The sequence below is a fragment of the Ixodes scapularis genome, unplaced genomic scaffold, assembly GCF_016920785.2.
Source record: "Ixodes scapularis isolate PalLabHiFi unplaced genomic scaffold, ASM1692078v2 PGA_scaffold1__304_contigs__length_218370807, whole genome shotgun sequence".
NCBI classification, from domain to species: domain Eukaryota; kingdom Metazoa; phylum Arthropoda; class Arachnida; order Ixodida; family Ixodidae; genus Ixodes; species Ixodes scapularis.
Window position 1 is genome coordinate 81,193,522 of NW_024609846.1, and position 144,179 is coordinate 81,337,700.

Below are 144,179 nucleotides of genomic sequence, written 5' to 3' on the forward strand. Positions count from 1 at the left end.
TGCCTACTTAACATATTCGCGTGCTTCTTTCCCCTCTACTCTTCTCTTCTTCTCTGTGGTCAGCAAGTGTTGTAAACCCTCTGTCTTTCTACCCTGTGCTTTAATGTGCTCCCAAAACCTTTTCGCCGCATTCCTATCTTTTTTATTTATTTCCATCATCCACTGCACTCCTGCACTTCCAATTTTGGCCTGTATTAAAGCCGATGCTTCCCTTTTCCGCTCTTGGAAGTTCTCCCATTTTGAAGCTACCTCAGTCGGCAAGGCGCCCCTTTTCTTTGCCCATCTATGCTCCCTACATGCCTCCTGGCTTTGCAATATGTCTGCTTAAACCTCCTTATCCCACCAGCTTTTTGGTTCGTCTTCGTTCTTGCTGTCCTCTCTGTTTAATTCAATGTTTCTCTAATTCTCTTCTAAAGATTCCCATTGGATTTTCATACGTCCATTTCCTTTCTAGTTGTATCGATACTATGTTCTCAATGCTTTTAAATACTTTTTGTATTTGAGCTTCACTTAGTTTCGGCTTGCCCGCTCGTTCCCGAGTTTTTTGTTCTGGTTCGGACGCACCAAATTTAATCCTAATACTCCTGTGACAACTCCCTAAGCTTTTTGCACCTTCCTCATCTATCTAGATACTTCCTATCCTGTCATACAGTTTGTGGGACATGAGGCAGAAGTCTATTGTTGAGTGTGAGTTGTTTCATTCCCACATTATTTTCCCATCGCATTTTACTTGTGCATTCACTAACATAGGTCCAGGGCACCACAGAAATCTTCTAGCAACTTTCCGGTTGTATCTGTGAATCCGTCAAACACTTCTAAGTGGGCATTCATGTCTCCTATAAGAATTATTTCCTGATAAAGGCCAATTTCTTTGATGGCCTTCGATATACATGTAAAGTGTTCAGTATTCTCCTCCCTTGAGTCATTTCCTGTTTTCAGGTAAGCAAACTCCAGTAGGGTGTTCATACCTGTTACTTTCCCTTTCAGCCATAAGTGTTCTCTGCAGCTTTCCTTTTCTTTTTCCCAGTCTAGTCTTTTAACTAACATGCCTAGACCTCCGCCTTTGCGTTCACCTGTCTCCGGTTACTTCCCATCCAAAAGTAGCCTGGTATGTACGGTGGTTCCTCCTCATCTCTAAGGCATTTCTGCTACCCCATACGCTGTGAAATTTTCAGCCTCTAATTGCTCACCAATCTCCTCCAACTTTATTCTGTTTCTACCTCCCTGCATGTTTATAAATCCTATATTGAACTGATTTTTTTTTTTTTTTTACTTTTACGGGGCTTTTTCCTGCTCTCCCTGCTGCTCTTGCTGTACTCGCACACGGGAGCTTCCCCCGACTCTGATATCGGTACATATGGTACTGGTACATCTACGCCGGTCTGTGGGTCCCCAAAAAAGCTGCAACATGCCGACTCAGCCTCTCTCCCACTCTCCTACCTGGGTATGGACTGTTGTGGATTCCACCCCGTGTAAGGGGGCAGCTGGGAGCCAGCCGCATAAACTTCCCAGTTTAGCTCTATTACGCCATACTCAAGCCGTCGGCTCATCCCCTTTAATCACCCGATTAGCCTCAATGATCCGCCTCTCGATGTCAAGAGACTGTCCCCGGACACGTAAACAAGTGCATATTTCCACATGCACCCTCTCACTGACCGCTCCTAGTTTACCCAGACCTGCCTCTATCTGTTTTCCCAGGTTCTGGCTCCTCCCGTTCAACACGTCGTTGAGTCCTGCGTGGATCAACACTAGGTTTCCCCCTCCATGTTGTCCCACCATACCTCCTCTGCTTTGGCAATGGCATCTACCATGTACTTTCCTGCTTATGGGCCTCTACTCGCACCCTCTATAGTCAGTTACAGGTTAAGAAGGTAGCGGCAAATGCCCCTCAAAGGGAATCAGATATCCCTCCGTTACCTCCGCATCCAATAGCGTCCCACCGTTTCCGTGACGTCGCGGCCAACGCGCGAGAAGGGTCTTGCCTTTCTGTACATATTTGCTTTATCTTTCGACTTTGACTTAGCATTGTGGAAGCCACGAGAGGGAGATTAGAGTTCTCCCCCACCGACGGAAACAAATACGACTTTCGGGGATTAGCTTCCCCCCCCGATGGATACAAAGGCTGCTTTCAGGGGCTCGGTTCCCTCTCCGATGAATACAAAGGTCGCTTTCTTAAAAAGTGGGATCGGAGACAAGTGGGAATCCATTGAAGCGGAACAAGGAGCGTTTCCAGTGAACTCTTCTTTCGACTGCGGAGAGATTTGAAACAGGCGCATCACACTTGTGGGAGGAGCTTCTCCTACCTTCTTGACTTGTAACCGACTATAGTCCTCTTTTACGTTGCCTAGCACTCCCTCAACGATCCTTGCCACGTTGGAGTCTCACACTACTAGGACTATCCTACCCGCCGACGGCTGCCCTCCCTCTCCTGGCACTACGCTGCTACCCCCTCCATTTACCACCGGTACCAGGTTAGGCTCTACCAATGCAGCTGTTTTTGGAAACCGCTTTCGTGGCCGCACTGCTCGCTCTGCGCTTTCTAGCCCCTTGCACCAATGGCACTGCCCTTGCTGTCGACTCCCTCTTCATTTCTTCCCACTGTGCTTGTACGACTACCCTCTCCTCGACCTCTACTCTAAGAACACCCTGCAATGTCCTTTCCCATTTTCTCTTCGTTGTTCTGTCCATTTTTTTTTATTCTTCCTCCGGCTCAGGATTACTATGAAAATCTTTTAGTCGCATCTTTGTGACTAATCCTTTTCTTTTCCGTCCTTCCATTTTCACCAGCAAAACCCAGGGCCCCGGCCAAATCCGCTACCTCTTCAGAAAGGGCAGGGCGAGGCCCCGTGTACTTCAAAACTAAGTGCTGTAATGTTTCGCTTTCATAATGGCAGGCTACACAAAATGTGTTTGTCTCCTGAAATTTAGGACTATACTTCCTCGTCCTGAAAACTCCCATTCTCGCCTCAGAGTAAAGGACTTCCAGCTGAATTGTCAGACACATTTTCCTTTCTTATGTCCTGTCTTTGTGACCTATACATTGTTAGAGCTAATTTTTCCTTCAATCCATCCCATATTTTCTTTTTTACCTCTTTCACTCCCTTTTTCACTGAAATAGTCTGCTCAGCGCCATCTCTAGTGTGTAGGAATTTAAATGTAAGCTTTCGGATTCGGTTTTTCATTTTGTGTTTAAACTTTTCATGCATAAATACTTCAATGCCTTCCGCGCCCACCGCGTATCATCCATTTCGGTCAACCTTTGTTCAAATTTCTGTGTCTGTGTCTTTCCTTCTGTCCGCTGTCTTGTTGCGCCTTTTAACCATTATGAATCATCAACTTGCCCAACACTCGACCCTCGTCTCAAAAGACGACCAGCCCATGTCCCCCAGTACTCCCTCGTTTGGTGTATTTCCATGTGCTCAAAGTGCCAATCTGCCTACGCTTCTTTGTCGAATCTCTAATGCTGATTGAAGCCCTAATCTCATGCATAGTACCCCATTTCCAAAAGACAGTCCTGGTAACATCATTCCTTTTCATATACCCCTGACCACTTCATATTCATTATATTTCCATAGTGCCTTGAGCTTCATGATAGATTAATTTCTTTTCCTTTTTCTAATTATATTCTCCTCATGATCCCCTAGAAATTTCCTTCCCTTAATTGAGCCAGACTCCCAGATATTTGTATTTTTTTACGTTGTCTATTACAATGTCTTATATTCTCAGGGGTTCCCTCTTTTCGTCGTTAAACACCATTACTCCATATTTGTCAGTACTAAAACTCCAAAGTATCCCCTTCCTCTCCACATATTGCAGCTAGTTCCTGTAATGTGTCCTGGTTACCTGCCATTAGTACATATGTCGTCCGCATACATCATCCTAGTTTTACCTGTACATTTCTCTCTCCTTCCATATAACTCACATCAAAACCTAAGTTGCTCTGCTCGAATTTCTTTTCCACTTCAGTGAGATACACCATAAAGAGCAGCCTTACCCGAGACCTCTATTTATTGCCGCGGGTTGTGTAGTTTCTGCTTCCCATGTCATAGCTACCTCATTGTCCGTGCAGGACTGCCGAAAAAACCCCTCCTTCAGCTGACCCAAGAGTTTTTCCTGGCTCACATTATCGTACTTTCCCTTGATGTCCAAATAAGCTAACCATAATGGAGTTTGGTTCTTCATTGCCATTTCTGTACATTGAGTGGTGATGAATAAGTTATCTTCCAGTCTTCTATCTCTTAAAAATACATTTTGAAGCTCACCCACTACTTGCATATTTTTTGTGTAAATAACCAATTTGAGTCTTCCTTGAAGAATCAGATTGGTTGCCAACGATTCGTCAGGTTTAGGAGTGTGCAAGTGGTGATTCAAAACGAATGTCTCTGTATCAGCTATAGTCTTAACGGTACCAAGGAAAGCCACATTATACCGGATTTTTTTAGTGTTGAAGCTAGGGATGACGCGGCGTTATTGAATTCGAAGCGACATTTGCACGCTCCTATAGTCAAGAGATCTAACCTGTTCGTACCCTGAAGAAGTTAAATTAGGTTGGTTTAAAGGGACTACGAAATGATTTTTTCAACTTCTTCCTCCTTAGCTTTAGTCCTCAACTCAAAAGCGAAATGAGACATCAGGTGGTTGTGAAAGTGCCTGAACACCCGATGTGATGACTCCAAGTTTCCACGGTGTTTTTAAGCACTCCATGGAATTTGTCATTCGCAATTGATGATAAGTGCCGTCACGGTCTCATTGGCCATGAACGCGAATCCAAATATTCGTCGACAGACTGATTGTTAACGAGCGCATACGTCTGAGTGACGTAGTTCTCGTTTCCAATGCGTGATGTGGGTTCGGCTGACGTTCTTCGGCACCGCGGATGCATCACAGTGAAAAGGCGGAGAACTTTCGAAGGAAAGAAGGTAAGAAATAGTCCGTCATATTTTCAAACTTTCGTACCGAAAAGCAGGGACTTGACTTTCCACCCTCTTTCTTTTGGCTCACTATACGATACACGATTGGTAAAATCCCCTTCTACAATCATTTATCCCAGCCAAAAATTTATTTCATGGTCCCTTTAAGTTAGCCAACATGTTGTAGTGACTTCTTCGGAGTAATGATACTTAAAAAAGCTGAGTCTCTCTGCGAAAAGACCATCTCAAAAATTCAAGACGTTTTTTTTTTTTTTTAATACAACGTAACCGCTATACGCTTGATGCACTGCGCTTAAAAACTTACAGTTCCAGACACTTGGTTAAAGACCCCTGATCAGCAGTTCTGTCAGTGCACGTGCCGTGCACCGACAAAACTGCACGGACACACCAGCCGTCATTTCCAAGCAGAGAATATAACTTTCCGCTGTCGATTCGTCCGTATAATAAGAGCAACGAGTTCTGTGACACGCATTAAACTGTGGGTCGCGCTTACGTTGTTTCGTTTGTGGTGAATATACGCTCACATCGTACAACGGACGTTTTAAAGCTCTCTCATCCGAGAACGTGCCCAGAATCACTGCAGTCGGCGTTAAAAATAATTTAAAAACGAAAAAAAAAGACGTTCGAAGAGAAGATAATGTTTGAGCCCACGAAAGAGTTGCGAAGAAAGGCTGGGAAAAAAGTGATAAGACAAAGGCAGCGCCAGACGAGCGTTCCCAGGGCGAGCAGGAATCTGGGTGTAATTGGCGCGCCCTCCCATCCCGCTTCGCGCACGGCCCAAACGAAACCAATCACGCGGCAGGCAACAGGTCCCTGCCCGCGCTGCCGAACGAACCTTCTTTTCGCTGGTTTTATATATATATATATATATTTTTTTTTTTTTTTCATCCCCGAAACCTGCTAACAACGTGCTCCGGCGAGCGAGCCCGTGTGCCGCCGTGCGCCCCGACGAACGCCGGCAACGACGGTTGGCCCGAGAGCGAGGAAACGAAAAGGAGACCTCGATACTCGATTCTGCCAGTTTCGACTTTTAAGCCGTACCGCAGGAACACGTACAGGTACGAACGGTCAACGTGCTGGTCATACATTAGGGAGTTTTAGTAGACCGTCCTTTCCCCTCCGCTAACCCTCCGCTACAAAAAAACCGCCACTGCGCCTGCGCGCCGATGGCCTTGGCTGTAGAGTTCCGGGTAGCGGAGGGACTGAGGGGGGGGGGGGGGGGGGGGGCGGTGAAACACGGTGTACTAAAACTCGTTATTACCTGCACAATGCGTAGCTTTAGTAATCTGTAGGAAATGCCAAGTAAAGAAAAGTTCGCCTTAAAACAAAGGGACGGCTAGAAAAAGGCTGACTGTTGCGGGACGGTTAGAACCTTTTATTTCAATTTGTCCTGGCTGTAGCCGGCACAAGCTAAAATCAAATATACGTCGGCTCGAAAGGTGGGAGGGGAGCGAGAAAACTCGAGCGCTGAGTTACTCTGTAGCTGAGTGTTGGCTGAGTAAGTCAAGTCTGTGAGTGCATGCAAGATGATGGTCGATGATTCGCCGAAGCGCAGCTAGAGGGACATGCAGATTTATTCGGTATTTATGAAGAGACGACGCAGACTGTAGACTACGTCACTGAACGTTAAAACATGACAACCTACCTAAATGGGCGAATTTGAGGGTTTCGTATTCGTGTGTACCCTTGTATTTGTATTCTTTATTTTACTCCGCAGTTAGAAGGCCGCAGGCCCATACCCGTGATTCCGCGATTAATTCGAACCTATCCACAATACTAACACCTTGTTTTGCAAAACAAATTTAGCCAAAAGTATATACTAACAACCAGCAACACAATTATCTCAGTTTTTTTTTCTTTTACAGCGAAGGTGTTATGCGCGAGGATAATATAATTGGGGCTGTTTGGATATTTATACAGCGTGCACAGTCGGTGACAGGTCAAGAACGAAGTGGAAGCTCCTACCACCTCTTTCCACTTTAGTAGAGCGAACGCTGGAAAGGAGGAGACCTCCTCTCCACCGTTCGCTTCGCTGAAGTGGAAAGGACTGGGAGGAGACTCCACTTCGTTCTTGACCTGTCACCGGCTATAGTTCGTCAGCCATTTCAAAGTTGCGACATGTCTCTCAGCTGTAGATAAGCAGTTTAGCCAGTGCCGTACAACCGCTAGCCTGGGGTCTTTAACGTGCACCACGCAGTAGTGATACACGCCGGTACGATGCTCATCCAGATCGAAACGGGCAGGGGTGGTGATTGAACCCAGGATCCCTGGGTTCTGCAGCGCGAGTATGCGCTAGGATCTGGGAAAAAATGCGTCCGCGGATATTGACGGAAAACTTCCCATTAGTCGTGTAGCAAGCTGGAATAAATAAAAATAAAGAGGGGGCAACCAGCGTGAGTCAGCCTTCCTTGGCATTATTAGATAGTGAGGTCCTGATACCTTATTATCATCTCTAGGCATCTTCTTCGAGGTCGTCCTACAAGTCGTCCTTCAGGTTGTCCTCTAGGTCGTCCTAGAAGTTGTTCTTGAGGTCGTCCTTGACGTCATCCTCTAGGTCGTCCTAGACGTAAACATAACAGCTTCGCTGGTCCTCCATCTTCGCGTAAAGTGAAAGCTAGGGCTCTACATTTTTTTTTCTTTTGCGCGTCTTATTTTTTCAGGAGTTACCCTTGACTGTATATACCCACCGGCGCATGCTTCTGAGGTCAAAAGCCGTGCCGACGGTAGCGAAACGAAGTATACGCGAATGCTTCGCTCATGAAACGGGTTCCTTTGCACATGCGCGCTACCCGCCGCTTCGGTGGGAAAATACGCTTGTTTATAAACAATACGAAGCATTTGTGGCCAAGTGTAGAAGTGCCCCACAGCTTGGATCCCTTGGTGCGATTACAAGATCCAGTGACTTTAGTTAGGTGAGGTAGCTCGCGCTGCAGAACCTATAGGGATCCCCGCTCGTATCCATTTGGAAAAGCAGCGTGCGGTCGCGTAATTACTACTGCTTGGTGAACGCTCAATAGCCCAGATTTAGCAGTCACACTACTCTGGCTAAATGCCTCATCTGCAGCGTAGACCAGATACTTCATCTGGTCTACGCTGTTTTTCTCATCTACAGCGTAGATTAATGCGAACGCCAGACACACCACGCTACTGAACTTCTGTCGCCTGCGTCGCTGCCCGCCGTATACCCTGGCAAGTTTCTTGGCCTTATTTTTTACAGAAAGAGAACTACGCTTTGTAATTTTACAAGAAAAAACCGATCTGTGAATTACACCCTTGACAAAAAGTTTAGATTACTACGTGCAGGCGTCGATTTTTACGGTCCATTTTAGATCGGGCCTGGCGACTTGGACCACCCCGTACATCAACCACATACATGACGCAAGCACTTTTTAAATCGGCACAAATCTGTATTGAAAATGTTTATATCAGATGAGTCTAGAAGGTTTAAACAGTTTTCAATGCGACCCGATGGTGACATAAAGTTTATGGGGTCAACGTGGAACGTGCGATGATTTCGAACATTTCTTCCAGGTATATGATAGTGCACAGATGAGACTAATGAGCTGATGTCGAAGTAACAGTGAATACATTTAAACAAAAATACGAGGTCGCTCAAACACCGTCTTGTTGCCAGTTCAGATATCTGTAATGGTTTCAGTACTTCTAAGTATACGTATGAGTCATGTGAAGGTCTAAAATTATAAATCCTAGCAAACCTTATCTGTATACGTTCTAGTTTTTTTGTTTTTTTTTTAAGCAGTCATACTAAGACTGTTCCAGCTGACCGAACAAAAATCATGTTTTGGAAGAACTATGCTCCGGTAAAGCACAAATAAAAGACATACACTCGAAAAACTTCGTTAAATCGCGAGATTACACCGAGAAGTCTAAAACAAGAGCTCACAACGTGCGACACATGCAAGTTGAAAATAAGTTTGGAGTCAAGAAAAACTCCAAGGTCTTTTACACACAGTACACGGTTAATGGCCGCTCTTTCTAAGCGGTACACAAGAGAAGTAGGAGTAATCTTGCGCGTAAAAGATATAACATTTCTTTTATCAAAGTTGAGTGTTAGACCATTGTCTAAACACCATAGCGTTAATATCTTCTTGAAGTAGAATAGTCACTTAATGTCAATGTGTTTTTGTAAATTTTGAGATCGCCTACAAACTACATGAGACGGGAATACTGAACGACGCCTTGGATGTCCTCGACGATTACATAAAGAAGAAGAGGGGAGCCCCGGGGTACCCCAGATAGTACAGAAAAGAAGCGCGACTTTGCATGAGCATAGCTGCCATTATTCGCTCTTCCAGAAAGATAACTGTCGAACCAAGAACAATAATCATCACTGAGACCATACACAGAAAGTGTATGTAAGAATAGCTTATGATTCACATGGTCGGATGCCTTACTAAAGTTAAAGCAAACAGCGTCAGTTTGTCCTCGAGAAAATCAGTGGGTGCAACATCTTTTAAGAAACACACACGATTCGTCTCAACAGAACGACCATGCACTCATGAAACCGTGTTGCGTATCACGCGCGTAAAATAATGTGTCAAGTCCTTATGAATTATCGTTTGGAACACCTTCGAAAAGAACAACGATCTATAGTTCTGAACATTTGTTGTGCTACCAAATTCGAAAAGTGAAATTACAAAGCCGTTTCTCCAGGCAAGCGGGAAAACTGATTACTCAGTGACAAATTAAATATGTGTTGAAGTACCGGAGCTAGAATGTCGACGCACTTTTTAACAATAAAGTTTGCTATGCCATCAAGGCCGCACGGCTTTTTAGATGGGAGCTGACGAATTGCCCCTACAACGTCGTCAAGACTGAAAAGAGGAGGTAGAACGTGGTATTGAACCGCATGTGAGACATCTGAGCTATCAACAGTGGCCAATGAGTAGGTAGAAGACAAAAAAATCAGCAAAGTGACTGCACACAGTTTTAGGGTCGGGGGCATATTTTCCATCTATCTTCAGTGACGTCAATACCTGCCTATTGGACATGCGCTTTTTAACTAAACGCCAAAAATCCCGTGGACGCGTAGAAACGTTGTCTTCAACGTGGCTTCGATAAGATCATTTCGCAACACCTGTGCAAGAAGCAGACGAACTTACGCTCCGCATCGAAAAATGTCTGCACCGTTCTCAAAGCGCGAACCTTTAAATCTAGTTATCGCAACAGGTATGGCTCCAAATGAGCGATATAGCAATTCAATGCTAAAGATACTCCTGGAAAATGAACTAATTTGCGAAGAAGCAGATAACAAAAAAGTTTGTTCGCTCTAAGAAATCTGGTGCGTCTACCTTACCGCAAAGCAATTGGAAGAACAAATTGCTGCAATCTACGTGGGACGCTCAACGAATGACGGGGCTGATAGCATGTTTAAACCCCCCCCCCCCCCCTTTCCCTAAAAAAAAAAAAAAAGAAAGAAAAAGATAAGGGTTTATGGTATTCAGCACAGTGCAACGTCACGCACATGTAATGCCACAGCGCAAACAGTTTTTTTATTTTTAAACATATTATGAGCCACGTTATTGTCCAGCTCTCCCCGTAGATTGCAGCGATTGGCTCTCCCTAATACATTGCGGGAAAGACAGAACACCGGTTTTCTAGAGAATCTCCAGGTGGCGATGGTTTGCAACGTGTAGCCCAATTGTTGCTTTCGTTTGTCCCCCCCCCCCCCCCCAAAAAAAAAAAAAAAGAAAAAAGAAAGAAACATTTTCATGAATTCCCGCCCCCCGCCCCCTTTTTTTTCTTCTTCTGTTAGCATTCGACCCTCTGGGGGTCAGCTATCCGATCCAGATACTGAAATCAGTTTGAGAACGCATTTTTAAGTCTTGGTTGGAATTTGTATCTCACGCTCCCCCTCCTACGTTGGTTGCTAACGGAAGCTGAAAGTATGAAGGAATGAATGCATGCATGCATGCATGAATGAAAATAAAAACGTAAGCAGACACGGTCCCGTCGGCGAACTTGGAACGTTTGGTGAGCCCGCGTGCGCATTTCCTGTACTTCTTGAGAACTGCGTGGGACGGTTTTGGGTTTCGTAACGAGTTCTGCAAGCGCAGTAACGCAAGACCGCCGCCGCCGTCTGCACGGTGATAAACAGTTCGTTAGCACACTTAGCCCTCGGGGCTCGCTATCAGGCGGCCGGGAGACCGCCAAGACTGCGCTGCGAAACAGACGAGAATTAAGTGGCACTTGTCCACATTCGCTGGAAAGACAACGCGCGTCGGGGTGCCTTGCGGAATCCGCCGACGAACCCAACCGGACGCCTCGTTCGCCTTTCCTCCGAGCCGCCGACGCCACGGGAACTTGAGCTAATGAGAATTTGGACACACCTTCAGGTTTTTCTCCACGATTTACTCGCGAGGCAACTGACTGATTTTCGCTCGATCTGTCCAGCTAGCGGATGAACAGTATCGAGAGTTCTGTTGGTCGTTTAGCACCTTAAGGCATTCGTTCGTTCATTCATTCATTGCCTCGTGAAGATGAAATTTATAACGATGATTATGGGTGCCCTCCAGCTCTCTTAACGGAGCCAGAAAGGTACGTACTCCTTTTGCCAGTGCGACTGCATGGTCATTGGAGCGCAGTATATATACCAATCGCACCTTCGAATGGGTCCAAGTGAAAGCCTCCTGGAGCATTTGGGAGCCTGCAGTCCCGTCGGCGCGGCTAGTCCAAACCGAGGAGCCCACGTGGCTGCAGGCTCCCGCCCGCAGTTCCTCGTCCGGGACGTCCGACAGGTGTGCGCTCGGGGCGCAAACACGCGCCCCGCGGACCCCGCCAACGCTGCACCCGGGCGCTGGGCAGAGAAGGGCGGCGAGGAGGAACCCCGGCCCCACGTGACGCGGCCGGTGCCTCCCCGCGGGGCCCGCCCCCGACGTCCCGGCGGGGCGCACCCGGGGCGCCCCGCAGATCCCGCGCAAGTCCCCCGGCCCCATGGATCTCGGAGGAGACAGGCGACCCTCGGAAGCCCGTGGCAGCAGTCCGCCGGCGGCGATGGCTAGTCCCGGCGATCCCCCTTCGGACCCCGGCCCGGTGTCCGGACCCGTGGCTGCCGTGCCACCCCTGGTGGTGTCGTCGTCGTCCGGAGGCGCGCCCGTGGCCTCGGTGGCACCCATGGTGCCCGCGGTGCCCAGCGTCGTCCCGCTGACGGATGACGGACGCGAGAAGTGGGACAAGAAGATCGAGTTCCTGCTGGCCGTCATCGGGTTCGCAGTGGACCTGGGCAACGTCTGGAGATTCCCGTACATCTGCTACCGGAACGGAGGCGGTACGCTAGCACGTTCCTCACCTTCTTTTCTTCCCTGTCTCTGAGCGTCAGTGTTGCGCCTCCCAGACTCTAGCAAGTTCCTGAGTCACTGACGGAAAAGCAGAGCGTGGTGATTCCCTAGCATCTCATTATCGCCCCACAGCCAATGAGATTGCGGCATTAGCTGATGCGACCGCCTTAGAACCGATCAGGAAGCAAGAAGCTTGGGCACTATAAGCCACACCCTCTGTTTCTTGAGCTGCCATAGACCATAGACGTCTGCCCGAATGATTTAGCCACCTCCACAAATATAGTGAGCGTATCACTTAGAGGGGACCGGTGGCGATAAGTCTTTCAGCAACGGCACACGAAAGCCACCGGAGACTCTGCGAACCCAGACACGTGGAAACAGGAACTATAGTTTACTCTGCAACTTGTCTGTAACTTTGTGAAAGCAAGTGGACCTCTGCGTTTCTAAGCTCTAGAAAGTTCGGTCATTTTACTCTCTTCACTCGTTAACATGACTGGTACCACGACCTGAGTTGTAAATACCGCACTGGTCAGAGCAGTTGCGATCTTGAATCCATGGCCTCTTTCTGTTTACGAAAATGGCGTTTCTGGCTGAACGAAATACAAATACTGCCCTGAGCTAGATCAAATCATTTCAATTCATATTCCAATTAAATTTCATTTGTTTTTCTTTATACAAGAGAGGGAAGAGGGTAAAAAAGCGGTACAAGAACTGCTTGACAGAGTTCCCTCCTCTCCCTACAGCAACAGCAGCAGTGCACTTTACTCACACGAAGGGGAAAAAAAAACACAAATAAACACGGGAAACAACAAAAAATAAAAATTAACAAAAATAACAAAAAAAAGTTTTGTGTACACAGTAAAACAATGGCTATAAATAGCTCGAGGAGACGAGCAACGAGCGTATATTTCTGCGAGAAACACTTTCATTGTCCATTCCTATTTCCTAGTGACAAAATTAAACTTCGTACTTTGGGGAGCTGATGCTTAATCATCTGACTTCTATACCGTAGTTCGTCCTGGTGGGGGGGACTGTCCAGGTACAAGCATGGCGTGTGGAATACAAAGGGCGTTTTAAGTGAAAATAAGGAAGAGTGATGAAATTACTTTTCAGATTAGCACTCCAAACAGTTTTGTATGATAGGCAAAGTTTCTAACCATAAGAAAATTGTTATTGGAACTATACCTAATTTTTCGAATATTGGTACCGTGTGGCTGTCATGCTTTGCATTGTCCAAAGTGCGAACTAATTTTTTCTGCAGTACATGGTGAATATTTGTAAGAGTAGTATTTTCCCAGACAAAAAAAAAAAAAAAAAGAGTAATTAAAACAAGCGTAGAATAAAGAGTTATACAGAAGTCGTAAAATAGAGGGAGGTAATGCTTTTCTTTTTGTTTTTCTTATATATTGCTCTTACTACCTTTGAGAGTGTTTTAGAAATTCGAACCTAATCGTCCCATTGCATGTATTCAATAAATATTACGTCAAGTGTAACTAAACAGCTATCGTTGCCCTTTCTTAGTCAGTTGAATTGATATAAGAAAAATAGGTTGTTAATTTTGGAAAACTGGTTAGGATCGATATTGACTGATGAGCTCCTGGCGAAAGAGATGGGATATTCTAAACAACGAGAATAGAAAGTAATATCGCCTTAAATAGGCCAAACAGTCTCAGTTAAAAAAAAAAAAAAAAAGAAACGAAGGCGTTGGTCTGTTTGTTTGCCACCGAGACCACATGCCTCTTGAAATGCTTATGTCCGTTCTTATTTGTTCCCCTTGCCCAAGGAAGAGCAATGATCGGTGTTTTCGCTCGCATCGTGGTACAATATGCACTATGGGACTTCTGAAAGTTCAGGGGGAAGAATTTGCACGAACGTGAGCATGTTGCTTCTCTGTCAGACTTAGAAATTTCTTATTTGTTTAGCTTTATGACCAAACAAATCACGAAGGCATAGTGGAATCTGTCAGAAAAAAGAAAGTTTAAAAAAGGAACTTTCTAGAAACGTCAGAGTAGCAGCTGATATTTCGCTATGGAACTTCGGCTCTTAGAGGTCTGGCAGTGCACATTTCATCTAGATCAGGGGTCTCAAACATGTGGCCTGCGGGACGCATGAGGCCCGCGACTCGCTGGAACGAGGCCCACAGACATCCCGCAGCTGCGAGCCCTCTTCACATGTCCAAGTGCCGCAAATGATTTGTACCATAGAAGGCTAAGGTTCATTCTTTCATTTCCTCTAAGTGTTGTTTAGCTTTCAGTTTTCTTTCCACCTTTTTCTCATTTTAGTCACCTGTGCGACAATCCCACTACTAGGCCACAAGCGCGGGCTTCTTGCTCAGGGACACACCTCGTATGCATAAGCTTTTACGTTGCAGGACTAACTGTCAAAGCCCATGACCTTGAGCTTCTCACCTTCATTGGTGCATGTCGTAAGTTAAAATGATAAATAGGCGGCCAGAAAATAACACTCAAATGCGAGATTTAATTCTTATAATGAAATCAAAATTGCCAGAATAGCAAAAAACAATCGCGTAGAGAGTGTTTTTATTCAATAATGTTGAGCTATAATAATTTCCGGGTGAGTCAAATGACAGGGCAACGACGGTATGTCCTCTTGTTCAATTGAAAAATGTCAGCATGTTCTCAGAGTGGCGCCATTTTATTTTTTCTTGCCCCATCGGGTATTTCTCCAAAGTAGTAACATAAACTATTTAAAGCTGAAGATGACACTGGCGAAACGGCGAGTTTACAAGCAGCATAGAGTGCGAAGTCGATATTTTAGCACTTCTGGTAGACAAAACTGCTGCGCAACGTGGACCTCCAAAGCTATTTTTCTTTCCCCTAAAATACCCCCTCCCCCTAGTCAAAAATGGTTTTCATGTCACTGATGCCTTCACTCATGCGTGGGATTCAAACCGTGACGACCTATCAGCTTGATAGGTCGTCACGACCTATCAAGCTGATAGGTCGTGACGGAGACCCGGTGTTTTCAGGACGAAAACACCGGGTCTCCGCTGTGAGCTCCGGGAGCGTGTAGTCCGTTCGATCTATAATCGGTGGCAGGCGTCCCCAACTTTCTTGGACATGAGTTCTCCTCGGCACATGCACGAAAATGAGGATTTCGACTCGGCAACGACAAACATCGCAAAGTTTCCCGGTAATATTCAGATGACAGCCACAAAAATTCAAGAAGCAGTGATAAAACGTTTGGATTCGTATAGCTTTTATTCCACAGCTACATAGTTTTTTGTTTGCATTGAAATTTATGGGGTACATTCACAAAATTGTCAATTTATGCCTTTCTTAACAAAACAGCGTAATGTTCCCGAGGACTGTAACAGCTTGGGTAATGTGGGCATCTTAGAGCAAATCAATTCCAAAATAACTAACGCCCTGGATTCAGTTCAAAGTCGCTCTGCTCGTTTTATTCTTAATAACTTTCATCGCACCGCAAGCGTGACCTCCATGAAAACTAACCTATCGTTGCCTAACCTGAATTTATGTCGCAAAATAGCTCGCTTGTGTCTCTTTTATAAGATATACCATACTAACTCGTTACTTCACAACCGACTGCTGAATCATCCGTCTCATATTTTGTCACGCATTGACATATGTATAAAGTAGACATTCTAAAATGTAACACTGACGCACTCCGCCCATGACAAAATGCTGCATGAGGGAAAGGGGGAAGAAGGAGGTCCCAGGAACATTATAACGCCACGCAAAGCAGACAACAAGAGTGACATGGCAGCTAAACGATAAAGAAAGATAAAAATACGCGCCGAGATCGCGAATCATTCACACTTGTAGTAATCCTACCTTCTAGTGAAAATAAATAAACAAGTGTTTCTCGCTTTTTATGAAACGACAAAACTTTAGTTTTATTAGAATTAAATAATAAAAAGAAATCTCCGCACACCAATTTAGTATAGTCGACACATCTGTGTTGTCAGGGCCTCAGGAACTCAGGACTCAACCAGCGTCCGTTGAGAATCAGCCATTTAATCATCTGTCTCCAGCGTCCCTCCCTTTTCTGCATCGTCGTCTTTTCCGGCTCACGCCTCGCGATGACTATAGCTCCTAGCACATCTCCTCCTTTTAGTTAAGGGCTAAAGCGTACTATGGGTTTGACTACTCGGCCACTTCGGGTCACAGCGTGATCGGAATGTGCGGTCCCATAGGTCGGCTCTAGTGTTCTTTCTGCAATCCTATCTTGCGGTGGAAGGTCAGGTGATTTGGGCACTGTCGGAATCGGGACGAGATGAAATCGGTTCCGACTGAGATTCCCATCCTGTGTGTTGACGGAGTACGACCTTGGAGTGGTTCACCGACGACTGCACTATTCCAGTTTCGCGTCGATCAATTATCCACACTCTATCCCCAGGCATCAAAGGTTGAAGCCGGCGGGCACCGTGTCGTCGGTCATAATTACGCTTCTGATTCATGATCCTACGTTCTTCCCAAAGATTGAGGGCTTCTTTATCTACCTGACTTGACTGAAGAAGGGAGTCAGCCGTTGGTAGAGAAGTACGCAATCTCCTTCCCATCAACAACTCTGCTGGGCTGTAGCCGTTACCCAACGGTGTCGAGCGGTAGGTTTGTAACGCGACGTAGCTGTCCCCAGTTTTCTTCAAACTACGTTTGATAATGCCAACGGCAACTTCCACGAAGCCATTACTTTGGGGGTAACGTAGACTGGATGTTCTGTGTTCAAAACCCCAACTTTCGGCGAACTTCTGGAACTCCGACCCTTGTATTTTTCGGAATTGTGGTCCGTTATCACTAAAGACTACTTCAGGTGTTCCATGTCTTGCAAAAAAAGACTTCAAGTGAGTTATTATTGTAGTCGCCGTCAGACTGTTGAGAAGTGCAATCTCTGGAAACCTTGAAAAGTAGTCGGTGACAAGGAGGTAGTCTTTTCCTTCCATGTAAAACAGGTCCATTGCGACTTTTTACCATGGTCGATTTGGAAACTTTGATGGAAGCAGTGGTTTCTGTCGGTTGTGTGTTTCTTGGATGCACTGTGTGCATGTGCGTACCACATCTTCCACTTAACGGGAAAGTCCAGGCCACCATACACACTGTCGGGCACGCGCCCTACACTTGGTAATGCCTTGGTGTCCTTCGTGAAGTCCTTGTAGGATGTCACTGCGCATTGACTGAGGAATAATAATGCGAGATCCTCTCATTAGGAGACCGTCTTGCAAAGCTATTTCTGACCTATGAGGCCAGTAATCCCTGCAGTCAGTTTGAACCCCATTCCGTGTCGGCCAGCCTTCTTCACTGTACTTGACCAGTGTCCTGCACGTGAAATCTGCAACTTACTTCTCTTGGATTTCTTTCAACCTATGGTCGGTTGCCGGCAAGCATGCTGTAAGTCCACTGACATACAGTGCAATTTGCTCCTGAAAGTCCCCTTGACATGTCTCCTGTAGAGGCTTCCGAGAGAGAAGATCGGCAGTAATCAAGGCTTTTCCAGGAATGTGTCTCATGTCGTATGAGAATCGCATCATCCGAAGTTTCATCCTTTGAAGTCATGGAGTGATGTCCGCTAAGTTTTTGACGAGAAAATTGGCCCAAGGGGTTTGTGATCTGTTTCAATCAAGACGTGAAGTCCGGTTATAAATTCTTGGAACTTTTCACATGCCCACACGACCCCCAGGCCTTCTTTCTCCACTTACGCATACCTCCTTTCGGTTTCAGTCAAAGTCCTTGAGGCATAGGCGACGGATCGGTACGTTTCATATTCTTGTTGTTGGCGCAGTACCGCTTCTACCCCATACGATGAAGCATCAGTCGAAATGATTGTGTGCTTCCCTGGGTCGTAATGTGCCAACACTGGACTTCTTGTCAATGCGTTCTTCAACTGGTCGAAACTTCTTTGTTGTTCGCTTGTCCAGATCCACTCGTTTTTTTGTGCTTAGTAGGCAGTTTAGCGGGTAGGCAATCTCTGACATGCCTGGAACGAACTTGGTTAGGTAGTTTACCATTCCGAGGAAACTTCTTAGTTCAGACACATTTGACGGCACTTTCATATCGACAATTGCTCTGATCTTGTTTGGGTCTGGTCGGATACCCTCCTGGTCGATGATGTTTCCAAGGAACTTGCTTAACGAAAAATTCACATTTCTCTGCGTTTAGGGTCATTCCCCTGTCCTGGAGTCGTTGGAGAACATTACGAAGCCTCTCATGATGCTCTTCTGGAGTGCTTCCGTAGATAAGGACGTCGTCCATGTTGCACAGGACCCCTTGCAGACCTTCGAGAAACTGTGTCATCTTTTTCTGGACAAACTCCGGTGCTGATGTGATGCCGAAGGGCAATCTCCGGAACCTGAACCTTCCAAAAGGTGTTATGAAGGTCGTCATATGTTGAGACTCTTCGGCTAGTTTAAACTGCCCAAATTCGGAGTTGGCATCGATCTTAGAGAAGTATTTCGCTCCAGCTAGTTGTCCCAGCACGTGTCCTCCATTTGGCAAAGGATGCACTTCTCTTTTCACGTACTTGTTTAGCTCGGTCAAATCTACGCAGATGCGCACGTCTCCATTTGATTTTGCGACTATAACCATCCCAGAGCACCACTAGCTCTGTTGGCTCTTCCACGGGTTCTATTACTTGCATCTTGACCATTTCCTCAAGCTTCTCCTTTGTCTTGCCTAGCAAGGGAATGGCTATTCTCCGAGGCGTCATCAATGCAAAGGGAACTGCGTCATATCGTAGCTCCATTTTGTAAGCTTCTTTCACGTGTCTCAGCCCAGAAAAAAGTTTGGGAAACTCACTTTCCGGCTTCACGTCTCCAGTACGTAAAGTCGCACCATCGCAAACCTTTTGGACGATTCCCAGCTTCTCACTGGCATCTCTCGAAAGAAGAGCTTCATCCAAGTCATTAACAACGTACAGGTCCGCTTTTGTCGACTTGGTCCTGTAGGTCATGTCCTTTGTGATCATTCCCAGCACGTCTAGTTCATGGCGACCGGGACCCTTTAGGATCTTCATGGGCCTCTGCAGGGACGTCGCTGAAAAAGACGCTTTGTACATCTCTGTCGGAATGACTGTCACGTCGGCGCCAGTGTCCACCTTGAAGACAATTGGCACCTCGCCAACTTGAACTGTCGCCGTCCACCGTTGACTGTTTTCGCATTCAATGACTCCAAGGAATGCAGTCTCTGTAGTGAAAACTTGGTTCAGCGCTTCGGAGTTTCGGTATTGGCGGGCGTAATGTCCAATTATGCGCCATTTGTTGCAAATCGCCTTTCGTGCCGGACACTGTGCTTTCGAATGCTGACTCTTGCCACAGCTTCAGTAGTGTCCAATCGGTGCTTGAAACTGAGTAGAGTTGGGTACCGTCTTCTCGCCCACTCTTCCTCCACGATTGACTTTTCTTGAAGGAGCCCTCTTTGATACGTAAAGGCGATCCACGTTGGTTCCACTGGACGTGTGAAGTCTGGTCTGTTGGTCTTTCACAACCTCAGACTGTCGCGTCCTGTTTGTTGCTTTTTCAAGCGTCAAGTCTGGATCAAGCTGCAGTCTTTCAGAAAGCTTGTGATCTTTAAGTGCCACCACTATCCTGTCTCGAATCATTTCGTCGTGGAGTGTGCCGAATTTGCAGAACTTGGCAAGTTTGTGCAGATCTGTCAAGAACTCTTCGATATTCTCTCCTTCTCTTTGACATCTCGGATGGAGAGTGGGTCGCTCATAAACAACGTTTCGTCTTATAACAAAGTGGTTCTCAAAGGCTTGGAGCACGGCGCTGTAGTCTGTCATTTGCTGTTCAGGTAAACTGAGAGACAGCAGGATATCATCCGCTTTGTCCCCCATGAAGTAGATGAGAGCATTCACCTGTTCTGTTCCTGGCTTCGCAGCGAGACCACTGACGACTCGAAATCGTTCGAAGCGGCGTTTCCACGAGGTCCATCCTTCTGGGTTTGCAAAGCTGTACGGCTCGGGTGGTTGACAAAAGAAGCTGGACGTGGCCATTGCTTGCGTAGCTCCTACTCCGGGAATATCGCCTTGGCGCACTTCTGACACCATGTGTTGTCAGGGCCTCAGGAACTCAGGACTCAACCAGCGTCCATTGAGAATCAGCCATTTAATCCTCTGTCTCGAGCGCCCCTCCCTTTTCTTCATCGTCGTCTTTTCCGGCTCACGCCTCGCGATGACTGTAGCTCCTTGCACAACATCGTCCTGCAGAAGATTACAGTCATCGATTGAGCGAATACAAAAAAAAAGGCTTCATGTCATCAGAAAATAACGACAGATTTGAATTTACTGCACATGTATCGTTGATTAAAATCAGAAACAAAAAGGTTCCTAGATTATCATACTTAAGATTGTGTTGATGGCTGTCAAAAATATCTGAGAAGTTAATTATAATATGACACCACATTGACGATCAGTAAGATGTCAAACCACTTCAGGGAAATTGGAAAAAGAACCATTCTATGACAATTTATGTAACCGTAAATTATGGTTAACTTTTGCAAATGACTTCAAAAGATTAAAATATATAATATTAACTTGTCACTATTAAAAACACGGGGCACTGAATATTTTGCAAGCTGGATAGATTTGTCTCGACATAACTACCCCCAAGGAAATACTGTCAATAAAAAATAAGGCGTTGTTTAAGATAAAACGTCATGCGTGCATGCATTAAAATCTTAAACACTTAAAAAAACATAAAATACATATGGGGCGATACTTATTCCCTGTAAAGGTATTCCACGTTTATGTAGAGGCACATCAATCGACGTTTTCTACACAGAAGGTAAAACACCCGCAGATATTAAATATATGTTCAATGCTGAAAAAAAAAGAACACGTTTTAACAGCCCTTAACAATAAAATTAGAAATACAATTCAAGCCCGACGATAGTTTCAGCTTTAATTGTATAGCCGCGTCCATGATATCAGGTATAGTAACTTTGTCGAGCGTAAAAATATCAGAGTATGTTGATTCATTGGAAGATGCACAACCTGTAAACACCATCTGAAGAAAAAAGCTACTACTGAAGTGACCTGAAAATAAGTAAGCAACATCATTCGGGTTTGACACATACCCAGAATCATTTCTCAATCAAATACGCTGTACACTATATCTTGTGTGCTTTCTGGCGAATCATCAAAGCGCATCTGGTTTGTAGAACAGACTATCTTCCACTGCTCTTAAATGAACTCGCTCGTCATGTGCAAACAACTTTCTCACAAAAGCACAATAAGTACTAAACATGATCTGATTCTTTTGTTCATTTTTTGACAGTGTACTCTTTTGTGCACGCAGTACAACAATTCTAGAATATCACAAGGGGTTCTTTTTTTGTCCTGGACTCTAAAGGAACGTTTTGGAATAAATTTGTCGACTTGTAAATGATTCAGCCACTGAGTTACCAGTTCCCTTTTTTAAAAAAAGGCGAATAGTCAAAATCTCTAAAATACTCAGAAAGACAGATAATCACCTGCGTTTGACGCATACTACACGTAGCTTTCTCAAACTGCTGGTTTAAAGGAACCATCGAAAGTGTCAATAAAAGGTGGGTGATATACGCGAGCCTTCACTAGTTGAACATCACTTAACGATAAGTCGTTTATGGGATATTCAGTAAGATAAAGACAAAGGACTTCGCTTCCCACGTTGTTCTTAAAGTCGTTCAACTGTCTCGGACTATTGAAGAATGTGAAATTCAAAAGTCGGGATCATTTACTTATTGTAGAAGTATTTTAATTGTTGACAAATCCCAGCGACCAGTCAATACTGCGCAAGTTCAAATCACCATAAATATATGTACTCGTAACTCGATCAAATTGATTACTTTTTCTAGCGCTTAAAATTGCTCAGTAAAATTGCGATTGTCTGAGACAGGAGAAAAATAATAGCTACCGATAAAATAGTTAGGTCCATAATGCGAGCGCTGAATAATACAGACGCATTCCGCGTGTAGGACTCGGGTCACATCAATTCGATGCAAGCTAACCGAATCGTCGACGGTGATTAAAACACCACTTCCGAATTTCTGACGAGTTGAAGCATAATCTCAGTCACGGCGGTGAACGGCATAAGAAGGAAAACAGCATATGTTCGAAAATTTTCTCGTCCAGCCAAGTTTCAGTCAGACAAATAAGGTTAAAATTAGAAGAAACCATATTTAATAATAAGAAAAAAAGTGTCAGCTTCGCTCTTAAACCACGAATGTTTTGGTGGTATGCTTTAAGCGTCTTCATTATTTAGTTGATAAGAAGAGTTGGTAGCCCGCTTACATCGCGTCTGAAAAATGTAAGCTGGCTACTAATATCCAGCAACATTTTCTCAGGAAAGTAGCCAGGTGTCCCTGTGGTCCACTGTCTTGTAGTTTTCAAGTGAGTATCAGAAGAACTTGCGGTGTAGTAACACTGACAACCGCCGCGGCGTCACTACAAGGCTTTCTCAAGGGTGTGGGGTGTCCGATGTGGTTGATAATTTGTCAAATTGGCACCCACAAGTAACACCAGTCAAGTTCCTGCATGAACGGATAGCAATCGCAATGTGGCTAACTCGCTGTCAAGAAATAGCGCAGGTGCTGAGGTGTTGCTATTCTGGAGCATAAGTATCCGCTGAACTTTCTGTAGTGCGAGAGCAAATCTATTTTTATTTAGGGAGTTGGACTGTGAAGGAAGAGAGGGGACGGCACCTTTTTTTTTTTTTTTTCGGAGGGGACAACTTTTGAATTAAGGGGAGTATAGCCAAGGGAGGGAAGAGAAGGAGGGAGTTTTTTTCTTATCCCCTTTGGACAGTTATGTGCAATCCCGGTGGCTATCTCGGATTTTGACTTGCACGGGAGGAAAGGCCATGATGATGGAAATTAGTCTCTCCTTTCTGGCAGGGAGCGCATGTCAGGTGTATCTGTAAGATGCCGGTGCAATGTCCTTCAACTTTTGGTGATGCACAAAGGAGCATGATCACCGGATTAACAGCGCATAAGAGCGCGCAGTACAAAAAGAAGGCTGAGCCGCTAGGCATTCGCTCATCGCCTTCAAGGAAGTATAGTTTCAAACGTATCATGTCGTAGATTGATTGTTGAAAAGTGTTTTTATTCGTCGTTGAGCTGACAAAAGTATGTGACATTGTTGGGGCTGTTGGTCGCAGGCAAGCTCTTACAAGTCGTCGAAAGCGACCCTGAAGTTTCTGTACCACAAGGTTATAGTTCTCCTCGGACAGTCGAGCCCCTTCAAAGGCGATCGCTTGGCGGTGTGTATCAAGTACATACGTCAGGAGGTACTTTCCGACTGGTGCAAGAACGGGATTGGCGTTCCGACTGGTGAAAGGTCATGATTGGCGTTCCGAATGGTGAAAGAACGGGATTGGTGACGTGTAAATGATCTTCAAATCTAAGTCAATCGTGAAGGTTCCCGGTATATTTGGGCACCCTCCCCCACCCCCCCCCCCCCCTTTTTTTTTCGGAAGATCGATGGTACGATATCTCCTTGCAATAATCCCAGTTTTTGGGTGAGGAGCGCGGGATGTTATTTTTGGGGGATTCGGCATTTCACCGAGGCTAGTGTGTATACAGGGTTTAGGGAACTTGCTTGGTAGCGGTGCAGTTGCGCAGGTGGAGCAAATTCCTCTGCCCCGTCAACTTTATCCTTCAAATCATCGTTCGTGATGGATACACTCTAAAACCGGTCCCTCATAAAAAACGCTGTCCCTCTGATTTTAAAGGGGACAACAATGCTTTCAGGGGGACAGCCCTTTTTAAGAGGGAAATTGAAAAATAAAATAGCAACATCTAGAGGGACACCAACATATTAAGAGAGACCAAGGAAACCGTTTCGTTAGTCCCTCTGAACAGGAAAGACAGACAAAAAGATTCACGCGTGTCCCTTCATATTAAGAGGGGACCGGTCCCTCTTAACTGGACCAATGTAGTTCGGTCAGGAGGAGGGGGGCAGGCGCACTAATCCACGGCAAAGAGTTCAGACGGTGCTAAGGCTTCGCGCCAATTCACGGAGAGCTGGAAACGGTCGTTGCCGGAGAGTCGCAAGCGTCATGCTGCTCGTTTGACTTCCTTCGGGTGAGTAATCCTGTCATATTGGCGCTTTTGTTTTGGGTGCATTGCGGGTGGGAATAACGAGCCATCAATATTTTTACGCTGGCTGTGAGATGCACGAGCTTTGCATGTAGAGTGAGAGTATTCAGCTGTAGTCCGCGGACGCGGTCGCTTCCTGGATCTGCTCGTTCAGCTAGGACAAAGCGTCGCTAATCATTTGCCCTGCCGTGAGCAGCAGGGCTTTCTTTCGCACAAAACACTTTTAGCGGGTTAGGGTGTCCCAATGTGTACGCGTCTGTCTTAAAGGAGGACCAGCAGAAATATTCTTCCGCCTGGCGGAAAGTCCTCCTCGCCCTCTTTCTTCTTGTATTGTAGCACGGCGAGGCGAGGGGAAAGGTCCCCTTTTGCGCCGGCTTCTTCTGAGACGATAAGCCGAGAAAATCCCCATTCTGAGCGACGGGCGATGGGTGCGGCAGCAGCGACCTCGTGAGTTAGAGGTAGCTTCAGCTCCTATCGCGTAATCTGCCCCATTTTTTGGCGCTCACCAAGCCTAGCTCCTCGGGTGTCAGTTTTACGGAGCTGCAAGGCTGCGTCCGCGCAGTCACCGAATTGCCGGTTTCGAAGGTCTTTAGCTTAGCCCGTGGCAAAGTAAACGCATACTTGAGAGCTGCGATGCATCCCCGCACCCATTGAGGGAACGTTTCATCGATATTTTCGGTTGATCAAGGAGCTCAAAACACATGCGCGAGAAGTGGTGACTTGAATATGTAAGGATGACTCACATCTTCACAAAACGTTCCATCTTCAAGAAAAAACGGCTTATCACGCTCAAACCTGCCTCAAATTGGGATCGATGGAAAAGAAAACGATGTACCAGGCGCGGGCATCTTCTAGAAGGTCTATGTTTTCTAGGAGCGAGCACAAAAAATATTGAAGAACTTTAGCAGACTATGTTTTCAGGCCACGCTATATTTAGCGGGAGCTCGCGCTGCCACTTCGATGCATTCTCTGAAGCACGCGCCTGAAGTGGCAGCGGGCCTTTGAAAACGATTTACTAAAATGCCCTGTTGTGTGCCTAACTCGCAGAACATGATGGCCAGCAAAATGTATGAAATTCATATTTTCACATTCCCAACAAGCACCTGAGGTGAGAGGGCATCAAGGGTGGATGTCAATTTTAGAAAGTTTTAGTGGGTCGCTTTTAGCCACTTAGATAACCGTATACGGTCCGTACCCCACAACGAAATGTAAGCTAGACTCGCTGTTTACATTCTTCATCGAGTGCGGCTATGGAGCGAAAAGACAATATTAAAACCCTTTTTGACGAGTCTAGCGTGTCGTGTTATGGTTCAACGTTGCTTGTATCGGTACCATAGCACGGACCGCCACTTCGAAGTATTTGCGGTGTCTCAAAGAAACTAAGGCAAAAGCAGACAATTTTTTTTTTAACGTGACACAGAATTGTATTTAACATTGTAAAAAAACTTTTAGGTACCCTACGCTACGCAGTTAGCACAAACTATCACCGGTGTTTCCCACTTTTTTTTTGTTAGAAGAGAACGATGTTTAGGAAACTGTTAATGCGAGTATCCAACCTAAGCGGTAGATTTTAGTGCGAGTCGATACATTGCTGGGGAAAATAGCAAAAAGCGCGATGTCGTGTTTGCGCTAACAGTGTCGCGTAATGTACGCATACCGCTGCACAATCAACGCTAACATAGTAAATCAGTAAATTTAGTGGCCCCCAAAAAAGTGGTGTTATTTTGTTTTATTTTTATGTTTGAAAAGTTGTTATTTTTAAACAAGCAATTCGGTGAAGAGTGCTTCCGTAGGGCACCAACTTACGAGGCATCAATTTGTTCTTATACACTAAATTTGCATGGCCCTTGCGTAAAAATGTCAATATTGTGTTTCGTGCTAGCTGTGTCACGCACAGTAAGAAAACAAGTTCATTGCTCGAACATTTAAACAAGGCCTTTCTTACGCTTTCTTACGCCAAATTGACGTTTTGTGAGTACGCTCTATTACTGGTGGTTCATAAAATAATCTACCTTGTTTATTTAGAGGAAGGAAGTGTTGGTGAGGGGAGGGGGAATTGAATACAAAAGACGACTCAGGAAACCTTGAACTTTGTAAATATTTCGCTCAACCTATAATCCTGAGCTAATTAAATCACTTTTACTTTGTCTGTTTTAGAACTTGTTAACAGTCGCGCAAAAGGCCAAGATGAGCGAAAAGTCAGATGCCCCTGTTTATTTGAGCAAGAAGCTTATTTATGCGAGATAGAACTGAAAAAGCGTACGTATGTAACCGTAGCAATCTCCGACCAAGCCTGAACCTCACTTTTTCGCCATTTCATCGAAAGCCGTTTCACCGAATGAACGGACACTTCATCGAACGCCGTTTCATCGAACGCCGTTTTATCGAATCGCGAAGGGCCGTTTTATCGAATTTCTCAGTTATGGCTCTGTACCGAGTTTTGGGGCATAACAGTGCTTTTTAGATGTTTCACCTTGCATTTGTTAAGACTAAGGTAGTCACTGGAGAAATTGTTTTGAAGGTGGTGTCAAATTACTAAAATAAAAGCAATTGGCATAACAAGAAATAAAAACAATTGGGTATGCGATTTACTGAAAGGCCTTACTCATGTACATAGATGGCTGAAACCACGACGCTGCAAATAAAGGACAGACACTTAAAACACTTTTAAGCGTCTGTACTTTCTGTTTTTGCCTCATTTTTAATTGTTTCATGTGATATGGAGAGGGGTCATTGTTTCATGGAGGCTTTCTTCTCGAAGCAGGAAATGTTCACGATGGAACTTATCTCGCCACTGCACCCAGTTATATAAAAGCAGAAACAAAAGAAGAAAAAAGAGAGAATGAGATGAAGTTGTGTATAAAAATTAAAGTAAATTCCAAAGTATTACAGACTGTAACATTGTTCGATGAAAAGGCGTTCGATGAAACGGCTTCTATGAAACGGCGTTCGATGAAACGGCGTTCGATGAAACGGCTTCGATGAAACGGCATTCGATGAAACGGCATTCGATGAAACGGCGTTTGGTGAAATGTCCGGACGCACTTGTAGCGGTACGCGTGCATTACGTGGCACTTTTAGCCCGAACGCGACATCGGCGCTTTTTACTATTTCTGCCCAGCAACATGTATTGTCTAGCACTGAGCTCTGCCACTTAGGTTGGATAGTTGCATTGACAGTTTTCTAAATATCATTTATTTCTAAAAAACAAAATCAGAAAGACCGGCAATAGTTTGTCCGTGCTAACTAAAATGTGTTTGCACAGACAAATTACAAACGCGTATTGTGTTAAAAAAAGGCTACAGTTTATTTTTTTATTTTTTTATTTTTAATGCCTCAGAAATACTTTAAAGTGGCAGCACGTGCTATAGTGCCGATTTAAGCAACGTTGAACTATAACATCAGACGCTTCGATAGCCGCACTCGATCAAGAATGCTCACAGAAAGGTTATAGCTTATAAATTGTTGTAGGGTGCGGTTATCCAAGAGCTAAAGACGATCCACTAGAACTTTTTAGTATCGACACACACCATAGCTGCCTTCTCACCTCATGTGGTTGCTGGGATGCGTAAATATAAATGTCACATACATTCGTTGGCCATCATATAGTGCGAGTTACGCACACAATGTTTGTGCTCGCTGCTAGAAAACAGAGACCTTCTAGAAGATGCCCGCGCCTGGTACATCGTTCTCTTCTCCATCGATCCCAATTTGAGGCAGGTTTGAGCGTGATAAGCCGTTTTTTTCAAGATGGAACGTTTTGTGAAGATGTGAGTCATCCTTACATATTCAAGTCACCACTCCTCGCGCATGTGTTTTGAGCTCCTTGATCAACCGAAAATATCTATGAAACGTTCCTTCAATGGGTGCGGGGATGCATCGCAGCTCTCAAGTATGCGTTTACTTTGCCACGGGCTAAACTAAAGACCTTCGACAGCGGAAATTCGGTGACTGCGCGGGCGCAGCCTTGCAGCTCCGTAAAACCTACACCCCAGGGGCTAGGCTTGGTGAGCGCCAAAAAATGGGGCAGATTACGCGATAGGAGCTGAAGCTACCTCTAAGTCACGAGGTCGCTGCTGCCGCACCGATCGCCCGTCGCTCAGAATGGGGATTTTCTCGGCTTATCCTCTCAGAAGAAGCCGGCGCAAAAGGAGACCTTTCCCCTCGCCTCGCCGTGCTACAATACAAGAAAGAAAGAGGGCGAGGAGGACTTTCCGCCAGGCGGAAGAATATTTCTGCTGGTCCTCCTTTAAGCTGGTGATATCAGACCATTTTCTGTCCGACGCTTTTGTCTACTTTTCAATTTCGAACGCGCGATCGTTCTTCTCCCAGCTCGAGCTGCTAACTTTGGCAGTGCTACGCCGGCATTTTTTTACCGGCAATTTCCTGGTATTTTATCCGTGAGCGTACACTGTCGGCATCGAGTACTACAAAGGATGGCATCACCCTCCCTAAGGCAAAGCCAACATAAAGGCACCCTAGCTGGGGCAGTCAGTGTTTGTAAAGGCCCGTTCACACTCTTGCGACTGACTTCGACCGAGAGAGACCAGACCGGTTTTTAAGCCTTTTGCGACTTCTTAGGACCAGCTCCGCTGCATCGCATCCGGTCCTAAGAAGTCGCAAGAGGCTTAAAAACCGGTCTGGTCTCTCTCGGTCGTACTCGGTCGCAAGAGTGTGAACGGGCCTTAAGCTTGGCTCGCCGATTTCTTTCGCGGTGTGCACTCTAAATGCTTGAGGTTGACCGCCCGAGAGCGTTGATTCACAGAAACAATGTTGGCGATTTTGCGTTTGTTTGCCTTCACAATTCATTACAGCAATTTACACTGCAACGTTATGTTGTAGACATCGTTAGCGTTGCAGTGATTATGAAAATTTTTTTCTCAAGTGGGCGGCGAGTAAAAACCCATAATGTGTGCGTATGTTTGTGAAAAGGGCAGGGGGATTGGACGAGCACAAAACAAAAAGAAGAAATAAAGGTTTTTTTTTCTTCGCGTGTTCGCGTTGCGTCGGCGTCGCGGCGTGTGGGGGAAGGGTGTAGCGGCGGCCAGGGAGTACATATATATATATATATATATATATATATATTTTTTTTTTTTTTTTGTATTCCTTTGGCGTACTGTTTTGTTCGTTATATTTTGACGGTCGTGCCGGCACAACTACCGGCCTTTTTTTTTTTTTTTTTTTTTTTGGCGCCGACCATGTTTTTGTTTTTGGAGATTTTATTTATGATGTTTATTATGCTCTTTGTTTTCTGTAGCTGGCTGAATATTTTTTTTTCTGTGTCGTGCATCCGCAAAAAATATATAAACAGAAGTTTGCTTTTTTTTTTTTTTTCTTTTCTTTCTTATGCGCTTTTGGGCTGGTGCGTTGACTGTGGGCGTTAAATGACTGACCGTTATTAACAATCTTGATTTCAGAGTGAGGCAATGGCAACGAACGTTGACATGAAGGGAATCAGGCGGGGGTTCCGCTCGGATTGCTCGTGTAAAGAGCTCTACCGGGACCTTCTGCACGGTGAAACGCACCACCCTGAGTGGTGAGCCTACTGCGGCCACCCGCACACGGTTCACAACGAACTCGGTAATTATTAACTTTTTGTATTCCGGTATGTAGGTAGGCTCTATTTACGTTCTGTTGGCATATGCACTGCTTCTGAAAAAAAAAAAAAAAAAAAGAAATGAATGGCTTGCGGCGAAATATTTACAGAAATGTAATTTTTTATTTGATTATGTTGCTTTCTAAAACATGCGCTAGATCACTTCTGCAGCTTCGAGCCGCAAATGCAATCCATGCTTTCCAAAGCACATGGGGCTTCTAAAGTTCATCTACTACTAAATGCGTTTTCGTTTTGTCTTGGTAAATACAGAAACAATTGATTCTCGTAAATTAATTAAAACTGCAGTCTATTCTCGTACCAAAAATTAATAGTAGCAGAAGTTGCGTCATAAGCTAATGTCACTCGCTATTTCATCGCATACAGATTGGGTTCCGAATCTTTGAACTGTTTGCACTTTATTTTCGCATTTGTTTCCTATCGCCTGCTTGATGACAGGTGAAAGCGCTTCATTACCTTTATTCTAATTCCCACCCTCTGTATCTAAAGGAAAACAATATGGTCTTTCATTCAGCTAAAGGTGGATGCACAACTTTGGTTCCATAACACAATCGTCACCATGCTGGGAAACCTGGAGGAGGTAAAAGGGGCCTTCTGCGGAGACAACCCAACAACATTCTTGAACATTAAGACCATCCTCCGGTCTCGATTGGCAAGAAGTTCTTTCATCACCTATGGTATGTGAAAAAGCGAATGCAAAAATAGAAATCTAAGTTTGACGCTGACGCATTTTTTTTTTTTTTAAGAATTGCTGCTTGCAGGACGATTTTACCCCTGACGAAAAAGTTCCAAGACCCAAGACTTTCTTCGGTTCGGAGAAAGGGATCGTTTCTGGGAACTGGTCAGTGAAACTCACCGCTAGCACGACTATGGAGGGGGCACTAGTCATGTGCTTATGTGTGTATTACATAACGGGACTTCCCTACCCCGTGGCATGTGGACAAACCCTTGGATTCCTCTAGGGTCTGCTCGTTGAAAATAAAGTGTTTCGATGCAGTTTATGTCGGGGAGAAGCTCATAAAATCGCTTATGGCCGTTCAAAAACAACAGAAATTCTGAGCTTCTGCTGATGGCAAGAGACGCCGAATAATTAGTTTTTAATACTATGAAGTGGGTAACTACGCTCTAAAAAAAAGCACAGGAATCTACTTTCCCGAGCCAGCACTTGGAAAGTCAATCACCGTAACTCACGGAAGCAGCTCAGCGAATCACGATGCCGAAACATAAGATTAGACCAAAAAAGCCAGTCCGAGTTGTGACATTAACCAATGCAAAACATCACGCTTGTTGTGCTTAATGTCGCAACTTATTTTTTTGGTATAATCATATGTTTCGGCATCTACATTCGCTGAGCTGCCTCCGAGAGTTATGGTGATTGTCTTTCCAAGTGTTGTGCGGGAAAGTAGACGCACGGGCTTTTTTTTATAATGTACTTTTCTTTTTGTGTTATCCGCTAAAAAAAGTTTTTTTTTTTTTTCGAGCACGATTGTATTGTCGTTATGATAGGCAAAATGAGTCACTCTGCAGCACGAAATTTTTTGTGTGATAGCTTCCAAGAAACGCCGATTTCTGGCGTCGTTCTAAGTCTTTTTTTATTCGTAAAAGCTACCAGAACATCGTTATGGAATTATTATTTTGATGAAGACATATCAAAATATTTTCTTGTGTCATGGCAAATAAAACAGTGTTTACTCTTAAAGATTGTTACTGTTTTCTTTAACACATTGATTCCGTTTATCAAACAAGATATACAGATCAAATTTCAATTCTGCTACGCAGCACAGAATAACTTTGGTTAAACCATATCAGCAAAAGTGCGAGAAGTGCAGTGCAGCATGTCACCTGACACTCAAAACACGAAGGAGCAGAAATTGTACGATACAATAACAGAGGTAACTTAAAGCCGGGGTCACGCTGCTTATACATCATACAAAATACATTCTGCAGACATGTTCCAATGCGAGTCACCGCGACATCCGTGCTTTGCATGCCACGTGACAAAGTAACCTCTTGATTGGTTACCTCGTGGCGTACGAAGCGCGGATGTCGAGGCGACTCGTTTCGGAACATGTCTGCAGAATGTATTTTGTATGAAGTATAAGCAGCGTGACCCCGACTTAAGGGGGACTATGCCCCTGCATTTTAAGCGGGCCACCGTCCCTCCGAATTTAAGGAAGAAAATATCTAAAAACTGTCCCTCTTAATTAAGGGACTCTGACCTCAAATTTAAGGGAGACGCCGCCTCGCTTACTTTAAGAGGGGTGGTGTCTCACTTAATTAAGAGGGAGCATCTCCATGTAATATTAAGAGGTCTGTCGCCCCCCTTAAAGTTAAGTGGGAAAAAATCGAAGAAATGTCCCTCTTACTAAGTGGGACCGGGCTTAGAGTGTAGGATTCGGTGTCGGGGAAACAGAGCACAGTTACTCTCCGCGTACGGGACGTGTAACGACACTCTAACAAATGCCTGTGCGTCTACTTACCCGCAAAACACTCAAAGAGCCAATCTTTTTGAGTGGAAGTCTGCGCTGTTGCATTACGCAATGCAAGCATGACGCTTTGCATTGCGTAATGCCACAGCGCAGACTTCATTTTTAGGTCTAAACGGATGTACCGCCTCATCATTGGCTGAGCTGATTTCGTAGATCGCAGAGATTTGCTCTTTGAGTGTTTTGCGGGAAAGTAGACGCGCAGGCATTTCTTAGAGTGTAGAATCGCAGCATGGCCTTTCAGGTTTCAGTCCCACAGCAAGAGGTATTTTGAACCAGTGTAACGTAAGTCGGCAGGGATAAGTGAAGCTCCCATCCCCGAGAGAGTTCACTTCAGTAAACGTTGGACTAAAGGCCGGTTCACACATGTGTCTTAGTGCAGAGATAACGCAAAGTCGGCGCTGAATTAATCCTACTTTCAGAGCTTACTCAGCTCTGAAGTGGTGACTTTACCCTGAATTGGGTGTGTAAGCAAGCGAAGCTTGCACATGCATGCATCGGAGTGCTGATACAGCGCATTCATAGTTCAAAGCGAGCGCTTAGTCTATATGCTGAGCTATCGCTACGGTGTATATGTCAGTATACCTCTCTGATCACGTGCGGTGCGGTTTCGTATGTCTCCTTGGTTTTCTGCCTCAGTGACGTCTGCCTGGGATGCACTTCCTTCCATCTTCAACATGGCGCTGTGGTCGTTCTAGGCGCCTTCCTCATCCCGTACACCGTGATGCTGGTGTTCGGTGGCCTGCCCTTGTTTTACCTGGAGCTGGCTATGGGCCAGTACTACCGCAGCGGCTGTCTCACCATATGGAAGAACATCTTCCCCATCTTTAAAGGTAGGCACGCTGCATTTGGGGTCTTCCCGGACAAGTGAACCTCTAGCTTGTGAGGCATGCAAGGCAGGGAAGTAAAGGCAGCGGCAAAATACGGCATCGTTAGAGCCGACATTGGTGGTCCCAGAAAAAGACCGAGAAACAGACAATAGGTTAGGCCTGTTGGTTTTTCAGCGACAAGTTGAAGTTGTTCTAGCGCTCGACAACTTTAGTGGTTCTTTATATACAACAAAAATTAGTTTGACTCAACAAGCGATTTGTCTCTCCGCTGTAGATGAGAAATTTAGCCAGTGCAGTGCAAACCGCCAGCCTGTGGGCCTTTAACTTGCACCACGCAGTAGTGATACACGACCGCACGCCGGTACGATGCTCATTTAGATCGAAACGGGCAGGGGTGGCAATTGAGCCCAGAATCCCTGGGTTCTTCAGCACGAGCTTTCGCTCCACGTGCGCCAGGCTGGTGTGCGCTTAGTGTGCGATAGCCTAGTGCCACTAAATAAGCTACGCTTTCGAGTAGCGACAAGGGGGGTAACGACACTTGGCCATATTGTGGCTTAAAATCATGGTTGCCAGTTATCTGAAGCTTTATCTGAAATCACAGGAAACAGTTTTCCGTCCTCCAGAAATGTTTAAACAGTTCGCGACAGAGCAGAGTATATTACATGAGCTTCCTAACACCAAATCTAATGCTGAGGAAGTCGCACTTTTGAATCATGACGATCGGCAGTTGCGTCTGCTCTGCATAAGAGCCAAAATGGCGGTACTCACAACAATGTCGGGGAACGAAGTGCCGATCCTCTAGGCTCAGCTCATTTAGTGGCTCTACGCTAAACCACTCGGCCACCAATCGCCCCCCCCCCCCCCCCCCTTTTCCCCTGTTCTTTTTTTTTATACAACGCTGTTCTCGTGTGTTTTCGTGCAAAACAAAATCTATAAAATAATCCAAATACAAACTTTACAAGGGATGTGTTTTTCAGCTTCTTCTGTGTATATCAAGCGTCGTCAACAATATGTCCTGCATGCCACGCCGCTCTAATGCAGCAGGTATGCGTGGGACTTTTTCCTCTAGGTTATTATATTTGACTTTAACATGCAAGGTGTTTCCAAGAGTGCGATGTAGCTTCTTTCACCCTCGTCAAGGTTGTTAGTAAGTTCGAACTTATTTTAACGTGCGCGGTACACCAGTAAAATGATGCCATCTCGGTTGACTGAATGGGCTTCATTAATGACCGTTTGTCTACTTCCCCACACAACAATCGTTGAGACAGTCACTATCATTGACGGAGGAAACTCAGAAAACAATAAAACTGCCCCCCCCCCCCCCACGCACATACACACACGAAAAAAAAATCGCTTTAATGGCGTAGCCCGGGCTGTGGCAGCGCGAGTGGGACACGAACACAACACCATGCTGAGTGTTGACGGTATAGCTCTAGAGCAAGGCGAATGCACCACGCGAATTCACCACCTGAAAGCGTATGTGTGGGCACCAGTGCACGTGCGTAAAAACCAGATTCACCCGAAACGAAGCATCTGCGCATGCGCAGGGCCGACAGCAGCGCCACCGTAGTGGCGTGACAACGTCAGAGCGTCGAGTTGATCTGTATTCTGTACACTTTATGTACATAATACAGCCGACGCTTAATGATCCGTTGGAGCATAGCCCCCTATATACTGATTAGAGCCACTAAATGAGCTGCACTTAGGGTATCGGGACTCTGTTTCCCGACATTGCTGTGGGCGCCGCCATTTTGGTGCTTGTGCAGGACAGATGCAACTGCCGATCGTCATAATTCAAAAGTACGACTTTCTCAGCATTAGATTCGATGTTAGAAAGCTAATGTAATATTGCTTTGCTCTGCCGCAATCTGTTTAAACATTTGTAGAGGGCGGAGAACCGTTTCCTGTGATTTCAAATAAAGGTTCAGATAACTGGCAACCATGATTTTAAGACACAATATAGGCAATGTCGTTACTCTGAAGCGTAGCTTATTTAGTGGCACTATTACTGACAAAGCCTGGCAGATCGCCACGACAAGCGGCCGCCGAAATGGAAAAGATGGAGCGTCAGACAACGGATGAGAGGATGGATGGATAGACGGATGAATAAATCCGGCTTAGCCCTTTGGATCGGGCGGTAGCTTACGCCACCCAGCCATTTTATTTTACCATTTAAGCTTAGAATATTTAAATGTGAAAACTATATTCACTCCGCACTGCAAAGGAAATGAGGCTATAAAAACCCTTTGCCATCAGGAGAGCCACGTGACTGGCACCCCGCTGCAGCGAGACGCCGAAACACACTTCTCCCGAGGTTTCGGGCCCTCACCGCTGCAAAACTGTGCGGCGACGTTCAGGTTCCCCGAGAAATGGCTCTTTGACTCTCTGTGCTACCATATCCTCGCGCTCCAAATCTGCGACCGGGCACTCTTGGCTCCGTAGTCGAACTGCCAGGATTTGTGAGTATAGAGGAGGCTATGGTTGGAGTCAAATGAAGCGGATGCAATCAAACGGCGCGAAAAGCACGTAAAGGCGACAAGCGCCGTAGAGATGAACTTTTGTTACCGCTAGATCATCAGTGCCTCTCGGAGCGGCACGAAGGAGTTGACACCTTGCGTCACCAATGGTCAATCCAGCATCGCCGCGCTCCCTCCACTCGAGTGTATCGGGGTGCAGAATGCCCACCGGGGTCCTCCCCAAAAACGTCGAAACCGCGGACTTGGCTCCCGGACGTCGGGCTACCGAACGGCAGCCACGGGTGCGCACGAGCGCCCCTTCGAGCCCCGCCGGACCGCGCTCGAGCGAGCGCCGGGGCACGGAGGAGGTTGGCGGCCGCACGGAGCACAGATAGCGCGGGCGAAGCTATCGCGCTCAGTCCTTCTCTCATCGAGGCACGCGCTTCTTTGTTTAGAGGGCCTTACCGACGGCCATAAATCAGAGCGTTTCCCTCCATCGGCGACACCAAAGGCAAAAAAAAAGAAACAGAAGCTGCTATGCTGTGCATGCAGATTCCTCCAGAACGCCACTATCGCTGTTTTTCTTTTTTCCTTTCTTTCCCCTCATTATTTTCCTTTTTTTGCGGGTATACTCTTAAAGGGGATCTTCGCATGCATATGTGCTTGTGTTTATGATTGTGTGCGTGTGCGTGTGTGTGTTCGAGCGTGAGTGTGTACATTTACGTATGTGCCCGTATACGTGTGTGCCTTTGCGTGTATGAGCGTTGTTTAGAGAATCAACTGTAATATACTTATACCCCTGTCAGACGGGCACGTTAAATGCCATTTAAGGCCACGGTCCCACTGAATGTGGCAGTTTAGGTACTTTTTGGCAGGTCATTACTCATCTCCTTTTAAATACTGTTTTGTGGGATTGATGTCATGCGAAAGGCAATGCAATCCTATTTCATTTGATATTATGTATGTGTTGGTTTTTACTGTTCATGCGCGTTTCTACCGTTGCGAATATGACGGCGCGGACCCTCACTTGCTCCGCTAGTTCATGTTTTATGAACGATCCATTAAAGATAGAACGGTTCCAATATAGCAGTTTTGTTAAGATGATGTCGGAGCAGAATGTAACGATACATTTTTTCGGTCTTTGCACTGTTTTGTTTTTTTCATCCCTCCAAATATTGCTCTAAAATTGACATTTTTCAGCACAAATATGTTTTTAATGACAAGCGCTAGGGCAATGAAATTAGCTACAGATGTAGTGCTTATAATTGGTAATACGCAGAAAAAAATTTAATGTTGTGTAAATTTTTTTTGTTTAGATATTTTATATCAAACGTAGCACTTTTTTGTGCTTCGAGTCATGGTACTTCAAATGCCGCTGAGGAAATAATTAAGCTATGATAAAATATGTTATAACATTTAGAGCTACAATGGTTGCCCAAGAGGTGGACGATGGCTTTTTTTCATTTTCAAAGTCATAACGCTCCAGGAGCCCTTCAAACTTACCTGTTTTTGATGCATATCTTTTTCGGACATCAAACAGATTTATTGGCATCTAATAGCAGTATTGTTAGGAATAGATATACATTGCGATGTATTAAATTTTCACAATGATCTTGCTTTGGTTTTTTAATAGGTGTAGAGCTTAGCTAATTTTAAAAACAAATAAAAACTGTTTGGGTGTTTTGTTGCGCTACCTGGCGGATGGCAGACAAACTGCTGATTTCTAGTGTTCAAAAAATTTCCGAGGGCGGCGTTGGCGTCTGTATCATCATCAATCTCCGTGTCTTTTTACCTTCACATTTAAAAAATATATTGGAAGATTTACTATCGATAAATGAATGGTTTAAGTACTGGGTCCGATTAATAAATCTAAGACAAATAATTACACACGTGTAGTGTGATATAATGTGTTCATTATTCGATATGATTGAAATCAATAAACAAGAAAGACGAAGAGGAAAATAATACACCCGAGTTTACTTCATGTCTAGAGTCACTAAATGAGCTTTAAAGTATCGGCATTCCGTTCCCCAAAATTGTTTTGGGCGCCGCCATTTTGGGTCTTGTTCAGAGCAAACGCAACTGCCGAACGTTATGATCCAAAAGTACGACTTCCTCAGCATTAGATGCGGTGCTAGGAAGCTGATGCAATATTGCAATGCTCTGTCGCGGATTGTTTAAACATTTGTGGGGTACGGAAAAGCGTTTCCTGTGATTTTAGATAAAGCTTCAGGTAACTGGCAACCATGATTTTAAGCCCAATATGGCCAAGTGTGGTTACTCTGAACCGTAGCTAATTTATACCCCTGTTACACGAGCACCCTTAACCGTGGTTAACTCAGCTTTAACTGCTGTTACGTGGCACCACAGTTACCGCACTATACTCTCGTACAGCTATTTCAGAAGAAGTGGAGAGCGCTCGTGCACTGCTTCGATGTGTGCTCAAGATGCTCAAGCGCACGTTCGCCCATAGCTTTGACTGCATAGCCGGAGAATATTGTCGGCCAGTATTGTGCGCTAACTGTGGCTTAACGTAACTGCAGTTAAGCGCGCCCGTGTAACAAGGGTATTACTGGCACAAGTGAGAACAATGTGGAAGAGGCAGGTGTCAAAAGGTAGTGGCTTGTGGAATCCACGGGGCTTACGTCATGGCCCCTCTAGGTATTACAAGCCTCTTGAACAAGAGCATGAATAGTGTCATTAAATAAGCTGCGCGTCAGAGTAGCGACACTTGGCCATATTGTGGCTTAAAATCATGTTTGCCGGTTATTTGAAGCTTTATCTGAAATCACAAGAAACGCTTTTCCGTCCTCAACTTTAAACAGTGTGCGACAAAGCAAAGCAACATTACATGAGCTTCCTAACACCAAATCTAATGCTGAGGATGTCGCACTTTTAAATCATGACGATCGGCAGTTGCGCCTGCTCTGCACAAGCACCAGAATGGCGGCGTTCACAACACTGACGGGGAAGAGAGTGCCGATACTCCAAGCGCAGCTCATTTATTTGCTCTAGTTCCCGCAAAACTTCTTCTCCCTGACTTAAACTGAAAGTAAATATGAATAATACACTATTATTATAGCTTATTTAGTTCTAACCAACTCCACATAATGAGAGGAGGAAGTGGCTGGGTAGGAGAAATGCGGGTTTTATGTGCGACCGTTCTAACCGTCTCAAAAGAGAGAACGCGCGAGCTTGCGCTGGTTTAAAAAAAGCATCCAAAGAAAGAGGCGGCACGCTGTGCTCTTTGTTATTATGTGTCTAATTGCAAATTGTTGTGTGTATGCTTATACAGCCGGAAGTTAGTCCGCTTTTGTGGGCGTCTTACTCTCAGTATAAATGAGCAATTTAGCCAGAGCGGTACAACCGCAAACCTGGGGTCTTTAACGTGCACCACGCAGTAGTGATACACACGACCGCACGCCGGTACGCTGTTCTTTCAGATCGAAACGGGCAGGGGCGGGGTGGCTTCTGCAGCGCGACCTTTCGCTCCAAGTGCACCGAGCTGGTGTGCGCTAGACCATGCACTCGGCCACCGACCCCTCCCCCCCCCCCCCCCCCCCCCCCACCCCTTGTGCGTCTAATTTATATACAGGTATAAGTATTTGAAGATCGACGATGGACGTCGATCGTCTCGAGGTAATGTAACGTAATAACATTATATAAATAATAAACTTGTTGAAGGACTGAACAACTCAATTTTTCAATTCTTGGATTGTAATATGGCGATAGCCTATTGTACTACTTACTGTTGATGAAGAGCAATATGAGGTGACCATGTAATGATTAAATGATTAGACTCTATAAGGACGACGACATTAGTGGGTTTCGAACCACAACATACAGTGCCAGACTTGTTTCAAGTATCGTGTACCGAAAGACTTTCTTCACCCGCGACAGAATATGGTAGAATCAATGAGGATGCTGCTTTACAACTGTACGTGGAACAGGAAAACTGCACTGTGCAGAAGTGCGGCTTATTCGTTAAAAGGAGGGACGGATTTCTAGCAGAATTCCCTGATTGACTACTTGGATCAAATGGCCTCGTTGACGTAAAGTGTCCCCGTTCCAAAAGATTCTTGAAGCATACTTAAACCGCAAAGGAGTATGAGGCGAAAAATAAGAAAAAGGAGCCTGGTGCAAAAGGTACAAATCACCACCATATATTCTACTATCAAATACTAGGGCAGTTACACAATACACAAAGAGAGTTTTGTGATTTAGTTATATTTACACTCAAGGGCATTGATATCCAACGTATTCAGAGAGATGACACCTTCTGGTCAACCAAGATAGAGCCTTTTCTACTCAAGGTTTACATGGTAGGCCCGACTTCCGCTGAAATTCCTCACGTAGAGGAGTTGTCCGACCGAATAAACTGCAATTACCCCCCCATCTAGGAATCTCTCGATCTTCGTTCGTAAGCCATGGTATCATGAGGTCGAGGGGTGTGGCTCTTCGTCCGCCGAATATTGCTTCGGCGGGTGTTTTTACCGTGTAAGATGAGACCGTCGCGTGCTGCTGGAACAACAACCTGGCGATTCTTCACTGAACTGCTTCTTCCGTAAGCTTCAAAAGGGCTTTTTTTTTTTTTTCGCACACCATCTGTCTTGCATGCCCGTTAGTTGCAGGATGGTATGTATAGTGCACTAATGTGATGCCTGATGCCGGTTTTTTTTTCTTCAAAAACCTGTTTCTTTTGTTTGAAGCAAGATTTGGCGCGTTATCAGAGACTAGTATTTTCGGTAGGGCAAGAATAGGTAAAAGAGACCGTGGAACGTCAATGACGTGTTTGGACGTCGTGACAGGCATCGTGTAAACTTCCAGCCACTTAGAGTACGCATCGTCCATGACTCCACAGATGCGGATACGTTTCGACGCCCACAGATTTGAATAGTGGATCGTTTTCAGTTACTGCTCATGATGGCGTTGGACTCAAGGAAGACTTCGAGTCTTTCCAGAAAGTTAGCCCAGGTGCCAGGACTTTTGTCGAAAGCGGTAAGTGTTCGAAACGTCAACAACGTCGTTAGCCACTTGTTGTGCTTGACACTGGACACTTACCATTCGCTGAGAATAAACTTGCTTGTTCGTCTGCCACGAGTCGTCCGATATCCGGTCATCACCGCAACACCATCGCCCGACAAAAACGCATGTCCATAGTTAGCAATCACGTTAACTTATAAATTCCCGAACGCTCATAACTTGCCGTCGCTAAACGCCGTTCATTCATAGCGCCATCATTGCAAATAAACGTCTTCCTATTTCTTCTGATGGTTTTCATAATATTCCTCTTAAGCTGTACTTACAACATTATGTGTGTCGGTACTTCCGAAAATATTGCAACGGCGTTTTTTTTTTTCTTGGAACTATAATGTAACAACCTTTACAACATCTTCTGGACCCCCTGAAACACAATATTTCGTGACGTTATTTTAGTCGTCATTGAAATGATGGTGAGGTAAGCACCGTAAATCGCGACTTCCCGTCCGCTTCCACTGGTGTCTTGGAAGATTGAGTCTACTGAGCGTGAATTCCTGCAGAAGAAATTTTCATTGATAGATTATTAACACGTCAATCAACATTTGATTCCTTCTTGGTAAGATTTGTTGTGAAAGCCCGTTACAACCGCCGAACCGCATCTCCGCATACATCCGTTTGCTAAACCACGCTACTTGAGTTAGCTGAGCACAGCTGGCAGCGGCGCGAGCAAGGCCACGAGGGGAACGTGATGGTGCTCGAGACATCCCACTGTGAACCAATGTTTCGGCCACCCCACGGGTGCGTGTCGCCATCTATTGGTTGAACTAACGCCTTGTTCAAGATGGCTGCCGTGGGACCGCAGCCTTAAGCAAAATGACATTAGAGCTCGGCCTGTCCGCGTGTTTAATACACCACGCTGCGCGTGCATGCGGCACGTGCAGAACCAGGATCACGAGCTGATTCGCCGGGCGGTGAATGACATTCGATCAAAATGACATTTACTTTCCCGTCTGACAGGGGTATTATTGAATTACAGATCGCTATACGTAAAGAGGATTACCCGCGATCCAGTTACTTTTGCGTAAATATTATTACACCGAAAGTAGTGATTTATTGCAATTGTAACCAGTGACAGAAATTTAGTAATTTTAAACAGGCTATACTATACAGCCCCCTTTTTATATTTATGGCAACTTCACAAGTACGACTGCATAAAGTTCCTATTGCGCGACACACATTCATCTTAGGACAGTGAGTACAAACAAAGCAAATTCAGAATCGTGTACAGACCAGTGTTGGACAAAATACTCGACAGAAGTATTTAAGTTAAGTTACTAAATACCTGCTTTATAAGTATTTAAAATAATACTCAAGTTACTTTGACTACAAAGTATCTTGAGTTGAGTAGAAATAATTAGAAATATAATTCAATTACTTTTGAAGATACTTCCGCATTGCGTAGTTTGTATCGACGTCAGTGACAACGGCAGTTATGTAGCTGTTCAAATCTGGGTTACCAGAATGGTTTATTATCCCGCAACAACACAAAACGCAAAAAAATAAAAAATAAAATAAATATCGGAGGGCTATTTTATACAGTCCAAGTATAGGGAGCAGGATATTGTCACGACTGACAAATGACGAGGCGGCGAATAATTGAAGAAACTGAACGTTTAATGGGGCGAACTCGTGCCCGAAAGAAAATAGAGAAAGGCTAGAGTCGCAGGCGTCGATGTCGGCGAAACAGCAGGATGGAGCACTGGGGCGAGACTGACTCCGGACCGCCTCTCGGAGCACCTTATGTACCCGCGTGGGTTTGTGGAACATTCGGCGTAGAACGTTCGGCGCAGGAGTTGGCTCCCTGGCATCGAACCCGGAGCCTCCGCGCGAGAGTATCCGCGCGAGAGCCAAACGCGGTAACCATTCGGCCACGCGTTCGCTGGGCAACGCGCGTGACAACATCACTGACATATGTTACAAAACATTTCTGGGACAACAAGAAAGAGGTCGCTTTAGCTATTGGGGAGGAGATCAGACCGTGGCTCCCCAAGCGGTTGAGCTACAAGGATGAAGACAACAAATACAATGACTCAGCTCTCGGCTGACTTAACCGAACGCGGCGTCAGCGTTCGGATGGAGTTTGTGTTCCCCGGTGAGGGGGAGGAGGGGCTCTTTGGTTACCCCTCCGGCCTGCATGACCGATGCAGCATGCACGGTGCCCAGCTCAACACAAAAGCCCAACTGGGTCAAGCTCGCATCCTGTGATGACTGCTTTCGCGAGAGATCCGGCACTTAACGTCACTTCACTAATTGTTGGTATTTTCATATTACACTGCGCCCCGTGCTGTATTAAAAAAAGATAATATATACTATCGCGGACTCTGTTAGCTGTAACACGCTAGGAGCGGCCGTCCCGTACCCCCAGCGCCGCACAGTGGGCGCCGTCCGAAACCCCGCGCATGCGCCGTGTGGCGGATTCGCTCTCCCCGCTAGCGAGCACACCCTCGCTTTGTCGTCTGCAAGGAGCAGAGCAGACAACGTCACAGCGCTTGCCAACGTTCGCTGAACACGGTTTTTGTTCAACGAACCACCATGCAAGAGGTGCGTAAGAGGCGCCCATGGCTTCGTGGGCGCCTCTTGCGCGGTGGTTGATTCCCTGACTCACGGATATACGTTCGCCTGACTGAGGATAATCATCACCACTAATGGTATATATCACGGTACATTACTTGATTTCCCTCGCGCAAACTTGCAGTTGACGGTCTATTTCTGAATCACACCTGCTGCGTTCATGCTAGTTCGCGAACGCGTATGGTTGAAACATGCATTACGCACGACTGCTTCTGAAGAAAAAAAACTACACAGGAAGCGTAGACAGGGTTTATGCCACAATGACTCTGCAACCTGCACCAATAAACATGGCCTGCCTAGAATAAGTTCGACACCAGTTCGTTATGGCGAGAATATCAGACGAGCAGAAACCGCTAATAGTCGATCTGTACCTGAATAGGAGCACATGAAGCCGTGTTCAGGGAACATTGGCAGACGACGCTGTGGCGTTGTCAGCTCTACGCCTAGCAGACGATAGAGCGAGGGTGTGCTCGCAGGTGGGAAAAGCGATTCCACCACTCGGTGCATGCGCGGAGTTTTGGACGGCACCTGCTATGCGGCGCTGGGGGTGCACGACGGTCACCGCTGGCGTGTTATAGCTAACAGTGTCCACGATAGTACAGGCCCACAAAACCTGTGGGCATACGCACAGGCGTTGTGCTGGGTAAACACCAAGGTGTGTGTGTGTGTGTGGGGGGGGGGGGGGGGGGGGGGCGAACAAACGGGCCAGAGCGCCTCGCCAGTAGTGACATCGCTGAATACCACGTCCTGCGGCGCACCTTAGACGCATCGTTTAACTAGAATCCATATTTCCTATATGGGGAGTTCACTATAAACAAACTGGGGATACGGATATGAGTGTATGAATAGCAAAGAGAACCCACATAATGGCCACGGCAGTGGTCGCACCTCCTTGAAATAGGTTGCGTTCAGAAAGGCACTCAAAGTCGGGGGACACTTTGTTGGCATTTTGAGAGGTCATCCAGCTCGTAATTCTTTTCCTATACTGTTCTCTGCTTATCAATGTTCGCTTGCAGACAGTGTTGGCGAGATCAACAGGTGACAGACTGACGACAAAAAGAAAAGAAGAAAAAAAGAGTACCTCGACGTTTTTCCCTAGCGGAATGAAATATGCAAAAAAAAAAAAAATTTGTGCGTGCGTGTGTGGCCACTTCTCATTTTCTTCTATTTGTCATTTTCTTGACACTCAAATCTGCAATGTTGTCGTAGGTCGTTTTTCGGTCTACGTTGCGCCTCAGGATGGCATCTTTACTTCCGTAAAACCATACCTTTTGTTTGAGGATTTTTTTGGGGGAAACTTTATGGAAACAAAAGGCGCCTTTGATAAAGTGACCGGAAAACCTTCACTGTGCGAGCTTTGGGTTGAAATATGAGCTACAATCGGCAAAAAAAGCGATGTTTTCACAAGCTCAATCAAAGTCAGCGTAGCTAATCGGAGCTAGCAACAGGATTTGGTTGCTCAAAAGGATGTTCACGTTTGCTCGTGTCACACCCGCGCCACTTCATACCGAAAAACTCGAAAAATGGCGGAATGTCAAAAATGTATTTAAGATAATGAGTACAAGATTCTCAGAATGGTAATTAAAATAGAGCATCAAATACTCTCGATCAAAAGTATTTGCAAGATAACAATATATTTCAAAAAGTATTTGAAATGCAGTATCTTGAGTAGAGTATTTGAGATAGGCACAAGTCTGGTACTAACCCACACTGTGTATATTACGACCCAAAAATGAAACTTGGCGACGATTCGTTTTTATTTCATGAGTTTTAACTGAAGAAACGGACGAACAGGTTAGTTCCAGTGTCACTTTTCAGCCCTCAACTCAGAGTCTGTACCCACTTATGTCTCTGACGACACGCCAAGGCAGTGACGCTGGCTAGGGAACAGAGCACGTGCATTTGAAGAACTTCATTTTCGAACCTGGTACATGGATGGGGAAAGTCAAGGAAAAAAACTCTAACTTGCCGGAGTCCTTTGCTCCCTTGTAGTCTAATATAACAAAGATATCATCAAATTATCAACAGCAGCGATGCAGAACCCAGGAATCCTGGGACCCTATGTTGCGCTTTTTAGGCTCCCACGGCGAACAGGGCGAAGGAAGTGACGTCAACAACGCAGCAAACGCTGATTGTATGTTGATTGGTGAAAGTCGCTGATGACGAATTTTCTCAGAAGAAAACAGAAAAAAAGTAAGCTTTGTTTTCTTCTGCGGAAATCTGTCATCAGCGACTCTCACCAGTCAACACCCAATCTGTGTTTGCTGCGTTGTTGACGTCACTTCCTTCTCCCAGGTCGCCGTGGAAGTCCAAAAAGCGCAGCATAAGGCCCCTGGGCTCAATCCCCAGCCCTGCCCGTTTTGATCTGGATCAGAATCGTACCGGCGTGCGGTCGTGTATCACCACTGCGTGATGCACGTTAAAAACCCCAGATAAACGGTTGTACTGCACTGGCTAAATTTCTCATCAACAGCTGAGACACCAGACGTCAACTGAGGCTGACTGACTTTGGGCTGTATAAACATACACACAACATTCTTCTTCTTCTCCTTCTTCTTATTATTATTACATAGACAGCAACAGTATAGAAACTCGACATAACGCATAAAAATAGACTGACTCTTTGCAATTAATTTATACCTTTCATTGCGCAAAATTTTAACTCTGTCGATGCTATTGCTTAGGAGAGCATTCAGCGGGGTAAGGAGTGTGTATTTCTGTGATTATATAGAATACTTAAGACAAAATGGTGCAGTGTAAAGTTAGCTCGAAAGAGCTGAAAGGGACATGGTATGTTCTCTCATATAAGCAAGACTAGCTTGGTCGTCTGCATTTTTTTTCCTATTTAGTTTAAGACGGACCATTAGTCTGTTATTGCACATATTAAAAAACACGAAATGTGTCATATCTAAAAAAAAAAAAAAGAGAAGGTGCTTGAAGTATTAAAAGCATCCTCGATGAGGCGCGCACATCTTTTTTGCAATACATATACTGTATCTCAAATGGAAAACATGCTCGAGCAAGCGCAGTGTGCATAGCTCTCGTTACTCCTCCCCCGCGGCTCAAGTGGAGCCACACTGAGCGACGTGAAAGTAAGTTCGGAACGCGCACGGGGGCGGGAGGGAGCTAATTCTGGCCTTGATGATTGAGCGACGCTTTCGCCTTTTTTCGCCGCTTGTTTTCTTATTTCCATCTCCACCAAGCGAAAAGCCCTTCCATCGCTCTCCAAGCTCCCCTTCGAGCTAAGAAAGAAAAAGCCATTTTGCAAGCGCTGCCTTTTTAGCCGGGAAACGCTGGAACTTTTGTTGCGTCTGTTCGTTGTTTGCGTCTGCATCTGCTCAGCCATCCTACACACTTGACACGCTAACCGTGAACGCCGAATTCGGCTACCGGATGGGATAGTTCTGAGCCACGGCCACAGTCTTCGGATGCTTTTTGTTCTTATTTTTATAGTCCAAAATTTTTGGCGAATTCGCGATCGCCCCTGGCTTATAGAGAAGGTCATTGAACCACCGCCACTATAGTCACTGGCGCACCTCTTACCTTGCGATTCGTCCTGCTGTTATCGGCTAATGGGGGAATATCATTTGCCGCGGAGCGCTTCTAAGATACTCGGAAATCGTAATGCCCTACGTTTCTTAAGTTTTCACTGACGAAACACAGGCTCTCGAAATCCTTTGGAGGCAGCTGAAAAACGTCATATTCGGCTGCCGAGATTGCCGTGCACGCTAGCGTATATACGAACCGAGGACAGCTGAGCGTTTTCCGGCGACGCAACGATGTATGAAACTGCCACTGTAGAGCGCTGGATTTGGCCTTGGAGATGAATACAGTGACCCCCGAAAAATCAGGGTGACCTGAGTCACCAGGCTCGATCTAAATAGACCGTAAAAATCAACGCCTGCACATAGCAATCTAAACTTTTTGTCAAAGGTATATTTCACAAGTCGGTTTTTCTTGTAAACTTACAAAGCGTAGCTCTCTTTGTGTAAAAAAATAGAGCCAAGAAACTTGCCAGAGTCTACCGCGGGCGGCGACGCAGATGACCAAGTGTAGTAGCAGGGTGTGTTTGGCGTTCGTATTGATAGATGGCGTCGGGATCTGGATGAGCATCATACCGGCGTGCGGTCGTGTATCACTACTGCGTGATGCACGTTAATGACCCCAGGCCTAGCGGTTTTACTCCACTGGTGAAATTTTTCATCTACAGCTGGGAGACTCGTCGCCCCTTGAGGCAGACTAAGTTTTAGGCTGTGTAAACATATACACAACCTCGTTTTTTTTTCAATGGGACGAACGACAAAAAGCTTTGTGTTGTCCATCCCGGTTTTCACCCGCTCCCGGGTTACGACGTCATTTATTGAAGGTATAGTCCCAAAGGGGCAACCGATACGGGTAACTACGTCACAATCTTGGTAATTGGTCGTAAAGGTTTAAAAATACAAAAACATAAGAAACGAGCGAAACGGCAGTGTCGCTGTCGTCGGAGCATTCCGACTCATAACTCTTAGAGTTTCCCTGCACTGTTTTTTGAGACAGACCTACGGCTGAAAGGGCGTCTACCATGTCTACCTCCGCTGCCGTTCCACCACCAGGATCACGGCAGGCAACAACATGGCAAAAGTCTGACGTTATCAGGCGTAAATGAGGAGATCGCAAATGGGGTTGTGGTAAACACACCGGTCAGAAAGCCGTTCCAGTTTCCGTAGTTTTAGCTCCAACACTGAGCATTGCATTTCACATCCCCAAAACCTAGCGTCAATATTCTTCTTTGTTTAATTATTGGCGTAGCTATAGCCGTTTTAATCTATCGTATAGGCGGCTGTGATTGGCTGTGCACGTCTTCGTTCTGAAGGGAAGTACAGAGTGCCAACTAAGACAAGCAAACCGTGTTGCTTGCGTCCTCTACCGGAGACGAGTGTTGAGAGGGGGCCCACCTCCTAAACAGCAAGGCCGTGAATTTTAGACGTCACCTAAACGAGGCCAAACGCACACACTGGACACGAATTCTGCTTAAGTGTTCGGCTAGAGCTCGCTTTCGATCAGTCAAGACACGAGTCCTTGTAGCCGACTCCTGACGCAGTATCTCCTGTCCAACCGGTGCCTTGCGTTGGCCTCAGGTGACGCCAAATATTCAGCGCTAATACTTTGCTGAACACTTTCTCACCATAACTCGGTAATCGGCGGAGGTTATACGGTCCCCGTGAGCCAATGAGCGTGTCGGAGAGAGACACGTGACTAGGCTCACTCGCACTAGTTGCGCGCAGTGCTGTCGGAGCCATGGGTGGGAAGGAGAGGGAAGCCAATTTTGTATTGACTGTGAAACGAAGTACGAGGTATTTGGTAATTAACCCGGCTCCTCGTAAACGATCGTTTGTGGATAACGGGAGTAACCCAGTGACGTCGGCGTACCGGGCCCCATGATGGCCTCGACCTCCCTAGGCATCGGCTACGCCATCTGCATCCTGGACCTGTACATGGCCATGTACTACAACACGGTGATCGCCTGGGCCGTATACTACCTGGTAGCCTCGCTGGCCTCGGAGCTGCCCTGGACCCGCTGCGACAACCCCTGGAACACCGAGACCTGTCTCACGCTGGCCGAGAGGGCCAACGCGTCCAACGACTCCACCAGCCCCGCCCAGGAGTACTTCGAGTGAGTGGCCTCCGACCACGCGGGAACGTGTCTCAAAACAAACTATGGTCGCTGACAGCTTAAGGTGCAACCCCACCCTTGGTTAGTGTGATTCTAAACCAACAGCTGGCGGTAGGATCGCCTTCCAGGCCTGTACCTTTTTGCAAGAAATCGTGTGTGGTGGCGCCTCGATACAGTGGGGTATTTTTCTTTGTCCTGATTTTGACATCCCTGGTCCTTTGCTTGTTTTTCTCTGCACAAGCTTTCTTTGGAACGCGCACGGCTGCGCCAGTTCTCGTGCAAGGGAGCCAGTTGCCTACGCTCCGAGCTCACGTCTCCAGCAAATGTGGGCAGAACAAAACGCGAAGCCAAATGGCGAGACACATGCACACCGACACGTTGAAAAATATAAAATTGCCTGTGCGTCGTTATCGGAGATTTTAGAGGCCATGCAATTACACATATTTCAATGTGATCAGATTTATATTGACACGAATGAAGGTGACAAAAGGACGAACAGTAAACTAAAAAATAAAGGTTTAATTAGTGAACTTGTGCCAAACAAAAAAGTAAAGAAAGAGCGTCGAGGCAGCAAAAAAGCGGTCGGCGATTAGGCCGCGTAACAGAGAGCAAGGGCGAGACTGACTCAACAAGGCCGCTGGGGGCTGCTTATCTACAGTGCGTCACCATCTCGAAAGTTCAACAAAGAAGGTTCGAGCGTCGCGCGCTCGGGCGAGGATGAATTGGCACTTTCGAGAACAAGAAAGCAGGGCGAAAGTTACGTCTGGTGCAAGAATCAATGCGAATCGAAGTCCGTGACCGAGCGTTGCTTTCTCGGCTCTGCTGGCGGCAATATGACGGGCCGGCCCTTTTGTCGTGCATGTGTTTGGCTCTTTGTGGATTTCCAGGAAAACGTGATGACGTGATAGACTTGGGTTTCCAAAATTCTAGCTTGAAAAATTAGCTACCTAAAAAATAAACTATTTTTTGGGTGGTCAGGTGTCTCGTTTAGGTAGCTGGGTGTTTATTTTGACCAAAACCACGAGACTAAAAAAAAAATGACACTCAAGTTTAATTGTTGAGTTTGCTAAACCCAAAGTAGGACTGGTGCGGGAGTCATAATAAAAAAAATGCCGAAGTTAAAAACTCACAGCAATAAATATTAAGAATTAATTTCAATACCAATTCAGTGATAAATGCAATCACTGGCCAGGCAGAGATTCTGGGCCTGCGGATAGCTTTTGAACATAGTTTAAGCAATGTACAGAGTGACACAGAACAAAAAAAAAATTGCATGTTTTTTTTTCTTTCGCAAAAATAAACTAGGCATCGCCGAACTCTCATTCTCCGCCCAAAGGTAGCGCTAGAGGTCACAACCAGATTTCAAAGTTTCAGCCCGATCCGATACCTTATTCAAAAGTTATAAGTGATTTTCTGAAAAGTTCATTGGGAAATGGCGACCGACGGAGTTTTCCAATTCATGGGGCTCTATGGCACCAGAAACCGAAAACTGGCAAATATGGACTCCATTCCCCCATTGAAAATTTCACAAAATCCCTTATAACTTTTGAATACGGTGTCCGTACGGGATGAACCTTTGGCGTCTGGTTGTGACCTAGTGCTACGTTTGGGCGGAGAATGAGCGTTAGGTGATGCGTAGTTTATTTTTGCGGTAAACGCCCTCTAAATATTGTTGGTGGCGTCCTGTACCAGTATTAACTTGGTGATTTATGCGCGCAAGTAGTTGTGTGCAAAAAAAAAAAAAAAAAAACGATGCAAACGGGTAGAGTTTGACGCTGTATAAAATATAGTGTAAGCACGCACATGGTACGCTGATTAAGACTGAAACAGCGCTACATACTACACTAGCGTTGAGCGTAACAAAAGTTAAGGGTGCATCGAAAGCTAAAGCTTGTACACATATACTGCTCAGGCCGTTATGTTTGATTATTTCTAGCACTTTATTAACTTCAGATGTGGTGTAAGTCAGGCGCGTAGCCAGGGGGGCGGCCCATGGGGCCCGCCCCCCCCCCCCCCCCCCCCCCCGAAATCTTCCATTTTGCTGGGGCCTCCTCTCCCCCCTCCCCCTCACACAGCATTTTGTCATGGGCGCCTCCCCCCCCCCCCCCCCCCCCCTTCCACCCGAAACAAAATCCTGGCTACGTGCCTGGTGTAAGTTGTCTCCTGATTGCTTACAACAGAAAGAAGGAAACATTCCAGCTCTTTGTTGATAGAAAAACTCCGCCTGCTGACAGTTACCAATCAAATCGCCGCCGATTATGAGTGTTCACTGCATGCCAACGGTCGTGTGCCTAGAACGAGAGTTTTCCACGTTATTTCATACAATTATAATTGTTCGTGACGAACAACATTGTTTACTCACGCAAGCGGTCACATGTGAAGTTTAGAATATTTTCTATTGATCGTGGCACACGTAACAAGTCGCATAGGTTTTTTTTTTTTTTTTTTTTTACAATCTGCAAAATAGAATGTTTCTGAGTTACTTTGGTCTCTATTGCATGTAGCACACAAAAGAGCACGAAGTGAATCAAATTGGGAAACAAGAACAATAATGATAAACTAGCGTGTAATCACGCAAAAACTGAGGTCATTGCACATATACGGAAGGTAAGCTTTGTTTGACTAAATACCTTACCAGTACAGTGTTTTGTTTTATCCTATGAGCGAAGAGGAACACACAAGTGCGAGCATACTGCCTTAAACTACACTTCTAGTGAACAAGCGCACCATTCAAAGCATCGAGCTCGCTTTTATGCGGAGGGCAAGTTCGTCTGCTTCTTGCGCAGGGGGTAGCGATGACGTCAGAACGCCGACCTTTGATTGGCTGATCGCGACCCCCTACCTGAGCGTCGTCTGCTCCTTCGCAACGTCGTCTGCTCGCAACGTCGTCTGCGTCTGTCTTACCTTTCCTGCGACTTGCGGAAGTGCAGAGGCCAGATTCACGAAACGATCTTACGCCAAAAATGTGCCTAAGACATAACTTAAGAACAAATTCGTATTCACGAAAAGAAATTTTCGTAAGTTTTGCGCAGGTTACGACGAAATCCTACGACAGCTCCGAAGCTGTCTTGCGCACTTCTTACGATCAAATCAGCATGGCCGACAGCGTAGCGGTCGCGACGACCCTCGGACGTTTATTTTTCTACGTGGGCTTCTCACGCGTCCCGACTTTAAGCAGCAAAAAAAAAAAAAAAAAAGCAAAAAGTACTTGAAACAGACCACGACGAACAAGAACGATGATCCACAAACACCCGGGAAAAGCTCCAACGGCCACGATTCCACCGAACGCGACCAAGCGAGCACGGCAGCTAGGCTTAGCAGGCACTCCGCGACTCGGCGACCGTCTGCCCACGACCGGCTGGCGTGCTGAATGGAATATGCCCGCGCGACCCTTGTGAACCCTTCCCGTATTATACTTTGATCGCTGACCTCAGTTTTAGAATAAGAGGTCAATTTCTTCCTCTTGTTATCTCCTTGTTTCCCGAGGAAACGGTGACTCTCGCCGGTGAAAAAGCGGTGAATCTCCGACAGACGCAGGAAAGGTAAAGCAGCCATCGCCTTGACTAGCAGACGTAAAGCAGACGACGTTAACTGCGCCAACCCGCCGACGCCGTTAAAGAATGAGGGGTCTCGCCGCACACGAAAGGATGGAAAAAGTATTTGGGAGGGAACTTGCGGACACTAACACGCTCACCTCTCGGTTCTTAGCAAACAAACCTCGGCGCCTCGGGACACCTCGCCAGTGAGTCCTTTAACTTCCCTTCTTGATGCGCGTCTGCTAGTTAGACAAAAACAACGTACCGCTCGAGTTATTTCGTCTGCCCTCTCTGAAAGGCGAAGTCGAGCTCGCTCGTAAAGACCTGCACTTCTGAAAGTCGCAGGAAAGGTAAGACACACGCAGACGATGTTGCGAGCAGACGACGTTGCGAAGGAGCAGACGACGCTGAGATAGGGGGTCGCGATCAGCCAATCAGGGCTTGGCGTTCTGACGTCACCGGTACTTCCTTTCTCATGTGCAGAAGACGAAAATAAGCCCACTTGCGAGGCGTATATAGCTTTTGGTGGGCTCAAACCTTTGAAAACACAATTATAATCAATTCTATTATTTCAATTATTTTTAATGAGTGCGCCTATGTGTGTGTGTTTGGTTCTTTTGTGTCTCTTGCGTTCACGTGCCATTTTCTTAGTCATGTAATATTTTCCAGAATCCCGACAACTATAGTATGTTTCATTCTAAGTAAGAGCCGCATAATCGAAAATGTACTAAAGAAAAAACGCAAACACGCGAACACGAATTAAAAGCGCAATGTAACGGCGCATTCAAAAATATTCGTTAGTCTTTTAGAGAGCAGCAGTTTCGTAGGGCGACATTGTTACCCGTTGAAGGTTATAAAAAAAGTGAAAGCCATTTACAACTCCCTGTAACGCCGAATTGGAGCGCAGCTCTTGAGGAGGAGAAGGGAAGGGTACTGAGGGGAGGTAGCCCCCGCTTCCTCCTCCTCCTTCTCCTCCCCCTCCCATCATTCTTTAATATGCTCCGGGGGGGTCACCTGACCTCGGGGGGAGGGGGTCACGTGACCTCGGGGGTGGGTGTGTCACGTGACTTCGGTGGGGAGGGGGGTCACATGACCTCGGGAGGAGGGCCACGTGACCTCGGTGGGTCACGTGACCTTGGGGTGACCTTGGGGGGTCACGTGACCTTGAGGTGACCTTGAGAGGGGACACGCGACCTCAGGGGGTCACGTGGCCTTGGGGTGACCTTGGTTACGCCGACGGCGACGCCGCTCAAGCCAGAAACGGGCGCCTAAGAGCTGCGCTCTAAAAGTGCTGTACAACTGTTAGCTTGGGGTCTTTAACGTGCATTACGCAGTATATGTGGTACACAATCGCACGACGGTAGGATGCAGATGGGCGACTGAACCCAGGGTCCCTGCTGTGATCTGCGGTGACACAACACACTCGACCAACCATCCCTTACCACACTTGTTTTAGCCTGTGAGCAAACCAAATGAGCTACGCTAAGAGTATCGGCACTTTTTGCCCCGATATTGTTGTGGGCGCCGCCATCTTGGAGGTTAGTAACAAATCAAACGGAACTGCCGATTGTCTTGATTCAAAAGTGCGACTTCCCAGCATTAGTTTCTGTGTCAGGAACGCACGTAATATTGCTTTGCTTTGTCACGAACTATTTAAACAATTGTGGAAGACCGAAAACCGTTTCTTGTTATTTCAGATAAAGCTTTAGATAACTGATAACCATTATCTTAAGCGCCAAGATGTGTACGAAGCGTAGCTTATTTAGTGGCTTTACTTTAGCCCGACCGCATAGGCACGGAAAGAAAACGAACAGCTTGACCTCGAGCTCCTGGCGCTGCTTCGGTGGCTTCATCAGCCCGTAGCGTTGGCTGCGCTCCAAACTCAGGTAAAGCAAAGCAAATATTAGATCTCAGGGTTTCACAAGCCAAACCAACAAAAATCGCTTAACACGCCCCAATAAAAAAAAATATATATGCTGGTTTATTTTGACTAACTGGAGATCTTTTGACGTCCAACCGAAATCTCAGATTGGCCTCCGTCGGATTGCGGGTACCTCAGCCGATATTTAAACCCGACAAATATAGATTCACGAGCCAGCGCGTTGGCTCAGAGGCACTGAGACGATTTAATGTTTTGAGTTTTGCTTTAATATCATTGCCACTTAAGAGCCACCGAGGTGGTTTATGAAACAAAATATAGTCAAACCATTCCGACAAGTATAGTTTGGTTGCGAAAATTATTTTTGCAAGTGTTGAAAACATTCAAATGTTTTCGCATACGTGGTGGAATTCCAAATAGACCGATCTCACCATCTAGTTTGAGTATGCCACCGCTGCCGCCATGCATCGTGGGAGCTGTAGTCTTTCTGCACGCGCGACAACCCCGCTGGAGCTCTGTGCGAGCAGAATACGATGCGGCATGAGCTGTCTCGTGAACTGGCGTCTGCATCCTATGAACTACAGTTATGGCGGCGTCACGCATGCGTGCAACGCTTGGTGAGATCGGTCTATTGCGGAATCCCTTTCATTGCGTCCATTTCATTTGCATCGCGTCAGGCATGTGTACCGACGCACAGTAGAACGCGCGCAAAAGCAGCTGTGGTGCACCCGCAGCCTCGCACTTGTTGTTCTGACATCTCTGGCTCGCTCACTGCGGGCATCCAGACATCTGACACCCTGAAATCTGGCGCTTTTTTGTCATTTTTTGTCTTTCACGTGGCGTTCCACACTCTCAAGAAAAAAGGTGTGAAAAGGTGTATTGTTACACCCTTTGTCCCATTTAATACACCCCCAAACTTCAATTCGACGTACAGCGCCCTACAGTCGAACAGACGGCCCTAAATTTGACGAGGGGCTTGATAGCCGTGTGGTACAACTTATTAAAATAGCTAATGTATGTTTTACTGACAATAACAAAACAAAAATAAGCGGGGCTTTTTTGGTGTTTTCTTTCTGTGATCTTTGATACGTACTTTAGCTATATTATAAGTTATATCGCACCGTTATCAAGCCCCTCGTAAAATTTTGGGTCGTCTGTTCGACTATAGGGCTCTGTACGTCGAAATGAAGTTTTGGGGTGTATTATATGGGACAAAGGGTGTAACAATACACCCTTTCACACCCTTTTTTCTTGAGAGCGCAAGTGGAACACGACGGAAAATGCACATCAAGCTGTTCTCGAACACGTTTCGCCATCAGTACTTTATATAAAGAATCTACAATTTGCCGTAACTGAATGGGAAAAGTTTGAGGTCTTATACATTCTTAACGTGTAATATATCAATATGAAAGTTGTGGAAAATGTAATATCGAAGGATGCTTCACAACTTAATGTCTCGTTATTTTGATCAGTTGACGTGATTTCGTTTTTATAGCGCTGTAAAATACTACCATTTTAAACTTTATTTTTTTTATTTTAAAATATACATTATCTGTACGGTTCGGTGCTAATTTTTTTTTTAATTTATTACATCCAACCGAACTCTCACGTAAAATATCATGTACGGTGGGACGTTATAACTCGAGAAATAAGTTTTTTTTTTATATTAGAGACTGTTGTCTATTAAAAGCTAACAAATTAACTAACAACTAAAAATAATCGTAATATCGAGACATTAAAGTATCGTTGAAAAATATCTCTTTAATTTGACATTAGCTTTATAACGTAAGATAAATAGAAAGAAAGTTATAAGCCGTCAAAAAACACCAAAACGTCATGCACAGTTGGGTTGCACCTTAAGGAACGCAGGACCAGGCTAGTCTTGAGCGTCTTATTATCGCTCCGCAGCCATTCAAATTGTGCCACTAGACGATAAGAACGCCAAAGAACGAATCACGAAGCAAAAAGCATGATGACAGCCACAGTCCTGCTTTTCTTCAGCTCTCAGTGACTATATATCACTCTCTGGATTGTCTACAGTCCTGCAAAGCCTTTGGGAGAGCCTATCACTGCAATCTATGGAGGGAGCTTGGCGAGTGACGAGGCATCCTTACAATATTGCCGCGTGCGTAGCCGAGAGGGAACGGACGCGGCTACCATGCAGGTGTCAGGGGTTCGATGCCCGGCTTTTGAAATAACGTTTATTCATTGATTCTGCTCAATTTCTTGAGACTTTCTTCTCTATGTTTAGTTATACGCCGAATGTTCGACGCTCGAACATTCAAGGCCGAATATTCCAGATAACAATTCCAGCATGGCCTTGCCGAGGCATTCTCGCCCAAGTCAGCTGTCACGCCAATAACTCGACGCTCATTTTTACATTAAACTTTTTGTTTCGCTTGTTATTCAGCCTCCCTGCCTCGCATTTGTGACAGTATGTTTAAACGTACAACAAAAAAGAACGAAAGCAAAACAGTTTGCACTATGGACTTGAGCATGAAGTTTAACCATGTTCAGTGGCACGGACCAGTCAGTCTGCTTTCTTAGGGCCTTCGCCAAGCTTGATCCGTAGATTGCAACGATTGCCTCCCACAAGTGCTTTGCGGGAAAGTAGACCCTCCGGATTTCCTTAAAGAGTACAGTCGCCGACAGCTCAAGAAACCCAGGGCGGAGTGAATCCAGAGCTTCTTATCGTCGATCTGCAGCCAATGAGTTTGTGACATAAGGCGATGAGAACACCGTGTGGCTGAAGCAGCGCGCAATTTTAAACTGATGAGAAATGGTCACAAATAGGGGAAACAACTATACTCTGGTTACCCATATGATGTACCGCAGGGAAGGCTACAAGCGCGAGCTCCTTCCTCTAGGGGCCCGTCTCGGCGGCACAAGCTATCGTGCACTAAGGGCAGCTGCCAACGCTATGAGCTCGCGCTTCCAGCCTTCGCTGCGGTACAGCATAAAGTGAAATTGAGCATATATTGACATAAACTGAATTACACAGAGCACTGGAGAGATATACGTATGCACAGTCACCGTTCTTTCACTGCTGAGGTCGGCGTCGCCGCCATCTCCTCCTTTAAAGTACAAGTTCATTCGTTCGGCGTTCTGTCCCGGGTTTCGGCACCACTGAACTGCTCCCATAAGCTCTGCCAACCGCTGACCTCGCCCTTGAAGGCCTGGAGCCGCAGCTTCGGGAGCTTTACTCTGCCTGTCCTTTTGCTAGTAGATCTTCTCACACACCGAGGAACGAATTACGATGTGAAACGGATTCGCTTGGTGCAATTTTGCTTGCGATTTCGCAGTTGCAACGTTGCTCGTGCGGTAAAAAAAAAAAAAAGCGTGGTAAAGGTTGCGGGATTCAATGCTGCAGCTGCGAAATCGCAAGCAGAATCAAACCATGGGAATTAATTAGGCTTGAGAAGCGTAAAGAAAACAAGCAACGTCCTGCAATTTCCGGCAGTGACTACAGATCCGCTCGCGTCGAGTATACACGCCCACCGGAAGGATTACTTTTAAGTAATCACATGACTGTATTACTGAAGTTCCCTACAGTAATGCCTTCTTCCGTTTCTGCGAAACACACGCGGGTTTGGTATGGTCATAGACCCATTTTCTATGGCCTGAACTTCTGTAGTAAAGCTCACCAAGATGCCCATGTCCCTAAAATGGGTATCGCCGAATCCACGCAAACTCTGCGTTGGGGAATAGAACAGTGTGGTGTCTACAAGGTCAATAACCTGACGCGCGTCCACGGTAATGAAGGGCAAATAACGGAATGAAAGGAAACAAATGGTGAACGTCAGTTGTGCCGGCGCTCATTCAGAGCTGCTAAAACGTCTACTCGCCGGCAAAGTCCTCTTACCGGTGGTAACGAGAAGAAATCTGCTACAACAAAACAGGCGTCTGTCATATTCACCTCCGAATGACCTATGACCCGGATACTTTGTTCCCGTTTACCCCTTCTTTTCTTATGCCTCTTCCTTCTGCAGTGTTTGGCCACCGCGAGGATCGCGGCCTTTAACAGCATGAGTCATTTGTGACATCAAGAGGCGAAAATTCAGTGACCAATAGAAGTCAAGACGCTGTAAACAGACCAGACGGAGATGCGTTTCAGGCACCATTGGGTACTACATTGCTGATGGGTCACGAAACCGCACGCTTATCTCATTCACGACTGGTCTTTTGCTTCCCGAAGACAGCACATGCGATTGTAGGCTTCTGAAGCCTGCAGCCCGATTCCCAGTGTGCGATTTAGTTGCGATTTCGCGATTTCGACATCACTCGTGTTGCATAAAAAACGTAATGGAAGCTGCGGGGCTCAACGTAGCAGTTGCGAAATCGCAAGCGAAATCGCACGATGTGAGTCGTGCTTCATTCACATAATTCGATTTTGCTTGCGATTTCGCAGCTGCAAAATTAAGCACCACCGATTTCTTTTTCCATCCAGCGACGTTGCAATTGCGAAATCACAAGTAAAATCGCACAGTATAAATTAGGCATTTCCGCGTGCGTCCTTACAAACGTGGGACACCAGCCAGGGCAAGGACACCACAGGACAGCATGCATGCCGTAACGTTTGAGAGCCCAGGCATCTGGAAAAGCTCAGTGTCATGCAGGACAATACCGGATGTCAGGATGAATACAATTTCTGAGTTTCATGATTCGTAATATTTGCTCATGCTCACGGACGCGCTCATGAAGAGCGCGTCCGTGCGCGCTCTTTGAACGCGCACGGACGCGTTCAAAGAGCGACGTCGTCCTAACCGAACCACGAAGGTAACGTACGAGTACGACTACTTCGATCGAACGTTTTGAGGCGTCTTGAGCGGCAACTTTATCGAGAAGAATCGGAATATGGCTCTTGTGAAACCGTCAATAACTCTCTTTTTCTTTCTGTCTCTCTCTCTCTCTCTCTTTCGCTGTATCGCGCTGCGGAGAAGGGGCATGGCAGGGGGTCCTCCGACGGCAGTGTGCTTCCCAATCGAAGCGCCAGCAACCTGTTGCGACCGGGCCTCGAGAAAAACCGTCTTTATCGGGCGCTCGACAGAGGGGGCCTCTTATCGGCTCCGGTGCACCTCCTAGGGTAATGAGGCGATCAATGCGGAAACCCCGATAGGGCCCTCCACCGGCCGGGGCTCGAAGGGTGGGACCACTTGCCGAAACACATTACCGCGTGGGGACCAGCGCCCGCTAGCCGCGTTTCATCCATGGATCATTCCGCGAGGCGTCCTATATAGAAGCCATCTATAGTATAACGGACAGTCCATATCGTCCTGCATTTCTTTTCAACGAGGAACTAAATGAACGATACCGTGCATTAAATTCGGTACTAAAAACAGTGATTTTTTTCTTTTGCAAGTGACTTGTATTACAATTTTGAGAAGTATATTTTGAAGCTATCGGTTTATTTCGCTCATTTAAAAAAAAGAAACATATATAAAAGCACTGTTTTCCTTTTTTTGAAGAGAGCCACAGTGATTAAATTAATATGCACCTTTTCCACAAGGGCGCAGCCATCTTGAATGTCGATCGTCACTTCTGGTGTGCGGTAAAACATCGCTTTGATCTCTCCACGCCCCTGGAAGGTGCTTACCAAAAGTGCGTGATTGTCCCACATTCTTGTTTTGCCTCACCTATTTCAGGTTGAAATGTTTTATTATTATTTCGTCCCGCATACCTGATACGGAACCCACGTGACTGACAACGACAGGAAGCAAAAAACGTGGATATACAAAATGCCACAAAAAATATTTACAGTTTTCTTTTTTACCGCAAAAATAAACCAGGCATTCGTTGAACGGTCATTCTCCGCCCAAAGGTAGCGCTAGAGGTCACAACCAGATGCCAATGTTTCGGCCCGATCCGATACTTTATTCGAATGTTGTAAGTGATTTTCTGAAAATTTCAATGGGAAAAGGGAGCCAATTTTTGCCCGTTTTCGGTTTCTGATGCCATAGAGCCCCATGTTTTCAAAAACTCCGTCGGCCGTCATTTTCCCATTGAAATTTTTAGAAAATCACTCATAACTTTTAAATAAGGTGTCCGTTCGGGCTAAAACTTTGGCATCTGGTCGTGACCTCTAGCTCTACCTTTGGGCGGAGAATGAGCGTGCGGCGATGCCTAGTTTATTTTTGCGGTGAAAGAAACCTTGTAATTGTTTTGTTGTGATACCCTGCGTATATCCTAGAGAAACAAGATCTTCATAACTTTCCGAGTACAAAACCTAGGGGTTGTGGGCTCAATTACGCCAGTTTTGATCAGGATGCGCATCGTACCGGCCTGCGGTTATGCGTGATGCAGGTTAAAGAACCCAGGGCTAGTTGTGGTACTGCACTGGTGAAATCTTTCATCTATGGAGACAGCGGTCGCTCACTGGGGTCAACGTTCCGCTGTCTAAATAAACACTACACAATTTCTGTTTGCTCGTCGAGCGACTCTACAACAGTCACTCGATCATTATGACGCATTCGAGGGATTGTTATTGAACTTTCTACGGAGACTGGTTAACCCCGACGCGTTTCGACGAAAGGGCATCAGGTATGATATTCTAGATTTCGTTCCGTTTGGTGCGCGCTAGTATGCATATAGTATTGTAGTCCAAAGAGCACAAGAGTCATGTGAAGCTATATCCTCGTCACCCAGCTTTATAATTGAACTACCGATTTCTTGAAGCGAGAAATACAAAACCCAAAAAAGCCTCCCTAACAAGGAAAAGACGAATCTCGTCAATATGAATACCCTTTTATATACACAAAGTTTCGGCGAATAATTGGGTGAATGCGTGCATTTCTCGGGATTGTCGACAGCTCACAAAATGGACCAATATTTTAGTACATTACTGTATCGGGCATCAATAGGGAGATCTCACCGGGTCCGTGACCAAGCGGACCCACCAAGACAGATAGAGCCTGACTCTTTAGGTGGTTGTCGCGGAACTAATTTTATGAGGAATACATCGCGCGAAGCCCGCATAGCTCGGGGAGCGAGCCCATGGCGCTCACGCGCTCACTAAGCACACAACTTGAATAGCGTGCCACGTCACGAGGTGTACATATTATGACTTCTAATATTTGTGGGTGCTCTTTAGAGCGCATGCTCAGAACGAGCTCACAACTATAGGCTGCCAAGACCGGCACTCTTGATGGTGCGGAACGCACGTTGCAAAAGAACTATGGAAGCTCGCCATCAGCACGCACTCAGCATTCGCGCACACAGCTATGGCCGCCAGTGAATACTCTCTATACACGTTTGCAAGAAAGGCTCCTGTGCGCTGCCATTTTGAGCGATGCTGGCGCCCCGTACCGTTTCCGCCATGCTGGGGCGCGCCAGGGGCACGTCAGTGGGGTGCGTGATGACAAGATGGTGCCGTTTGCTGCATCGCCGATGGCTAAAGTTAGCGGCACACTTATTGTCTCGGAACGCAGGAGGAGGTATCCACACAGTATCGTAGCATCACATATTGTAGGACGGGACATCTTTAAGGGTTGGAGCTGACTTCATAACGATCGCAGCCTCTGTTCCTGCATGTTGTGGAAGCCAGAGCTGCCGCGAGCGCAGCCATCGTTGATGCAAAGGCCATGCGACTTGTGGCGCATTCTGAAGAGCACCTTGAGACTTTAGATATTTTTGAAATTTTTTTATTTGTTACCGGTTTAGGCATTCTATTTAATTGTCCGTGCTCTTTCGCGGTCGAAGACGACACGTGTACGTTTTATAATAATTTTTTTTAATTTCTTTCTGCGCTCAGTGGCGTACGCTTCGGCGAGAGACGCTTGGCAACATTGTACAACAACCAGCAAACGTCCTGGCTGGAGAGTAGGTCCGCCTCACCTTGGCGCGCGGCTCGAGGTTAAGCCGGGATCCCACTTGCAAAGGTGTATTAGCGGCGATATATTTTGGTGGCGCCCTCCTCTGGTTCCCTCTCGTGACGTCATTAACTTGCGGGCAGCAAGTTCGATGGCGTTTGTAATTAGCATGGTGGAAGCTTGAAATCATTACTCCTTCAAAGCAACACTGCCAACACCGCCAAAATTAAAGTTCTAACACTCCTCTTGTTTCCGTCGATGAAAAATCCTTTGCTGACGTCATAGTCGGCCTTCGGCCAATCGTGGCACGCCGATCACATTGATGATTTCGATCGCGCACGTCGACGATTGCAAGCTGGGTGATTGGCCACCGCCATGTCTTTGCTCGAGCAGGCACACCCGTGCGATTACAAGCTCGCCAAAGCTACGTTCACGCACCTGTGGCACGTGCTAGCACGCATGGGACACCAGTTGTGGCGCCATGCTTGCAAAAGACCGATCTCACCAGCTAGTTTGAGTACGCCACTGCTGCAGCCATGCATCGTAGGATCTGTGGTCTTTCTGCACACACCCCCGCTGGAGGTCTGCGCGAGCGAAGCACGAGACGGCACGAGCCGTCTCGTAAACGGGCGCCTGCCTATACCTTTTCTGAGCTACCGTTATGGCTGCGTCAAACACGCATGAAACGCTTCGTGAGATGGGTCTATATACCATTTGCTATGTTCCCCGAGCATCAAGAAGAATGCAGGGATTGGCGTTCCACGCGCCCACACGCGCAAGCCTTCCCCGTATAAAAGATTCAAAGTAAATAACTAAAATAAAGCGTTGACGAACGCGCGTGCAAGATGCCATTTGTTTTAAGTATTTGCTTTAGAAAAGTTACTACTGCTGAGGCCAGCACATGCGGCGCGTGGAACACCAATTTCTGCATTCTCCTTGATGCTTGGGTAATATAACAGGTGGCGCCGAGGCAAAGCGCCGGCGTATAAATCCTCAGTCTATAGGCTCGTTGCTCTCAAGTTTTGTGCAGCGCTCCAGGCGAGCAAAATATAATATTTGGCTCGCGTTTCGAACATGCATCAATACACTTCCTCACTAAAGTTTTCTCTACTCCGTTCCATTCTAAGTGCCAGCGTAGCAGAGGCTAAAGGATCGACCTGCGAGCTTTCAGCGTCCCTGCCACGCACGCGCGCTCGTGCAGTGCGAGCATCGTTCAGGAGGACGCGCTTTTGCGAGTAGCTTCGGCTTCGCTATCACGTAAAGTGAAATACACGTGCTCGAGGAAGCTATGAAAGAAAGCGAAGATGAAAGGAATGTTTAATGGAACGCTGCGGCCGCGAGCTGGAGAATTCTGGTCTTTTTTTTTTTTCTTTTTTTTTTTTTTACTTTCTTTAGGCGTTTTGTTACCGCGCATCTACAGATGCTGACAGCTGCTTGTATTCGAACGAGGCACGTGCAAAATCGAACGCTACAGCGCCACACGGATGATGCAGCCAGCATAACCTAGTCGCGTCTTCCGGACGCGCTCGCGCCCCCTGCCCCAGAGCAACGAATCTATAGGCTCAAAACTCCGTTGAAGCGCTCGCAACTCGACGGAGGCTCATTGCGAAGACGCAACGTAAAGCGAGATTTCAGGTGCACGCAAAAAAGATCCCCAGATGGACGAAATTACTCCTCAGTCTTCTGCAGGGGGCGTGCCCGACGCCCTTCGTCAATTTGACACGCAAAAGACCTCAATTTGATTTGATTTCAGTGGAGCCGATGAGAACGGTTAGCAGTATTGCTCCTAAAGGTTATGCAAACTGAGTAATGAAAAAAAAAAAAAACTAATCGTTTTTTGTTTTTTTGCGATGATCGTAAGGCTACTGGAGCTACGTGGTCTCTTCGCGTTGGTGGTATTGACTGTATACAAGCCAAAGAATTGGCCTTCCGAGTGCATCGCGATGCAGAGTATAGGCTCGGAGACTTGTCGGTGTGTAAGGGCCTCAAAGTTTCCCTGCTTTCCGCGGCAGGAGGCAAGTGCTGCAGATCCACCTGTCCGGCGGCATCGACCAGATCGGCGGCGTCCGATGGCCCCTGGCGCTCTGCCTCTTCGCCGTCTTTGTGCTCGTCTACTTCTCGCTCTGGAAGGGAGTGCGCAGCACGGGAAAGGTAAGCGCGATGCCAATATGGCCTTCCATGGAGCTACACAAGCACACACGGGTGCAGTAGCGGACGATACGTCTGCTTCTGCGTTCACTCTGCCCGTCACCCGTGAAATTAAAGGAAAAGGAAAGAAAACGCACTTCGGCCTGTACATGTTTCAAAACTTCGCTCACCTCGTAAGACTTCTAGTGCGTCAAAACGCAACAGACAGTAGAAGAGAGTCTTTTAAACCGCACATACTCATGCATCGTCGTACAAGAAGACACGGCGTTCCCTGCACACGCGATGAGAGGAATTATCGGCGGAAACACCTCGTGAATCTTCGAAGCATGATTGATTTATACGTATGTACGCTTCGAGCATGTCTGCAAACAGTCTTTGTACGAACATGAGAGAGTTTTAGGGAACCGTTTTTGCACACTCAATACGCGGTACCATGGGCCCTCCGGTACGCACTGCGCATGTGCGAGTCTTCTGCTGTAGCGCATGCGCAGTTCGTACCGGAGGGCCAATCGTACCGTATCGGAAGTGCAAAAACGGTTCCCTAATACTCTCTAGTGTGACGTGAGCGTCCCCTACGAGGAAGAAACACGCTTCAGACGTTGTGTTTATCAGACTGTCTTTTTGTAGGATGTGTTTGCAGTGTGACCACGGCTTTGCACACCCAACGCTATGGACGCTTTAAACACGCGCCAAATCGATGCGCCATTGGCGACCTGCTCTCGTCTCATTGAGATGCCGAGCCAGCGATGCGGGCGTTGACGAGCCTCCACAAAGGCCTATGCTGGGGACAAGGACAGAGTAGTACCTGAAGTGGCCATAACTTGTCCTGCTGTGGCAATGATGGAGTGAAGCGAACGGAATAAGCGGAAACCAAAAACTGAAGGCCGGTTACGGCGGCGCCCATGCACAGCTGCCTGAAAGCGTCTATATACTTAGAAGTGAAAGTGTAATAATAGAAGCAACACGTACACCGCAAATCACAAGGAAGTATTCACTGGCGGCCATATCTGTGTGCGCGACTGCTGAGCGCGTGCTGATGGCGAGCTTCCACAGTTCATTTGTAACGTGCATTCCGCACCCTTCAGATCGCCGGTCTTAGCAGCCTATTAACGTGGGCTTGTTCTGAGTATGCGCTCTAAACAGCACCCACAAATATGGCGCCCAGTGAATACTCCTATATGCACACGCTTCGAGCGATATTAAACGTGCCAACTCGTGCCGAGAGGCATCAAAACGAGCACTAACCCGTGTACCTTTCTCGCGCTGCATAATAAAAAACAATTTAAAAAAAAAGACCACCAGCCAGTTCGATTTTGTTACCGCTGCCGCAATGCATTGAGGAAACTTTAGTCTTTCTGCACGTACTACAACCTCGCTGGAGCTCTGCGCGTGTTGAGCACGAGACGACACGAGCCCTCGCATGCACGGCCGTCTGCCTCCGTGAACTAAAGTTATGGCGGCACCACGCATGCGCCGAACGCTTAGTGAGATCAGTCTATTGTCTCCTGGTTTTGGTGTCGCGCCAAAATAGTAGTGCTTTCAAACTTTGAAACGAATCAGCATCTACGTCTATCATGCTTGTACAAGATACTCACTAAAAGTATTTAAGTTATGCTACTGAGTACCACGAAAAATAGTAACTGAGTAGAGTACTAAATATTCAAATTTGTTAAGTGATTGAGTAAAGTACAAAATACTTCACAAAAGTAACTTGTTACTTTCAAGATACTCTCAAGTTACAATTTTCCCTGCAGTTCATTGTAAAGCACAACCGGTCAGAAAAGATTTTTCCTCCCAGCTACTGTGGAATCTCCTGGGAATCTCTTAGCTAGACTTTGGCTGCCACTCAGGCTTCTCTAAGGTCCCAAGTAACTACGAATGAAACAAAAATTAAAACTTAATTCAATCAACCTTTATTAACTTGCGAAAATGAAAATCAAAACACCATTACCAAAAAGTTTTGTTCCCTTGGAGGAACAGATGCTTTTCGAAATTCGTGTCCGATGGTCTGCCCCTGTTTTCTTTAAACGCATGTCCGCCGATGCTGAATAGCCGTTCGGCGGTAATTCGTGCTACCGAAGACAATGCTGCGTACGCCGCGAGCGATGGGCCGCCGGATCGAAGCCGTGTAGTCGAGTCTTACGAGTCTTGTGTGCGAAGAGAGCCTAGTGAAACGAACGAGGGGTGTGTGCGATTGATTGCGGAAGCAAAGGCATTTCTGAAGCTGGAAGGCTTTCTTTTATATGCTTTCACTTCATAACATAGGAAAATTAAACTCCGCTGTACTGTCGACTCTTACCAGACACTTGTAGAACCCACCCTCTCTCTGACACAAGCGCCCTCCCTCTTGCTTGTAGCCTCGTACACATCTTATGCTTTCACACGCATGCCCTTCTCCTTCGGAATCTCTGTTGCTCTTGGACTTTGCCACGAACAAATTGTAAGAAAATGTGCTTTGACGTTTTGCCCAGTTGGAAGACACGACACGCGACCGCTTGGCTTGAGGCTGCGACACCTGCTTCTCCGTGTCACCTCTTTCAGCCGAAGCACGGAAGTGCACTGCATTGACTGGCACGAAATATATCAGCAATGGCAGGGCGCCTAGCTAAAATAACTGGAGTTCAATATTTTCCAAGCTTCCCGCCTCTAAAGAGAATAAAAAATAGAAAAAAAACTTAAAAGTAACATTAAAATGAGTACAAGTTACTTGAAAAAAGTATTTAAGTTAGAGTACTGAATACTAACGTTTGAAAGTATTTGCAAGATACCAAGTTGCTCACAAAAGTATTTAAGATACAGTAACTTGAGTAGATTATTTAACTTACGTACAAATCTTATGTCTATTGACCACCAGATTCGCCGGAAATGAAGATCTATTTGACGAGGCATGCTTTCACAGCCTGTCATTTACGCACCAAACCTGACCATGCCTTCCTCAGAGTTCACGAACTGCTTCTTATTCCTTTTCTGACAAGACCGTTGCAGCGATTCATGTTTCCGCGGAACGTGCCCAGTGAGAAACGAAAAAAAGGTACTGGTACTTTTTTTTGTTACACTTTATGATTATATCGTTTACTTTATACACACTAGGAAACACCGCCGGTCTAGCCTCTGGCCTCTTCCTAATTTTTTTTTTTTTAACAAGCCTTTTACCTTTTGCCCCCCCCCCCCCCCCCCCCCCCCCCCCCCCCGCCCCCACGGGAAGCGCTTGCGGATAACTACAGTTTGTTCACTCAGATCTGAGGAGCTATTTAATATCTTATGCGGGCAAGACTTCATACTTTCGTTATAATTTCATTATTCCAATCTATTCATAATTTATGCTCTCGTTTATAGTTCTTATAACATAGTCCTAATTAAATGAATCAAATCATACTCAAATATTAACACATGTCAGGACAAGGCCTCTAGCGTGTAATCCACTCAAAATATCTACGTCACTGTAGCTAAATATAGGTTCAAGAATTAAATAAAAAAGAAAGCTTTGCAACTGTTACTCTCACTTAAATTACTGGTACTCTAACTTGCTCATATTTTTGGAGCGACTTTCTCCGTAGTTGAGCTCCAGACACTTCTTCGAATTGCGTTTCCCAGTGCACATTCAGCTTAACACAATGCTAACTGACACCGCCTGGATATCTTCCCTCAGAGAAATGCCGAGAAAAATCAGAAATCTGCCAGTAAACCTTTGCTGAGCACTTGGGTCGCACGGCTCGACGTCACAGAGTTACATAAAATTGATTACTTTTCCGGGCAATAACTAGGCACATTTCATTTTTCCTTTTTTTTTTTTGAATTGTGACTATTTCCTAATTGATTTACATTTTAGTTCAAGTAACTGTAACTTACCATGTTTATATCTTACAAGTACCTGTCAATGCTTCAATAATCACGACCAACAACTCGATTCGCGCGTTACATTAAAAAAAGAAAAGAAAAGAAAACAGGTGCCCATCGACTCTCGCAGAAATACACTATAAAAATCGCGACGCGGATGGATCGTCGTTATCTCCCAGTTTTCCAATTTTCCTCTTACCTCGGACGACTTTGATCATTAAAATCCGCCTTTATAGTTTTTAGGCACCCGCGTATAAACGCCGGGCCGAAATAATTCGGAGAACGTGGACGATCGAGTAACGAGAAGCGCTCATACCCTTCGACTTCATCCGAGCTCCCGAGCCCCCAAGCCACGAAACCGGAGGTGTCCCCCTTTCTCCCCCGACTTCTCAAGCAGAAGGAAACGTGGCAGCAAGTCGGGGAGACGAGGCGTCAGGAGCCCGCTCATTACGAGACCCGTAGCTAGGACCCCGTGCCGCCACTCGGAATGCCACGGGCTAGCGAGCCATGGTAGCGCAAATTGCTGGCATCTGGGCGGGGATCAAGAGGAGTCCCCATGTGTGCCCCTTGGCAGACATATCTGCCTTCCCTTCACTTCCCCCTTCTTCTTTGTTTTTATTTTATTTCTGTATTCGTCGCAATCGGCGGGCACACCGGATGTCCATTCAACGTATATTACCGTTTTACGATTGAAAGCCGATATTTAAAACAGTTAGTAACTGAAACCTATGAAGACCGTTTGCTATTTAAAGCGGAGCGCAAGTTCGTTTCCTTCTTGCACACGGCTTGCCATGATATCAAAAAGCCGAGCTCTCATTGGCTGATTCAAAACAAAAAGTGGGTAAACCTCGAGGCATCTAGCATTGAGGTCTACCCACTATCCTTTCAACCAAAGCCAATCAGAGCTCGACGTCCTTCTGACGTCACCGCAACTTCTGCGCAAGAAGCAGACGACTTGCTCTCAGCATAGCGGACACCCCCAGCGCAGATTGGTTGTTCGAACGCATGCGTGCGTTGCAGTGTGGCGAAGAGGATAGAGCGGGCAGATGAAGCTGAACAAAACTTGGCGGCGCTTGCAGACGATCAACGCTGTTGCTTCCTCCTCATAGCTTGCATCGCAAAGGCGGTCCATAAATCATGTGACCCCGATGGTGCAGTTGGAAACACTCTCGAATGTACATGTTTGCAAGTCCGGACGCAGGGCGCCGACTATCTTGCTCGATTGAGGTGCGCTTGGACGCGTCATAATCCGATTACGAAGCCTTTCTAAGGCGCTGTAATCGGATTATGGCCGCGCCCAAGTGCACCCTAACTGAGCAAGATGGCGGCGCTCTGAGACCGCAATTGCAAACAAATTTTCAGCAGCAACACCGGCGCCACACTCTGGACGTCGGATGAACTACTGCCGTCGCAATGAGCGATTCAGGTCCCAACCAGGGCCGGTTTGTTGGTGACTGCGCTCGTCTCTCCCGGCGCTTAAAATCAAGAAGAATCTTAAAGTCACATGACCAGCTCTTTGGAGTCAAGAAAAACACTAGAAGTGCCTAGTGTTCCAGGCAAATGGCTACCGTAAGTTCGTCCTTGCTATAATCGGATCCGTGTACCTCCGGGGCGACATGTAAAGCCGACAGGCAATGCCTACGTCTGCTGAGCGACATCGGGTGCAACGAAGCCGGTCACTTAACTTTAAAATTCCTCTTGCGGCTATTTTAGTCGCCAGGACAGATTTCTGCACTCACAAGCACACAGGCCCATGGCGGTAGAGACGGAATTGGAGTCCGTGTAGCGCGGCAAACTCTAAGCGCTGAGATCGATCGCCTGGAGACCAAGAACGAAAAAGAGATGTAGAGGCACATGCCTAACTTTTTGGGACATTCCATGCCATAAAAGGTAATCAAGGCTATATCAAAATTCTAATTAATATGGGCTCTGTGATACCCAGGCAATTACACTTCTCGGAAACATTACAATCTTTTGTCAAGAAAACAGAAATCTACAATTTTCTAAATGTAAACCAAAAAATTCAGTGCAAAATAAATTGTAGAGCTGTGGACTAAAAAGTATAAGCGTTCAAAAGTTTAATTACTGCTTATAGATATTTTAGGGCTTTCATCTTAAATATTTTCGAGAAACATGGCGATGCTTGTTGTTGTTCAGTTTAAATTCTCATTGCAATGCATGCGCCGGAGCATTGATGTCCAAGAAGGTTGGGGATGACGTTCGCCTTGAAAATCAAACCCGCCAAGGCGCAAGATAAGGCACGTAAGCACCCACGGCTGCGGCTTCGTGACGATGCCAGCATACAACGCGGTCAAGTCGACGATCGCGTGTTCACCTCCATACGAATTGCGACTAGTACAGGGCGCGACGCCGTTAAAACAAAGAAATGATTGCCGATTTTTTTTTCTTCATACAATTGAAAGGCTGTCATACAAATTTGGGGCACTAACCTAAGCGGTAAAACTTTGTGCCCGCGAACACTATTTTGGAGTAATAGAAAGTTTTAGTAGATCGTGTTTTCAGGCCACGCTAATCGTAGCGGGAGCTCGGGCTGCCACTTCGATGCATGCCCTGAAGCGCGCGCTCGTAGCGGTAGCGGGCCTTTGAAAACGATCTACTAAAGCTCCCTAATCTTTGAACAAGCGCCGATATCACGCACACGCAGTGTCGCGCACTTTCCCTCGAGGTGCCCACGAGACGTTCGTCATAACCCTTGACAGCTTTGTGATGAAAATCCGCAATATTTTTGACACGCGATTGTAAGCGTGGTTATGATTAATTGTGTTATGTGTATGCATAGACAGCGGGAAGCTAGTCAACTCAGATGGAACGTGTGGTGTCTACACTGTAGATGAGAGATACAGTGCAAGACCTTTGCTGGCCTGGCGCCTTGTGCATCGCAAAGGAAGGATACAGGAACACACGCGGGTGCGATGCTCATGGATACCAGATCAAGACAGACAGGACTGGGGGTTGAACCCAAGTCCCAAATTCACTGGGCATGATTTATACGAACGAGATGATGAGTTGTGGGAAAGGAACGCTTTTTGTGTTTCACATCTTTAGTTTCGTTCTTCCAGGCGGTCTGGGTGACAGCTACAATGCCGTACGTGGTCCTGCTCATCCTACTGCTGCGAGGGGTGACCCTGGACGGTTCCATGGACGGCATCAAGTACTACCTCTACCCGCAATGGGACAAACTGCTGTCCAGCGACGTGAGTACAATTCGGGTCACCCTTGCCTGCCAGTTCACCTCAAAGACGCGGACAGTGTGCATTTGGCGAGAATTTATACGTTGAAACAAAAAACAAAAAAACAAACAAACAAACAAAACAACATCGATTAAGAAATGAACAGTCCTGTTTGAATGCACTGTACAGTCACAGCGATAGACACCGGGCCCTAATGTATTGATAAGTGTTTTGAACCTGATATACGTGGAGGAACCGTCATCACTGTATGCTCAGAGCGATCTCATTGGCTACGGAGCATTAATGAGATAACTGGGCTATGTCACGCCACGCTTGCCTTAAGCTACCAGTGATAATAGACCTTCCCGGTTTTTCCTCGTCTCCAGCCACAAATAGTTGACAAATCCGGTATGCGAGGTAAAAAGAAAAGCAGGTTTACAACCTCGAACAAGTAAAATAATATAGAAAAGGCAAAACAAGGACGATAGACAGTCGCGATTAAAACGTGGGCTTGTCCCATGGCGTGGCGAGCGGAAAACGATGTTTTCCCTTCATACCGGAAGTTCCACGATTCAAGATGGCGGCGCCCGCGTATAAAAGGTTTATAGGTGTATCCTGCTTCACTAATAGTCGAAAAAAGCTCCGACTTCATGTTCGTACTATAGCTTCGTCGCGCTCTTTACCCACCATTCGACTGAACCACTTCTTTGTAGGTGTGGATCGACGCTGCAACGCAGATCTTCTTTTCGCTGGGACCAGGGTTCGGGACTTTGCTCGCGCTGTCCAGCTATAACAAGTTTCACAATAACTGCTACCGGTGAGTAGGGCTCCATCTGTGGCGAGCTACATTCTACGTTCGTTTGGTTGTTCCTCGGTTTTGTCTGTACACGTATGTATTTAGTATTTTAGGAGAAAAATGTAATGAAAAGTTTGAAGTGTAGTCGTGTTTGCAATGTCGTTTTTCTCCATGTTCCGTCTCGTTTAGGGCGGTCTAATTAAAAATCAGCCACAGTCGAAGTCAAGATTTTGAACACCCCATACTTAGAAAAGGAACAAAAAATCGGACACACACAGACCTGTATATTATCCACTTTTTGTGTTCCCAAGTCGCAAGTGTTTAAAATTTTTCAAAACCACCAGCTCACCTGCATGTTCTTTGTTGTTTCTTACAGTAAAAGTGTTTATTTCTTAATTTTGAGAAAAAATTTACCTCTTGGGGCATTTATAGAACAAAATATGTGGCAAATGACACAGTTCGGTGGATTTTTTTTTTTTGTTTTCAAGTTATGGATTATAAAGTGGTCAGGCGTAGACGGACTCTTTTTGTGCCTGTCGGGGCTTTCATATGCCTTACCTCATTTACGTTCCTTCTTACCCGAAATTCTCCGGAGGTATTTTCATGCTCAATTTTTTAAAGATAAAATTCTCGAATTTTTTTTTAACAAAATGTGAAACTGTGTTTTTTCGCAATGTTCGACGTGGTTAAGACAAGAACGATTGCTAACTTGGACAGCGTGGCCCAGTGTCGTCACATCTTACCACACTCAACGTCTAACATGTTTTCCCTATCTTATTAACCGAAACGTGGAAATTTTCCTCTTATTTTTTTTCTCCAGCGATGCATTGTTGACCAGCATAATCAACTGCCTCACGAGCTTCCTAGCGGGATTCGTCATCTTCTCGGTGCTTGGCTACATGGCTCATGTCCTGCAGAAAGACATCAGCAACGTGGCCACCGACGGTAACAACATACACAGTGATATCTAGTGAATACGGACCCCCCCCCCCCCCCCTTAAAAAAAAAAACGTTCGTAACGTGAGTTGTCCATAATAACGAGACAGACGTGCATGTATTTAGCCAGTTCGTCAAAGAAAAGTTTGTCAATATAGCCAGGTTTCACTATTATTCCGAGGTTCCTATACGAGGCGTGAGTGTAGCAGTCAACAGAGCGAAGGGTACAAACCAGAACATATCTATGGGCGGTACCCAAGAATTGTGAAACAGCTGTAGTTTGGCGCATTATTCGTGGTGCGCGGTACGCGTTCTCAGAAACCTTCTCCAGAAGCTACTACGTAAGTTCTTCGCGTGCACACGAAACAATCATTAGCCCGCGCGTGTAATTTTTTTTTTTTAGTTAGGAACGTTTTAGGCAAATATGACACGTAGACTTTCCCCTAAAGTACCTGGGAGAGTTAATCACTGCAATCAACAGAGAAAGCTTGACGATTGAAGACAGTGAAAATATCTTTGGACATCAAAGAACCAGTTTTCGCCGTGGTCTAGGCTGGACGCTTCGCCATGGGAGGTGCTACCGCGCACAGTATTCTCTTTTTAGGTTTATAAAATTTTTTGGTGCCTAAAACTCCAATCAAGTTTCAAGGACGTGCATTTAACGCTTAAAACTGGCGGTTAGCGTGAGTTTAAGCGTGATAATTTTTAAAGTGTGCAGAGAATGGACGCTCGCCGTGTCTGGGCTTGATATTATTTCACTATGTTCAAAGCACTTCGCACAGTGTTATTTTTTTTTTTGTCTAAAATTATTTTGCCTTTTTAATCACCAAGCTACCTCCTTAGATTACAGTGAATGAATCTCTTGAGTGCTTTGCGGAAAAGTAGGTGGTCCAGATTTCTGAGAGCGCATGGAGGCTCCCAAACATCTTATCATCGCTTCTCAGTGATTGAGATTGTGGCACTAGCCGATCAGGACGCCGGACAACGAATCACAAACCAAGAAGAGCGAATATAATATGAACGTCCATCGTTTTTTTATAGACTCTCGGTGATTATAGAGCGAATAATAAAAGCGAGCAGCATCGTGCCCTCCCACGTGGTCATTCAATTGCTCTGACGAAAAGGCGTCCGTTCGTTTTGCAACCGACACTGCGTGGCGACTCATGGAGCATGATGCCGGTCTTCGTGTCATTGGTTGAACTGATAAAAGTGGAGACTACTATTGCCGCTGACATTGGCAGGTTAATAAACGCAGGGCGGCGCCAATTATATGTTAACTGGTTTGCTCTTTGTCATTTTCATCGACTAACGACTCAATCTCATTGGTTGCTGGGGGATAATCAGATTTTTTGGGGACTCACCCCGGCCACGCGTTCCTTAGCTGGTCAGTGAGTATGATTTCTGTTGTTGGTGCATCGCGGTACCGGATGCACGCGGATACTTGCGGGAGTGCGGGCTGTGTAGGGAGAGCCCCGCTGATAACCGCTCCTCCCTCCGGGAGTCGAACGTTAGAGTTTGAAGCATTCAAAAGTGCTACTATATGTATTCATGACAATTTTTATATATTGTAAGCGACTTAATTTTTCCGAGCACCTAAGTTTTGCGAATTTCGCGAATCGCCTACAATTCGCGAAAAATAGGTCCCGCGAGCAATTCCGGTAAAATGTAAACACAGTGGAATCTATATGGAGGTCTCACCGCGTCGCAAAAAGTAGAACCCGCGAATTATTCCAAAACTTCAGCTTTGACCTAAAACACGAAATATTGAGCCCGCGAAAAATAAGTCGTTTAAAGTAGATACATCGGGACGGTGTGCATCGTTATTGTATCGGCAAAAATGTCGTATAGTCGGTACTCTTTTTGCGCGCATCGGCAGTAATGTTTCTTGTTGTGTATGCTATTTTTCTGGGTTGCGACGTAAAAACAAAGTCACAGAGTCTGTTTACTGACCCTTAGATACCCTTTGTGAGTGTCGAAGCCCGTCTACAACGTCGTGTAACAAACAATTAAACCGTTTCATTCATATTTGGCCCTAAGGCAGTAATCTTTCAAATGATTTGGCCGGGAAGGTCATGTACGTCAGTTTTGAAAACCAACGAGAGGCCGCGTTTTTTTAAAATACTATTTGAATTTGTGGAGTTTCTCTGCTCACATCCAAGTTTGACGCGCTGCGGACGGTGGTGCTCCAATATATTCTCAGGCGACAAGACGAACGTAGTGTTTAATGTCTGCTGTTTTAGATTTTTTCTTCTCCGGCCACAGCAAACGACCCGCGTGATAACTACGAACAAGCAACAAGACATACAACAAACGATCACGAATATGGTAGACTCCGGCAGAAATAACCTGAAAAAGAATCTCCTGGAAGCTGAGACGGGCAACGGTTTTTCGCTAAGAGACTTACCCTGAAGAAGTGGTCTTCTGGAAGACCCAGACTGGCGCCCTTGTTTCGTGCTTCTTCAGGTTGTTAAGAGAGAACACTGACGAAGCTAGGTCTTCCAGAAGGTTTCTTTTTGAATGCCAACACTAAGGCAGCTATTGTTGTGTCCTCCCCCAATTGTGGAGAATCCTCCGGTGTTAATACCATAAAATGTTCATGTTAGCATCAATCAAGCTATAACTGGTATTCACTGGACTCCATTTTTAAGTCCGTTGTCACGGCTGCTGTGTTCTCCGAGGGACCATGGCAATGTTCACACTGTCTGCCCAGGACTACTATGAACGACCGTCTTAACGACGTATAATGCATGGCTGCGGAAGTGTTCCGGAAACTTTACGTCAGCATTCGTCCAGCAGGAATGAAATTGGTTAGGTACGCCAGTAAATATCACCTATATAATTCTACATCATGTCTCAAACACAAACGCCATTAACGTTCTCAACGAAAGTTGGATGCCAGTTAAGTCACTGGTGCAATGGGATGTTTCAGGTCCAGGACTGGTGTTCATCGTGTACCCTGAAGCAATTGCCACCATGAAGGGCTCGGTCTTTTGGTCCATTCTCTTCTTCCTCATGCTCATCACGCTCGGACTGGACAGCACGGTACGGCCGGCACAGAGTGACCCTGCACCCCAGCACTTCATCCTCACCTGTACCGTATCCCCCCTCCACACCAACTGAAATACCGCCCTTCAGTAATCTTCTCCATACTCAAAGTGTAGTAAGCGTTACAAAATGACGTGTTCAAAATCTTTCCGGTAGCAAAGTATACCTTCTTCGGAAAGTTTTTCTCTTAACGAGAAGTAACCTATTTTCTTCCTTTTTTTCTGCGAAACGTGTGTTCAACACCAACCTTGCCAAGACACCCCATTGTGTGCCGTATTTCCATTCAAAATCAAAAGAGCAAAAAAGCTAAAAGGACGACATTATATGGGTGCGCTTTTTGCTGTGAAAGTCAACCCTATCCGATTGGTTTTAATCTCCTCGCTAGCCCGAGCACAGCCAGAATCAAGAGTTTTGCATGACTGACTGTTCAAAATTTTGTTTTACTATTTGTACCTCATCGATAACTTGAAACGGTTCGCGCAAAAGGTTAATGCGTTGCTTTTAAGGTAAATTAACGCATTTTCGGGACATGTTAACTTTACCAACACACTTGGTTGCACCTTACAAAACAAACAAGTAAGGGTCATTTGTTACTCCGTTTTAATAATGTGTACGTGTCTGGAACTTGCAGTTCGGGGGCCTGGAGGCGATGCTGACGGGCCTCTGCGACGAGTACCCGACGGTTCTCCGGCGGCACCGTGAAATCTTTGTCGGCGTTGTCATCATGTTCATCTACGCATGCGCCCTGCCCACCACCACATACGTGAGCGCCGGTCCCGTGTCCTGGGTGTTGTGAGACTGCCAAATGTTCGCGGAGCAGCCACGCCGGGGTAGCATGTCTTCTGCAAGAGGGATCGTTACATCTGCTAACCACCACTGGAGTCTAGAAGCCAGCAGTTGGTGAAGATGTCGAAACGAAAATCGCGAAGGTGCTGCTTCTCGGAAGTTTCTGCATCTATATGTCATTTCTGAACTGCCTTCTGCAGGCTACCATCTTTGTATACTGGGCTTTGAAATTAGTTCTTAGATTTCTCAGGAGTCCATTATACTGCGAAACATTAGGCGCAGCGCATACGTCCACAGCCCAGTCATTCAGCATTATGTTTGCTTTGGTGATAGGGACTTTAAAAACGGATACGATGCACACGTGACGCAAGCAGAGTATATAAAAATTAAGATTTTCTTTATGAGATCAATCGGATGTATTCTCATTTAGATACGTTTTTTTGTATTTAAATAAGAATTTTATTTTTTAAATAACTTTTTTAAAAGAAAGAGTTTTTTTTTTCGACTACATTTCTTAAACATGTCTGGCTGATTGATCCTTGTATCTGCCCAATAACGGAGAGCAGCGTGTAAGAGAAATCGACTGACAACTTAATTACATTGTAAAGTATAAGAATGTTCTACTCTTGACGTAAACTACGCCATGCAAGAAGAAGAGCGGCTTCATTTCTTTCTATTATTATTTAACGAGAAAGCTCTTTATGATGTAATACTTCAGCGACTCGAAACAGTGTAAAAACAACTTCCGCTCATTTACTTTTTTTCTTTATTTTAGAAACAAATATAAAGAGCACAAGGACGATGAGCGTCGTGACGATGCAATTTTGGCGCTGCCAGATTGACTCGGAGTATAGCCAATCAGAGGGCGAGAATTCGCGCCTCTCAACGGTCTCGCAGTATCAGTGGCAGAAGGACGTTCCTCTTTTGCGTCTGAACCCACGGGACCATTGGACGACCTTACCGGTCGCTGTTCTCATTAGCTAATTAGGATTGGTCTTCTTTGTGATTTGCGGGGAACGTGTGCGGCGTTTGTCTTTCGGATTCGAGCGTAATCCGTCCAACCAGCGCTCAGTGTACTGACGTCTCCGCGCCGCTTCCGTCTCCCCCTCTCCCTCAGGTTTTCAGCGTATTTCTTTGTACTGCACATATTTATACATTGAGACTTTATGAACTGATGGCGAAAATAGTGGAGAAGACTGCAATAAATGTTTACACCTTTTCACTCACCTGAAGTTATCAGTAATTAAGGTTTTTCTTAGTTAACTTGATAGTGTGAGGTACGTGGAATTTACCCAAAAATATTTATTAAATTAAAATTAGAGACAGTTGATTTTAGACAAACGAAAACAGCAAAGTGCCGTGACAGAAAGTGCGGCACCATTTGCGCCAAATAAAGCCACGAACGAAAGTTTTCCGTACATATTGCGCCAAAGTACCATTTTTGCTGAAAATTGCGCCACACCTGCGTCGAGCAGAAAAAAAAAAAGCTTTGATTTTTGGTTAATTTTAATATTTATAGAAATAGGACGAAAGAAGAAAGGTACAAACACGTATTTCACAGCGTCTCTACTCACCGTAAAATTTGTTTTATCTCGGGTCGGAGGAGTCGAAGTATCGAACACGTCCAACCAAAAACACATATACTAAAAGGGCAAGTCATGGAACATTCGCTGCACTTGATTGGTTCAGTCGAGAAAAGAACACTCATAGGAAAGATGGGAGAATGTCATGATGTTTGATACTGGCCGGTCGTTGACGAGCCGCCGCTCGTAGCGGCGGCTTGTCAACCGCGCTGGTCGGTTGATGCGCTGGCTGGTTGATCGCCGACATCGTCTAAGTTTCCAGATGATGCCGACGACGGCAAAAGTTGAAAGTCGCGAGAAAGCATTGCCAAGTTGTAGGATGTCGGATACTGTGGTTAAACAGAACCAGAGTCTTGAACTCTCGATGAGATCACTTGATTATCTTGTCTGCCGCATGCCTCCGTGTCGCATCTCACCAGCGCGCTCATGCGTCGAGCTTCACCACTTTGCACAGGAACGATAGGAGCAGCGGCTGACGTGGGTGAGCGCCTGGGTTAGCGTGATGGGCTGAGTAATTATGGTCAGCATTTTACTGCAGGTCTATCGTTTTTGGTGTTCATGGTAGGTTGATCTCTCATTTTAAAAATCTGCGCAGACAGAGAGAGCAAACGAACGTGAGTCTATTTGAATGAGTGGTAGCCAAGGTTGTTACCGTGCAGCTGGCGATCGAAGAAACAGCGAACTTTACTCTGGTTCCGACACCGCTAAGGAGCAGCGTCACTTGAACAAGTGTAGGTTTTCATAACATTTGGGGTGGTTATTCTGATATTTTATAATCTTAAAGTCTGGAGTTTGGAAGGTTAATAAAACTTGGAAGACACATTTTTGTTGATAGACGTGTTAGCGGATATGCTGGATATTGCAAGCATTGTACAGAAATTATATTTACAGGCTAAATAAATTACCGACTGTGAAAAAGCGAGGGGAGAGAAGCTTTATCTCAACTGAAGTGTTATGATATGATTATTTCTTATTTATATTTAGCACCCATTGTAAGTGGAACCTACTCTGACTACAGCCTTATTTCTAAAAACAAAGCCTTGTGTTCTTTTGGCACCTTATCTATTATTATTACAAAAGGAACTACTTTAGTGACGCAATCCCTTTTTCATTTCAAGTGATGTGTTAACAGATGTTGGCACTTGCTCTAGAAGCGTCAGTGGCTGCTCCAAACCAATATTTTGCCCGCTACAGAACCTGCTACAAAAGGCCTTATACCGCTTCGATCACTGAAAGTGCCTCTTATTTCTCATTTCCCTAGCATGAAAACGGGACAGGTGCCATGAGAAGGAATGCTGCGTCAAGAAGCTACGGTGTAAATATAATCTAGCTTTCAGGATATTTATTTCCTTTAATTTTTTATCTTGTTTTTTTTTTTTTTGACCGAAGTCCACATTTGAACGGTTAATCTGTTACAAACTTAGTCGGCGATCAATGCGGTAATCAATTAATGGGTAGGCTGGTTGATGAACTTCACGTCCATACATTTTTATGTTCTCTAGGCGCTTTCTGTGAGAACCGTCTTCTTGCATAACCGTCACGGGGTACCGAAAGCGAGGCGAGGTTGTCTCAGACTAATGTATTCCGTCCAGGGAGGCAACTACATCGTGAGCCTTCTCGACACCTACGCGACTGCCACGGGCGTCCTCTTCATCGTCTTCATCGAGTCCATGGTCGTGTGCTGGTTCTACGGTGAGCGCACATTTCCCTTCAGTCCCCACCCCTGCCCGCTTCGGTCTGAATGGGCATCATACTGGCGAGCGGTCGTGTATCACTATTGCGTGGTGCACGTTAAAGATCGGTATAGCAGCCTTACTGCACTGGCTAAATTGCTCATCTACAGTGGGTAACAACTTCGCAATACTCTGGCAGACTAAACTCCTGCTGTATAAACAACAGCGGCGATATTGTTTTTCAACTATTCCCGCAGTACTTAGGGATTCTGAGTAATATCTCCATCCATGCCCACTTTGGTCTGGACGAGCATCGCACTGGTGTGCGGTCGTGCATCACTACTGCGTGGTGCACGTTAAAAACTCCAGGCTATACGCAATTTCACCTTAAGTACAAACGCAGCCGTCGTAAAGAACTGATGGCACCAATCAGACAGCGTCAAAAGCGCACCATTATGATGTTCGTCATGTTTTGTACGTTTTCGATCATCGCTGATCTAATCCTGAACATAAAAGGCCCAGTGATTTGCGCTTTTGACGCTGTTTCGTTGGTCCCATTACCTCGTATCGTCGGCTGTGTATGGACTTTAGCTGAAACGAAGTATAGCAGTTGTACAGTACTGGCGAAATTTTTATTCTACAGCGGGAAACGTTGTCGCCATATACTCTGGCAGACAAAATTCACGCCATCAAAACCACTCACAACTAAATTGCTTTGTTTTTCACCTTTCATAGAGGTTAGCAGTAGTACTCCACTGCCTGAATATTTTTTTTTATTCTAATGTGTGGAACAATGTCGCCATACTCTGGCAGACCAAATTCACGCTGCCCAATTACAAACGTCTAATTTGTTTTTGTTTTTTCAAGTTTTAGTGCGGCTTTTGGAAACGAGAAACCGTTAGCATGAGTGCGCCTTATGGCGAATTCCACTGGGCGTTTTGGAGCGCGCCGGGGTCAGTTGACCAGATCCGGACTGGAGCACACGATTCGAACGGGGTCGCGCCGCCTACGAATCCCCAGTGGAACATGACCACTGCTCCGGGGCCGGCGGATGCCTTCCCGTCATTCAACTGCCCGAGGATTCCCTTTCCGCGGCCGCCGCGGTCGTTTCGAAGTCGTGTTTGACTCACGTGTTTGACTCACGAGCGCCAGGAATGGTTCAGGCGCTTCTAGCAAAGATTGCCGGAATGCCCGTAGCGCGGCAAATACCTTCTCTTCTCCTTGCTGGAAAACGAACCGGCTGTCGAGCCAAGGGTAATCAAGCGGCCATTACGAATTCTTCTGATGTCGAGACAATCTAGGAGCCTAGCCCGCGACGTGCTTCTTCTTCTTCTGGGGCGAGATGGGCGAGATCAGGCGAGATGCCCCACAGAAAGGAAGTCACGTGTGTGCGCCGAGGGCTGGCCCGGCTGGCTTCCGGTTGAATCCGCCGAAATCGTGGGAGCGACTTTTCTCGTTGTAATATGTACCACCAACTAGCTCAGCTTCTACCCCCAGATCGAGATCTGGAGCGGGAGCTAATCCAAAACGGCCAGTGAAACACGTCGGTCTCGATCCCGATCGCCCAGTGAAATAGGCTCGCTCCAGAAAAGTCGATCCCGGCGCGCTCCAAAACGACCACTGGAATTCGCCATTAGACGAGCAGCGCCCTGCAGCGGGCCAGCCATGCCAAGTCGGCGCACGCGCTGCATTCAGACATCACGATCTGGACGGTTTTTGTGTGGAATGTCGAGAACCGTATACCGTGACCCCGTTTGTTTCCGCTCCAAGCGCGCAATCTGGCCAGAGTAGTATGGCGCATATCCCGCAGCCTTTAACGCGTACATCACCCATAAAGTCAGTGAGAGCTTATTAAGAAACGCGGGGCGTGGTTTATGCAGAGCGCAAGTTTGTCTGCTTCTTGCGCAGGGGTTGCGGTGTTGTCAAAACGCCGAGCTCTGACTGGCTGCGATTGAAAGGTTAGTGGCTAGACCTTAAGGCCGCTAGCATTGAGGTCTACTCACTATCCTTCAATCAGAGCCAATCAGAGCTCCACGGCATGACGTCACTTCAACCTCCTGCTCAAGAAGCAAACGAACTTGTGCTTCGTATGATGTTCATGCTAGGTGTTACGTTCTTCCGCGTTCTTTTCAGCTAACACCGAAATCTCATTTGTTGCCGAAAGACAATGATATATTCTGGACTCGTTACCCCTCGCATTTCTTAAGACTTCAGTGACCATAGTAGATATCACTCGGGTGCATAGTAATAAAGAGACAGAGAACGTTGTGCCAAAAAGAAGACCAAAGACGTGCACCACAGCCGTCGCTGCACCCTCACTTGAGCCTTGTATTCTTCACGCAGTTATAATGGAACTAGGTGTATGAATAGCGTTGCCTGCCAGAGAGGGGAAGAGTTTTTGTTTCTTTGCTCAATTTTCGCAGGGGCCAATCGCTTCTCTCAGCACGTCAAGGAAATGCTGGGTCATCTACCCGGCCTGTACTGGAGGCTGTGCTGGAGCTACATCAGCCCCCTATTCTTGTTTGTAAGTTGGCGATTTAACAAAAATGCATACATGTTGAAAGAATGGCGACGCACACACGCGTTACAACAGAAGTGCCGAAGATTTATATTCGTGAAGTAATGTAGGCTGGTAAGCCCAGGACGGTCTACCTATACTGCGCGTTCCTCGCGTTCCCAGGAACTTAATTTTAGAAGACAATAGATAAGTCTCACGGGCATGAGACGTGTCCTGACGTCAAAAGGGGTGGGTCGGTGCGAAGGTGATGCCCGCTAAAGGTGTATCCACACGACGGACCGGGCCGCGGACCGATTGATCACGTGGTGCGCGGTCCGCGGGCCGCCCGGCTGCAATGAGCATCCACACGGCGGACTAAAAAAGCAGACGACAGAGCGAACGGACCGGTCTAACCCTCGACCTCACAGCTCCGTCAAACGCATGCAGCGAGCTGCTTTGAGGCTGTTTGTAAGGAGCCAAGATGGAGGTTGAACGAAAGGGACGTTTGGCCGCGGTGGCGCTTGCGTTGACTATTTCATTTCATTTATTGAACCTTAAGGGCCCGTGAGGGCATTACATAAGGGGGTGATCATTCATATTATACATTGGAAAAACAGACAAAAATAATACATTCAGGAAAAGGTTGGTAAACAGTTAACAACATAAAAAGTGCGATTGAAGACTTGATTTAAAGGCGTTTGGTTCTACGATGGTGACGATGGAGGATGGGAGGCTGTTCCAGTCTTTGATAGCTTGTGGGAGGAAAGATCGGTTGAAAGCGTTTGTTGAGCCAGAGATCCTTTTGATGGTACAGGCATTGTTGAGGCGAGATGATGTTCGATCGGGAGGTGATAATAATGCTGTTTTAAGGTCAAGACAGTCATAATAAATTTTGTGAAGGAGGCAGAGCTGAGAGATGTTCCTACGAAGCTGCAAAGAAGAAAGGTTGAGTTGACTTTTTAGGAAAGAGACACTGATGGAGTTATCGTACGTGGAGAGGATGAAACGAGTGGCCCTGTTTTGAATTGCTTCCAGATGATTGATAAGGTAGCCTTGAGAACGAGGAGGACTTAAGTGAACCGAAAAAGGCACGGGGACATCTTTAGATGATTATCTGAGTAGTCGTCGCGACTATTGCCCCACAGAGCGGGGAATTGCTCCATAAGCGCGACGAAGTAAAAAGCTCCATCGTCGCACAACAAAAGGTTCGTCTTCTTCGTCTTCAACAGTTGGCACCAAAAGAAAACGACTTTGGATTTGGATTCCAATCCAAACAACAAAAGTCAGCTTGTTGCCAGACTTAGCGCTTCAATTATACTAAAAACGCCGCGGTCCGCCGCCAAGGTCCGGGCGAGAAAAGTCGCTTGGCATTTCTCAGAAGCGCGGGCCGCGGACCACCGGCGGACCTCGAAAACGGGTGACGTAAGATCACGTGATACGCGGCCCGCGGACCGAAACAGCAATTTGGTCCGTCGTGTGGATACACCTTAACGGGCTGGCGTCGAGCTTCCCTCGCGACGTTGCCTCCAACCTGCATTCCGCACGATCGTGATCGTCGTTTTGGGGCAGACATTATGTGGGAGCCTGAATCCTTCACGTGCATCCGCAGGTCACTAAGCTCGTTCAAATGGTAAACTTTCGGTGCATGTTACCCTTTGTTGTTGTTTTTCCATTCGCGTATAGTCGCTGGCAGCTTAAGAAACGCCAGGGTGTGGCTTATAAGACTCACGCCTCTTGCTTTTGCGATTGGTTGTTCAACACTCTTAGCGCCAAGTGCCTCAATCTGATTGACTGTCAGTGACTCAGTGTCTATAGTGGGCTTATAGATAGTCTGCACACACGCCAGATTACAGACGCCATTGCTGATCTTCTCCCGTTTTACCAAGATACCGAGTCGCTGAGGCGGCCATTGACAAGTCGCTGAGGCGGTCGCTGAGGCGGCCATTGTAATTGGCCATTGATACCGATTACAAAGGCTAATGCCCCGGAGTACGGTAGTCTCTAAAATTGGAATAATCTGTCCTGCTGGGGTAGGGATAACGTAAAGTTAACAGAATAAAAAACAACAACAACAGAAGGTTGGTCATGGCGGTGACCATGCACAGCTGCCGCAGGGAGTCCATGCATGGCACAGCTGCCGCAGGGAGTCGCACATTCGTGGCCAAATTTAATAACTTGTATGTTCTTTATAATTTTATGGAACATACTGGGCGATAGAATAAAGTAATACTCCGTTAAGGTCGCACATGCCAGCATTGGCAGCGTTCCACGGATGCTGCTATATGTGCTTGCCACATTCCGACAAGCCGGAATGCGGCGATAGTCATTGGCAAAACAAATTAAAAACAGCTCGCAAAAAAAACTAAGAGACACAGGACAAAGAGGGAGAGAAGCACACACTGGACTAGCGCTCAAGCCAACTTAAGGGGTAACTGCAAATAAAAAAAAGTGTATTTTCAAACAGCCTAATTGGGACAAGCATGTCACAAAACAAATTTTCTGCCAAAACGAATTTTTTTTACATCAATATTTATTGCGCGAGACTGATTTTAGTTTGCGGCTATTTCGTCCGTTTTAAATCGCGCGCCACAAAGTTGGTATTCTACGTCACGGAGTGGCTGCTATACATCACGGTGTGACGTATTCCAGCCACTCCGCGCGCGTCGAGAGAGCGGGTGTTTAAAAATGTGGAAAAGTTGTGAATCCGATTAAATTGCGTCCTGCGGCATAAATATTGCTAAAAAAAATTGTTTTTTCGCGGAAGTACTGTTTTGTGACATGCTTGTCCTAAAAAGGCTGTTTAAAAAAAAAAAAAACTTTTTTTTTCTTTGCAGTTACCCTTTAAGAAATGCAGAGAGCACTCTCTTAAAATGACTGCGCGTTTACTCACCCGGAAAACACTCAAAGAGCCAATCTCTGCAATCTACTAAATGAGCTCGGCGAATGATGAAGCAAAACAACCGTAAAGACCTCAAAATTAAGTGTGCACTGAGGCATTACACAATGCAAGCATGACGCTTTGCATTGCGTAATGCCACAGCGCAGACTTCATTTTCACTTTTAATTCCTAAACGGACGTTCCTCCTCATCATTCGCTGAGCTGATTTCGTAGATCGCAGAGTTTGGCTCTTTGAGTGTTTTGCGGGTGAGTAAACGCGCAGGCATTTCTCAGAGTGTAGATTATCGCTCTCGCGTTCTTGCTTCGCAATTCGTTCTTTGACATTTGTCCATCTCATTGGCCGCGAAGCGATGCTCGGGGTGTATCCACACCCCGTGTTCCCTAAGCCGTGGTTAATACATCACACAAAAGACAGTCTGCAGACACATTGCTTGAGGCGTGTTTCTTCATTACACGAGGTGCGTTCGCAGATGATTCTGTCATCATGTCGGCGTCGGTCCCGTGTCTCTTTTACGACGCACGACCAGTGTGGCTGGCGGCGACTGCAGTCAGCACCCCGTACACCGGAAACTCCCTTTGGCCACCGCAGGTGATGTTCCTGTTCGCGGTGCTCCGTTACAAGGAGCTCGAGTGGGAAGACTACACGTTTCCCCGCTGGTCCATCGCCGTGGGCTGGGTGCTCACCACGTCGTCCATGTGCTTCGTACCGGGCTACATCCTCGTCGCCTTCGTTCGCACCAAGGGGACCTTCAGAGAGGTGACGGCTCGATGCGCGCACAAATTTTCCAAGTCGGACGCCGTACGCTCGGATAGATGACTAGGCCGGGATGAATGAGTGGCTGAAAAAAAAATTCTCGGTTCCTTGCCTTGTCCGGCAAATGAACTGTGGTCCCAGGCGCTCCGCACCCTGATGTGCACGATCGCAGCTCACACTAACTGCCACGTCATGCAACGTTAAAGTGTCGCGTGACGTCATGATCTCTTCCAGAGTGTCACGTGACGTCATGGAGGCACGTGACGTACATCGTGATGTCAGGTCGTGGCGTCACGTGACATGGGGTCATGGTATCATGTGACATGACGTCACGGTGTTACGTGACACCGAGACGTTTAGCGGAAAAAAATGTCCCAGCCACGACGACCCTAGAGGGGACACCCCAAGATCCGCTAAGAAACCCCGCCAATCACGTCAGCCGCCGTAAAAAAGAAACTAAACGCCGAATAGATACGACTTGACACTGCATTGGATCGTGCACTCCACAACAACGACAACATGGTACATCGGACTACGGCTATACAACCAAAAAGACGAGGTCTGCTCTTTACGTCATCCTCAGATGAACTTCTACGCACCCGAAGGGTAAACCAGTTGAAGCTTGAAGACAGTATTAATGGAGGGGGCGTATGCTGCGCGACAATGTTAGCGTAAACACGATGTCGGATATATATCTTTTTGTTATCACCTTAGTAAGTAACATGATATAAAAGAACGGGCAGACAAGGTTCTCACCACAGGAACAATCTTCGAGGTGGAGGGTATGAGACGAGACATCACAAGCTCACAGTTCGCATTAGATTCAGGATGAGCGGGTTTGCTAAGTGATTCGAATATTATAGAAACATGACATGAAAACATAGGCACACACTGTCACTTGTTTGTGCTAGCAGTGTCGCGCTTTTTATTTTTTACCTTGGCGTCCAGTGAGCCAGTTCTAATAGGCTAGCGGAGAGGAGGACACCAGCTATACAAGTATTGGCTATATACGACTTGCAGTGACGTCACATCAGCAGCCCATTGTGGTGGCTTTGCTGCTGGGCGAGTACCTTCTGTAACACGCATTTCGTGCCACAGAATTTGCTGACTCGACATGAACAAGTAAGGATGGCCACCAGCCTGTCACAATGGCGTAACCTGCAAGCCATGTAGGCAGTCCATGCTGTAGAGTGCCTCAATGTCGCTGGGCTGGCAGCCCTCCCAGAGTAGAGACAACGGTTGTTTTGTACCGAAGCCTCCATCTTGCCTTCCACTTTGTGCAACCATTTATGAGCCAATTTCGCAGTTGTAAAGCATTATCACAATTGAAACGACGCGTGATAACTTTTAAAACATGTAACGTTACCTTTTCCACCAGGTATGACTTTGCGATTGACACCGGATGTATTGAAAATGGAGACACAATGTACAGAATGATGAATGCATTTGCAACACTTCATTGCATTACCTGGTCAAGAAAGTCACTACTCGAAATAATTTATCCCGAACCCAACGAGTATTTCCAATTCTGGCATTTTCACTGGCACAAGCCGATCCAGCACTTTCACGTATACCAGGTCAACATACCACGAGAGGCAAAAGTGGCGGCCGCGGCCGAAAAGGATGTCACCACGCTAGCAAGGCACAGCCATTAAGGAACATTGAGGTACTCTATATTATAATGTAGCGATGACGTTAGAAGATAAAACGTGACCTTGTCTTCTGGGTGGTCATAGACCAGAGGACTGATGCCGGTCTTAGCAAGAGCAAGATCTAAGCTACACCGCAGGCAATGCCACGTGGTTTAAATTGAACCCTTGTTGCTTTCTTTTTTTTTTCATTTCCAGAGGATGGTGATCTGCTTCCGTCCTCACAGCGCGGCAGCCCGCAAGCTGAGGCAGGGCGTACCGGTGCACGTCTAGTCCGCCCTCGGCGACAACTCCTCTTGAACGAGACTTCCTCGTGCGCAGCTCCGTACCTGGACCCGAATGGCGCCGAGCCCCAAAAACGCGAGGGCCACTTTCACCCCGAACCCAGTCGGGAGCCTGCTGGGGCAGCGTGGCGTGCGAACGCCACCGCTAGGATCTGTCTGTCTGTCTTAGGGTGCCTTGTCGTCTGTCTGTCTCGGCTCGTGGAGACGTCCGCTGTCGCGTTGAACGCCTCGTGCGTTACGAAGCTTCAAGGCCTCTGAGCTGTAGAATGGAGCCAAAGTATTAATCAACGCTACGCGTTCGAGCTGAGACACGCCAGATTGCGCGTAATTCAAACATATTTGAAGGCGATTGGGAGGCAAAATTGCTGGGATGTCATACTTGGCAAAGGCTCGTTCAGGCACCCGGTGTGGACGTGCGCCCAGCGCATATTGGCAATTTTCACCACGTCTTTTCGACCTTACTTTCAAGGCTTCGTCTTTAGACCGCCATGCGCTGTGAGAATCTGATACATCTGAGAAGGCTGGAAAGCGAACCTTCCACCACAGCCTTCTGTTCCAACCGCTAGGTGCCGTCGATGTCGCTGGAGTCGCCAATAGACCATTCCACTTCTAACCGCCTTCTGCGCACGGCCATCCTTGTCTCCTGGACACTCGAACGCGTTCTGATTATGCGCAGTCTTTTACTGAATCTCAGACACAAGCACTAGCCCAGTGACGCGACATTTTTTGCCTGGGAAATAGGCGCTGGGAAGGTGTGAAGAAGGCGTCAGTGACGCTACATTTCTCTCCTGTGGGAATCGCTCGCACCTAACACTCATGCCTTCTGGTACACTGTATGCATCCTCTCTAGAGTAACCAGAAAGCTACGCTCAGAGAATCGGCGCCCCCCCCCCCCCCCCCCCTCCCTCTCGTTCGACGCCATTACGACGTCCATTCGTCCGTTCGCATCACGTGGCATTCGTTCACGTGTCAGCGGCTTATGAGAGCCGCCATATTTGGTTCTTAGAGCCACACAGGCGCCGTTCGCGACAGTTACGAGTTTTCAAATGTGCGACTTTTCGAGCTGTATGTACTGTGTTAAGAGATCATTGCCACATCGGTTTGCTCGTTTGTGAACTGTTTCAGCTGCCAGATGCCTGTCGTTGGTTTGGCACGAACCCCCGCCCCCGTGAACTGTTTCAGCAAGCAGGACGACGGAAGGCCCTTTTTGTATTAAATCTTAGGCACGTTGGCAAAAGCTGGTGACAAATGACAATTGACAACACCTTGATTCTAAGCACCAAAATGGTTCACGTGTCTGTACTCTAAAAACGCAACCTATTTAAGAACTCTAATATTCTTATCCTCGTGTTGTGGGCGTCTCTAGACGGCTCTTTGCTGGTTTCGCTGAAAGACAGGCGTTAAAGAAAGGCAGGCCGGTGGTTCGGAATAAATATATATGCTTGGTCTCCACCTGCTCTTCCCGTTCAAGTCAGTCGAGATACTTAAGTGTACAATGCCACTAATTTGTTTTTTATCTTGCTTGTGTTTGCGAGTATTCGCAGAAATAAATAAAACACGAAAGTCATTTTTCGACAAATATTCACGGACTTCTTTTGAACAAATTTCATTTTTGAACAAATATTTCACAATTTTTCCAGCTTTGCTGAAGCTTTATCGGCTTTCAGAACGTTCGACTTTTTTTCTTTCTGCGCTCGTTTGTTACTCATTTCTAGTCTCGTAACAGCCGCCCATGTAACGTTCGATCGTGTTCTGCTTGCTCCAGTTAGGTAAGTTGATCTGAACACGGTTAGAAAAAGATAAAACACAATGTTTCACTTATAAACAAGAAAATATCAACTGCGCGTTGTTTGTGTTGATGTTCATTGGAGCAGCCCGACTTCTTAGCGACCATGGCTGTTGAGGTTATTTTCTTGACCGGGCAAACAAACGGTACACGCTTGGAATATATGTCATCGCATCGCGTGACATATAAAAAAAAACGTGTTTTTTGCACCGAAATAATTAGCTAGCCATTGCTACAAGCTTATCTTAAGCTTCAAAGGAATGTAGTGCTAGCTGTTAAGGTCATGTGTCAAAACTTGCATTTAGCGAATTCGATTGATTGATTGTCATTTTTTATTCCAAAGCTTTTCTGTTTATGGATACGTCCTCCTATAAAGCATATCCATCGTCACCGAAAAAAGAAAATTAACGAAAAAGAAACTGAATTTGTTTGCAAGCGGACATCATTTTGATACAGCAGACGAAGAGCGAGCTTTCCGACCCATCTTTCAGATGGCGCTCGTGCCCATGACAAGCAACGCAAGCAGATGTGAACGCAGATGTCTGGGTAAACATACCAGCAAAACTTTGAAAGTCGAAGTAAAAATAAACGACAACGGAACATCTCCCTTCCCGTGTCTTTGTCTTTCAACTTTCAATGTTTTTTTTTCCTCGTCTCTTTTTTTTTTTTAACTTTACCGAGTACCTTTACCGCCTGATGAATGCAAACGTAGGAGGGGCATGCGTTCACGTTCCCTTATCGCCAATGTCATCGTGAGTTGCGCCATTTAAAATATAAAGATGAAAAATACAGACTCACTCCGTCTGCTTGTCCTGCCCCTCCCAATTCTCCTGGCTTCGCTTTTTGAGACGGAATGTTTAAGGGTAGAAATTCATGCAGGAAGTGGTCCGTTCAAGTGTAACAAAAATCCGTTGCACGCTGGCCAAGCCAACATAAATCATACATAGCCCGTCTATAGTACGCAACACATGGAGGAGGCATACTTAGCCATAATTATTCATCCACAGTTGTCATTAGCAAGATTTAACAAGCGGCGGAGCGAGAGTCGAACCTCGTACTGCGCAATCCCCAGCCCGATGCTTTTGCTTGGCACCACGAAGAGGCGTTTGAGAGCGCTAGCAGGTGAACGAAAATATGTGCAAGCGACCGTCGGCGCGACGGTCGCTGTGGTAGCAAGCGACCGTCGGCGCGCGCAGCTGGCTCCCAAATGATGTAGCTCCCTACGTAATCTCAGGACGTCAGGGGTCCTGGATAAATTTAAATTGTCTCGCATAATGCACGAGCGTCAAATTCTATACACCCAAGTTTTAACAGAATGATCAAGACCAGCTTAGCTCTTTTCTCAGGAGCACAAAAAATATATAGACAAACGCGGTCCCACCGTAGGCAAAATAAGATTTTATTTTGTAGTTTTACTCCAGTAAACACAAACGCAAGTTTTGAAACATTGACATTTTCTACCAACCACTGTACCACATTCTGGAGCGGTCTGAGCCTCCGGCTATGCGTATTTACTTTTGCGGTTCCAACCGTGCGCTTCGTTTTCCTCGCACACCTGCATGGCGCTGTCCCTCAGCAAAATGGCTGAGTCCAAAGGGAGAATTGCATCCGTATTTGGGATTGCGTTTGTCACACGGAACCATATGCAAACTAAGCATTTTCTTGAGTTGCAATGTTTCTGGACTATTATACTCCCTGGATCATCATATGAGCAAAGCAAACATCGTTTTCCGTGTACCTAATAGCAGGTTTAGAGTTACTTTCTTTTTTATATAAGCAGCATGATTCTAGTCGAACGCCATCGAACCTCGTTTTGCCCGGAATTACTTGGGTTTGGAGTGATGTGCGGCTGACTTGGAATGACGTGACTTTTTTTAAGGTGTGCGGCATTTGGAGTGCCGTTAATTCGACAACAATGTTTTGACGACATATTGTCTTTCAAGATTTATGTATATATATAGGTATGTAAGTTTTTTCAACTCTTTACCGTTCGTAATATATAGGAGGCCCGTTATCAAGCGCGACACATTTTCGGGCCATCGGTGCACGACGCGCGTTCACTGTTCGTTGTTTGCTTCCAATTTCCATTCACAGTCTCGTAGATAAATTGTGCTTGCTGTCCTCGCCGTCAGCCACCTACTGTGCCTGTGAATGCTTCTGCTTTTTCTTTTTTTTTTTTTGTTATTAAAATTTCCGCAGACACGTTAAAGGGCTTCTGTCAAGTCCTTATGCTTGCTTAGAAAAAATTAAGGAGAACTATATACGAGGGTTTAATCATCACAAAATAAATATACTGGGAACTCAAACCCTATTCATTCAGTCATCATTTCTCTGTTTGACACCTCGGCCACCAGGCCGTGAAGGTTTTCGTTATACACTTCGAAAAGGGACGGTAGCACCGCGGCCCTCTCCTTCGCGTCTTTTCCGCTGGGTGGTATCGCCTTCACCGGAGCTGCGAATACGCTGCTACGGATGCCGCTCCCCAAGCACCAAATCCTAGATAACAAGGCCGTGGTGCTGGATGCTCAAAGTTACCTCCCGGAGGCCAGTGCGGGACTCTGATTGGACACGAGTGCTGCGTCAGCGTTCGGCTGGGACTCGTGTACCCGCTGACTGGACACGAGTCCAAGCCTAACGCTGACGCGACATTCGCGTCCAATCACGACCCCGCTTTTGCCCCGGATGGGTGACGTTGGACATCCAGCGGCCTTCTTATTTACCGGGTGTGTGGTGACGATACGCAGCTCGGAATATTTGTAAAGAAATAAGCCGTCCGAGAACGACTCGTAATACGTATCAACTTCTATGACAGCCGAAACATTAAAACACGTCATTTAAAGAAAATAAATCTTTAATGCTTCTGTCGAAAGATTTTAAATAATCCATCTGACCTCCGGAGTGTCTCACGTTACACTCGTCAGAACTTTCAGTTTTACGTTCTTCCTTACTTTCTTGTAAATAAATGCTCGACTTTAGAAAACATTTCATCTCGAGGCGGGAGCCATTTTCTGTGTTGTTCCGTGCATGCATTGCTCGCATAAGTTGCATCAATGTGACATTAATGGCCATTGTGATGGCATTGGAGCTGAGCGCGTACCTTCTCTAGCGGGCGGCGGAGAAAGCTCACCCGAGAAAAGCTCACCGGAGAAAGATTCACCGTAAAACCCTCCGATGCGGAGAAAAGCTCAGCGGCCTTTTGACGGTGCGGAGAAAAACCGACCCAGAAATCTGTAAACCGAGCGTTCACTCAACTGAAGCAGATTTGAATTCCATACGTGCATGCGACTATTTTGCCCTTCTCTAGCAAATAACTGATTTTTTTTAAAGTAAAACTTTCAGCTTATACAGATCATCGGTTGTACGACGTAAATTAAATGAGAAATGCTCATATAACTGCCATTCAAGGCTCGCCTATGAAAGATATAACTAATGTAGTAGGCTACAGCTTGAGTCTGGACCGTATAGTATATGAATTACTCTCCATGCATATATATGTAGTTGTCCAGAGCAACACTGCATTTCCAAAACTGCAATTTGGAAATGCACGCATTGAATTTCCAAAACTTTCAGATTTTTACATTTAAGAAGGTAACTTTCAATTCAAAGCTCTTACCATCTCAAACCATAAAGTTTATATTCAATTTTTATATATGAACTTTGAAATGTTTATTTAAATGTCGCAGTACCCACGCACAAACGGTCAACCTGAAAGCGGCACGTGGGCTGCATCAGTGCGCCCTGCTCTTAAATGTGTACCGCCTGCAGAGGGCGTGCCTGTAGATTTTGCTGCACTACAGCTCTGAAACGTTCAACCCGGTTCCAGAATACTGGAACTTATTTTTCATTTCATATAATAAACATAAAATTGATAAAGAGCAGCTTGCATAAAAATTGAATTTAAAAGGAGTTTTTTTTCCTGGTGCCAGTTTTTCTCCGGACCCGCACAAAAGTGGGTGAGCTTTTCTACGGGGAGTTTATCATCGGTGAGCTTTCCTCGATGATTCTGATGACGTCACGTGGAAGCCATGTATAGCGCGTACTTTTCTCGCTTTCCAAAGCGGCGAATACACGCACTCTTCAATATACAATGCTACTTCTCATATGCCAAAGAAATTTGACATCATATTATGTGCGATGTCAGAGGCCCTCAAACTGTCTGAAAAGTGTTTGACTGCCATTGCAACAACCAAGACCTGTTACGAATGCATAGTTTATATTCGTTGTTGTACCTGTTCTCAGCCGCGACGAACGGATTCGAGCTAATAAATATATCTCACTCATGCAATTCTGTCTCTGGATTTATAAAGACCCCGGGTAACAGTCGTACTAGGTACCATCGTGTTCGAATGAAATGCGAACAGTGACGGAACTTTGAGCCAACTACCAGCGCAGCTTTTATGCTTAAGTTGTGATTGGTGAGGTTCAAACAGATCGGAGTAGGGAGCTGCGAGGTTGTGCGTCCTACTCCGATGTGTTTGAACCTCGCCAAGCACAATCCAAGATTGGAAGCTGTGCCGGTAGTGGGCTCAAGCTCCGTCACTGTTCGCATTTTGTTTGAACCCAATGGTACACTGGCTGAGTTACTTCTCTACCGAGTTGAAGTCACCTCATCCTAATTCCAAAGCTCCATTTGCTTTTAATGCGTTAGAACTAGAACGCTCGTTTTCACGGAAGCCTGCCAGTGTCAGTCTGTCCGTCTGTTTGTCAGCGCCATGCATGACGTCATGAGGGGAGTGAAGTGGTGAGGAGGCGTCGTGTTTACAGATTTCGTGTCTCACCCCGGGGGCAGAGAGAGAGGGAGAGGGTGACGCGTGCTGACGTCAGCGCTCGAACCAATACGAGCGTCGCACAGCTGGCGCGGATCCAGAGACGAGCGGGGGCCACGCGGCAGTTTGATACTTTAGACCCATGTTCCGGATAAAAAAAACAGGACGCGGGATGGCCAAAAAAACCTGCTTTTCGTGCAAGGCTCGTCAAATTATGAGGCGCTGGAGAAATGCAGCCTTCTGCGTTAAGTCCTTATTTCGAACTCTTTTTGTTCGCCTTCCGCCCATTGAAAAGCATGCGGCAAGGGCCTTAGAACGCACCTGGTATCGCTACGCCGCAGCGTTCTTCCGCATCAAAAAGTTCGTCTGCTTTCCTCGCCGTCACCATGGCAACGAACGCCGAATGAATAGAAGCACGCCCGGTACCGCCGCGTGAAGCTAGCAACAGCTGACGCCATTTTTACGAATGCCGTCTGCTAGCCAAAGCCGAACGCGGTGTGTCAGATCAACCGCCTCCGCCGGTGCGCCGCTAGCAAAGACGACGAAGCTGAGACACGCCGACGGCGATCGAGCAAGCAACAACACCGCGAGACGGCTGCAGCGGCGGCATTTATTCGGATCAAAGGCCGCCTTCGCCGGTGCGCCGCTAGCAAAGACAACGAAGCTGAGGCACGCCGACGGGGAATGGGCGAGCAACAGCACCGCGGGACGACTGCAACGGCGGCATTTATTGGGATCAAAGGCGCGAAATAAGCAAGAACAATTTTTATTTGAATCATAACACCCGATATCCAAGTTGGGGACCACATACCTTTGCTGGGTCTTTCCTGTGAACTTTTTACAGAGACAGGGGGTGCCGCATTCAAAACACAGCTCCGTTTGCAAAATATGGGGGCCCTGAAGAGGACCGTTGAGACCGCAAACAAAACCTATAACTGACGTAACGAGCACTTGACGAGCGGTTGGCGCATAAGTCGTCTTTATGCATGCAGGCGGGTGACGGGCTCAGCGCAGCGGATCCCTCGAAGTCACCGGGGCCGTCAGAATCCTCGCCCTGTCTGCGTCGGGGCTCTAGATTTTGGCGGCCGCGGCGACGAACGACTGGAATCTATCAGTGTTTCCGCGCCTTCTCTCTCCTCCAAAACATGAACTTTGCAAGGTGACCAGTGAAATGGTGGCTCTCGCGCCGTCCACGTGGAAGAGAGTTTTTGACGTGGGCCCAGGTGCCCTCCACCGTATTGGTGTGCGCACCAGTGTTCGGGTCGACAAAGTGCAGCTTGTGGTTAGCGGTGAGGTGCGTGAAGCGAGCGTCATCTGCAAGCTTGCGATAGCCAGCCCAACAATCTGTGATTATTCTTGTTCCAGGGCGGACCCACTTGGCTATTAGCCCTTGCAGGGTTTTAGCGTCACGGGTCTCCACGGGAACAAAAAAGCAGCACCCGCTGCAACGCGCCACACCACCGAAAACCCACTGGCCAGGCCTTAAATAGCTGCGATGATACTTGTGCCGACCGATCATACTCTTGTCTAGTTCTACAGTCACGCCTTCGCCACCAATCATGTCTGAATGCTTACAGACGGCATTTACCACAACCTCCCGACAAAGGCTCGCCCAATCAGTTATTGTCTTACTTGCGATATCAGCCTCCCGCTGAATGACGGCGCACGGTAGGTTCTGGCATCCGGAGGATGATTTTCATGAGTTGGAGAAACGTCAGGTGCGTGCGATCCTTCGAAAAAGGAACCGCTCCGTACCGAGACCTCGCCCCGGCACTGAACTTTGACCGGCTTCCTCTTGGGCACCTCACGAGTCATCCACACACCGCAACCCCCCCCCCCCCCCCCCCCCCCCCCCCCCCCACCCGTGTAGCCATCCGCAGATCTAGCGCGGACTTGCAGCTTGTCATCGCAGCTTCGCACTTCGGACACGCATGAAAACCCAGGAGCCAGGAGCAGGCCAACGCGCTGAAGCAAATTAATTGCTTCAAGAGGGTCTTTCATGGCGCCAAGAAGACGGCACAAGTTGAACGCCATGGCACTGCGATGCTCGCCTCTTGAAGAATAAAGCGCCGAAGGGGAACTGCGCGCTTCTTTGCATTTATTATATTTATTTCATCCGCCACTTTATACCTCGTGACACAATTCTAACAAACTCATTGGTTGATCTGTCGGACCACACCATCGCGTGACATAAAAAAAAAGAAAGAAAAAAAAGAAACGCCAAACGTATGTCCACGGACGGCATCGTCACAGAGAAGGGAGCAGTCGAACCCAACAACAAAATGAAGTAACAAAGTGAATAAAAATAAAAATAAAAAAATATGAAGGGAGTCGTTGGAGTTTCGGACGGCGTCTTCTTTGATGAGAGGAGCTGCTCTGTCCAGAGCGGCCAGAGCAGCCGTGCTGCTCTGGCTGCTCGGAATGTTCCTTTTTTATTCTTTTTCTTACTCTACTGGGTGCCACGACCCTTATTTGAAGCTGATTTGTTAAAATACTAACAAACAACGCGTTGGAACGGAGGAGGTAGAGAGCCTTGGCGTCAGAATTTGACGTGGTAGAAAAGAAAAGAAAATAACGAATGCACAATACATACCGTATGCCAAGACCGTTATACTCCGCACTTGGCGAGGCCTTATGACGCAGCCGACGACCGTTAGGCTATTTATTTTGTTTCTTTAGATTTTTTATCGTGACGACTACTCCACTGTGCCTCGGAGTCTTCAGCGGAGATCCGGCAGTCTTTAATTATTATTATTATTGTCGTTTGAAGGGTACTCTTTCTATGCTGCTTCGTTCCTGACGCCATAAAAATATGGGGCGGGATTACTTTGCACCACGTATAAAAAAATAAAAAAAATGCATAAAGACGACTTATGCGCCAACCGCTCGTCAAGTGCTCGTTACGTCAGTTATAGGTTCTGGTAGCGGTCTCAACGGTCCTTTTCAGGGCCCCCATATTTTGCAAATGGAGCTGTGTTTTGAATGCGGCACCCCCTGTCTCTGTAAAAAGTTCACAGGAGAGACCCAGCAAAGGTATGTGGTCCCCAACTTGGATATCGGGTGTTATGATTCAAATAAAAATTGTTCTTGCTTATTTCGCGCCTTTGATCCCAATAAATGCCGCCGTTGCAGTCGTCCCGCGGTGCTGTTGCTCGCCCATTCGCCGTCGGCGTGCCTCAGCTTCGTCGTCTTTGCTAGCGGCGCACCGGCGGAGGCGGTTGATCTGACACACCGCGTTCGGATGTGGCTAGCAGACGGCGTTCGTAAAATGGCGTCAGCTGTTGCTGGCTTCACGCGGCGGTACCGTGCGTGCTTCTATTCATTCGGCGTTCGTTGCCATGGTGACGGCGAGGAAAGCAGACGAACTTCTTGATGCGGAAGAACGCTGCGGCGTAGCGATACCAGGTGCGTTCTAAGACCCTTCCCGCATGCTTTTCAATGGGCGGAAGGCGAACAAAAAGAGTTCGAAATAAGGACTTAACGCAGAAGGCTGCATTTCTCCAGCGCCTCATAATTTGACGAGCCTTGCACGAAAAGCATGTTTTTAGACCGGAGTTTGGAGATAGTTTTTTTTACAACAACATGGGTCTAAAGTATCAATGTGCCAGCCACGCCGCTTTGGAATGCGGTCCACCTCAGTTGCCGCTCCGGCGATGGATGTGGTTCTTTCCACGAGCGATTCAACTACAGGTCCCTACGCACAGTTGCGTTTGAGATCGTTTGAGTGCGTTTGAATGCGTTCTGCGAGAAACCAGGACATCCCTCCTTCTTATGTCGCATGCCAAGATATTCCTTGAGTTGTATTCCATGCTTCATACGAAGCACAGATATGCCGGTGACTCGCTTTCGTTTTTCGACTCAACACAGTCAAACGCTCTCAAACGCAACTGTGCGCTGGGGCCTTTATAGTTTTTACATGATGACCAAAAAGCAGTGAAAATAGATGAAAAGTATGGGAAGAAAGATTGGAAACAGGTCATAAACAAATCGAACGGGGTCATACACGGATGGAAAGAGGTAAGAAACGACAGTAAACCTGTGATAAACGAGTGACAAGGGGTGCAAAGGGGGTGCGAAAGAACCAACGCCACGCATTTCCATCGAATAAATACCATTGATCATCGAACAATTTTTAGTACAGCGGTAGCTATCAGTGCGCATCCTGTGGGATCTGTACGCAAAAAACGACATCATCGCCGGGAGGGGGTCATAGCGCGCTTTCATTCTTTTCATTTCCATCGCTTTCCTGTTCGTTCGCTGGCTTTGAAAAAAACTTTGGAGGACGACGGCGTTGCTTTTGTACAACCACGACATATCCCCTTTTGTCTACCCTTATCTCAGGGTTGCAATTTTATCATTATGGATTGAGTTCTAATTCACTGATGTGCTGCAACTGAACCGGGATTCGGGTCTCCTCCAGAAATGTGTAAGTTACCCAAAGAAAGTAATTGAGCTAACTTACTGAGTATTGGCCTCAAAGTAATCTGTTTAGAGAAGAAGTTACTCAAATGAAAAACAATTGAGCAAATTACCAACTACCGAAACAAAGTAGCGAATTACTTTTGAAGTTACTGTTATATTTTTTATAGTAACAGGAAACTACATAAATTTTTTGATCCGTTAGCGAAATTCTGCTAGCCAAATATAAAGTGGCTTGTGTTTTCACATAAAGGCTTTAATAACAGGTTCGGCTTCCGCGTGAGTAAATGTTCTGTATTTTTTTTTTGTTTTCTGGTCAATGACGTACTGCGGATGTACCATTTCTACTTTGAGGTTTAGCACTGCCAGAGCTTAATTTTGCAAACAGTGTTTGCTTGTTTACAGTGTTGCGTAAAGTACACTCGTGAGCGATATGAAGGTGAACAGCTCTCTTCTTGTTTTTGGACGCTCCTGCAAGTTTTGGAACAAGGTCTGTTCCAGACGAAGGCTAGAACGCAAAGTTTAGACCCCAAGCCACGTACCATTTGAGACGTTGAGAGTTAATATAGCTTTAGGGAGCCGTAAAACAGGCAAGAAACCAGGTAAGGTGTTCACTTTCATATTGCCGGCGGGCGTTCATCTAAAAAGTACTTGAAGTAAAGTACAAAGTCAATAAGAGGTTATGTACTTCAAGTAGAGTAAGTACATCGGGTGCAATGTACGTGAAGTAAAGCACTATGAACACAACATACTTTTAAAGTAAAGTACCAATACTTTTTAACACAATCCATGATGCCCTTTCATACCCTTTTTTACTTTATTTTAACTGGTATGCAATGTTCCAGGGGTAATCAGAGGAGCATCCATTTTTGTTTGTTTTTCTGGAAATGGCGGCAATTATTGAATATTATTTGAATCGGTCTCATGGCCGCTATTACATCGCTCAGAGAAATGACGAGTTGACGTCTCGAAAGACGGAAGCGCGTTTTCACACGACGATAAGCCATTTTTGTTTCAAAATTTGGGGAATGTGCTTTGAAGTCGGGAATTTTACTTCCTTCAGAAATTACCCGAAAAAATACTTTAGTAAAAAACAAATACATGCTCAGAGAATGTACTTCAAGTAAAGTACAAGTTTTCTAATCTTACTTGAAATAGTATTTGAACTACCGTGGTCTTAAAGTACTTTCCAATTTAGCTTTTTTTTTTGTATTTTTGTAAAAGCGGTGGAGGAATTATTAAGCTTCTTGAACGATCTTCGAATCTTGGAAGACCTGCATATACTGAGTTCTGGGAGGAAAGGCAACGCAAAGAGGTCACCTTTGCGTTGCCCTTTAGCATACGATCCTTCAAGTATAGCATAAACTACGGGAGCACCAGATAAGCTTCAGAGCGGGTGCTTCATTTTTTTTTTTTTACTCCTTTGAGTGAGGCTGCAGTGTGTACACCTCCTGTAGTGAGCGAGAGTTTTTTACGTTGGGGGGAAGCGGGGACAAACCCTTTCTTTAAATACGTTGTCTCCTTGAGGTTCGGGGCAAAGAGAAATACGAGTCCTCGGCGCTAATCCCGCAGTTACTCGACCTCACTTGCGACATCTGTCCGCTCCCCGCGCCTCGTAGCAGGGTTGTTGCAGTGGGGGGGCTTGTAAATATTTTAGAGGGTTTCGGACCCTCCGAACCACTCCCCCTTCCAACCCCTACCACCGTCACATGCTTCCCCCTCTTTGCAAATATCAGCTGATCTTACAACGTCTTATCTATTTTTGTACAGGAATGTTTGTCGACCAGCAAACCAACCATTAAAATTGAAAAGTAATTTGTAATTTGGGTAGAAGTTACTCGAAAAAAGTAATTGAAGTAAATCACTCAAGTCGGTGACAGGTCCAGGAGGAAGTGGAAGCTCCTCCCACCTCTTTCCACTTTAGCAGAGCGAACACTGGAGAGGAGGTCGCCTCCTCTCCTGTGTTCGCTTTGCCAAAGTGGAAAAAGGTGAGAGGAGCTTCCACTTCCTTCTTGATCTGCCGCCGACTATATTTACCAAAATAAAAATGTAATTGAAAGTTACTAAACTACTCAGAAATGTAGTTAAACTACAGTAACTTAAGTACAGTAGTTGAACAACGTACAAGTCTGGTCTCGTGGTAGCAGTAGACCGCTTGCTCTGGACGTAACATCAGTGGACATTGCGGAGCACATCGCTGTTTAGCGCATATTTCTTCACCGCACATTTCGCACCACCACATCTGTTTTTCTAGGGGAGGTCTATGCTCGGTATTCTCGTCAAGAGCCATAGTTAATAAAAGTCCGGCTTCTCGCGTTGAATTACTGATTTACTCTTTTATGTGGTGAATAAAGATATGTATGGGGAAATTCTGGATGAGCCTACCATTATTTTATTAAGTATACGTTTCAACCGCCAAGAGCATAGTTTTTTTCCCCTCCGACAACCAAATATTCTAAGAACTACTTCGTTAAAGCCGTGAATAATTCGCAATTTTTTTTTTATTATGTGACAATGACAATTGCAAGCATGGTGCCTCAACTGGGGGGCTATGTTGCACGTTTTGGACTCCCAGGAGACTAGGGAGAAGGAAGTGACGTCAACGACACAGCAAACAGAGATTGGTTGTTGTCAGAAGGAAACAAAATCGACATCCAATCCGCATTTGCTGCGTCGTTGACGTCACTTCCTTCTCCCTAGTCTCCTGGGAGTCCAAAACGTGCAACATAGCTCCCCAGGTGCCCCATGAGAGCAGGCATAGGCAGCTTGCGCGTAAACATAGGTTTGCCAAGCTTGGAATTGCACCGGCTTGTCCACACGAGCAGAGACATGGCGGCGGCCAGTGGCTTTGCTTGCAATCGTCTATTGGGGACGTTGGCCCTAGGTGTAACCTAGGTACTACCATAACAGGCCTTCAGTTTGTGATTTCTCTTATTTGATCATTTTGCTCCATCATTACCACAGCAGAACAGGTTATTGCCATTTTAGATTCAACTGTGTCCTTCATCTGGCATTGACCTCGTCAACGCCCGCTTCAGTGGCTTGGTGTCTCGATAACACAAGAGGAGATCTGTATGGGCGGCTGTAATCTGGCGCGTGTGCAAAGCGTATATACACGAACTCAATTTTGTTACGTCATGGCGCGGTGGTGGCGCGTCGAGCGCACTTCCGGTGTGGGGCTGTGGGCGGAAGTCAGCATGCAAACAAACATTCCTGCGTTTTTTGTTTTTTTTTAGAAAGTAGACAAAAACTTGCCTTTTCGTCAAAACGCCGTGACTGGGGCTGTACCAAAACAGTCGAGAAAGGTGTCTTTTTTCATGTGCTCGGTTTGTCCGAGAACGCGGGTATGTGCCGTGAAAATGGACAACCAGACGCCGTCGGACCACGATTGCTTGGGCGGGAGGCACTGTGGGTTGAATTCACAGATACTTGTGGTCATCGGATTCATTTGCTTTGTTCCAACATGAACGCGGGAAAACTGTCAAGTTGTGCGGACCACCTGCGGACTACGTTTAGTGCGTCTTCAAGTTCAAACGGCTGCGTGATCGTTCGAACTGTCGTCTGCTCTCTCAACCGTTTCTGCTTTTTGTCTCCTCTTTCAGATGACACATGCCCGCAGACCAAACGTTGGCCCGTAATTGCGATAAGAAGTGCAGGCGTCAAAAGACTTAAATTTGAAGGTTGGTTGGGGTAAGCAGGCTCGGTAAAACAGTAGATACAAGGAGATGTTGACCATTGTTACCAGTGGCCAGAAGTGACGACATTCAAGATGGCTGCGCCCTTGTCGAAAAAGTACCTTTTCCACAAGGGCGCAGCCATCTTGAATGTCATCCGCATCAGCTGTCATCTTGAAGTGACAGCTGATGCGGGGACCAGAGTTGTGTAAGGTGCAATTCCAAGCTTGCCGCGCGCGACATTCCTCCTTCAGTCCTAGCGCAATGGACGCCGCGAGCCATCCCAGCCGATCCAGAGCCGGGAGAAAATCGCGTGACCTGCAGGTTGGGCAGAGCGACACAGGATGCTCAAGGTCACATGACACACTCTCAACGCTGGATTGGCTGAGATGACTCTTAGCTTCCGCTGCACTTGGCCCGCCCTCGTCAGCCCCGTCGTCGGCGCTGTTCAGCGCGTACTACTCAAGTTCGACTGGAGCTTTTCGTGAAGCGTAACAATTGCTAACGCGAAAAATTGTAGTTATTCCTTTGGACGAATGCCTCTAGAGTGTGTGCTATCCTTTGCTCTCAATATTCGCGTGCTTTTGAGGGAAATTATTTTATTAATATCGACTCTCCCCCTCCCCCCTCCCCCCCTCCCTTGCCAATACTGACAGGTCGTTCAGCAACGCTGACCCTTGGGCTGCGCACTTAATAGCTGCGAAAGAAATAACGCGATAATGATATAACAAGGAAAATTAGACTAATAAATTTCAATAAATCTCGCACTTTTTAATGGTGAGCGGAAAAATAAACTGGTGTATTGTTTTTTGTCATCGTGTTGCTGATGCGGGGACAAGAGTTATGTAAAGGCCCGTTCACACGATGCATTTTTCTCGCGCATCTAGTGTCGCGAAACGTAGTATCGCGAAATGGTTGCGCTGTCTGAACGAGTCCGAAAAGGACGCGCGCATCTAAAAAGAGTTGCGCGCACACCTCGCTTCTGGAGCGAGCTTTTGCTGAAACTTTGCCGAGTCCTGTCAATCACTCTGAGGGCGCCGCCAATGGCCGCTCAGAAACGCTCTCACGTGGCCTTTGAGGGGGGAGCGAGCTGTTTGAGAAGACCACTTCACTGCCAGTGTTGTAGCCGAGCCAAATCCGAAAAAAACCGAAACCACGAACGATGGATACTGCCGGCGCTTCCGCAAGCACGTCAAGCACCACTGAAGGAAAAATGAGTAGCATATCGGAAAAAAATCCAGCGATGGACGAAGACGTAATTGGTGATGATGATAATTCGCGCCTATGTTTAGTCATAATTAAGAAATAAAACCTTGAGACAAGGAAACAAAAAGGGATGTACACAGTACCGTCTCAAAACCAGCACAGCGTACAGCTCTCATTTACTTCCACATCAGTCTTCTTTGTCAACCTCCATCAAAATTATACATATTCAACAGTAAATAAAGTAAATGGCAGTAAATGACAATTCAACAACTAGTAAAGGACAATTTAAGAGTAAATTAAGTAAATGGAAGTAAATGACAGCTGTATGCTGTGCTGGTTTTAAGACGGTGGTGTGTATGTCCCTTTTTGTTTCCTTGTCTTAAGGTTTTTAGGGTGCCTTCATGTGAGGTCATTGAGGCACCCTAAGGGTTTTATTTCTTAATTATGATTGTTCACCAGCTCGCCTCCGTTTTGACTCTTAGAATGTGGCGGGAGATGGAGGACACGACGCTGAATGGCTAATGGTGATGATGATGATGTTGGCTTTCAACCGAAGCGCCACCTTATGGTCAACACCCAAACTATTTTCGCGAGTCTAAACGTCATCGTTGTTGCACGTGAAGCGGTACGTGTGAACGAGCACATTTCGCGAAACTTGAGTGTCGCGGAACTGTTGCGCGCCTAAAAGATGCATCGTGTGAACAGACCTTAAAGGCCCGTTCACACGATGCATTTTTCTCGCGCATCTAGTTTCGCGAAATGGCTGCGCCGTCTGAACGAATCCGAAAAGGACGCGCGCATCTAAAAAAAGTTGCGCGCACACCTCGCTTCCGGAGCGAGCTTCTGCTGAAACTTTGCCGAATCCTGTCAATCACTCTGAGGGCGCCGCCAATGGCCGCTCAGAAACGCTCTCACGTGGCCTTTGAGGGGGGAGCGAGCTGTTTGAGAAGACCACTTCACGGCCGGTGTTGTAGCGGAGCCAAATCCGGAGAAACCGAAACCACGAACGATGGATACTGCCGGCGCTTCCGCAAAAAAGTGAGTAGCATATCGGAAAAAAATCCAACGATGGACGAAGGCAATTAGCGGGAGTTGGCGAGATTAGAATAGTGCTCATTGCGCTGTTGTCGCGACGATACCGCTGGATAAGAGACCATCGAGTAAACTGAAACCAAGTTCGCTTTGTTTACAAGCGAACGTGAAACCATATGCGCTCTCTGAAACAGTTGGCACCGTAAACTCGGGGGAGGCATGGGCGCCGAGAAGTAACCAGATTGGGCACGTAGCGTTTCTATAAATACCATGTGCATTGATAGGAGCTTTGGCAATGAATTGGCTGCGAACGGGCTCGGCGCCGGCACATGTCCTGCACGTACTGGTTGCCGCCTCAATCGGCTTAGCGCACAAGCGAGATCGCTCCAAGTAGTGCAGTATGTGAGAAAAAAAAATTAAAGTGAATTGACTGCATAAAATGCGCAAAGCAGGTCCCCAGATAAATAGCGATCTGATTCGGAGCTCACTCAAAACGGTGCATCGGTGTGTGTTGTTGCTGCACGTGAAGCGGTACGTGTGAACGAGCACATTTCGCAAAACTTGAGTGTCGCGAAACTGTTGCGCGCCTAAAAGATGCATCGTGTGAACAGAAACAGATCAGGTGCAAGGCCGAGCGCGTTTGAGAAGGGCCAAGGTGCCTCTGCAACTGATGAACATATAGCAAATTGTTTTCTGTGGAAGGCATGCAGTCTATGAGGAAAAATGCCTCGATTGGGAGTACATGAAGCATTAAAATACAATATGAACACAAACTTCAACAACCCCTAATATAGAAAAAAAAAATATTCTCAACACACTGGTTTATGAGCTCTCAAAAGTGGTAATACACTTCATCGACATACACAGCAAGCGCATGACAGATATCCAGCAAAATACTAAGCAAAAAGAATAGAAAATAGACATAATTTATTCCGGCATAGAATCCTAACCTCTTCACCACTGACGATGTGCACATTGTTCCGAAGGATAAGGCGCGGTTTAAAATGTCTCTGGCACACCACTGATGTCTCGACGAGGCGTTTATTTTCTCGTTTAAGATTTTGTTACCATTGTAGTCTGCACGACTCCTCCTTTGGTGCATGAAACAGCGACGGCTTACAATCGCTGGTGCTCCGGCTGCCCTTGTGGTCCGGGTAGCCCGACTTGCATCCCCGCGCGAAGCAGTGTCCGTCTTTCTCCTCGCATTCATGACCGAGACGACTACGGAACGGTGAAGACTCCCCACCATTACACCACAAAGAAAAGTGCTACGGTGCTATGCTCGGAAGAAGTGTACCGCCTCAGCCTGGTCTTCTTCGCTCTCCGCACATCTGCCACCTGCCACCAATATGGGGCCCGGAGCTCCAGCGCCACTCGCGGCCATCTACGTCGACCGTCTTCACACGGCCCATTGTAAGTGGGTACCTCTCTTGCCACTACAACCTCTAGAACACTGTAAAAAGGCTTCACGATGTCAACTACGGATCGCCGGGACACCGCTAAGCACGACGATCGAGCATGGCGTTGCAGGAGGTTATGCGTGTTCTATATTAGTTGGGGTTGGTTGGATATTTATACAGCGTGTAGTTGGTAAGCCATTTCAAAGTTGCGGCGAGTCACTCGCTTAGATGAGCAATTTAGCCAGTGCAGTACAACTGCTAGCCTGGGGTCTTTTAAGTCCACCACGTAGTAGTGATACACGACCGCACACCGGTATGATGCTCATCCAGATCGAAACGGGCAGAGGCGGGGATTGAACACTGATCTCTACGGCGCAGCCCGAGCTTTCGCTCCACGTGCTTCAAGCTGGTGGGCGCTAGCACACTCGCCTACCGTTCCCCCATATGCGCGTTTAACCACGTTTTAACTGAGCAAGGAGCTGTCTCAGCCGTCTCAGCTATGTGAATTCTGCGCGCTCTAGGTAACTTTTACTTCTTTTCCTTTTTGGCCGCCGTTAAGGGCGCTGAGGGGCGGGATTATGTTAGGATTCGGTGCTTTGTAAAGAAGTGACAGACGGACATAGGCTGCGTTTACATGGATGCGACCGCTGCGCATCGAATCGAGATTTGACTATTTTGATTGGTACCAGATAGATAGAAGAAGAAGTAGGAAGACAGACTGCGTGCGATTGGTCCCTGCTCGATTCGATGCGCTGCGATCGCATTCATGGAAACGTAGCCACAGTGAAACTTATATAGGAGCTTCTGGTACTACGTACGGGCTCCAAGTGGACCAACAGAAGAGGATGAAAACTCGGCCTTGGTTGTAGTGGAACGCTAGAGTCACACTGATCCTCGGTCTGTCCCCTTCTTGGCTATGCGCCAACAACCAAAGGACAGCAACGACTACAGTGGAACGTGGAAATAGCAACGGCAGCTAAAAAGAACGCCGAGAGACAGTCGGGCACCTGGCGGAACCCTGCGCCGTCATGACCAGCGACACCGCTGTCCGGTCGGAGGAGCTTGCGATCAGCGAGGACGCGGCGCTGCTCGCCAAGAGCGGTTACGTACTCGGAGACGAGCTGGGCTCCGGATCGCACTCCAGAGTCGCGTAAGGATTCTCTCTTTCCCGATTCCCTTACTCACAATTTCCTTCCTTCTCGATTGCTATTTTGCAGTGTGAAGTACTTAGGATGGTCGTCAGAGCTACCATGAAGGGGCCGTCATAAAGTGGTTGCAACGTTTTTCGGACCGCGTCATGTCGTACGAGAACGTGCGAACTGGTATGGAGGTCTGGGCTTGAACACTTTAGCGGTGGCTTGCTTGCGGTGTATACCGACGGTCTGAGTTGTTGCTTTGTGGTACGAAGGCGAGATGCGTAATCCATAATGTCTGGTACGCGGCGTCATTCCGCGTGCTGGCTGATCGACTTCACATGCAGTATTTTCTCCGAGCGCCTGCATGCATGACTATGTAATTTTTATACATATGTGTTTGCGATAAAAATTCGATTTCATAATAAAACGACTTCTGGTCAAGAATACATATTTTCTGCACTCCTATCGGGCATGACGCCGTGTTGAACACGTTTTTTTCACTTGTTTGTTTGTTTTGTGTAGCGCAAGGAATGCACGAGCGGCTCCAGTCTAAGCTAGAGTTAAGAACCGGGTTGAACCGGTTCAGGCTTGGTGGAATCGGTAACCGAATCTTTATTTCGAAATTCGAATACACGTTGAACCGGAAGCCATCCAACAAAAAAAATGCAAATCTAGCAAACCCGAACCGAAATAATGGCCGGTTCGTCACCCCGCAATATATACCACCTATAATGCGGGATGCGAAGGTTTCAGGGCTCATGGCCAATGCTTTGCCTGTACCAAGAGTAGCAAATTCTGTGGTGCGCGCGTGCAGCGTGGTGACAAGGGACGGGCTGGCGTACGCCTGCAAGGTGGTGTACACCCGGCGGACGTCTCGCAACTTCCGCGTCAAGTTCCTCCCCCGCCAGCTGGGCATCCTGAGCCGCCTCCGGCACTCGCATATCGTCCGGGTCCTGGAGATCCTGCACCGACCCAGCCGGGTCTTCATCGTCATGGAGCTGGTCCTGGGCGGGAACCTGTTCACCCTCGTCTCGGTGAGTCCGTCTTCCGGGCTTTTTTAAATGCAAGAGCATTTCTTTCTTCTTTTAGCAACCCCCCCCCCCCCCCCCCGAACGAGCATCCACACACGCACACACACACAAATAATCGTTATCTGTTGCACAAAACACAGGTGGGTGCACGGGGAAGGCAAGTCTGAGTGTATAGTAAGTTGCCAAGAAAGAACACAGCTCTCGGTGGCTACATTACCTGACAGAGTGAGAACGGCACGGCGGGTGTATTGAACGCCCGGCCTTCAGCATGCGTTCCATGCCCTTCACCGTGCTATGGCTGCACGCGCACGCGTGCTCGAGGTCCAGGCAAAGCCGAAGCGTCGTCGAAGCTCCTACCTGCCGTTCTCGCTCTGTCATAGGCTAGTGTGTCCTGAGAGCATCTTAGAACAGTATACGCAGGATCTTCCTCGAGTGCATGCGGTGCATCCTTGCAGGCCGAAGGTCGGCTCCCCGAAAGCCGCGCCCACGAGCTGTTCGTGCAACTGGCCTGCGCCGTGGCCTACCTGCACCGGCACGACATCGCCCACCGAGACATCAAGTGCGAGAACGTGCTCCTCTCGCGCGACGGCATCGTCAAGCTGGCGGACTTCGGCTTCAGCCGCTACTGCGGTGAGCCCCGGGAAGCGGCGCGGAGTCTGCACGTTGGCGGTGGGCGAATCAAAGCGATCGAGCTGAACGCACCAAGGCTGCACACGTGCATACCTTGGTCCGACGCTCTGTTCGGCTGGTCAGTGCCGTAGCTTTGGCCGTTTGCGAACTTGTCCGCGGCGCCTTTCTCTCATTCGCTGCTCCGACGTATGTCACGCTGCTGAGATGGCATAGCGGTAGGAATCGAGCGCATATGCTATAGAGGTCGGGCATCCAAAAGGGACGCCTTGCCGTTCTCATTCTATCATTGACAATGGTCGAAACCTCGCGCCCGCGTCGCCACGTACGCAATCCTGACGCGTTGGCAGAGGCTCGGAACGAGCGCACGATCCGCAAGCGCGGCAGTATGCAAGATGGCGTACGCACAACTTGTCTTATGTAAGAAGACGAAGATCAACTTCAGGAACGTCTTCGGAAGAATCACGGAACGAGAGGCGCTTCGTGGTGACTGGAGTCACGGAGAGCTTGACAAACGCAGGGCTTGGTCAGTTTCAAGCACGCTGTTACCACTCCACAGCCAATCAGATCGTGGCATCAGTCGATAAGAACGCCAAAAAACCAACAACGAAGTGAAAAAAAGCAAAAAAAAACGTGAAAATAGCAAAAAAAAAAAAAAATACTGGCAGGGCAAAAAAAGACCGCGACAATTGATTGGGGTCCCAGAACGCTACACACGTTTTGTTTCTTGTTTTTTTTTTTAGACCGCATGTATATATATATATATATATGAACGAATATGTGCAGATGAATGAACCGTACTTAATCCAATGAATCAAAGAATCAAAGTTTCCAGGAACCCGCCGAAAGCCAAAAATTGGCTCCGCCAATTTTTGGCTTTCGGCGGGTTCCTGGAACGTACGATGGTGTGAAGTGCCCGTGTTGTATATATATATATATATATATATATATATAGAGAGAGAGAGAGAGAGAGAGAGAGAGGGGGGGGGGGGAGAGAAAGAGAGAGCGAATGGATCAAACCGAAACTAATGCGCCAACGCGGACCCACTAACGACTTGAGGGTGGCTCGTGCAATCCTTCGATTGCTCGCCATCGGCAGGCAACAGACTAGTGACAACAAAGCAGTGGTCCAAATTTTGTCATTGAATACCCCCATTAAATACAACCGCTTTGACAATTTTTTTTGCTCGCGTTTTATATATTATTTTACAACCCTAACGCCACGCCTATTGCAAACAGCTGCGCCTGGTCGCTGTCAAGTCTGTGTAGGTGCGAGCAAGGACGTGCAATTTCATAGCATGCTAAGTACGTTTACCTTCTTCACGCACGCGCTGCACGCGTGCTTGCGAGCGTGCACTCTTAGAAAAAGGGTATGTATAGTCCTCCCTAAAGGGAGGAATGGACTTGTAACCTATTTTCCTCCATAAAGGGAGAAACTTTCGTCTCTAAAGCAGGGGAGCAAAGTTTCTCCGTCGCCTGCATCTGATTATGGCGGCCCCGAATCGAGCAGATCGAGCTCAATAAGGTTTTACGATGACAATACGTCTCTTGTACTGGACGAGAGGAGCAGCAAATGAAAGTGTAACACGAGCTTTCCGAGAACTGTGTTTATTTCCGAAGCCAGCTTCCCCCCGCAGGCAACGAGACTTCCGTTTCAAAAGCAATTACTCGGTCTTCTCGTCGTCAGCACTGCGATGTTAAACGGACACAACCGATGCCCAGTTACTTCGCGCACTTTGCGTCTTACCTTTGGTGTTCCTCGAGTCACAATTCCTTCGTCAACCACACATCACGGAGGAATGGTAGACCAATCCGCGAAACCAAAAGCCGCTCTCAAAAGAACAAACTCGAAGCCGCTGTTGCACGGTAACCAGAAATTATCGCGTAGCGAGGAAGAAGGTTAAATCGCTTCGATTTTATTCACCATTTTTCCTTAATGCTAAAATTCCAAACTGTAAATATACCTACTTTACGTCATATTTTCGTACTGTTCAGTCATTTCCCCAGAGCGCAATCGCTCTCAGGGAGGAGACAACCAACGGTCATATTGGCCAGCGTTCCAATATGACTCAATTACTCAATTTCAAAGTGAGAGTTAAAAATAAAGGAAATAAACAGTTTCTCTCGACCTGCACCACCTGACGGTGTAACAAGTTCAATCCAACTCAAAATTTAGAAAAAAAAAATGAGGGCCGTAATTGGCCAAAAGTTACTTTAGTTCTGAAAGCCAATGAAAAAGAAAAACAGGGAGGCAGCTCAACCTTGGCGTTGGATCGAACTTGGAAAAATTATGCGGGCATTTACGATTATTTGTGTTTTTTTTTTTTTTTTTCCTTTTGGTATTAAGTAAATAACTGTTGTTCCGCTTAAACTTGCCTCTTCTTTTCGGTGTTCTTGACGACGAGGAAGTTGTCTTGTTCTTGTTTAGAATTTTCGTGCTGGAATGTATAAGAAAATTAATTGAAAACAATCTAAAATCTTATGGTCTATTAATTATTTATTTAATTAATTATGTATATCTGCGCTACTTTGTATTCTCGTGTATGTTTTCATTTTATTTATTATTTGTTTTTCTCCTTATTTTTATGTTTGCTTCTTTTTTCTCTTTCCTTTTTGGGTGGGGGGAAGAAGCAGAGATCATTTTATTCCTTCGTCGTTTTTAATTTTTCAATGATTATTGTTATCATAATTATTTTACAACAAGAGATTATCCTTTTATAGCTCTGTATACCATGGGGTTTACGTATTTAGATTTTCCCCCGGAGGAGTAGGATCACACTTATAACGCTTCGATCCTGTTTTTGTCCTATAGGAAGCATTCACTGGCGGCCATAGCTGTGTGCACGACCGCTGAGCGCGTGCTGATGGCGAGCTTTCACAGTTCTTTTGTAACGTGCATTCCGCGCCCTCAAGAGTGCCGTCTTAGCAGCCTATTGATGTGAGCTCGTTCTGAGCATGCGCTAATACTCCTTATAGGAAGTATTCACTGGCGGCCATAGCTGTGTGCACGACTGCTGAGCGCGTGCTGATGGCGAGCTTTCACAGGTCTTTTGTAACGTGCATTCCGCGCCCTCAAGAGTGCCGGTCTTAGCAGCCTATTGATGTGAGCTCGTTCTGAGCATGCGCTCTAGACAGCACCCACAAATATGGCGCCCAGTGAATACTCCTTATAGGAAGTATTCACTGGCGGCCATAGCTGTGTGCACGACTGCTGAGCGCGTGCTGATGGCGAGCTTTCACAGTTCTTTTGTAACGTGCATTCCGCGCCCTCAAGAGTGCCGGTCTTAGCAGCCTATTGATGTGAGCTCGTTCAGAGCATGCGCTCTAGACAGCACCCACAAATATGGCGCCCAGTGAATACTCCTTATAGGAAGTATTCACTGGCGGCCATAGCTGTGTGCACGACTGCTGAGCGCGTGCTGATGGCGAGCTTTCACAGGTCTTTTGTAACGTGCATTCCGCGCCCTCAAGAGTGCCGGTCTTAGCAGCCTATTGATGTGAGCTCGTTCTGAGCATGCGCTCTAGACAGCACCCACAAATATGGCGCCCAGTGAATACTCCTTATAGGAAGTATTCACTGGCGGCCATAGCTGTGTGCACGACTGCTGAGCGCGTGCTGATGGCGAGCTTTCACAGTTCTTTTGTAACGTGCATTCCGCGCCCTCAAGAGTGCCGGTCTTAGCAGCCTATTGATGTGAGCTCGTTCTGAGCATGCGCTCTAGACAGCACCCACAAATATGGCGCCCAGTGAATACTCCTTATAGGAAGTATTCACTGGCGGCCATAGCTGTGTGCACGACTGCTGAGCGCGTGCTGATGGCGAGCTTTCACAGTTCTTTTGTAACGTGCATTCCGCGCCCTCAAGAGTGCCGGTCTTAGCAGCCTATTGATGTGAGCTCGTTCAGAGCATGCGCTCTAGACAGCACCCACAAATATGGCGCCCAGTGAATACTCCTTATAGGAAGAATTCACTGGCGGCCATAGCTGTGTGCACGACTGCTGAGCGCGTGCTGATGGCGAGCTTTCACAGTTCTTTTGTAACGTGCATTCCGCGCCCTCAAGAGTGCCGGTCTTAGCAGCCTATTGATGTGAGCTCGTTCAGAGCATGCGCTCTAGACAGCACCCACAAATATGGCGCCCAGTGAATACTCCTTATAGGAAGTATTCACTGGCGGCCATAGCTGTGTGCACGACTGCTGAGCGCGTGCTGATGGCGAGCTTTCACAGGTCTTTTGTAACGTGCATTCCGCGCCCTCAAGAGTGCCGGTCTTAGCAGCCTATTGATGTGAGCTCGTTCTGAGCATGCGCTCTAGACAGCACCCACAAATATGGCGCCCAGTGAATACTCCTTATAGGAAGTATTCACTGGCGGCCATAGCTGTGTGCACGACTGCTGAGCGCGTGCTGATGGCGAGCTTTCACAGTTCTTTTGTAACGTGCATTCCGCGCCCTCAAGAGTGCCGGTCTTAGCAGCCTATTGATGTGAGCTCGTTCAGAGCATGCGCTCTAGACAGCACCCACAAATATGGCGCCCAGTGAATACTCCTTATAGGAAGTATTCACTGGCGGCCATAGCTGTGTGCACGACTGCTGAGCGCGTGCTGATGGCGAGCTTTCACAGGTCTTTTGTAACGTGCATTCCGCGCCCTCAAGAGTGCCGGTCTTAGCAGCCTATTGATGTGAGCTCGTTCTGAGCATGCGCTCTAGACAGCACCCACAAATATGGCGCCCAGTGAATACTCCTTATAGGAAGTATTCACTGGCGGCCATAGCTGTGTGCACGACTGCTGAGCGCGTGCTGATGGCGAGCTTTCACAGGTCTTTTGTAACGTGCATTCCGCGCCCTCAAGAGTGCCGGTCTTAGCAGCCTATTGATGTGAGCTCGTTCTGAGCATGCGCTCTAGACAGCACCCACAAATATGGCGCCCAGTGAATACTCCTTATAGGAAGTATTCACTGGCGGCCATAGCTGTGTGCACGACTGCTGAGCGCGTGCTGATGGCGAGCTTTCACAGGTCTTTTGTAACGTGCATTCCGCGCCCTCAAGAGTGCCGGTCTTAGCAGCCTATTGATGTGAGCTCGTTCTGAGCATGCGCTCTAGACAGCACCCACAAATATGGCGCCCAGTGAATATTCCTTATAGGAAGTATTCACTGGCGGCCATAGCTGTGTGCACGACTGCTGAGCGCGTGCTGATGGCGAGCTTTCACAGTTCTTTTGTAACGTGCATTCCGCGCCCTCAAGAGTGCCGGTCTTAGCAGCCTATTGATGTGAGCTCGTTCAGAGCATGCGCTCTAGACAGCACCCACAAATATGGCGCCCAGTGAATACTCCTTATAGGAAGTATTCACTGGCGGCCATAGCTGTGTGCACGACTGCTGAGCGCGTGCTGATGGCGAGCTTTCACAGGTCTTTTGTAACGTGCATTCCGCGCCCTCAAGAGTGCCGGTCTTAGCAGCCTATTGATGCGAGCTCGTTCTGAGCATGCGCTCTAGACAGCACCCACAAATATGGCGCCCAGTGAATACTCCTTATAGGAAGTATTCACTGGCGGCCATAGCTGTGTGCACGACTGCTGAGCGCGTGCTGATGGCGAGCTTTCACAGGTCTTTTGTAACGTGCATTTCGCGCCCTCAAGAGTGCCGGTCTTAGCAGCCTGTTGATGTGAGCTCGTTCAGAGCATGCGCTCTAGACAGCACCCACAAATATGGCGCCCAGTGAATACTTCTTATAGGAAGTATTCACTGGCGGCTATAGCTGTGTGCACGACTGCTGAGCGCGTGCTGATGGCGAGCTTTCACAGGTCTTTTGTAACGTGCATTCCGCGCCCTCAAGAGTGCCGGTCTTAGCAGCCTATTGATGTGAGCTCGTTCTGAGCATGCGCTCTAGACAGCACCCACAAATATGGCGCCCAGTGAATACTCCTTATAGGAAGTATTCGCTGGCGGCCATAGCTGTGTGCACGACTGCTGAGCGCGTGCTGATGGCGAGCTTTCACAGTTCTTTTGTAACGTGCATTCCGCGCCCTCAAGAGTGCCGGTCTTAGCAGCCTATTGATGTGAGCTCGTTCAGAGCATGCGCTCTAGACAGCACCCACAAATATGGCGCCCAGTGAATACTCCTTATAGGAAGTATTCACTGGTGGCCATAGCTGTGTGCACGACTGCTGAGCACGTGCTGATGGCGAGCTTTCACAGGTCTTTTGTAACGTGCATTCCGCGCCCTCAAGAGTGCCGGTCTTAGCAGCCTATTGATGTGAGCTCGTTCAGAGCATGCGCTCTAGACAGCACCCACAAATATGGCGCCCAGTGAATACTCCTTATAGGAAGTATTCACTGGCGGCCATAGCTGTGTGCACGACTGCTGAGCGCGTGCTGATGGCGAGCTTTCACAGGTCTTTTGTAACGTTCATTTCGCGCCCTCAAGAGTGCTGGTCTTAGCAGCCTATTGATGTGAGCTCGTTCAGAGCATGCGCTCTAGACAGCACCCACAAATATGGCGCCCAGTGAATACTCCTTATAGGAAGTATTCACTGGCGGCCATAGCTGTGTGCACGACTGCTGAGCGCGTGCTGATGGCGAGCTTTCACAGGTCTTTTGTAACGTGCATTCCGCGCCCTCAAGAGTGCCGGTCTTAGCAGCCTATTGATGTGAGCTCGTTCACAGCATGCGCTCTAGACAGCACCCACAAATATGGCGCCCAGTGAATACTCCTTATATTCGTATCATGTGTTTCTATAAATTCTTCTTTTTTTTGAGATGGGAAGGTATGAAATCGACACAAAATATTTAGTTGTTTTAATCAACAATATTCTTTACGTACGTTGTTCGTTGTTGGTTCAACCCACGGTAGTTTAACCTCTTTCCTTTTTTTTTTTTAATTTCACAGTCTGTGTTTGTTGTCCAGTCCCGAACACTGCTTATTTGAGAGTACATGACTACTTCGCTCCCGCTTTGTTGTTAATACTGTCATTATTTTTGGTGAGAAGGCCAGAACCTGGAACTGGTCTTAGGTCCTCCTAACCTTTTGTTTGGGGTCTTCTCTATTGGTGGCTGTTTGTCGTGGGTTACTACCAGCGTGCGGATATCACTATGCGCACGTCGATCCATTGCACCTAATCCCTCAAGTGGTCTTGAACTCTTTAATGTAAAGCGGAACGTCAACCTGTCACATCCCGCCCCCTCCTATCACGGCCCGACCAGCGGCATCAATGCCCGACAACCCATCTTGTTGCATCTTCTTGCATCTTGTTATCTTCGCATGCTCATTTGATAAAATTAGTGGTAAAAACGTCAATGCAACCGAAGTGCTCTGCACGTTTGGACTGGGAGACGCAATTACAGCCGACCGTCACTGCCACTGAAGCTCAATCAACTCAACAACTTTTATTAAACAACGTGTTGCTCGCTGCTCGAAAAACGAAACCGAAAGAAGATGAGGGTAGAGAGGGATGAAGCATTCTGTCGTCTGCTTGGAGAAGGAGGAAAACGTCTCGTTCCTCCCTTCTTCTCGTGTCCGCTTGGGACTGCGTCAGTAGAAGGGAGGAACACGCGCCGTTGCTACCTTTTTCCTCCAGTTTTTTTCTTAAAGTGTGGGGCACCGGCAAGAATCACCTGTACATCCAACTCAACGCAAAATAAAAAGACCTTGTGCTGGATTACCGACGCCCCATAAAGCTTGTGGCGAATGAATGCTTCATGTACCCGGGTAGAAACTGAGAGAGAGAGAGAGAGAGAGAGAGGAGGTGACAAAAGCGCGCGGGGATGACACCGAGCTCTGGTTGGAATGATTGCTGGGTAAACGGCTCTACTCTCTCTTCGAACGCGTTCGAACGCCGAAAGCCAGCACCTGGCGTACGGTGTTCGCGTTCGAATAGTGAGTAGAGACAAAGGCAGCGAGCTTTTTGTCTATCCAATAAGGCAGCGCACTGCGCTGCCGTAGTGCCATGCATGGAAAGCCATGCAGTGTCTGAAAATGAGTCACCAGTTCAGTGGAGATACCTAAATAAAACTGGAATAAGGTCAAAATAGAAAATATTTTGTTTTTTGTTTTTTTTTGCAGGAAAGTGTCTAAGCTCTTCTGCAAGCACCTATTCTCGGAAACAATACTGCGAAGCGGGACGCCGGGTTTCTGAGTCGTCTCACTGCTGACCCGACGAATACACGGACTGTTTATTTTTGCGTAGCGTGTAAATGTTTGCAGATACTAGTGCAAATCGGGTTCATTCTAGCCCCAAATAGTGCCCAAATATACCCTTTTGGCTAACATTGTATGATGCATTGAATGCAATACCGAAGGAGCGGTCGTTTATGTTTGTTTAGAATACAATACAATTTATTGCGCTTTGTTTTTACATCTTACAACACAGTTCCCATTTAAGCCGATAACGCTTGTGTGAGACATCAAACAGTCGTTTACTGTGTGGGACATTAAAACAGTCATATAATGTGTGGGACATTAAACAGTCGTTTTGGAGAGTGAAGAGCATAACATGTTTATTACTTTATCGCTAAGTTTGACGAATAAATTGATGCAAACTTTCTCCGCTAAATTTAGGGGGGAAATTGACGTTGTGGCGCCACGTGACGTTATGTTACAATGTCAGGTCGTGATGTCACGTGACACCATGGCGTCGCGTGGCGTCAATTGTTTTACTTATTTTATCGGACGGGCGGGTAAACGCCTTGGATTAGGGGGTTTCCATTCAAATACTTTCCACGCTTTCAAAGACCTGTAGAGAGTCCTTTACGTCCAAACACCCGCGGAAATCGGTTGACAAGCGCAGACGACCCGGAGCACAAGGGACGGCAGCTGATGAGCCAGACGTATTGCGGCAGCGAGGCGTACGCGGCGCCGGAGGTGCTCAAGGGAGTCCGGTACCTGCCCAAGAGCGCGGACATGTGGAGCCTTGGCGCCGTGCTCTTCGTGCTGGTTACCGGGGCCCTGCCCTTCGACGTGGAGAACCTGGCTCGGCAGGTCCGGCAGCAGATGACCCGCACCGTCCGCTTCCCGAGGCAGCTCGTGGCCACGCCAGAGCTTAGGAACGTCATCCGGACTCTGCTCGAGCCCGTGGTGCACCTTAGGGGGACCATGGGACAGCTGGTCAGGCATCGCTGGATGAGGATGTATCCGGATCCGCTCAAGAGGTGCGTAGCGAAGCGCGTAAACTAATATAAAGGAAGTTATATACCAGAGAAGCAATTGAGAGAGTGAGTCAAGAAGCCACAACCAAATAACAAATTCAAAAGGACAGGATCGTTTTTTTTTCTTTAAAGGTAGACGTTTTTCTAAGTACTTGACAACAAAATTAATATTCCGAAGTATTAAAAAGCCCGCCTATAGACGATTGCAAGCAGGGCATCCGGACACCGCCATGACTCTGCTCGTGAGGGCAATTATACGTGCCACTGCAAGCTTGCCAAAGCTAGTTTCACGTGCGGGCTGCAGATGCTCGCACACATGAGGTACCGGTGAGGCACCATGCTTGCAATTGACTATACGTGTCCTCTTAGCCACATTTATTTTATTTGTTGCTGCTGTTTTAATCCGATAGTATTCTTTAGCTACTTCACCCAATCTTCGCAATACGGTATCTGGCCTTGAATGCGCCGCGCATACGCAGGCGCCGAGTATATGCGGAGAGGCAGTACGCACGCCTTCACATGCGCACCCTCTTCAAATGACCTGAAGTCCTTGACGTTCTCTTCGACGTCTTTCTAGAGGTCGTCCTAGACGACGTCTTCGACATTTTTCTCTAGGACGTCGTCCTAGACGTCATTCTTGAGGTCGTCCTAAATGTCGTCGTTGAGATCGCCCTGGAGGGCGTCCCAGAGGTCTTTCTAGATGTCGTCTTTCACTCCGTCCTCTAGAATGTCGTCCTCGACGTTGTCCTAGACGTCGTCATTATGATCACCCTAGAGGTCATTGAGATCGCCCTAGAGGTCGTACTAGAGGTTGTCCTAGGTGTTGTCCTCGACGTAACCCTAGCAAGCAGTTAATCCCGCGCCGCGCTATACACGAGGCGGCAGTACGCACACATTAGCATTTGCGCCCAAGCTACGAAGGAACCGCTCATGGCTGCGTTGCAAGCAGATAAACCTACGCGGTGCATACGTATAGTGGCAGAACGCACACATTCACATTTGCGCCCAAGCTACGAAGCATGCAATTACCAGTTTGAGTTGATCTAGTTGGTATACACGATCAATGATGGTGGTAAAAAAGCTTGAACACTAAACGATCACACAGAGACAGGGCAAGACACACACGAAGCTGCAATGATGACGAGAAAACAGCTCGAACATTAAACGGTTACACAGAGACAGGCAAAAACACACACGAAGCTGCAATGATGGTGGGAAAACAGCTTGGACATTAAACGGTTGCACGAAGACAGATGATTGAAACGATTACACAGAGACGAAGCAATCACTCAATTTCGAATTGGCGCGCTGTAGTCGCGCTGACGTCAATGATTGCGCTGTAAACCATTCATAACATAAAGTGTTCAATCAAAATTTGCGTCGTCGTATTCACAATTAGCTGCGTCGTGAGTCTCATGACGAAGGCTATCGCAATTCATAGGCAACCAACAATAGTGGTTTCTGCAGCTCATCTTTTTTTTAATCACATGTAAGTCTTGGAGCCGGAAAAGAGGTGGTGACGCTCATTCGGATTTAACTGTATAAAGTCACGTGCGTTGAACCCACACCTAAACGTTTGGCCGAAGTTAGACTGTTCCATCAGCGGAGGACTGTGACATCCACGCTCCAGAGGATCAAGGAAAACCCGAGAAGCCGTTCTGTGACAGACGGGATAATCCTTGGGATCCAGCTGGTTCTCGACTCTAAACTAGATACCTCGATGCGTCGGGAATGTGTGAGCTGTTTTAGCTTGTTGCGAGTAGTTGTAAGTGAAGGAATGTGCGCGTGCGCGCGGGGAAAGCAGTTACATGGACGCCCTTCTGTGCTACCTGTGTTCCGTATTTTTTTTTTTTTTTTTTGTCCGTCATATATTCGCCTTATTTCTATTGACAGACAATTTACATGAGATGCGTTCTAGCTCTCGCGTAAAAGGGCCCGGCAGTGATATCATAACCTTTAACTCCTTTTTGTCAGGCTAGCTATCGACCCCTAGAAGCTAACCTATCAAATTTCCCGGTGCGGCGCCGTGCAACACGTATGCTCACGTCTGGCGTCCGCGCCTGTAATAGTTTACGAGGTACCATAGTCCAAAAGTTTTGCTTGGTGTCCCTTTACATTTGCGGACAGTCTTGTGGGTCATTGTGCTATTGACAGGCATCCCAGAAAAATAATCAGAAATGATCAACAGCTAAGGCGAACATTCCCAACGGGCACCTCTCGCAGACTGGCCAAGCGTTCGCTGAAGCAGTCTCGCGAAGGATCCCCCGTGGTCTCGGCCATGCTTCACCGGCCGTTCAGCAACATCGCAGAGGATGGCACGGTCCTGGCATCGCTGACGCGTCAGGCGGCGCTGGAGGACTTGTTCGCATCCGATAAGAGCAACCTGACCTCCCAGGTGGAGTCCTTCGACTGGGCGCACGCCGACCACCAGGAGGTGCAACACGGCTCGCTCTACTCTAGCAGGGTGAACTACACTTCCCAAGACGTGGCCTCCGACTTCTGGGACAGGGCCAAAGAGGGCTGCAGCTTCGCCGATACGGGGGCCCACGGAAAGCGGTCCGAGCCCCAGAGTCCGAAAGACTTCTTCGCGTCGCTGAAACCGGACGAAGGTGCCTGCAAGTACACGGATGACGCCAAGGCGGGCCAAGCGTTTCGGGAGGTCGGGGATCCCAGCCAACGGCTGACAGACTTCGCGAGCAAGCTGTACCATACTGACGACCATCAAAGCTACGACCACGCGGACTTCGTGGTTTGTCCCACATTCGACGACGACAACCTCGAGGCGCAATTTGAGGCGTTGATGGCGACCTTCAAGAACAAGTCTACCAGGTCGGGGACTTCGAGCGAGCCGTCCGAGAAGTCGTTTGAAGCGGGCTCGGACTTGCTAGGACATCGTTCGATGGCCAGGACGTCGCCGAACAAATAGTCAGCGCCGAGATTTAGGGAAAATAACAGTTCCGGCACAAATGTTTGACCCTACACTCTCGAGAGTTCCTGCGAGTATACTGCACTGCGATGCACTCTGAAGCGCGATCATATCTCTGCGTGACTGTCATCAGCGGTGTCGCGCTTCGATGGTTATAAGGCCGAAGTGGCAGAAGGCTCAAATCTCGTAATCCTTGGGGATTATGAGATTTGAGCCTTCTGCCACGTTATTCTGCATATGTTGCTCGTTATTCTCATTGAAAACCGATGAAAGGAATAGCACTGGAGTTCCCAGTGCTTCTCGGACGGTATGTATGCAATATCTCCCGAGGGTGTATTGCTGAAAAGTATTTGGAGCTAGCAGTTTCGAAAGGAAAAGTTCTTTCTCAATTAAGATGCGGAGAAACTCGGCAATTAAATTTTTGTTCTGAATTTAAATTACAATCTAAAGTTTTCTTCTCGTGCACAATTGCGCGTATCAATCGCGAATAGTCCACGGCTTGAATCAAAATACTATTCATATCATTTCAAAATTTATATTTACCGTCTTTGTTCTTGTTAACATATTGATATTTTTCAGAACATACTTGTACGCAAAGGACACCTGTCGTTAAGGGCAAATATATGCTGCCATTTAACAATCAGATTACAGGTCACTGTATATTACAAAAGATGATTAATAATGTATTATGTTGAGCCACAGAAATGTGACGGCGACAATATTAATATATTACTTTTACGTATAAATAAAGCTATAAAAATCTCAAAATTATATAAAAATTATTGATCGACCGTCCAATAATTAAGAATTGTCTATGAATGCACAGTGTTGAGCAGAATATGAATAAGCAACACAAGTCAGTTAGCAAATATACTGTCTGTCATCGTCTGTTTGGGGTTTAGATGACCATATATATATATATATATATATAAACGGATCATTCATCTGCATATGTTTGTTTATTTCCTCTTCGGAGACCACGTACGATGGGGTGAAGTGCCCGTGTTATATATATATATATATATATATATATATATATATATATATATATATTGTTGCTTAGAAGAAAAGAAAGTGCGCGCCAGAAAAATGGCTAGGACGCGCGACAGCTCGAGCTGAGCCCGGCAGTTCGAAACAAAATGACCGCATCTCCACGTGGCGAATGATGTTGATTGGGGCGAAGCTCTGGTGGTGCTGATGATACTGATTTTGTGAGCACTTGAGCTCAGCACGCTATCGTCTATAAACGTCGAGCCAATGTATGCAACATTTAACGGGATTATATACGCATTTGGCCCCAGCGCCCTCTCCTGTATAGACGTTGAGCGGCTACATGCAACGTTTATTCCATGGCACCTTTAGCTCTTGAGTTACTACCACATCTCAGAGCCCCCTACTCGTCCTGTAGTCGTGGTCGAGTGGTTAAGGCGTTGGACTAGGAATCCATTGGGGTCTCCCTGCAAAGGTTCGAATCCTGTCGACTGCGCAAACTTTTTTTTTTTTTTTTTTTTTTTTTTTTAAGAAGACAGATAGGATGGCAATCGATGTAAGCACGGACGTCGGACAAGACTAAACCCTAAGGAACTTTGCCGTTAATAAACTCGGACCGCCAGAGACTGACTCCTGTACTATACTCCTTCAACAACACCGTAATATTTTGGTGGAGGTGCGGGGTACATCATCTTTCGTTCTTCGTTATCATCGCTCCTGATTTTGGTTGCAGCAGTCCTCCGCCACAACCGATCGACCTCCCAACCATTGTCCCGCCACGCGAGCTGCCACAAATGGCAAAGTGAGTGGGATAGCGGTTCAACGAATATGAACTATGAGGGTATGAAGAGCGCCGTGAAAAAGATGAACAAGGGACGAAATCTAGAGACAGATGCGAGCTTATGGTCCCCTGGCATGTCCCCAGCCCCGTTTGTGTTGGTAGTGGTCAGATGAATGAACCTTTTGGCGAATATGTGCTGCCACCTATGGGGCGATGGACGAACCTGAGGCGCACTGGGTTGGAGAGTATTTGTAGAGAAAACAACGTCCACGTTAGGCTTCTTGTGTGCTACCGGTTCGTTTTCTTTTTGCTGCTTTTAGTTTTCTTTCGCTGCTCGCATTTATACATCGACCAAACTGGCGGATGTATAAGTGATAGAGCAAGGGAGCACGCAGCCTCGGTGAGAAGCACATCAGCAGGACATTTGTCAGCTCATTGCCGGACCTGTGGATGCGATGCCCAGCTCACCAGCATAACCGTCCTTCATAGGAACAAGAACTCCGTGCGTGAAGTGCTGGAGGCCTTGGCCATCGAAGTAAAAGGAGAAGATTGCGGTCTGCCACACCCCGTTGAATACTAGGCTAAAAGGTTTTTTATAAGTGTTTATTCTGCCGTTAGACGAAAAAAAAAAAAAAAAAAAAGGGCCTAGGCCGGGAAGAAGACAAAGTAAAATTCAGTTGATAGTCAGCGTTGTCTTTGTCCAGTTCTTTCCTTCGTGTCCTTGTTTTTTCGTGTTCAGCTGACCTGATTGCCAACAAAAGGTTCTCACCTTGGGTTGATGATCTGGAGGACCAGCGTTGAAACCGACCGAGGGCTGACGGCCATGGACGCGAGTAGCTAAACAGTGTAGGGACATAGTCCGGGTGTGCCTTGTCTAACGCCGGCTGTGATCATCGCCGCACTTCGCAGAGCTCTATCGCTTGCAAAAATTACAAGTCAACTTACCTGTAACAAAATGGGCGCTACATAGTCTGGACAGCTGACTCGGCTGTCCAGTTTGTTTGAAATTACGATTTCGAAAGAACCGCGAATCTACCGGATTTATTCGTTTGTAGCAATTGTAATGAACGATCCTCTAACTCCTTTCTAACCGAGTTGACGACCCGAAAGTTTCATGTTTCATGAATGGCGTGGAAACATCGGAAAGTTAAAGAAAAATATAGTTTCGATTTTAGAGGAAGACGAATAATTTGGGGATGTAGCAAAGACCATGTTAAATTTGTCGAAGTCAGCGTTGAGCGTAAAATTTTTCATTAAGGATCATAAACCGGAGATGCCACTTAGGGTGGTGGTCAATGAGAATGGGACTTGGCAGAAGGTAGTCTCCGTGTTTCTTCAAAAAGGTTTAAAACATGCAATTCTAGATAAGTCTTTGTCACTGAAGAATTCGAGTGAGTTGATCACGATACACGAAGGTCATCATGGAAGGAGAGATGTGTTGTCAATGGACATCAAGGATCTTTATTTCTCACTAGAGAGAAATCAGCTGTTGGAAAGAGTAAAAGGAGTGCTTGAAATGAATTTGGTAAGGTTGTAATCGTGGTCAGGCATTTAGGTGGACGGTTTTCTTGTCATTCTTGACTATTACTTGCAGTCAACGATAGTAGAGTATGAATGGAAAAAGTATTTACAGAAAGAACGAGTATGCGTTGGGTCGAGTGTAGCACCGGCGTTAGCGGAAGTTTACCTAAATTCTTTGGATTGTGTCCTATCTGATAGGTTGCAGGAGCTGACAGCGGGGTCCTGTTGTGTGAAAAGATATGTCGATGACATTTCGATCTGTTCTTTTCGGGAGGGATCATCTGACGGATCCCGGAGAAAAGCTCACCGGAGAAAAGCTCACCGAAGATAAGCTCACCGGAGAAAAGCTCACCGCAAAACCGGCGGATGCGGAGAAAAGCTCACCGGCCATTGAGCGTATGCGGAGAAAAACTCAAGATTTTTTTTTCTTCTATTATTATGGAGGCTGTTAGTATATCAATATCAATTTATTATTATGAAAATTCGTCAGCTTTGTAAAAAAAAAAGACAGTTTTTGTAATATTTGTTAAGCTTATTGGGTATACTGCTCCCAAAATAATAATTGCGGGCGAGTGTTTTCTGTGGCTCACTCTCTAGGGCAACGAAAGCCTAACTGACAACTTTACGAACTTGAAGAACAGGAAAAACTTCGAAGACTTAATAATTTCTGCCTTAAACCTAAAAATAAAAACTGTAAATGCCGAATATCCAAAAGGGCACGCGCAACAACGCGATGCCTGAAATTCTCTTTGAAGCTTTTGTTAACTTTTGAAAACAGTATAAAACACTCAGTAGGATATTGAGGCTTCCTTCTTCCACGGATATGCACGTTTTCTAGCCGTTCGTGCTGGTGTTTCCACACGTTGCCTTTGTGTGATAGTGTCCTTCTACCATGACCTTCAGAGCTGCACACTGGCACCGCTGTTACTCGCCACCTATGTAAGAAGTAGTTTTCTGTAAGGTAGCGAATAGGGCGAGTTCGTAAACGTTATACATGATGAAAACCGCTCAAATGACGACGATGGAGTGAAAACGACAAACACGACACGACGAGACTGTTTTCGCAACTAAAGTTTTCTTAATCAAATTAACAGAAAGGAAACAGCGTAGCGTACACTGATTATATCAATAAACACGTACTTATCTATTAGGCAGTACACAATATTCGCAGCTGAATCCGTTCACACACCGCTGTTCATGTGAGCTCACAAAGAGCAAGCGTTTTTATCTGACAGCTATCGACGGCGCACTGTCAGCTGTCAATAAATTGTCGTTTTTTACAGGTGTACGATGTTCTGATTTTATACCCTTGCGGCTTCATTAATATACAGAATGAGTGATTACTAATTTCTGAAGAATTAGCAAATATGCCCAATGAACCTCAAGAATATTACAACCTAAAATTATACTTATTTTTAATGAAGTGACGAATTCTAATTGTGTTAAATTGCCACGTTTTACGCGAAATCCGCTAAGTTAAAAAAAAAATCGGTGAGCTTTTTTCCGCATTCGCTGACAGGCCGGTGAGCTTTTCTCTGCATCTGCCGGTTTTGCGGTGAGCTAATCTCCGGTGAGCTTTTCTCCGGTGAGCTTATCTCCGGTGAGCTTATCTCCGGTGAGCTTTTCTCGGGTGAGCTTTTCTCCGGTGAGCTTTTCTCCGCCGCCCTTATCTGACACTCTGGAAGCATTGATCAGATCGGCTGCCCCGGAACTGAGGCTTACGGTCGAACAACCCATGAATGGTAAACTGCAGTTTTTAGAGCTTATGATTCACAATAAAAAAGGGCTATGTCGGGACTATGGAAAAGGAAACGCAAAACCTCTGCTGTCAAAAAAGAGTTGCCATTCAAAAACAGTGAAAGCAGGTATAGTGAAGTCTTTAATCATACATGCAATGGAGAGATCATGTACACATTTCTTGGCTGAATCAGTAGAAAGACAGTCGGGAAGGCTAAACAGTGCTGGTTATGAGAATGAACTCGTAGGGAAGCAGTTATCCGTAAAATTCGCAGACAAATGTATAGGAGAACCAAAGCAAACGCCAAAAAATAGAACTATTGTAATTCCGTTTTATCACAAAATTTATCACAACTAAACGGCTTGTGCCAAAAAGTTCGATGTGGAGTTGTTTTTTAGTTCGGATTACAAGTTGACTAAGCTCACACCCTTCCACAAAAGTGTAAGGTAATGCACAAACGCACAGAGAAAAATCTTTTTTGTGTGATAATGAAGTTGTGTATGAAACCCCCCTGGAGAATGTGGCTTTAAATATGTGGGGCAGACGTCAAGGTGTATAAATTACAGATTGACTGAACACAAAAGAAATGCCGAAAACAACGTGGCTAATTCGGAAATAGCGAAACATGTTCAAGAATGTAATAATTGTATACCACGCTGGTCCGAAACCGACATAATACACAGGGAGTTAAACGACATCAAGATGGTAGTAAAAAAAAAAAAAAGAATAAGAATGAAATCAATGGGTGTCGTTACAGCTTAGCAGCAGTGCAAAAACATTCTTGCGGGTTTGAGAGTTTTGTAAAGTGGCTGTTGTATGTGAAAGGGTGTAAGTGGTTTCCTTTTTTGTGCCTTAGGGTGAGGATCAGGTGGATTGGTATTTTTTGTTGCCGGGATGCTTTGTGTTTGTGGGCCGGAGAGTAAAGGGGGAGCGTGTGCTATGGTCAGAGTGTCGAACCGAAATTTTTATCGGTTCGGTTTTGGTTCAGGTTCATGGCTTTCGGTTCACTTCCGGTTCAGTTCCGGGGAGCAAAAAATAACGGTTCAAACCGGTTCGAACCGGTTCGAACCGCTAAATTGAGAATATATTTTTCGCGTTGTTCTGGTAATATACACTATTTACGCCGTTAAACGATTAACTATATAGTTTCTTCGATCGTCCGTGCAATTTACTTTTGCTTTTAGGTGCCAAAAATATTAAATTCAGTTATTTAATTTCGCCGCAAGAGTAGAAAAAAGTCTACATTAACATACATAACGTCGTGTTCATACGACTCCACATCCCTTTGTTTACCAGTAACATATATTTTACCTGAATCAAAATGTTTAAGTACAGGAGCAAAGAGTTGAGCTTGTTGGTACATACCTGTAAATAGATCAGCTTCAAATTTAGAACTACACTGTATTTTATTGTGCTTTCTTCGTGTTTAAGTAAAATTCTAAAGTTAAAGCTTATCTATTTACACGGTATAAAATGTTGTCGCGAAGTGTGGTAGGTCGCCTAAAATACCCGTGATCGGAACAACTTTGTGTCGCAGTGTTAAAAATGAAATCGTGATTGTGTTTTTGAACTAAGGATTTAATACATCACATAAAATTATGAAATGAGCACCTCGGTGCTTATGCTAATTATGACATAAGGTTTACGAAATACACTTCACAATATATATGTATATGATGACAACACAACTGAGCTAAAAGCAATAAAATTTTCAGAATGTAACAAAAGTTTGAGGATAATTCCTTTCAGTTTATTTTTTATAGAAGCACCGAGCGGCAATCCAAATGCTTGTTGTTCTAACCAAACATTGTTTACACTCAGCACCGCATGCATGCCACTAATCATGCAGCAAGAAGTAATCGCAATTGTTCACTCTAATCAGGGATGGGCAGTATTTCAAATACAAGTACTTGAAATATGTATTTCAAATAGTTTGTGTATTTTGCATTTCTATTTAATTACAAATTAGGTAATGTATTTGACGTGTGTATTTATATACTAAAACGTGCGTATTTCAAATGCAATTATAATTAAATACAATTTTGTGGGCGAAAATACATCCCTCAAATTTATTGTCACTGTCCAGAGCAGGAAGAAAACTACGTTCTGCACCGAATGAAGTGTCTCTAAATCAAGCACAAGCGTTTAGTGACTTTGTGATTACGGTTCCAGTCCAGGGCGAGAATAGTGACGAAATACACGTTCACAGGCAGACTGGCTAAATAAGTGCCTGTGACAACCTGTGATGCTTTCCAGCCTGAATTCCATCCATATATTTTGCCTGGAACATTCTAAATGCGCGGGTCGTCCAAATGTTCGTAACTGGTGCGAGTTGCAACAATTAAAAATTATCTACCTAGTGCTGCGCGTCTTGGTCGTCTCGGTCCTTTGTTGGTCTATACCAAAATGTAATCGACAAAAAAAGCTGCTTGAAGCTCTGTACTTTTTTCACCTCTTACGCCCAAGCCAGTGATGTGATTGCTGCGCCAATTGCGCTAAACTGCGCCAAAGAGCTAACCCTGCTACATCCTGCTACATTTTGCCAGAATATGGGTAATCTGCGCCAAGCTTGCGCCAAAACACCAATTTCGGTCACCTTTCAAAATAGAAACTACACTGAGTACCGTAATTGAGCATGCGTGTGATGTGTGGTGCAAGCGGCCGCCCCACAGAGAGTACCATGCATCCTGTCTTGCCTGGTTTTCTCGCCGTCTCACGTCTCGCGCTCTAGTGGGTCTCATCTCGGGTCTTTTGTTTAAATATTTTCAACGAAAGACGCGCGTGTGTGCAGACGCTCCGACGCTACCGTGCCGGGTACCTGCCATGCCGTCATGCTGTGAAATGAAACCACGTTTTTGTGTGGTGGAAGTTACTTTGTGAGCTGAAGTACTCGCTCCTGAAACCAATGGCCGTGGGAAAACTACATATGGTCCCTGCCTTCCAGTCACCGTGGTCGTGTGACGTCGGGTGTTGCCGTCCCCACGTCGCTGCAGATATGGCGCCTTCTAAAACGAAACTAATTACGCCTGTATGTTCATCAACATTCCTGTTCTTATTTAAATCGTACGTTACTACAAAAATCCCTCTTTACCTCAAAGACTGCTGTGACGAAGTATTGATTACGTAAGTTTCTCTCGGTGGGATTCCTTTCGAGAGGGACCCTAATACGTGAAAAATCTGCCGCGAAAGAAAGTTGATGAAGAGAAGAGAGCTAAAACAAAGAAGGCAGTGTATGAACGCTGAACCCGCACATCGCGCTTGGTCTCGAGCTCAGTCATTGCACAAAGCGCTCCAAGAACTTTCTGACCCTGGCTCGCGATGTCTTGCATCGACGTGCCCAGAAAATTGGGTTATGGGGATATTTATACAGCGTGTAGTTGGTCAGCCATTAAAGTTGCGACGAGTCACACGGTGTAGATGAGCAATTTAGCCAGTGCAGTACAACCGCTAGTCTGGGGTCTTTAACGTGCACCACGCAGTGGTGATACACGACCGCACGCCGGTACGATGCTCATGCAAATCGAAACGGGCAGGGGTGGGGCTCGAACCCAGGATCCCTGGGTTCTGCAGCGCGAGCTTTCGCTCCACGCGCGTCGAGCTGGGTGTGCGCTTTAGCCCACTCGGCCACCGATCCCCCCCGACGTGCTAAGGTTCTTTCTTTTTGTGCGTGTTTAGCTTGCACCTTGTTTGGCGGCCTGGCAAGCACGCGCCGCTGGACGTTTTTGTGTCGTATGCGGAGCAGAGTGGCATGGTCTCGGTTTCGATCGAACAGCCGTTTTCTCCGCTCGCGCGACGAAGCACGCGCAACCGCAAGCCTGCCGAAGTCGCCCTCAAGTGAATGCGAACGTGATTGCACGACAGAGGCACCAGCCGGGATGCTTGCAAATCCATTGTTCTACGTTTGCTTACTTTGGCCGAAAATGTGGCACGTCGGGACCAGTGAAACAGTGGCAAGCGGTTTTTCGGAATTGCTCGGCATTGCCTACAGCACTGTACATTTGTTGGATGTCTGAGCACTAAAACTACAAGCAGCGAGTTCCTTGCAAGAAGACGCATCAGAACACAACAAAGCACAAAGGGCCCTTCGTTAAAAGGAATATTTTTTTTCTAAGAATATTTTACCTTAAAAGTCACTTTTGCTGCTTCAAAGCATCGTCTTGGCGGCTACAAAAGCCACTTTTGCTGCTCCAAAATACTCTTCTGGCTGCTCCAAAAGTCACATTTGCTGCTCCAAAACACTGTTTTGGCTGCTCCGAAAGGTGCTCCAAAATGGCTAAGGCCAATCACATCACTGCCAAGCTGATTACATTTTTTTTTGTGATTATATTTCTATCACGTTACTAGAGCCTCGCACACTAACTCCCAAGTGTGCGATGCAAAATCAAAATGAGATACCCAGAAACCCGTTGCAGGTGCCCTGAAGTCGCTAACGCAAATTTTGGGAAATGTATTTGGAAAAGTATTTGGAGGAGATAAAATGCATTTGGTTGTATTCGTATCTTGTACTTAAATGCTTTTTTGGAAATGTAATTAGATCTGTAACTAAACACATTTTTGACGAAGTATATCGTATTTGTATTTCGATACATATTTGCATGTATTCTGCCCATCCCTGACTCTAATTTATACGCACCTTCGCACTCAGATCGAATCTGGCCCAAAAAAGCGCTTGCCATAGTGAAAATTTTCTTATGCAGAATAAACTGGCATCGCCTGGCTGTTGAGGAATGATTGTTCTTGACAAGATGCCGGTCAATTTAATTTGCAAATGAGCATCACCTTTGCTAACTGATGATTTTAACTCGATAGCGTTAAGGAGCTCATGTCGCAGAAAAGCCGATGTCGGTGGCGTGACTGGAAACTCCTGATTGGTCGATAGGTTCATGACGTCAGAGCTAGATACGCAAGAATTTCAAGCAACCCACAATGCTCACGTGAAACGTTACATCACGCGTGGAATGAGAGTGATTAAAACATGACATGTAATGTGAATTAAAGGTCGCCGTATGTCTCAAATGATTTCACTTTTGAAAGTAATTATTTTTCCTTAAAGAAAAAAAATTAAGAATTTCAGGCGGGATTCGAACCCACGACTCTTTAGTTGCGAGTCAGACGCTTTTCACTAGGAACGGCGCGAGCGTGTGGCACGACAAAAACGTGCTTTTTGGTAAGAGCGTTTTTGCAAGCAAAGTAGTTTCCGGAGTCACGCTTTTTGGTCTGCGCCAAAGATGCAGGAAAGAGGAACCTTTACAACACAGAATGTTTTTAAAACTCCCCCCCCCCCCCCTTCCACACACACACGCACCTCTTTATACAGCGGAGCTGTTAAGGACTAGTTTCCCCAGTGTCGTGTCCGTCAGCAAACAAATGATGACACTAAACTCTGGACAGCTACCGCCATCTATAAATGACGACGGCAACCAGACAACCGGCTTGCCGGTTGTTTGGTTGCCGCCGTTGCGCATAGATGGCGGCAACCTCTCCGGCCTTTCCACTCTGGTGGCTTGCCGACTTGCCGCCGGCCATTACTTCATTTACACCATAAAACAGCTTCGCTGGTCTTGCTTCTTCACGAGAGTGGAAAGGCTGAAAGTATTCCTGAGGAATTGCTTCCTCCGTTTTGGTGTGTGTTCATTCAACAATTTTATTTGACGCTTGTGAACCGCAATCCTCCATTGCTTTTATTTTGCACCCCGTGAAGTTTAGATGGGTCATAAAACGACATCGGGTTGGAATGTTCATGACTTTTCCGAGGCGTACTGGTCCTCTGGCCCAAGTATACTCGCACAGGCCGCCACTAATTCAGAAACTTCTTTGTCGCGGTGAAATTGCGAGCATAAGAGGGGACTATTTCTTTTAGTCTTGCCTTCCCAAAGATTGAAGTCGCAATTGTAGGATCAAAACCACCCGCCTGACGACCGTCGAGCGCGGCTCATGGATTGGACAGGAGAAATGCGGGAGCACGGTACATCCGCTCGTAACAATCAATGCCTCGGCGGACACTTGGGTAGTGGCTCGCGTCCAACCACTGCGGTGATGAGAACAGCCGAACTCTAACAATGCCTGGAGCGTTTTCTTCCTTTGAAACCCCAGCGCGGTAACGTTGGCGGCAGAGGATTGGCACCAAGCCACATGGCCGCTTCTGGCTCCGAAGTTGAGGGGATGAACGATGCTCATATTTCTCGAATTTTTGGCGACTGCCATTGCCTAGAAAAAATAGCAAAGCCAAGTTCAAGCAGTTATTAACGGTGGGGAGTGATCCTGAGTAGTATTTAGTGATGTATAGAAATAATTTCTATAGCTCCTTTAAGCAAAGTACAGAGGGTGTCGAAACTTGGGCAATAACTTGAGAACGACGCTCGTGTGAGACTTACAGCGACTGCCAACGTTCGGCTGTCTCTCTGAGATCACTAAAATATGTTTTTTTTTTTTTTTTTAGTATTCCTTCCGTACACACGTGTAGTTCTCTGAAACGTCACATTAATAAGTCGCATTTAGTAATTTCAGTACTTCCATTCTCAGGGACATCATTCGGATGCAGTTCAGCAACAACGAAAACATATTTGGGTGCCTCAATAAAGTAAAATGGGTCTTGCAACATTTGTCTTGTACTTTCAATGAATAGTCTTAAGAAATAACTCCTAACGTTGATAGCTTGCGGCAACATCCATTAGTTTTCCCCTAATAGCAGATGAAGAAAAAGTAAAGAGACAGCTGTCGATATCTCCTGAACTCTCAATTTAAACAAGCGGCCACGTGATCTGATACCGCCAGTGTTCATCACAGTCATGCAATAGGCGGCTAGGGTTTGGAAAGGAAAAGCTTGGGCTGAGCTTCAGATATTGTTAGAGTTAAGCTATTATCATATGTAATTGACATGAGCAGTTACCCGAATGTTTGGCGGTGCTGATGGTCATGAACCCGAGCACTCGACTAGGGGTTATGAAAATCGCTTACGTCACGGTGTCACGTGACTCTCGGTGCGAAATCGTGATGTCATGTGACGTCATGCTGTCAACAATGTTAATACATCTAGTGAGTTCCTCAAATTAAATCGAGTTGACGCAGTGAGTCACGTGACGTCACGAGGTCACGTGACGTCACGAGGTCATGTATTGACACCATGACGTCACGTGAGAACGTGACACATGGTTAATCATAGTGCCATGAAAACCCACAACTTACCATACTTTTCAATTCTGTATATGACGAATAGATCTATAGATAGGAATACACTGCAGCCGCCACTTTTTTATACCCATATGTTCATTTTGTGATACTAACAAAAAAGAAAAAAAAAATATTACCTTGAACCGTTTTGAACCGGTTACCGTTATATTTTTTTTCGGTTAGGTTCCGGTTCAGTTCCAAGATGGCGGCGAAGATTTCGGTTAGGTTCAGTTCCGGTTCGGCTAAAAATAACGGTTCTGTTCCGGTTTTCGGTTCGGTTCGGTTCCGGTTCGACACCCTGGCTATGGTACGCGAAGGTTCAGTCAATTATTTTCCGTGAGAGGGGAGCTATGGTGTGTTGCTTTGTGGAAAACGTCAAGGTCGTTTGACAATTGTGGTGGAAAGAGATGAGACCTTTGTTATCTTTTGGATTTGGAGGTCAATAAGGTTCTGTGGTGAAGTTTGTGGAGTGTATATAAGAAGGTGACCAAATAAACTTGTCTTTAGCTGTGTTAGAGACGTGCCCTGGACTGTTCATTTTTGTTCTACTTTGAAACTTTCCTCTTTTCCTGCCTCAGTCTCGGGCTAAGAACAAAATGAATACAAAAATAATCTTTTTCGTTTGTTTTTACGCAAAAACAGACTTTCTAAAAGCTCGAGGTGACCACAGTACAGAAAAATTAAAAAGAGTGGCGCTGTTGTCGTATTTAGCTCGATCTCGGTGGTCGCCAGCGGCCCAGGTTTCGACGGAGAGTTACCCAACTGAGTGTTTTAGTAACGTTGCCACAACTCCTGCAAAAGAAGCAGACGAACAAATGCGGCAGTGCTGCGTGGATCCACTCTATAGTGATGACGTACGAGCGAGAAACGGGCTTGCCTTGTCTTTTATGTAACCGCGCCTCAGATGACACGTGACACTTCTTCATTTCCGTCAACCGTCGGTGGCCGCGCCACTGGCGTCGCTGCCAGTACTGCCCTCTATGCTCTGCTTGCCGCTAGCGAAGTCATCGCTAGGTCGCCTGGTCCGGTCCTGGTTGGACGTCGCCGCGTCGTCTCCGATGGCCAGCGATTCCACTGCCTGTTGCCGCTTCAGTTCGCGCAGGCCGCTCGTCTCGCGGGAGCCGTCCTGAGAACCGCTGCTGCCTCCGCTGCGCTGGTCTTCGGCGCCGCTGCCATCCTTTGTAAAACGTGCTGAGCGTGAGAAAGAGTAGCGGACAGTCTAGGACCGTAGCAGAGGCCACGAACAATCAGAGCCAGTTGATAGTTGAGAACGAGCCTCGCGGCCACTCGTGGCCACTCGTGGCCTTCCGGTTGGCCGTCAAGCTCCTTGATGCGTTTGTGTGGCAAGTACAAATGCACCAATACACGAGGCGTGTGCCTAGTGATGCCATTGGAAGCTGAACTGGCGGCGAAGCATTAAAATAGGCTGCAAGCAAGTCGACTGACCGCCATCTCTGCCGGTGCGGACAAGCCCATGGAAGTGCAAGCTTGCCAAAGCTATATACGGACAGCGAGTCGTCTGTTTCTCGCGCAGGAGTTGCAGTGACGTCAGAAAGACGCCGAGCTCTGATTGGTTCTGATTGAAGGATAGTCGGTGGACCTGAAAGGAAGCTGCCTGGAGGTCTACCCACTGTCCGTCAATTCAGAACATAGTCGAAGCTCGGCGTTCTGACGTCACCGGCGCTCTGAAGCAAAAGAAGCAGACGAACTTGCGCTCCGAATAGGTTCACGCGTAAGCTGCACATGCTTGCACGAGCAAATGGCGGCAGTGCACCCGTTCGTGGTATGTGCCTTGCACGTTCGGAGAACTGATTGGGGGGTATTAGCGGCGAGATGTTTCGATGGCGACCTTGTTTGGTTACCTTTCGCGACGTCATTACCTTGTGAACAACAAGTTCGATGGTGTTTGTAATGGGCATGGTGAAAGCCTGAAATCATAGCGCTCTCAAAGCAACACTGCCAACACCGTCAAAATTGAAGTTCTTACATTCCTCTTATTTCCGTCGATGAGACATCCTTTGCTGACGTCATAGTCAGCATATGGCCAATTGTGGTGGGCCGACCACAGCGACGTTTTCGATCGCTCACGTCGCCAATAGGCGATTGCAAGCAGGGCTTCTGGCCGCCGCCACGTCTCTGCACGTGCGGGCAAGCCCATGCAATTGCGAGCCTGTCAAAGCAGGTTCAGGCAAACGCTTCGCGTGGTGGCCATCGAGCAACAGTCGGGGCACTAAGCTCAAAATTGTCTATTCGCAGTGGAAGGCTCGCTAAGGGCGCTGCTGTTTTCTTCACTATGGGTAGTGCACATGCTACCCAAGCGGTTATGATTTAATTTTCACACTTCATAGATGCTTGACATTGCACGTGCTTGCACCAGCAGAGGAAGTTGAAGTATCCTCACTCCAGGGTAAAAAATATTTCACCAGCCGGCGATACCCAAACTTCTCGCCCCAAATAAAGAAACGCGAAGCGTGAATTTTAACAAAGGGTTCTACACTCTGTTTCACCTTGTGTTCTACCGCAGGAAAGGCTACAAGCGCGAGCTCATTGCTCTAGGGCACATCTCAGCGGCACAAGCTCTCGTGCACCAAGGGCAGCTGCCAACGCTATGAGCTCGCGCTTCTAGCCTTCGCAGCGGTACAACATAAGGTGAAACGGAGTATAATTAGCTGCTCTGCCTCGAGCTCGAGCTTCCTGCTTGCCGCACGTGCAGTAAAGGCCTATGCGGAGGGCAAGTTCGTCTGCTTCTTGCGCAGGGGGTAGCGGTGACGTCAGAACGCTGAGCCCTGATTGGCTGATCGCGCCCCCCTATCTAAGCGTCGTCTGCTCCTTTGCAACGTCGTCTGCTCGCAACGTCGTCTGCGTCTGTCTTACCTTTCCTGCGACTTTCGGAAGTGCAGAGGCCAGATTCACGAAACGATCTTACGCCAAAAATGTGCGTAAGACAAACTTAAGAACAAATTCGTATTCACGAAACGAAATTTTCGTAAGTTTTGCGCAGCTTACGACGAAATCCTACGACAGCTCCAAAGCTGTCTTACGCACTTCTTACGATCAAATCAGCATGGCCGACAGCGTCGCGCGTCGCGGTCGCGACGACCCACGGACGTTTATTTTTCTACGTGCGCTTCTCACGCGTCCCGACTTCAAGCAGCAAGAAAAAGGTAAAAAGTACTTGAAACAGACCACGGCGAACAAGAACGCTGGATTCACAAACACCCGGGAAAAGCTTCAACGGCCACGATTTGACCGAAACCGACGAAGCGAGCTCAGCAGTTAGGCCTAGCAGGCACTCCGCGACTCGGCGACCGCCTTCCCACGACCGGCTGGTGTGCTGAATGGAATGTGCCCGCGCGACCCTTGTGAAACCTTCCCGTATTATACTTTGATCGCTGACCTCAGTTTTAGATTAAGAGGTCAATTTCTTCCTCTTGTTATCTCCTCGTTTCCCGAGGCAACGGTGACTCTCGCCGGTGAAAAAGAGGTGAATCTCCGGCAGACGCAGGAAAGGTAAGGCAGCCATCGCTTTGACTAGCAGACGTAAAGCAGACGACGTTAACTGCGCCAACCCGCCGACGCCGTTAGAGAATGAGGGGTCTCGCTGCACACGAAAGGAGAGAAAAAGTATTTGGGAGGGAACTTGCGGACACTAACACGCTCACTCTCGGTTCTTTGCAAACAAACCTCGGCGCCTCGGGACACCTCGCCAGTGAGTCCCTTGACTTCCCTCCTTGATGCGCGTCTGCTAGTTCTTTGACAAAAACAATGTACCGCTCGAGTTATTTGTCTGCCCTCTGTGAAAGGCGAAGTCGAGCTCGCTCGTTAAGACCCGCACTTCCGAAAGTCGCAGGAAAGGTAAGACAGACGCAGACGATGTTGCGAGCAGACGACGTTGCAAAGGAGCAGACGACGCTGAGATAGGGGTATGGTGCCTGGAACGCGTCTCCGACTGGTGTGTTTACCGCGGCCAAAAAAGTGGTCCCTCGATTTCCGCCTGATGACGTCATAAAAATGTCATGTTGTCGCCGGTCGCGACCCTGGCGGCGCCCCAACAGTTGTGGTAAAACTGGCGACGCCTGTTCTGCTGCTGGTCGCTTTCCATTGTGACAGTTCACGGAAGCTAGGGCAGCCGGAAGTTGGGACGCCTAAAACGACGCCGTGACGACAGCGACACTTGCGTTCGCTCGTGCTTTTCGCCAGCATTTCTACGGCCAACCGCCAGGATCGCGACAGGCAACAGCATGACACTCGCGTCATTTGTTGCCACATTGGGACCACTTTTGATGTATGGGCGGGATAGGGCGGTAAACACACCAGTCGAAGACGCAATCGAGGCACCATAATAGGGGGTCGCGATCAGCCAATCAGGGCTCGGCGTTCTGACGTCACCGCTACTTCCTTTCTCATGCGCAGAAGACGAAAATGAGACCACCTGCGAGGCGTATAGTCCGCAAGTGGTCTCATAGTCCGCAAACGAGATGCTCCGCCTTTAGCGCGAGCTCGCTGGCTTCCGCAGTGCTTTGGTTGCGCGTGCCTGCGCGTATAAACTTCTGTTAGCAAAGGCAAAAAGCCCGCACTGAAGGCAGAGCTGGGGTTCTCGGGATGTTGACGTCACGACATCCGTCCGCAGAGTTCTCCTTCGTGTGGATACCCCGGTATTCACACGAGGGAAAAATCCCGGGGATCTCCCTACGGCACGCGCATCCTGCGACGAAAACGTCAGGCTTTGCGATGTGCAAAAGCCTCGCGTTTTCGTATCGGGATATGCGCGCGGGGGAGCAATCCCCCGGATTTCTCCCTCTAGTGATTACCGGCCACACGAAGGAGAACTCCGAGGACGGATGTCGTGACGTTAGCGACCGGAAAAACTCCGTCCTCGGCTCCCCCGCCCGCCTGCGGAGCTCTCGTGCTGACAGTACGAAGCCTCCGCGCCTCCGCCACGGAGGAGAACGGCGCTGCGAGGTATCAAAAAGGGATGACGTATGTCTCACGTGATACGCGCTTCGCGGAGGAAAGTGGCGGATTTCTCCTTCGTGTGGATACCCCATTAAAGGTGAACGGAGTATAGTGGAAGGCAAAGGGCTGGTGCTGGCGGCGGTGTTTTTACTGAGTTCTTAGCCTGTTACCTACCATAGAGTATTCAAAGTCAGTGCAATATAATGTTGATGCAATCATACATCATACAAACACTGTTAAACACTTTAAACGGCGTGCAAAAAAAAAGATCATGTTCTCATGTTATCTTGCTGCAATTTACTACGGAGGTGCAAGCAGATGGTAAAATTTTACAGTAAAAAAAATATCTCAACTAACATCGTTAAAGAAAAATGAAAGTCGTTTACAGATCGCTGTAATGCGAAATTAGAGCGCAGGTTTTTAGGAGGTGGAGAGCAGGGTACGAAGGGGAAGGCATGGAGGAGGACGGGAGGGTACGGAGGGGAAAGAGGGAAGGTAGTTCATAACTTCCCCCTCCTCCGTACCCTCCCTTCCTCTTCCTGCGTGCCCTCCCCTCCTGTTCCTCCTCCTCCTCGGTATCCTACCCTGCTCCTCTTCCGTGTCCTCCTCCTCCTTCGTACCCTCCCCTCCTCCTTCGTACCCTTTCCTTCTCCTCCTCATTACCCTCCCCTACTCCTCTCCATACCCTCCTCCATAGCTTCTCCTCCTCCTTCGTACCCTGCTCCTCCATGCCCTTCGCTCCTCCTCCCTTCCCTCCCCTCCTCTTCCATGACCCCTTTTCCTCCTCCTCCGTACCCTCCGCTCCTCCTCCAGCTACGCCGACGCCCCAAAACACGGGAACGAGCGCCTAAGAGCTGCGCTCGAAACAGAATCCTGTTTTGGTCATATCTTCGCCACCAATCCGCAGACGATGCCGTGGCCTCCGAGATCCCGAAGCGCGCGCGCGTTGGACCTCAGAGGCCATGACAATGCAGGCGTAGCGCGAAGTGCTGCCGACAGATGGTGTACGCCGCGTCGAGGGAGTCGGTGACAGGTTAAGAGTTTCATAGAGCGTAACCTCTATGAAAATATGCCTATCCTTGCCTACTCTTTCTTTACAGCGAAAGCTTTATTGTTTATGTTTAATTCAGAAAATATTTTTCTGAAATAAATCCTACTATCTTACATGTTATCACGCAATGATCACATACATAAAATCGAAATTCCACAGTGCCACACTACCTACCTACAGATCATTCATACCTCACACGTCTGCTAACTGAAATCACCTTTCCACATCCATCGCCACAATTGTTAATCCTGTTGATTTTTTGAAACTGCTGTACCCGTACTACTGGAACTTGATTCGTCATTTGAGTGTTCCATTAACGTGCACGTTGTAATCCCAACCCCTCTGTAACGCCTTCGGGCCCTGAGGATACCAATAAATAAATGAATGAAATGAAATGAAAGTGGAGGCTCTTCCCACCACTTTCCACTTTGGCAGGGTGAACCCTGGAAAGTAGGTCGCCTCCTCTCCACCATTCGTTCTGCTAAAGTGGCGAGACATGGGAGGAGCTTACCCTGAACTATTATATTAACCTGTCAGCGACTATATTATCTGGTGTGTTTCGGGCAGCCCTTGGCAACAACGTTGAAACTGTCCGAGCCGAACTGAAGTGCCAAGCCCACCTTCCTCACGCCCAGAGATTCCAGCTCAGACGCCGTTCTCGAAGCACTATCAGAGAGAGGAGCGGTTCCTCCGCCACGGGAGGATTCGCCGGGCCCAGCCGGGAGCCGAGGCGGGGGAGGAACGGCAGGGTCCTGCGGCGGGACCGCGACTGGGGCCACAGGAGTACCCGGCCTCCTCGACCCTTCCTGGTAGATCTTCCGGCTGAGCCTGCAGGGCGGCACCGAGACGAAAGAGGACTTCGCAATACGTGCTCCGCGTTGGCCTTCTTTTAGGGTGACGCCGAACATTTAGAGCTCTGTTATCTAAACACTTAAGAATCTAGAGCGCCTACGTTCCCGCAAAACACTTGGGAGAGCGAGTCTCTGCGATCTACATGGGGAACTTGACGAGGCTGTGAACGCGCGTATGTTCAGAAAGCGACAAAGGAAAAAAAAAAAAAAAACAGAGGTCTGGCCTTTATGGCACTGAGTAGTGTGAATCGTCATGCTCGGTGCGGTAGCGCAGACCGTATTCTCTTACGTCTCAACATAATTTCAGCTTCGTCATTCGCCGAGGTTTTCTCGCAGATGCCCCAGGCTTCTTAGAGGGTATGTAGTCACTGATAGAGCGAGAACGGCTGTGCGTGTCTTTCGAACGCCCGGCCACCTGCACGCGCTGTTCCTTCTGCCTTGCTTTGGCTGCGCGAGCGCGCGCGCGAGGGGCACGAGTTGTTTGAAGCATTGTCAGAAGTAGAAGGCTCGCGCCAGAAGCGGGACGACTCCTCCCTGCCTTCTGATTTTGTCAGCGACCATAGATAATTATTAAGCTACTCATCACACATTTTTGGGTATCTGGCCTCTAATGTTCTCCGCTAAATTTAGCGAAGAAATTGGCGTCACGTGACATATGCACCAATGCAGTTTCCCTGCTAAATTTGGCGGAAAAATTGAGGTTGCGTGGCCTATGCACCAATTCAGGTCCCCCGTTAAATTTAACGGAAACGTTTACGTCAGGTGACTTACGCTCCCAATCAGTTTCCCCGCTAAATTTGGCGGGAAACTTGACGTAACCTGACCTGACCGCGCATGGGACATAAAAATAAATTCAGATTTTCTTTTAAATTTAGCGAGGAATCTGAATTGAAAAACATGGCGAATGCTACTGCGATTCACAGACAGCTAACAATAGTGGTTTCTGCAGGTGTTTTTTATTCATACTTCCCTTCCCCTTTCGACCTTGACGCGCGGGTGCCCGAAGTGCAATGACCAAAAATGTCAAAGTTTTCTTGGAGCGATATAGATATATAAACAACGTTTACAACAACACGTTCGCTCGTTAATTTTTTTTTTTTTTTTTTTTTTGCAGAAACCGGATCCGCGAATTCGCAGTTTGCTGAACCCCGAAACACGTAATTCGTGTTTAAAAACAAAGCAAAAAACCAACGACAGTGTAAAAGTTGACGGTCAATGTCGACGAGCATCGAGATTCCAGAGACTCTTAACACAATTTCCTGTTGGCTATCTATGCAACTCACTCCTTGAATGGGCTCGGATACCGCCTTATCCAAGGATGACGGATCACTCGTCCCATGCTCGCCCGAAGCCCGATCACAGGTTCGAGCATGCAGCGGATGAGGTTTTTTAGCTCGTTGCTCAACGGAAGCACCTGCATAGTCAGGTGCCGCCGCCTATAACCCCTGACAACTTAAAGAGCCACTGACTGACCCAACATCGTTCTTTTTTTCATTATTATTGTTGTAACTTAAGTAGCACACTTCCTCGGTCCAGGTTTGGGTCAGACTGGCGCGAGCTAGAGCCAACATTGGTCAAACCTGGCACAAGCTTGCGCCAATCTGGCACAAGTATCAGCAAGGGAAGTGAGCTGTTGGGGAAGCGACTGGAAATAAATCGTAGACATCATCCTAAAAACAGATTATTGGAGGAGAAAAAAAAATAATTTCGAAGAGTCAGTTTTGTAACTCCCGTCTGCAGATGGCAAAATGGCGCACTCCTTGCCTTCTTAGATGACTTCGGATTGGAAGTGTCGTTTAACGTTCTCTCTTTCCCCCTCATTAATCGAGGCCCTCACCGCGCTTGCTTTGCACTGCACTTGCCATGTGTTCCTTATCTACGTGCAAAGTACGCGTCACTTTTCGGTTCGAATTTCTTTTTTGAGCAGTGTCTCACTTGGTCTGCCTAAACGCTTTCTAAAAAGAAAAAGAGAAAACCGACGTGTTGAAGGCTTTGTTGAGCGACGTGATCCGTGGCTCTTTTGTACAAGAGATCTTTGTTACTACAATAGCTCCCAACGAGCTGAAAGATCCAGCAGTAGCGCTCTCGCTGACATAGATATGGCTCCGGTGGAGCGCTGTCATCAAATTTAATCTAACTTTCTCGCAGTAGTTATTTCTCCTGACGTTACAGTAACATGCTTTGACATTGTAAAACGCCACGCGCAATAGACTGCGTACGTATTATCGCCATGCAGCTGCAATCATTTCGTCAAGCCCAGTGCCTGTGCGTACTTGTTCTCGACACCCCTGCGTTGCCAGTCTCTTCATCTGATGTGTATTGGTCCCACATCAGGGAACTCCAAGTAATATCTATCACCTAAAATATATATATATATACCTGCGCTTTAAGCAAGCGAGTCGTACAAACCTCACAGAGGCAGCTCAAGCTCTTAGCGAAACTAGACTCCAACTTTGAAGCTCCTAAGGCGTTATTTTTTAACACTGGGACGAAAAATTTAGGTAAAATAGAAGATTTTCCCTAAAGACATAACTCGACTATGGCCACGCGCTTCTGCAGTCGCTGCTTGGCGTATCGAGAAAGCCACCTGTGTTGGCAAGCTCCAAGAGGCTATCGTCCCATACTGTTCCGCTCGGAACGGACCGGACCGCACCTTGGGGAAGCGAACGACGCGCGTCATCTGCAGCCTGAGCTGTCTGGGCAGGTTGCCGCTCTCGAAGGGCAGGTCTCCCGTAACCATGACGTAGAGGATGACGCCCAGGCTCCACATGTCCTCCCGCTTGGGCAGGTAGCGGATACCTTGCAGGATCTCGGGCGCCGCGTACGCCTCGCTGCCGCAGAACGTGGCACTCAGCTCCTTTTTCTTGGTCGCCGCGCTCGCTGCGGAAAGAGAACGAGTTTGAAGGCGACGAGAGCAGCATCGCATCTCGACGATGGTGAAGCATAAGGAACTGCGAAAGAAGGAAGAGGTGTCTGAACAAAGTCAGCCAAGGCGATAAAAGTTCGGTAGAGCTTGGCGCATTTCCCGGCAGGGGCACTGTCGGTTTAGGGGCCATCATAGCCTCACTTTCTTTGCACTGCGGAGTGAATATAGATTTCACATTTAAATATTCTAAGCTTAAATGGTAAAACAAAATGGCTAGGTGGCGTAAGCTACCGCCCGATCCAAAGGGCTCAGCCGTATTCATCCATCCATCCATCGCACAGGCGCGGTCGCGCTAGAGCACTATATAGCTCTTTCGGAGCAGAGCACTGATCTCTATGACAATTGCTGGATCGCGCTTCCCCGCTTGTTCGCTGCAGCGCAAGTGAAGCCACCGGGCTTCACTCGCTTGGCATACGATTTGCCGTTTTTGCTAGCCTTTGCTGCGGTTTTCCAGCGTGCTGACGACACGTTTTCTACTCGTTCGTCGTCATTCGCCGAAGAAGTTTTTTGAAGACTCTGTGTATTGTTGAGACTTTCCGTTGTGAACACGTGGAAAATTTTACGAAAGTGCAGTGTCGCAGGAAAAAGGCACAACGCGTCGAAAGGAAGGGCTGGCGGCGTGTTCAAAGCATCCTTGGCACGCCGAAGTGCCGTGTCTCTGTGCCTTCGCACGCTTGGATACCGACCAAGAACCGACGCCGTGTGTATGTGTTCAGCGAGTGCAATGTGCGTGAAGCTGTTCGTGCCTCTGGATCAGCGTCTTTTCCCCTCGCGGTTTAGGAACGAGCTTAATCCAGCGTCCACTAGCGACGGGAG

The 144,179-nt window shown here is 46.8% G+C and overlaps 3 protein-coding genes and 1 non-coding gene across 4 annotated transcripts in view; 3 read left to right on the forward strand and 1 right to left on the reverse strand.

Annotated features, from left to right (window-relative positions):
• The first annotated feature begins 11,962 nt into the window (after positions 1 to 11,962).
• On the forward strand, positions 11,963 to 86,363 carry LOC8035258 (sodium-dependent serotonin transporter). The gene is made up of 12 exons (XM_040219116.1): positions 11,963 to 12,219; positions 33,081 to 33,215; positions 48,722 to 48,935; positions 64,168 to 64,306; positions 71,221 to 71,355; positions 72,045 to 72,148; positions 72,948 to 73,072; positions 75,993 to 76,105; positions 76,740 to 76,871; positions 80,070 to 80,169; positions 82,574 to 82,674; positions 86,136 to 86,363. The coding sequence occupies exons 1-12, from the start codon at positions 12,066 to 12,068 to the stop codon at positions 86,361 to 86,363; spliced, it is 1,680 nt and encodes a 559-aa protein (XP_040075050.1). The 5' UTR covers positions 11,963 to 12,065.
• A 22,020-nt stretch (positions 86,364 to 108,383) lies between these two features.
• On the forward strand, positions 108,384 to 121,379 carry LOC115330265 (testis-specific serine/threonine-protein kinase 5-like). The gene is made up of 4 exons (XM_040504062.1): positions 108,384 to 108,690; positions 109,146 to 109,332; positions 118,130 to 118,456; positions 120,677 to 121,379. Exons 1-4 carry the CDS (start codon positions 108,384 to 108,386, stop codon positions 121,377 to 121,379), a joined length of 1,524 nt encoding a protein of 507 aa, XP_040359996.1.
• Positions 121,380 to 122,783: 1,404 nt separating this feature from the next.
• On the forward strand, positions 122,784 to 122,865 carry Trnap-agg. The gene has a single exon. It is a non-coding gene; the product is annotated as a tRNA-Pro (tRNA).
• Positions 122,866 to 140,231: 17,366 nt separating this feature from the next.
• LOC120847382 (testis-specific serine/threonine-protein kinase 1-like) overlaps positions 140,232 to 144,179 on the reverse strand; it is a 7,879-nt gene continuing 3,931 nt past the window's right edge. Inside the window, exons 2-5 of the mRNA XM_040219120.3 lie at positions 143,091 to 143,388; positions 141,721 to 141,851; positions 140,351 to 140,414; positions 140,232 to 140,252 (exon numbers count right to left, since the gene is read on the reverse strand). Of these exons, the coding sequence (XP_040075054.3) occupies positions 140,232 to 140,252; positions 140,351 to 140,414; positions 141,721 to 141,851; positions 143,091 to 143,388 (514 nt within the window). The remainder of the gene's footprint in view (positions 140,253 to 140,350; positions 140,415 to 141,720; positions 141,852 to 143,090; positions 143,389 to 144,179) is intronic.

What these genes read in the sequence shown, in the direction of transcription:
- LOC8035258 (XM_040219116.1), top strand. Translation starts at nt 12,066, where the DNA reads ATGGTGCCCGCGGTGCCCAGCGTCGTCCCGCTGACGGATGACGGACGC. An exon ending in CCCTGCCCACCACCACATAC is followed by an intron (nt 76,872 to 80,069) that starts GTGAGCGCCGGT and finishes TATTCCGTCCAG; the next exon opens with GGAGGCAACTACATCGTGAG. An exon ending in GGTCGTGTGCTGGTTCTACG is followed by an intron (nt 80,170 to 82,573) that starts GTGAGCGCACAT and finishes CAATTTTCGCAG; the next exon opens with GGGCCAATCGCTTCTCTCAG.
- LOC115330265 (XM_040504062.1), top strand. Translation starts at nt 108,384, where the DNA reads ATGCGGGATGCGAAGGTTTCAGGGCTCATGGCCAATGCTTTGCCTGTA. An exon ending in GTTCACCCTCGTCTCGGTGA is followed by an intron (nt 108,691 to 109,145) that starts GTCCGTCTTCCG and finishes TGCAGGCCGAAG; the next exon opens with GTCGGCTCCCCGAAAGCCGC. An exon ending in GGTGAGCCCCGGGAAGCGGC is followed by an intron (nt 109,333 to 118,129) that starts GCGGAGTCTGCA and finishes GCAGCTGATGAG; the next exon opens with CCAGACGTATTGCGGCAGCG.